The following is a 144,179-nucleotide window of genomic DNA, read 5'->3' as shown; positions in this document are numbered from 1 at the left end:
TCATTCTGTTGTGGCAGGTAAAACGCAAGACGTCAGACAGAGGAGTCTCTCTTCTGTTTGTGAGGTCCTAAATGCCCTGCATTTCTTATTCCTCATTGCTGCATTACAAACATTGTACTTTTGGATGAGCATTCATTGTTTGTCAGCTCTTATGCACACCGAGTTCACCCTTAAGAATAAAGACAAAATTGAAGCAAGTCGCAGACTGACTGGACTGAGTCAATGGGTATGTCAGACTACACAGTGTGGCAGTAGGGGGCGCTAGTGCTCCCTTGAACCCTCAGGTACCACACTAGACACTGGATAAAAGTCCCAGACTTTTTATTAACTAATAATACTGTGCACAAAGCACCCTCCACACTACTCATAAATTACACAACAACACAATGAAAATACTCTCCTCCTCGCCCAGAAACTTCGCCCCTCTAACACCCAGCTCAGCTCACTGTCTGGACTGGTCCGTAGTCCTTTTATAGCCCCTGACCCGGAGGTGTTCCTGCCCAATTAGTCCACAGTTCTTTATTCCTTCCGGGTCAGGGTAAACAGTCCTTTTTCTTCAGCCCGGGAGCACGTCGTTTCTTCCTGTCACGTGACCGTGACGTACTCCTGGGTTATAGGGCACATATGAGCCCACGAGCCCCCTTACAGCGACTCCCAGTGGCCCCAAAGGTATCCAGCAGGGCTGTGTATAAACACTACAAGGTCCATGATGCCCTGCTGGAAGTCGGGGCACGATCCTGCTGTCGGGAGAGCTCCTCCTGGCGGCCTGGGGGTGAGGACCGGAGTATGAAGCCGGCAGTCCTCCACAACAGCTAACCGTCACAGGAGCACATCACCAACTGCCACCAACTTGCTAAAATTATGTCAATTGTCACACACGTGCGCATGGGAGGCAGCTAAAGGGCTTGAGTGAAGGCAGTTCGGAGGCATGCCGGGGTGTGGCAGAGTGCACTGACTCTTTTTCTCCCTTGCCTGTAGACCATCCCTGGGGGATTTCACCTGGCTCTCCTGACATCACTTCCGGGACTGAGCCAATGGAAGTCGGCCACACCAGCTCCAGTCCCTCTGATGTCACCTCCGGCTACGAACCAATGGTGGAAGACCACGTGCCAGTTCCATACGACCTCTCCCCCTTTAAAACCTGCCCCTTTTCCTTTGTTTCCTCAGTCTTGTACTGGACTCTGTTGAATGCACTTCAGTGCTGATTATTTTGTGAAAACGACCTTTTGCAGCCAGGATACTATATTATACGGGTGGCTGCCCCAACTCTTTATCTGTCCATGTCTCGTTCTTGTGACACAATGAAGGCCAGGAATGGAAATTGCTGGAAAAGTAATTTAATGTGACATTACAATAACAAGTTCCCGTCCATCTTTTCTTAACCTGCTCATCCAGTTAAGAGTTATGTGTAGCCAGCATCTCTCTGGGCAGCTTTGGGTACAAGGCAGGAACCAACATTAGATGAGGTGCCAGTCCTTCACAGAGTAGTCATGTAAAAATCTGAACTCACACATTCACGTACTGTGTCATTCAGTTTAAAGTAGCTAGTTAACCTAAACCACACATCTCTGGGATGTGGGAGGAAAGCCCAGTGGAAAACTATAAAAAGTCATTTGTATCTAAAATCAGTAGCCGGAAGGCAATGGAGAAGCCTTTTTGGAAAAATGCCATAATTGTTCTTCAGTCAAGCTATGCCAACCCACCATTCTTGGCATTGCTGATTATATGCCTTGCTTACAAAAATAGTTTAAATGCTTGGTATCTCTTTAGAATAATGAAAGATGGTTAAAAAGCATAAACTTTCAGTGTTTATTTTTAAGTTTTATTTTGGAGTTGAGTCAATTTCAGAAAGGAAGCTGAAAATCTAAACTTGCTTTGTATTAACAGAAAATTGTTTTATTCAAATTGCACCTCTAGGTGCTCAATGTTGTCATGAACTGCCAACAAAAGTAACACTCCATGAATGACATTTGATAAATGAACGGTTCTGCCAGCTGGACTGATATAATTTCTGCTATGTCACTTTTGAAGACAGAGGTTCAGACTCTCCCTTTAGCAGGACTACCGATTGTACTGAATGTCAGAGGCTGTGGTATTGAACGGGTTAACGTGTGACCTGGCATTACTTCACAAGGCCCAGATAACAGCACAGCTATTGTTGGTGCCCTGTTTAGTGGCTCATCAAAGATCTTTTAAGCCCAGCTAATCAGTGTGTCCTATATTTGCCAGACACTAATCTTTGTAACAAGCTCATTACAGTATCAGACCTCCATTGTTGACTTTTGTATTTTATTTTATTCAGGTAAAGAAACATCGAGAGGGATTACAAGGTGGAAAATGGATTAGAACATTTCATGTTACAGGTAGGACAAACATATGAGGGGAAATGTAAAATGTTTTATTGGGTCTTGAGAAGAGGAGTGGCAGAATGTTTAACATCAGAATTTGAATCACTGGCTGGTCAAAAGCTGTGCCGAAGTGGCACCTTCTTCCTCGGCCAATGGGTTGTTCTCCAGATACTCCACTTTTTTCTGCAAATCACAAAGATCTACATGCTCTGTTAGTTGGCTACTTCCAAATGGCTCAGTATGATTCAATGTACCCATCGAGGGGTCTGCCCTGCTTTACACCTGATATCACAAGGCTCCCTGTTTATTTCCACCATTTGTACCCATCTGACTATCCAAAGCTCATGAATTTACAGCCAACAAGGCTGGGCAAGTAGATCAACTGGTAAATCAAGTGTTTTGTCAGTGCTCTTGTGTTATGTCCACTGTGTGCTGCCAATACACCAGTTTGTTCAAACGGTCAATCTCACCCTCTCATCCTGACTGTCATTTGTGACAAGGCCTAAGGTTACTTAAATCCTCTTTTTCTAAAGACTGAGGCACTCTTTTTGAGAGGTTCTCATGAATCATATTTTGAAGATACTGATTCTCTTCCCACATACCTTATTCCCAGGTTCTAACTGTTCCACAGTAATTTGGAAACAACCTCAATTTCAAAAAAGGCTCCGCCACTCTATTCACAAAGAAATGTTTCAGCCTTCCATCATACCAAGAAGACACCTCAACAATCTCCATAACTTTTTTGGCTGGATTACAACAGTCCCAGCGCATTGCCAATATGGGGTTTACGCTTATGGCAGGGACCATAAGTAAGTAGACGCTTACAACAACAACAACAACAACATTTATTTATATAGCACATTTTCATACAAATAATGCAGCTCAAAGTGCTTTACTGTACATGATGAAGAAAGAGAAAAAAGACAAAATATATAGGAATTAAAATAGGAGAACACTAATTAACATAGAATAAAAGTAAGGTCCGATGGCCAGGGAGGACAGAAAAAACAAAATAAAAAAAAAAAACTCCAGACGGCTGGAGAAAAAAAAAAATAAAATCTGCAGGGGTTCTAGGCCACAAGACCACCCAGCCCCCTCTAGGCATTCTGCCTAACATAAATGACCTCAATCAGTCCTTGTGGTATTCAGGGTTCTCATGGAAGAACTTGATGATGACGGTCATGTGGACTTCTGGCCTTTAATCCATCAATGTAGGCACATCACGGAACCGGAAAAAGAACTGAAGAGAAAATAGGGGTTAGTATGGATTTTGAATATGAATACCATGAATAATAATGATAATTAATTGAATATACAGAGCATCAGGATTAAACTAAGATGAAAGCCATGTTAAAGTAATGTGTTTTCAGCAGTGTTTTAAAGTGCTCCACTGTATTAGCCTGGCGATTTCTTATTGGCAGGCTATTCCAGATTTTAGGTGCATTACAGTAGAAGGCCGCATCACCGCTTCTTTTAAGTTTAGCTCTCGGAATTCTAAGCAGACACTCATTTGAAGATCTAAGGTTACGATTTGGAGTGTAAGGTGTAAGACATTCCGAAATATAAGATGGAGCGAGATTATTTAAGGCTTTGTAAACTATAAGCAGGATTTTAAAGTCAATTCTAAATGACACAGGTAACCAATGTAGTGACATCAAAAGGCCATCTCTGAGCAGCATCCTTAAATGGAAACAACCCCACCACACACTCCCTGAATCATCAAAAGCTTTGCAATAACACTCTACATCTTGCCAAAAATGAATTCTCATTGACCTCACTGTGTTATACCAGACATGGTGCGGGCAACAGAGAATTTTGATAAAAGACCAGAAGATAAAAATCATAAACAAAAACAGGCTTAGAGTCAAAAACTTGGAGATCAAAGAATCAAGACCTTGTACCCAAAACGTAAAACAAAAGGTGTTCTCAAAAGAAAACAGACAATAAATTCAAGAACCAGAAAAAGAAAAACATAAACCCAAGAGAGAGTTTTAGGTATTATCCACATCTTGGATGAAGTGACTATTGGGTCTCCAGCTTATAAAGCGATATGTGTGTGTGACGTCACAGGCCCCTGTGTTGACTACGTATGACAGCAGTTGTTTTTTATAAAGGAATCAGGAGAAGGAGTTAAGTCAGAGAAAGCAAGCTAAAGCCATAACCAGATAAACAACAATCTAAATTTGGGGTGTTCACAAGAAAGATGTACTGTACATAGCAAACAAGAACAGTTGCATCAGATATTTGAAATATTAAAATGTGTCCTTCAGGTTAAATGTTTTAAGTCTACATATTCCTGATTATAATAGAAATGTGTCATTTTTCACCCACTGTTAGAGGTCCATTGAGTACTAGAGCTGTAGTAAAGGATCAGAAATCAAAAATAACACCATGCTCATAGTCACTGATCTTCAATTAGTCTAAAATGATACTCTACTTGTTAATGTTTGAAATCTGTCGCTGTTAACCTTCTAAGATTATCGTATTCATGATCATCATCCTCAAAATGGCATAAAAGGACAATCACATGCCTGTATTATCCATACCCATATTTTCCCCTCCTTCTTCATTAGGGTTGAACCCCTGGGGTTGGTTAATATGGCATGTAATGTGTTACTCTTTACCATAAGAGTGTAATTTCCTCACAAAATATGCTCCAAAAATGGCATTAAAATGAAGGGCTTTGGGGTCTGGAGGGACAAAATAAGGGTGAACCCCAAAAACCTCTGCGTCTTACATAACTATACATCAAAGTGAGTCAAACAGTATATCAAATGTGGGGGTGTTCAGGAGGTGCTGGACATAAAAAAGTAAGTGATTTCAAAGTGTTCAAAATCATTTTTATGACCACAATAACCTAAGCCCAGAATGTAAGACAAAAAACCATAGTGTAATAAGATGAAAGAAGGAAGACTGAAAGCTACAGTAATGCACGTAACTGGGCCAAAACAAGTGGAGTAAGTCAGGCACATAAAGGAATTCAAACCAAGGAGCCATTCAGATGAACAAACAGAACTCTGAGTCTTTTTAGTGAAACTAAACTTGGACGACCAAGAAGTCCAAGGAGTCTCTGATGTCACTCCTAACAACCACACAAAACCACCAAAAGTGATGGTGCCCATAGAAAAAACAAAATTCCAACACGAGACAATATCAAAAGTAACTAACATTAGAAAAAATAGCTTGAAATAAACAATACATTGGACTTTATCTAGTGCCCCTGGAGCCATTAAGAAAATCATAAAAGAGAGTCAGAATCTCCTGGGATATGTCCCTAACAACTGACCAATGCGTGTCTGACAATGGAGCCACAAAATGTGAAAACAGAAAACAAAATTGCGCCATGATATAAACAAATTGTAGCATTCATAAAAATTTCAAATACAGTAGCTCATATTAAACAAAGAGCGCAAGATAATACATTCTGAATCTACATGATCTGTAACTCAGAGAAAAGTACCTGAGATTGGGAAGAAAAAATATATTTAAAGCACAAAAAAAATCTTCAGAATCTACCACTTTGTAACAAGCAAGACCTCCTCCATAGCTGGGCTTCCACATTGGCTACCTTTCCAGTCTAATGGAGACACCAATGTCCTTCTGCAAACATTACATGAAGAGCCTCATTTTTTTATCCTAATGGCTTCCCTCAATGTTGAGGTCCCCCTAAAGACTCAGATCTTGCTGTTTTGATGCCTTTCAGCCACTGTGTCAGGCAGTCACCTCCACTACTAAGTTTATGGACAGGTTTCATTAAAGCTCAGGGATACTTTGAGTTGTGATGTTGACTCCTGTTAGGCTTCATTTTGATTAACTGCTCTAAAGAGAGGGTCAGAAAAAGAATAATCTAAAAGTTGACTCCCATGATGGTTCAATGAAGAATGAAGAGCTAAAAGAACCTTTTAGAGAAAAGGAATACTGAGACCCAAAGTTTGGAGACAGACAAACCAAATGTATTGTTGTTCAGTGACGCCTGTAGCCTTGTCATGCAAAACTCAGAGAATCTGCTTGAAAGCATCATGCGGTCGCTGGGTGAAGAATGGGGTCAAGTGTGATGCCCATGCAAAATTTGTAGGTTCCATTTGGGATAGGTATTTATGCTAAAACAAGTAATCTGTTGGGAAGCTAACAATATTTTTTTAAGAGTAACCAGGAGAAATGACATTGAATAAACCAAAAAAATGCCAAAAACTAGGAAATCCACAGCATCATTACGAAAACATAATCAAAAGTCAAAATTCAAGCACAAGTCAAAAACCAGGAGAACCTTACAGAAATTTCTTTAAGAACACAAGAAGAATTAACAAAGGGTTTTTTGAATCTGTAAACTCAGACAGGAAATGCTTCCTGTAAAGACCTTTTAAATCCATTGCATCGTTAACCAAAGTTTATGACACCTAACAGCACTGGATGTAGTAGTCGGACCAGGACAGACTAAATGGTTGTGAAATTATATTCTAAAAATTGATTATGAAAATGACCCAAATAGATTAACAAAACTGAACGTAAGGCTCAAATTACAAAACTGATGTTAGATTCAGAATCAGGGTCTAAAAAAGAACCCAAAATGAGTCCTCAGATTCATGAAAAGATGAAGGAAGACACACAGAAAAATTTAGTAAAGGACCTACTGTATACATAACACTGGGATGCTCAGGTCTGGACTTGCTTATTTATTGTATCGGTCTATACTTTATATAGCAATTTATTGTATGCATCTATTACAGCATACACATACAACATATATACTACCTCTGTGCATGAGCTCAAGGGCAGAGGATGGCACAAGCATACTGTATGTGTCAGAGGGGGATTTAAAACCAGTCTTCCTCATGTTTGCATAGCAGCAAATGTTAGGCAAATCTTTATCTGGCCAACCTTTTTAAAGTGCAGATAGGGATGTAACCAAACTATAAACAGAACAGTGCAAGGATTGCTGCCATGAAAACCGAGACACAAAAGAGCTCTTTGCTTGGTAAGTCCTGCTCACGATTTCTGCAGTGGAGCTGATACAACAACAACAACAACATTTATTTATATAGCACATTTTCATACAAAAAAAAATGTAGCTCAAAGTGCTTTAAAAAATTGAAAATAGAAAAATAGAAGACACACAGTAAAAAATAAAAATAAGTCAACATTAATTAACATAGAATAAGTAAGGTCCGATGGCCAGGGTGGACAGAAAAAAAAAAAAAAAAAAAACTCCAGACGGCTGGAGAAAAAAAATAAAATCTGTAGGAATTCCAGACCATGAGACCTCCCAGTCCCCTCTGGGCAAGATGGGACAAAGAAAGCATCCCAAACAACTTTTGCTTTTTAGTGAAGAGACTAATTTGGATGCCTCTTGCAGCAGAGACTGGAGGTCAAGTAGCACAGGCCTCTACCATGTTTTAGTTTTATTTATGACCCGAGCCTGACTTCTCACACTTCCTTTTTTTATGTATGTTCCAAAAATCTAAATGTATATTTATTGCTTCATATCCTTGTCTTCATAGAAGTGCCCTAGTAAAGCTCTAGGCTTTCTATTATTGACTTGCCATTATGTATTGTACATCCTTGGCTAGAATAGATATGAGTGTCTACTTTCAGCTTTCCAGCTGTTTTCATTTCTTCTTTCATTTTGTTTTATTCCTTTTCAAATTTCTTTGGATGCTGTTCGCTGTGCATTAGTCCCCATTACATACTGTTGGGCATTCTTTGCACAACCACATGTGCTTTGTTAGGAAAAGAAGGCATTTTAACCATAGGAGCTTTAAGGAGAATGTCATTCTCTGCTTTCAGAGGTTTTGTCTGTTACATTGTGCAGAATGAATTTCTTTCTTTATCTGGTAATAGGCCAGCTACTCATTCTGTTGAGAGCTTTTGATTGCCTTGGGCAGTAGTTGTCTCTCTAAAGAAAATGCTGAGTTTGTTGGTTGGCTGTATTCTGTGGCAGGTGCTGTGTTAGTGATTATTAACTAAAGAGTTCAGATTCAGGTGATGTGATGGCACAGTGATCTGTGTAGTTGTCTCATAGCTCTTGAAGATTCAGTCGAATCCTGACCACCTGTTTTTTGTTGCATGTTCTTCTCATGTCTTTGTGGAATTTTCCTCAGAGATTAGGGAAATCAATTAGTGACACTCAACTGACCCAGTTTGTGTGTGTGTGTGCCTTCTGATGAACTGCTGTCCCATCCTTTGTTCTTTCACAAATGGATGAATCTTAACTTCCACTGTCTAATTAATTATTGACTAAGTTAATCCAAATCTGGAAATAGCAGGGAATAAAAACATCTTTTTCAGATATAGGTTGGGCAGACATAAAATCTCACAAGACTGAAGAAAGGTGGGGTTAAGCTTAGGGTTAGGGTTTCAGATAGACATGGCTATTCCAGCATAGATGAGCAGAGGTACACAGAAGTATTCCTTTTCATTTACAGTAGGAGACAAGAAAAAACACACCGTTGAAGTCTTTTAGTACTTAACACAACATTTATTAATTAAATTCAGAGTAGCAGAAATGGAGTTAAACCCTATCCCAGCAGCTCTGGATGTAAGGCAGAAAACAACCCTTTATAGGATGCCAGTCCAGGCCTACTCCTGCATATATGAAAGGGGAAACTGGAGAACCTTCAGGAACACTCCACACAAAAATGATCATTTGTGTATCTATTGCTTACCCCTGTTTGTAGTGATGTTTTCATGGAGAACAAAGATCACAAAATTCTTGATACAATCTTTAGTGTTTAGAAGTGGGTGCCAGTTGAAGAAATGCTGCCAATAATGAGCGAAGTTCAAAGCCAAAATATCTGTCCTATCTTTTGTCCAAACCAAATCAAAAACTAAATATTCATTGTCTTTAATTCGAGCAAGAACTCTTTTATGCAGAAAGTTAAAACCTTTATGGATAACCCAGGATTGCAGGCACTGTCCCTTTAAATTATTGTGTCAACAACATCACATGCTGTGGAAAAATACCAAATTGATTTAAGGTCTCCAAATATAGGCCAAGAAGCAGGCCAGGACTTTACCTAACCTGCCCAGAATAGGCTCTTCTAAATTCAGTATTACTGCCTTCATCCTGACCAGGCCCCAAAAACGAGAGCCAGCAAAACAAACCACAATGTCCACAAAATATATCAAAAAACTACACAAGAGGGAGGATAACCATCAACTCCTGACTTGTGAACAAAAAGTGCAGCAAGAAAAATGTACTCAATTTACAAAATAGAAAATTAGGCAAATAAAAGGCCATCTATAGCAAACAACTCCCAACACATAATCTCTAATTTCTCAAAAACTGAAATACATGTGTGTGGGCCATTGTGAGCATATAACTGGATACTTGACATTTGAATTACACAGACTGAGCAATATAAAATGTTTTTATAGACATTTTCATATTTTTTCTCCATGAAAACTTGAGATGAAAGGTTTTTCTGAACCGTTACTACAAACATTGTGTTGGAAAAGTAGCAGATAACAAACATATAATTTTTGAGTGTAGTAATTCTTCAAAGCTCATGCAGGCAAGCGGAATATGTGCCAACTCTGAATGTACAATGGAAATTTGTTGAGTGTAATTGTTTGCCAGTCACGGGGTTCTAGGGAATTCTCTGAGTGTGGTCCTCCATTTAACAGCTACTACAGAGAGGTGTGTAAGAAGATAACACTCTGGCAATGGTTTTGGATATATCTCTCTCTCTGTAAGAGACTGCTTAACAGAAATGTCTGGCTCAAATGATGGTATTTGATTTGTCCCGCTCAACATTCTGCCATTAAAATGGATTTAGTTTCCTAAATCGTCTATGCTGCAGGCAAGTATTCTATATATGAGCCCTAGATTGTGCTATGGATCAGCTCCATATTTGTGCACCTCCTCCTCATCAAATTAATTAATGATGTTGATGATGCCACAGACCAGCATGGGAGATCATATTAGAGTCTGCAAAAATCTACCTCATAATAGCTCCTTATGAAACAAATGCTATTCGGGTGTGAGTCATGGGAAATAAATTAATGTATTTAGAGAATGCTGATACCTAGTTAATGGACAAATCAATAGTGGATTGTGTGCTTTAACTGCATGTCACTAGAAGAGTAAATGTGTAAAACATTGTCTAAATATTTTAAAAAGTAAGTGGGCAGGGTTTAGGGTCCCATGTGGCTTATGCCCAATTTACAGCTGAGATAGCAGTAAGATGTGCAAGGACGCTGCCGGCATGACCTTCTGCTCAGATAAATCTTCAAATCACACAAATATGAATGCAGAGGTGAGTCTTGTTAACAGGGACAAGTGGTTGGAGTGGCAATGGCATTAGGCAGAGAGGTGACCAAAGACAGCTGGGGTCACAGCTCTTCTGGGTCAGTAACATCAGATCTGTAATGCAAGCAGACAGATATGTGACCTCTCTGACCTCTTGTAAAGTTTTCTTCTGTGTTCCCTTTGGTTTAGTTCCAGCGGGCTTAATTGGATGATCTTGCCCTTGACATTATATTATGGTGAAAATATGATACTGAGAGATGTAACTCTATCATCTTTCATGACAGCATTAGATCCAATAAAAAAAGCTGGAACCACCATTTTAAAAAATGTGTTGTTGTTAATAAGCAAGGCAGTTTTTCAAAAGTCAATAGCTTCCTATATTGTAGCCATTTTTATAATGGACAAAGCAGTTTTTTTTTGTATTTACAGTACTGTCTGTGATTTTGCAAAGGTGCAGTGGTGAGACTACATTATAATACAGAAAATATGTAAGTGGAAATCCATCCTTCTATTTATTGAACCTGCTTAATACAATTGTTTAGGGTCATGGGACACCAGAACACATTTTCCAGGTAACATCAGATGGAAAGCAGGATTCAGGTCAGGCCCAAAGACTCAACCCACAATCAAGCGAGTTTTAGATTTCCAAATTAACCAAGGATAAACTGAGGTTTGGGGAGAAATTACAGTAACCAGTGTAAGAGAAGGGGAGAAAGTGTAACATCACCACAGAGAGTGAGTGACCAGGCAGGCTGAGTCTATCCAAGTCCTTGAGAAATGTAAGGAATAAGAAGTACTAACTACTACACCACCATTCCCTCAAGTGAAAGTAATGTGTACAAACTATTGTTTTGCTCTTACATTTAATGATAATGATAATACTAATAACAACATTTAGACAAACCACATTACTATATCATTTAGGGGACTGAATGTGTTAACATAAACTAAACACAAGAAGCCATAAGAGTAATAGTTAATGCTTTCAAAAGTCTAAATGGAAGCTCGTGTTGTAATAGCAGGAGCTCATTTGTGTTGACAAGTGTGGGCTGAAGAGCTGGTTACAATGACTCATAACGTAATAAATTAGAGCTTAGCCATAATGCAGGAGGACTGCAACTGCATTAATAGTACCGTCACTGGTATGCATCGAAATGCAAATGGAATAAATGATTTCTTCTGCCTTTTATGTGCCCCCCTAGAGTTGATCCCCCCACCAAAATGCAACATTACCAAGATAGGCTGTGGCTCAATGGAAGCCTAAAACTGAATTAAGTGAGTCTGGTAAACAGATGGTTAGATAATACACTAATTTCTACTATCATTTGTCTTAAACATAAAATATAATAAATCAATGTTTCTTTTCTTAAAAGGAAAGGTTTCAAAGAAGGGTTGCATAAATAATGTTTTATATTACTGATGTTATCAAGGGAAGCATATAAAGAAGGGCTTTGTGAGCTTAGTAAAAGAAATGGTGTCACAGAAAGAATCACTTAGCCTTTCTGTACATTGCAGTTTATTATATTACAAAAACATTTTTATTTTACTGCTGAATGTTCTACTCAGAGACATAAATGACATTTGATTCACTGCTGACAGGTTACAGATATTTTAGTTCTGCTCATACCATGAGCTGAATAGTGTTAGTGTAAGACAGGAGAGGCTAAGTGGTGTGGTGGTTAGGGATTCTGCCTTACAGATCCTGGATTCAAATACTGTTTGGTGTGCTCTAATTGCACATCAGTAAGTAAGGAAAACATCATTTGAATAAATTAATAATAAGTAGACAGAGGTTTAAACACCATTTGTTGCAGAGGTGGTTATTGGATGTACGAGTAGAAGGAAGATGTGCAAGGACACGCTGGCAATGACTTTTACACAATACTACTGGAGAGGATATCTTAGAGGAAAATCATTGTCTCTGTGGAGTTAACACATTCTGTCAGTGTCCATGTGCATTTTTTGTCCAGTTTACTTCTTATATCCTAAATATGCATTTGCTATGTTAATTGTCCCTGTGTAAATGTGTGTGTGTGGGGGGGGGGCCTTGAAATAGGCTGGTGCTCCTTCTAGAGTTGACTCCTACTTTGACTCCAGCTCTGCCAGGTAAGGCTGTGGCTCCCTGAAACTTCAAATTGGATTAAGCAAGATTAGGAACATTATTTTCTGTTGTTTCAGTAAGGTCAAACAGATAGTAAAATTGCATTAGTCCATCAATTTTTAAAGATTCCCATAATTTTCTATGGTCCTTTGTTATAGTAAACACCATGCTAGGGCACTTCAGAGATTTGGGGCTATACTGCAATTGTCCATATATACAGTATATCATTATAGCTGGACCATCAGCAGGTTAAATGACTTACTGAATGAACCAAAGATTAACACTGAATCAGCTTTAACCAAAAGGTCACAAACAATTTTCCACTATAAGCTGGCAAAGAGTTCTGTTCAGGACACTTTAGACACCATTCATTACAACACACCTCCATGTTCTTTCAACTGAATACCAGGCCATTTGAGGGATTAAACTGACAAATGTCTTTGGAAAGTGGGACAAAAAAAGGAGCATTCAGATTAACTGTACCTGGCAATGTGCAGAACATACAAACCCCTTGTGAAGTAAATGAAGACAGTGACTGGGTCTGGGACTGAACCCAGGTTTCTGGAGCTATATTACTGTATATACTTTTTTAGATAGTGAAAATGTATATACATTTTTCCTGTCTTGTGGATAACACCCCGAGGTGTTTGCCTGCAATCACAATAATGTCAATGGTGTTAATTTTGAATTGCTATACAGTGCTTTTTTTATCCTGGCAGTACTGACAAAAATGCCTTTTCAGGACTATTCGTCCAGATTGCTTGTTAATTAGACTTATTCAGCTCTATAGTAAAGTATTTTTGTGATATTATTTTTACATTTTATTTAACTGCAGGCATATACACTTGTAGTGTCCTATTTTTCGCTATAACTCCATAAGAACCATCTGGAATGTGGGACTGAACGTTTGCTAAATATGGCTGCAGTCAATACTTTTTATAGCACTTCCCTGATGGAATTACAAGTACTTTACTTGTCAGCTGACAATCACTGTAAAGTATCATCCGGTAGGTAACTATGACATTGCAAAAGAATACAAATTACTTCATCAAGCTCTCTTAGGTGCAAAAATTTCTTAGCTGTTACTTTACAGTTTATAAAATACACTGGTTAGAATAAACACCTCATACCTAAAGGAACTGTAGGTTCAGTCCCTGGCCCAGTCTCTGTGTGCGTGGAGTTTGCGCATTACTTGATCCCGCAGTTTCCTTCAGATCTTCCATTTTTGGTTTCCAGTTGATTGTCCAGTTTCAGTACACCTGCTCTGTGTGTGCCCTTTAATGGACTGGCATCCCAACCAAGTACTGGTTTCTGCTGTTAGTATAGACTCCTACTCCTCAATCAATATGTTTGCTTAATTATTAAATTAATTTAATTAAATATGATTTGGCAAAGTTATTAAGTTTGATGTTATAAAATAAATAAACATATAATTTTACTTTAACAATGGATACCTGTACACACAGTCTCATTTATGTTAGTATCTGTATTGGAATCAATATGTATCGGTTGTTTTTCAGCTTTAATCTTTAATTGGCTCAGAAGAAGGGAAAAATTGACTAAAAGTGTTAGCCTTTTCAAACTGAGAGCCATCCAAGTTGGACAAGGCACTTTGAGCCCTTGAATATTCCTTGTGGACTGTGAATATATGGAGTCATACTGTGTTCATTAGTAATCAATTTATCATATTTATATCTATATATATATATATACAGTACAGGCCAAAAGTTTGGACACACCTCCTCGTTCAATGTGTTTTCTTTATTTTCATGACCATTTACATTGGTAGATTCTCAATGAAGGCATCAAAACTATATATATATATATATATATATATATATATATATATATATATATATATATATATATATATATTGTGGTGGAATGCCGGCATTTCACTCCGGTCCCTCAACACCAGGCCGCCAGGAGGAGCTCTCCCGACAGCATGATCATGCCCCGAGTTCAGGGCATCATGGACTATGTAGTGTTTGTACACAGTCCTGCTGGATACCTTGGGGCCACCAGGCGTCGCTGTAGGGGGGCTCGTAGGCTCTTATGTGCCCTATGACCCGGGAGTGCGTCACGGTCACGTGACAGGAAGAAACAACGTGCTCCGGGTTGAAGAAAGGACTATTTACCCTGACCCGGAAGGAATATGGACTTGTGGACTGTTGGGCAGGAACACCTCCGGGTCAGGGAATATAAAAGGACTGTGGGAGCTCCCAGACAATGAGCTGAGTTGGGAGGCAGGGTGGCTAAGCGACTGGGAGTGGAGGATTGTGATTTATTGGTTATTGTTTATTGAAGAATAGTGGAGTGGTGGTGCTTTGTGCACAATTATTATTATAATAAATAATTATTGGATTTTTATCTGGTGTCTGACGTGTGGTCTGAGGGTACAAGGGTGCGAGAAAACCCTAATCTGTCACTATATATATATATATATATATATATATATAGATCCATCCATACATACATCCTCTTCCGCTTATCCGAGGTCGGGTCGCGGGGCAGCAGCTTAAGCAGAGAGGCCCAGACTTCCTCTCCCGGCCACTTCTTCCAACTCTTCCGGAGAATCCCAATGCTCCCAGGCCAGCCTGGAGACATAGTCCCTCCAGTGTGTCCTGGGTCTTCCCTGGGGCCTCCTCCCGGTTGGACGTGCCCGGAACACCTCACCAGGGAGGCGTCCAGGAGGCATCCTTATCAGATGCCCGAGCCACCTCATCTGACTCCTCTCGATGCGGAGGAGCAGCGGCTCTACTCTGAGCCCTCCCGGATGACTGAGCTTCTCACCCTATCTTTAAGGGAAAGCCCAGACACCCTGCGGAGGAAACTCATTTCAGCCGCTTGTATTCGCGATCTCGTTCTTTCGGTCACTACCCATAGCTCATGACCATAGGTGAGGGTAGGAGCGTAGATCGACTGGTAAATTGAGAGCTTTGCCTTACGGCTCAGCTCCTTTTTCACCATGACAGACCGATGTAGAGCCCGCATCACTGCGGATGCCGCACCGATCCGCCTGTCGATCTCACGCTCCATTCTTCCCTCACTCTATATCTGTATATACTAATAATTTATATAATCTAACACAAAGATGATAAAGACTTGACGTAACTTGAAGGCGAATCCTGTATAATTTATGACAAGAAAATTTCAAACAGTTCAAAACTAACAAGACATGTACTTTCAGACACAAATCAAAAAGTAGGCCGCCCCATTATGGTGGTGGAACCCTTTAAAAGGAGGCCAGAGCAGAAGGGCCTGGTTCAGAGGACTGATCTGTCCGATCTGTTAAGGTGAGATGAGGAGAAGCATCAGGCAACAGCGCCAACCCTCAACTTGTGGTGGAATTACTGCTTGATGAGCACTCAAGTTGTTTCCAGTTCGCACATGTGTGACAATATTTATCTACTATATAATAAAAAACAAAGGTCTGTGAGTTCAGTTCCCCTGAGCGATCTGATTGGTCAGTTTGGCTTTAGTGACGTGAGAAAAGAGGAGGTGTGAGACATATGAGGTAGAATAAAGTGTATAAGTAAAACTGAGAGCGTCACCTTCAAGGACAGCAAGTATAAAACCAGACAGAAGGTGAGAAAGATCCCTCCAAAATAATAACGGAATGTGAGAAGCAGGCTTTATGGGAAGACTTCGGGAACATATGTGGTGATTATTGATATTGTTTGAATAAATAAAAAAGTGTTTATTTAATTGTAACTATTTGTGTATAAATAATAACCTGCTCCTTACTCTTTTTTGGAAAGTTCTTTGGAGGATTATATATTATTTAAATGGGTGGTTACTCTTGGTCTTATTTGATTAATTTAATACAGAATGGATGAAAAATATCTAGCATGTGCAAGACTGATTAGGAGACAGTATTGACAAGAAGTCAACACTGACAGGAATGACAGTGAAAGAATATTCTCTTTGGCTCTTAGGCTTCAAATGACTTGTTATGAAGAAAATTGGTGTGGTCTGTTGGTTAAAGCTTGGAATCTAAGCCAGAAAGCCTTGAGTTCAATCCAAAACTGGCTTTCTATTTGAAAAAATTGCTTGTTTTTTTTGGTTAATACAATTTTCTATTAATTTCTTCTGCTCCTGCTTCCTGTTATCATACCGCACCTTCAAGCATTTCTGCTACATTATATTTTACTTTTCTTAGTAAGTAAGCCATATCAAAAATAGAAAATAAATATTATAATCTCTGTAAAGAAAACACACAAAATCATCAAGAAGTGTTGGAGAGCCATGTGCTACTCCATTTAATGATTTTGGGTAGGATCATTTTCTTATGGGAAGAACAGGTCAGAGTTGATCCAATGGGGGTCTTGCTCCTGGGTGGTCTAATGACAATTCTTCCGTGCACGTTATTTCTTATGCCATGGCTTCAATTGAAATGGTGGAAGCAGAGACCAGGATGCATCCTTTCATGTGTCCTCTTGTAGCCTAAGGTTTTTCTAGCTGAGGAAGTTGGAAACACTTAGATTGTGGCATTGCTTGTATATCTGTCCCCTGTATTACTATCATTTTGGACCCTGGAATAGTTGAACTTATCTGGTGCATGGGACAATAAATATTTAAAAGTCAAAATAGACTGAACAAGTAAGAAAAAAACAAGTCATATGTTTGTTAACATTAAAAGGCAGGACAGCTAATTTGTTAATCTTTGAATGGAGTGATCATAAGTGTCTGGATGTTCAGATTAATTTGTTTACATCGTTTCTCATATCGAGGATTTTAACGTAATGGTTTTTTGTAAAAAAAAAAATGTCTTTTTAGAAGGCTATATTTTAAAGTGGTAACCACTTGGGAAAATGATGGATTACAAATTTAGAGCTCAAAGCTCGTAGTTGTGGAAGGTCACAGATCCAAAATTCTGGGTTCTCGCGTGTAGAGTTTATTGTGTTGGTTTTCATTTCATTTGGGTACTCCGAGTTTCGTTTCCCTACATCTCCAAAGACATTCACATTAGGTTAATAACTGATTAACTCCAAGTTGGTCCTAAAGTGTGTGTGTGTGTGTGTGTGTGTGTGTGTGTGTGTGAGAGAGAGAGAGAGAGAGAGCCTGCAATAATCTGGTGCCTTGTTCAGGGCTGTTCCTGCCTTGTACCCAGTACTGCTGGGATAAGCTCCAGTCCCGACAACCCTGAACTGGATTAAATGGGTTTGAGAATTTATGGTGTGTTACAAAAGAGTGAAGAATGTTTTAATCATAATACCTGACTGCTTAGCTGGGTCTCCGAGGTCCTTCAATAGAAATCAAATGCCATAAAAATGTAAAATTCTAATAAGATCTTTAAGCCTTTCAGTACATTTTCCACCAGAGTAATAATTCGTCCCAATCTCATAAAGAGCTTTCTTAATTTCAGGCATGCCCACAATCGTCCGCCCACAGCAAGCTAAGTGGGAAATCCTCCCAGATGGTCTTACGGTATGTAAGAGAGAAGCAAGGCTTGCTGAGTCAGTCAGTAAGGGAGAGAAGAACCGTTGGCCAAACATCTAAATTTACTCTCAATGCCTTTGTCACGCTCTGCACTAGGAACGCAGAACAAGGTGTGGAGTGATATGCTTAAGCCAAAGCTACAGAACTCTGATAAGTTCTGTTTGAATCAACCTGTCTTTCTGCATTTAAACCAATGTGACATGTACTTGTCAAAGCTTCACAATAATATACAGCAGATATATTTGTTCTGTTATACATCCCTGTTATAGCCTGGTAGCTTATCCAGACAATCCAAGGCAGACTTAGCCCCAACTTCATAGGGCCCTGTATTGGGCAAGGTGGGCTCAGAAAAGTAATGGATGGGTGGAAATTTTATTTTCACAATTAATTCTTTACCAACTCCTTGCTTCTTAAAATAACTCACAATACTGTAGTTTTACAGCCTGCCCAAGATGACTAAAGGTTTTAAATTAGTACATGATACACAGGCTTACATTTAACCTGCAATGACATTTCTCCAACTTCCCTTCAACCCCAGATCTAGCTTCATATTAAACTTTTTTGCTGTTAATAAAGTAACCCAAATTTGATAAAATATTTACAGACAAAGAAATCTTCCATTTTTTATCAGTTGTCTATCTGTCTGTCTCTGTATTTCGTGCCTGGGAGGCATTTGGTGCAATGCAATATCCAAACCTGGAAAAGACAGTAAAGTGAATTAATCTTTTTATGCTTCCATCCATTTTGATGAGTTTCTATCACACAGACAGAAATCAAACCTAGACTGTCTATTGTCAGTCTATTGCAGGTCACCCATACTCACTTATCCATCCATTTTATGCATTTTTAATAATAATAATAATAATAATAATAATAATAAATAAAGCTTTTCTTGTTGCTCAAAGCACTTAGATAGAGGGGAGCCACTTCAACCACCATTGATGTGTAGCACCCGCCTGGATGATGTGATGGCCGCCATTATTGCACCAATATGCACACCACACATTAGCTATTAGGTGGCGAAGGGTTGAGAGATATTGTCAATTAGAGAAAGGGGATTATTAGAAGGCCAGAATGGACATGGCTGTGATGTGCAATTTAGCCTTTTTTTGTACAAATACTGTACCACTTTATTTCTCTTAACATGCAGATTCAAATCCAATAGTTGCAGTTGTAGTTTTTATTTCATTCTTCCCGCCATCTATGCAAGTTTTGCAGCATGGAAGTTAGGAAGGTCACGATTTGTTTAAAATCAACTCATAAAAACAAAAACACAACCAAAAAGTAAAAATTAAAAAGAAGGTTAACTGTCTTACCTTTAACTGCTTTGATTTGGGTTTTCATTGTGGGCAGTTTAGCCAGGACATCAGGATAAATCCTACTGTTTTCAAAAGATGCCCAGGGATCTTTAATGACCACAGAGAGTCAGGACCTCAGTTTTACATCTCATCTGAAGGATGGTGCCATATTCACAGCACAGCATTCCCCTCACTGCACTGGAGCATTGGGCTCCACACACAGACTTCAGGGTAAGCATCTACTGCTGGCCACCCCTAACACCTCTTCCAGCAGCAACCCAAGCTTTTCGTAGATGATCTCCCATCCAAGTACTGGACACACCTGAACATGCTTAGCTTCAGATGGATGACCTGCTCTGCAGAGCATTATTAGATGCAAGGAAGGAATGAATCATGAATGGAACACCAGTCTATCACAAAGGCATACTTTCATTCTTGCTATATTTCACTCATCTGTTTTCTAAAATCATCCATACAATCCTTAGTTCATATTTTCTGAGCCCATCCGTACTTTCATGTATGCTTCTTTGAACTCATTCATCTATACTCAGTATCCTTTTTTTCAATTAAAGATTTATTATAGCAACAGATGCAAGGTCCCTAAATGGCATGCTTGTCCATCACAGGGAATATTTACATATTCATCCCCATACTCACTCATCCATGCAGCCATTTTCTGAGTCTATCCATCCACTAATCTATTATATAATTTATAATAACTTAATATCTAGTCTTCTGAAAGGGAACAACTTTTCAAAGTGCTTCATATGCAAGTGTAGCACACCATACATGCAACTTTATTCTGCTGACCTGACAACCAGGTGAAGTGAATCCTAGTGGGATGACCGGACATTTCATATTTTTCAAGAACATTCCAGTAAATGGCCCCTAATTTTGGGGTCTAAATTTATTTACTTTTTTTGACCATATGTTTCACATGATTAATTGCTCATTCTAGGCAGCATGGTAGTTAGTACTACTGCCTCACAGATCCAACATCCTAGGTTCAAACCCTTTGCAAGTCAATTGCCTATGTAGACTTTAATTGTTTTCCCTGTGTCCACATGGGGTTCCTCCAGGTAGTCCAGTTTCTTTCCACATCCCAAAGAACTTGCAGTTTAAGTTAAATGGCAATTCCAAACTGGCCATGTTTGAGTGTGGGTATGACTGTGAGTGAGCCATGCAATAAACTGGCAGCCTATCCAGAGCTGTTCCTACAATGTGCCCAGTGATGCTAAGATAGGCACTTCCACACCATGACACAGAATAGGATTAAGCTGATCAATAATGATATGTTTTGTGCTGGTATTATTTGCAGAAGCTAGACACCATAACAGGGCGGCACGGTGGCGGAGTGGGTAGCGCTGCTGCCTCGCAGTTAGGAGACCGGGTTCGCTTCCCAGGTCCTCCCTGCGTGGAGTTTGCATGTTCTCCCCGTGTCTGCGTGGGTTTCCTCTGGGCGCTCCTGTTTCCTCCCACAGTCCAAAGACATGCCGGTTAGGTGGATTGGCGATTCTAAACTGGCCCTAGTGTGTGCTTGGTGTGTTTGTGTGTGTCCTGCGGTGGGCTGGCACCCTGCCCAGGATTGGTTCCTGCCTTGTGCCATGTGTTGGCTGGGATTGGCTCCAGCAGACCCCCGTGACCCTGTGTTCAGATTCAGTGGGTTGGAAAATGGATGGATGGATAGACACCATAATATTCTACCAAAAATACTACACATCACACATCAATCAAAAAAAAAAGACATACTTGCTTCCTACAGTGGCATGCAAAAGTCTGGGCAACCTTGTTAATAGTCATTATTTTCCTGTATAAATTGTTGGTTGTTACGATAAAAAATGTCAGTTAAATATATCATATAGGAGACACACACAGTGATATTTGAGAAGTGAAATGAAGTTTATTAGATTTACAGAAAGTGTGCAATAATTGTTCAAACAAAATCAGGCAGGTGCTTAAATTTGGGCACAGTTGTCATTTTATTGATTCCAAAACTTTTAGAACTAATTATTGGAACTCAAATTGGCTTGGTAAGCTCAGTGACCCCTAACCTACATACACAGGTGAATCCTATAAAGAGAAAGAAAATTTAAGGGGGTCAATTGTAAGTTTCCCTCCTCCTTTAATGTTCTCTGAAGAGTAGCAACATGGGGGTCACAAAACAACTCTCAAATGACCTGAAGACAAAGATTGTTCACCATCATGGTTTAGGGGAAGGATACAGAAAGCTGCCCCAGAGATTTAAGCTGTCCGTTTCCACAGTTAGGAACATATTGAGGAAATGGAAGACCACAGGCTCAGTTCAAGTTAAGGCTCGAAGTGGCAGACCAAGAAAGATTTCGGATAGACAGAAGCGACGAATGGTGAGAACAGTCAGAGTCAACCCACAGACCAGCACCAAAGACCTACAACATCATCTTGCAGCAGATGGAGTCACTGTGCATCGTTCAACCATTCGGCGCACTTTACAGAAGGAGATGCTGTATGCGAGAGTGATGCAGAGGAAGCCTTTTCTCCGCCCACAGCACAAACAGAGCCGCTTGAGGTATGTTCAAGCACATTTGGACAAGCCAGCTTCATTTTGGAATAAGGTGCTGTGGACTGATGAAACTAAAATTGAGTTATTTGGGCATAACAAGGGGCGTTATGCATGGAGGAAAAAGAACACAGCATTCCAAGAAAAACACCTGCTACCTACAGTAAAATATGGTGGTGGTTCCATCATGCTGTGGGGCTGTGTGGCCAGTGTAGGGACTGGGAATCTTGTCAAAGTTGAGGAACGCATGGATTCCACTCAGTATCGGCAGATTCTGGAGACCAATGTCCAGGAATCAGTGACAAAGCTGAAGCTGCGCCGGGGCTGGATCTTTCAACAAGACAACGACCAAACACTGCTCAAAATCCACTAAGGCATTCATGCAGAGGAACAAGTACAACATTCTGGAATGGCGATCTCAGTCCCCAGACCTGAATATAATTGAAAATCTGTGGTGTGAGTTAAAGAGAGCTGTCCATGCTCGGAAGCCATCAAACCTGAATGAACTAGAGATGTTTTGTAAAGAGGAATGGTCCAAAATACCTTCAACCACAATCCAGACTCTCATTGGAACCTACAGGAAGCGTTTAGAGGCTGTAATTTCTGCAAAAGGCGGATCTACTAAATATTGATTTCATTTCTTTTTTGTGGTGCCCAAATTTATGCACCTGCCTGATTTTGTTTGAACAATTATTGCACACTTTCTGTAAATCCAATAAACTTCATTTCACTTCTCAAATATCACTGTGTGTGTCTCCTATATGATATATTTAACTGACATTTTTTATCGTAACAACCAACGATTTATACAGGAAAATAATGACTATTAACAAGGTTGCCCAAACTTTTGTATCCCACTGTATATTATCTGTCTTCTAAATAGTAATGTGAAGGTCCTGGTTAAAGAACAGAGAAGGTGCTTCTGCCTGCAGCATCTCAGTATCAAACCTGATTTATCCAAGGTAGACATTTAGTATCAAATGTTTGATCATTGTTGACCCAACAGTATCTGAGTCTCCAGAGGTTCTGCCGTCTTTAGATGAGGAAAATGCTTTTGATAGATTCAAATTGGGCTGCCTATTCACTACATTATGCAATTTTTGGTTTGGCTCTAATATATGTGTATGGATTAAATTACTCCACTATAGCCAGAAGCTTTAGTTTGAATATGCTGTCTCATATAAGTCCCAGCTATTTAAAATTTAAATAAGGAACCAGACAAGTACGTCCATTATCTCCAAAACTTCTTTCAATAGCTATTGAACCCCTAGCTATTTATCTCTAAGATATAATTCATTATTAAAAGAATCATCAGGGCAACCCTCGATCAAAATATATCATTTTATGTTAATGATATGCTGCGCTATATCTTAGACCCAATATTACACTACTTTTCTAATTAAATGTGTTAGAAGAATTTCATAGAAATTATGAGTTTAAAATCAGATTGAATAAAAACGTTGTTTTCACAGTGAATTCCCTCACATGCCAGACTAACCTTGAGTAAAAAAAATACATATTTAGGAGTAACTGCAACAAGGAAGCTAATAAATATTTAAAAAATATAATTTTGGCAATATAATAGAAAATATTCTGCAAACTGTAAATGGACATCACTCAAACTCAGAGAATTAATATTGTCAAAATGAATATCCTCCAGTATCTTTCTCAGATAATCCTTATTTATATTCAATATTTTTGAAAGTTAGATTCGGTTGTAGCTTTATTTATTCAAAATGACCACACACATTGAAATATTTAGAGAGACCCAAAAAAGAAGCTGTCATGATGCTACATAATATTCTGTTTTATTTTGGGGATGCAAATATATGAGTACATACACCAATGCTTCTTTCTCATATAGTCTTTGATTTAGAATCATACCTAGCTACTTCATAGCAATATTAGCACCAGATGAGATAACATAATGTTAGGAAATATCTGTTATGGTGTCCTTGTAATGCATCATCTGGAAACGGACTCAACTTTCTCAGGACTCAAGGTAAAACCAGTGTCTCTGTAGCAAAAAATGAGAAAATACGGAAATGGGGGTTAGGGTAACACAAGGGCATTCCCCATAAAATGATGAAAGAAAATGAAACAAAATATTACAATCAAAGAGTTGCTGTGATCACAAAGCAGAAAGCAATTGAACACTTTTGAAGAGTTGTAGTGCACTCATGGATGCGGGTAGCACAACTGAATGCAGATGTTCCAGTATCATCCATCTTTATATCCTGTCCGAGACAGAATGGGTGAGACTTCTGGTTTTATGGCAGAGGAAGTGAATGGTAGCAGTCTGGCAGCTGGTCTGTCCTGGAGGTAGAAGAAGAGACAGAGTTGCCAACAGTGCTTTCTCAAGAGTGGAGGTGGTATTGCTAGATTCTGCTACTGAACACACCCCAGCTATTAACCCTTCATAAAGTGTCAGCTCCAATAGGCAACACTGGTGTTTTGGACCTTACAAACAAAACAGAAGCTTGTCTGTCTGATGTTTTATGTACAGTACCATGGGAAAAAAGAAAAAATAGCTGTTAACCCTTCCTACAGCGCTGGCTCCATAATGGTTGTCAAAAAAAAAGTAGTCAGTAAAAGTGACATGGGTTGCGATTTTAAGTTGTGTAATTTGACATAGTGCAGTGACAAAATCATCAACAAATTTGACATGCTCCACAACAAAAAGTCACATGATGTGACTTTGGCTTTAATCATTTCACAGTTTTATTGTATTCTCAATAATCCTCGGGCATCTTTACATGTCCTTGACAAGCTCAGTGGGTAACTAGGGCCTCCTTTCAGTTTTGTGGATTTTTCTTATGAGTAAGTAGTGTTAATATGGATGAAAGATAACACTGTGAGTTTTAATGATGGGAATACAGCAGTCAATTACTAAAATGTGAAAGAATCCCAGTTACACATTCAAACCATTATAAGCCATCCACATGTTAAGAGTCCTCCAACTGAGTACCAAAACCCACTATATGCATACCCAATTGCTACAATAAGAATCCTGCTACTGTACATCTGAGTGAAGACCAGCCTTCACTTAGTGTTTTTAGGCAGTGACATTCATGAGTTGGAGAATCTTTATCAGACTCAAAATGTCCATTTTTCTTTTTCAGTCGATCTCCTTTAAAAGAACCTGAACAAGACTGTATAGCATGGTGCAGCTTCTACACAAACACCCTCTAAAACACGTTTTCAGGCATGGCTTAGCTACATGAAATTTCTCACATCCACTCTTAGCAAGTGGGCTTTCATCTGCCTACATATTTGTAGCACACTCCTCTACTCTATGTGACACAACTGGCATTTGCTGTGACTCAGGCAGACACATATCCCCACAATCACAGAATTTTAATCTGAAGCTGAACCACCTGCCATTCTGTATTTTTTTTTTACTCTTTTATGTAACTTTTCAAGGTTACTAAAGTACATTGGTATTACAGACCATTTAATTATTCTGTCATGTTACTTGTCATAACATCAAATCCTAATGGAAAGTAATTGTTTAAGTATTATAATAAATGATTTTCTCTTTTAAATTGGGAAGCTTGTTAGCCATCTATACTGTGTGATTGTATTAACTCAAAGGGAGTCAGCTACAATAGTTTTAAAAAGTAATTGCAATAGCAAATATAAGATTTTATTGATGTTATTTCATCAGAACTTGGAATCCTAACAGAAGCAGACAAGTTTTAGGTTTATATTCTTGGCATTAGAAAGGATTAAATACCTTTATATCAAATGTATCACAGAGAGCTTCGAGGTGATCAACGAATGGCATATGCCATTTATGATGGTGGTGCAGAAAAGGACAGGAAAGCATATATATCCAGTCCTTTGTGTCCTTTTTATTTTTTGAAAATTTCAAGTTTCATTCACATTCAACATAGAGCAATCTGTTAAAAAATCTAAACAATAAAACAAGGCATGGCCAATCAACTCTGTCTCTGCAGCACCAGATACAACACTGGGTGAGACTATAGTCCATCTCAAGGCACACTCACATCTTACACACTCATGAAAGGCCAACTGTCAATTAACTTCGCACTAACATGTATGGGGTGTGGGAGAAAGAAAAAAGGGAAACTGGAAAAAAGTCCCATGCAGGAACCAGAAAGGATGTGAAAGATCCACACAGATTTGAACCCAGAGGTCTGGAGCTGTCAGGTAACTAGGAGGAAAACAATACACTAGGAAATCGGAGTACACTCTTAAAAATAAAGGTTCCAGAGTGGTTCTTCAAAGCAATGCCATAGGGGAACCATTTTTGGTCCCAGAAAGGACCATCCACATTAAGGTTCCAGAAAGAAACTTTTTAATTTCGATCCTTAACAGACTCCCTAAATAGCCATGAATAGATGATTATAGAATTGTTAAATACCAAAAATCTCCATGTTTTTAAAGTGACACATTCTAAGTTTGGGTTCCTTGATCTGTTAGCATTCTGCTAGGTAGCCTGTTATACGTTTAAGATTTCTGTTTTGTCCACATCTTAGGAACCTTTTCAAAGCCCTCACCCCCCCCCCCCCAAAAAACCCCAACAATTTTATATGCAAATAATCCTTCCCAGAATTAAATGTTTCTCACACAACTGAGTAAAGTGCAATTTTTTAACCATTATTTTTAAGAGTGTACATGCAAGCTAAAGCAAATAATTCAAACAAATGCTAAAGCATTATTTCCTTTAATGACTTGTGATGTACTGCCACCCTATCCAGGATTGTTTCCTTCCTTGCGCCCAGTATACTGCTGGCACAGGCTCTGAGCCCCTCAGTCTTAAATGGGATTAAATGGTCTTGACAATATTTTGTCACATTATTTTACAAAAGAGAGCAGTATTCAAGAACTGTATTTATTTTTAAATATACAAAACACTGTTGTTAACAATGAATGAAATACTCACAAAAAATAGCATATGGCAAAGTTTTCTCTAAAAATAGACTCTCAGTTCCAGTTCATTAAACATGTCTACTGTATAATAACTTCAATTACCTTTGGATCCACAAGATGATACTAAGAGAGAGCATGCAGACTACACACAGAACCAAAGTCCAAAAAATGTGAGTTGAAAATGTTACCAGCCCCACCAATTTGTAGCTACTTCAATTAATTTCACTTCATGACATAAGCAGAAATGATTGCCAGATTTTAAAAATGCATATTATAAGACTATCAAACTTATAAAATAGTAAATTTTATTAAAGGAGTTTTGTAGAAATGCTGTTTATATCTTTTTTTCAAACTTATTTGATTCGCACTGCTATTCTTTTCCTACTCATAATATCAGCAGTATTGATGTTGTGTTACAGAAGCAACATTATAAAGATGTATACATTTAAGCTTTTAAATTATTTAAGTCATTGCCGTTAAACGGCTTATAATATCATTTAGATGTAACGGATACATATTATGAAAATAAGTGCCAAGATCTGATCGGTTATGATCTCGCTCTACTCCACTCTAGACCACCCCCCAGCGCTCCCCTCCCATTTACAAGGAGATTCTACCGTAGGCCAGAAAGGGGAGCCGGAAGGAGGACGGCTTCAGCGGAGTTCCCATGCGTCACAGGCGAGTCGGAGTAGCACCTGGTTGCCTAGTAACGCTGCTGATGTCACGCCTGCAGCCAGTCCCACGCGTTCCTCATATAAAAAGCCGGCACTAGAGCGCTGAGAAGTTCCGGACTAAGAGAGCGTTTCAAGGGGTTGCATTAAGGCTCTGTGCTCAGAAACAGAGCAGTTTGCAACCGCATTGGATATAACGAACAGAAGCCTGCTTTACAATATCTCTCATCGGTTTTGGTGACCGTCGCATATTTTCTGGATGTCTGTCACAGATACTACCTGCGATTTAACCTACTCAAAAATGAGAGGACTAGTGACATTTCTAACTGGTATGTACTTTTTTGTTGTTTTACTAGTCATTCCGTTAATCTACTTTTTTACGTGATTGTTATTGGAAAACGCTACGAGGTTATTTGTCTTCTTTCATGTCCGTATATTGCACATTACTTCTCGAGCCTTGAGTTTGCTACATGAGAACATTTGCAAGAATAGTTGTATTTTTGTTACATTATCAAAATAATTAGCGACAAAAGTTTAATTTTCGACTAAATTATGCCATTGTTGACTGATAAACTGCGCTCAAAACACAGAAAGATAACTCGTTAATAGCGAAGCAACAATGCAAAAATGCCGTCAAGTGTTTTTTTTAATTCACTAATTGCCAGTTATTTATTCGGATCGATGTATGAATACTTGCTGGGGATGAAGTCCCTCGGCAAAAAACTTAACTATGGAATTTAAGGATGAATAAAGACTGGTATGCTATATTTGAAAGAGATCCGGAAACCAAACGGAATTATCTTTGCATTATTAAATAGGAAGACCAATGGACTGAGAGAAATGAATGAAATTCCGCAAGTGTGTTCCTTCTAGAAATACTAGATCTTCGGTGATGTTCCGTTGTTAAAAAAAATGCTGATCTCGAAATCGGACATCTTGTCTTTGTGTAAAAGTAATTTGCTGTAAATGACAGTATAGGAGGCGTTGCGAAATAACTTGTCTTCTGTGCTCTTGCTAAATACAACAAGCAGTTGATTCGGTTCAGAAAAACTTGCTTTTGATGCTTCTGTGGTTAGATTTCCGTCATTATAACGGGAATGCATTGCTGCTTAGATTTTACTTTCTCTTAAATTGACTTTTAATATATACAGTTAGCTTAAATTGTTTGCGTAATTATTTTTCATATTTATACGTTTATTTTTTGTCCACTCAAGCTTCATAGTCGTCCAATTATCCCTGTCAATGTGACACGCCTCAGTCTTTATTAGCTTCCCGTGCTTGGCACTAAATAAGGCATGTGAAGCCTGGGATATTCTTTTTACTTTTACCTTCAGGATTTTCTCATTTAGTTCTGACAATGATCGGCCAAGTTGTCTAGATTGCTTACAAATAAGCAACACCCATTCCTATCGCGAACTTCTCCATTAACTTTAAAGGACTGTGAACCGTGTTTCCTCAAATTTTTTTGTCAGATCTTCACTTTTGCATGTTCGTACATTTTTTTTTCCTCCATTTACTTGCCCAGGCCCGGTGATCCGCCTCTCTGCGTTTGGACCTTGCGATGATTCCCACCTTCCATACATTTCTGTGAGGAGTATTGTACCGGGACTGACTTAACTTGTGTATGATCGAGTCCCAGGAGTTGCTCGTTATTTACAATGTGTTTTGCAATGTCATATTTGTTAAAAAAAATGCCCATCACACGTATTCTAACTTAAGGTTAATTATTCATATTAGTGGTTAGGCAAATAAATGTCTTTAATTATGATCTAAGATTTGGATAACTCTAAAGTGAATCAGTGTGAGATTCTTCGAGTATGCAGTTATGGATTGGCGCACCGTCCAGAGATGGTACCTTCCTTGTGCAGAGAACTTTCTGGATAAGCCGGTCGCATACGCCACTTTAAAACATGTTAGGGATAACCTTTATTAAATTTGAAATAGTGTTCTAACCAGTTATCTCGCGAAGCAATGCAACATAGTCCCGTCTATCATGATCATGCTTATCTGATCAGACTCCTACACTGTAAATCGCATTTTCTTTAAACTGTTATGTTTTAAAACATTTTGAAGAGCTCATTATAACAAATTCCGATTCAAAGACCTCTGACGACTAGCGGTCTTTTGAAATGCAGTGCCCGGGTCTCTTTAAATTATAATGACGGTGTATGCGTTCTTACTCTGGCTTACGCAAGTGACCTTCTTTTTTGTTGCAGCCTTCATTAAGGAAAGGAAAATGGGCTTAAACGACTTCATTCAGAAGCTGGTTGCAAACCCACACATCTGTCAACAGTAAGTATCCTATTAGAGATTATGTCCTGTAAAGTCTAGTGTGACCACAAGCGGTTAACGATGGTTATTGTGTATTTAAAAGACGCTCAGTTTGAAAATAAATATGTACGAGGTTTGCGGCGTGGACCAATGAATCTCCTGCCTTTCTGCTGAAATTTAAAAAATGCCAGGATTGTATGTTTCTGTTTAAAATCTTCACGTATTTTCAAGAAAGAAGCAGTAGATGCAATGATAAAGTCTTTTCATGCGTAGAAGCATTTAGCTGCACAGGCGCAAGTGGGGACCCTAATGACTTTGTGCCTGCGCTCTGCCTGCATTGATCTTCATTGTGTGACGCAACAGCGCCACTGACAGTACAGCCACAAATAGCTCTAATCACCTGCAAAAGGCGGCCGTCCGGCATCAAATGAACGGGGATTTGCGGTGTAACTGGACATGTGATGAAAAGTGACAGAAGAGACCTCTGTCCGCCACACACACGTCACTAAGTATGTGACCTTGTGCTAATTCTCGAGACAAAAATACCTTAAAGATTCCTGCGTAGGAGGTGAAGTTGGCATCCCGACCACCTGTGAATTGTAAAGATTAGAGCCCTTTACAGTATATTTAAAGTACAATACTGTACATATATACTCTGTCACTATATTGGACTGGAGTTCTCTCGTGGGTTGTGTGGTGTTATCCCTTTTTGTGTTCTATATTAGGTTTTAATATGTGCAAAATGATTTTTGTTCTTTACATTAGTCTTCAAATACGATTTTAAAATATTGTTAATGTAATTGTTTTGCTAGTAACACAATGTATTGGTGAGTTGTATTTCCCTTGTCTAAGGCGAACTTTATTAGTTTTCATTTAAAAATTGCCACAGTATTCTATATAAACAATTATACAGAATTGCATTGTTCACCATTGGATTTCGCTTTTCATGTGTTCTGGTTACATGATCTAGAAGTGGTGTAGACTTAAGAAAAATTGAGGAATTTGTACGTTTCTTTTAATGCCATCTAGTGGTAAATGGCAAGTAGTGGGGAGAGAGAAAAACGGTTGTGTAATAAAGACCAAGTACGCTTTTGAAAATGCATTCATATCTATCCATCCCGTAATTTTTCGGGACACGCTGAATTTATGAATCCATGCTATGGCTCCAAGCTATTAATTACGTTTTTACATACATTTCTAAATTAATCCGTGGTAATATTATTTGTGAAGGTGTTGAATTTGCTAGTAAAGAGACGTATACATTCTAAAACCTGTCTGTTCTAATTCAGGGTCTCTGGAGCCTATCTAGACTGCACTAGGTAAAAGGTGCCAGGTTATCACGATAGTGGAAAAAAAGAACAGGAGGTTCCTTAAACCGATGAAACATAAATATCTCCACAATGTGCTAAGAGCAGCAACATTTAAAAAAGTTGACTATTACAGGTCTTTCAGATTTTGATTCAAATGCTGCGGACTTGGCAGAGATTGTTCTGCCTTGTGCCAGATGCTTGGTGGGATTGGCTCCAGCTTCTCCACAACCCTGCTGGATAAGCAAGCTTAGAAGGATAGATTTTTTTTTTTGGTTTGCCTTACTATTAATATTCAAAATTCTGACCTTGACCCTGCAATGGACTGGTGCCTTGTCCAGGATTTATTCCTGCCTTCCGCCCTGTTTTAGTGGGGACAGGCTCCAGCATACCCTGCGATCTTGGTGTGCATTTAGCAGGTTAGAAAAATGACATGGCATCTATGGTCTAACATAGCTGTATGTTACTAAACTTAAAGTATGTAAATGTAGAAAATTATAAGTCTTATTGGCATCATGAAGGATTTAATTTCCCATTGATAGTAACACTTTGTCTCTCTCTCTCTCTCTCTATTAACAGTTCGGACGTCCAGGTATTTATAAAAACAGATGAAAACCAAAATGAAGACGAGGAATCCTGCATTCCACGATCTGTAAGTGTATTTTCTATTTGTAGTATTAACATCAGCAAGAGTCCCTGTTTAATTGCAACAGCTGAATATTACATTTATTTCTATAAGATAAGACCGTGCCTTAAATTATTAGTGATGTGGACTCGATTCATGTTGGGGGGCTGTGCAGTTAAGAGGATAATCACTGAAAGAGAAGAAATTCACATTAATGTAGTGAAGTTTATTGACTATTCTCTTTCAGATCCTTTTAAAACCATCAATTATTCAGTTTAGTACCAGGACAGTTTGTCTGTAGAATTATTATTTAAAATATTTTAAGAATAACCGTCATTAACTTCATCTCTTTCAGCTTTGTCTGGGTTCAACAAGAGGTTCTCTAGCTGAAGAAACGCAGTAAGTATTTGAAAGTTATTGTGTTGAGTTTACATTTGCTACTTATTGACCATTATCAGCGAACTATAAAGTTAACTATGGTCATGTTTTCCACTTTTTTGCAGAGTGAAACCATCTGACTTCGACTACCTTAAAATAATTGGCAAGGGCAGCTTTGGAAAGGTTAGTAGTGTCTATATAGTTAATCGTTTATGGAACAATAAGTGTTTTTTGCTTGCTGATGGAGCAGAAATGCGTGTCCATTTTTCTTTTCAGTCCCACCTGTTTCAGGTACTTGTGCTTCATGCTGACATAGCGCAATCTTGAAATGGTAGTTGAGAGCGAGCAGCTGGCTGTCTGTGCTCAAACAAATGTGACTTACAAATGGAAAAGGGGGATGAAGGATGCCCACCCCTCCCACCCTGCTCAATTGTACAGCAGCAATACCGCAGTTGCTCTACCTTAGTGTTTCCAAAGTAGGAGACCATCACAGCAAACCTAGTGCTGGCACATTTAGTGGAGTACTCCTTACTTTACACTGCAGCATAGTGTGTGTAATAACGGTTTTCGAGAAAACCAATTGCCTGACGCTATCCTTCAAACAGTGCATAATAAGTGACATCGCCACTTTACAACAAAAAGTTTTAGGGGGTTAAGATTAACACACTTTCCCCCTCCGCTACTCCAGGCACTTCCCAATTAGGTGATAAACAGGCTTACCAACATTAATAAATATCTCTCTCTGTATGAGCCTGGCTTGCATTTCCTCTCCCCTTCTCCATAGTACCTTGGTGGTCCTGCAGCTCACATCAAGTTGTGCTTTGTGCAGGTGCAAAGATGGTTCCAAACTTGGTCAGCAACTTCTCATTGAAGCACAAATCCATTTTCTGCCTTGGCTTATTTCCATTCATTTTAACCCAGTATTGCCCACAGAAATGTTTGCAGTGTTGCTGGGTCTCATCAGAAGTGCTACAAGCTTTTTATTTTATTCTTTCAGGTTCTTCTGGCTAAACATAAAGAGACGTCTAAGTACTATGCAGTGAAGGTGCTACAAAAGAAAATCATACTGAAAAAAAAGAGGTACGTTTCCAGCATGAAAGAGGCTGAATGTGTACAGAGACACCATCACAAAGTCCTCTACTAAATTGTAATCTCTTATTTTCAGTATTTCAATGTAATTTTTTTTTTCCCCGTTACCACAGCAAAAACACATTATGGCAGAGCGCAGTGTCTTACTGAAAAACCTAAAGCACCCTTTCTTAGTTGGACTTCACTACTCATTCCAGACAGCAGAGAAGCTTTACTTTGTCCTGGATTATGTCAATGGAGGAGAGGTAAGTACAGAAAGAGCATCTTCTTGACACTGAGAAAATTGCTCAATTGTCCAGCTCTTAGCTTTATAGAAATGACTTTAAAGTATAGTCCTACTTGTAAGTCAGCTGGGGATATTCTTGTTAAAAATGAAGTAGGGTGCAGGGACAGGATTTGAATAAGCAGGTCTGATAAATGAATACAGAATGGTCCAGATCTAATTTTGCAGATCCAGATCGTCTGGATGACTTTGAGTTATGCGGGGACGATTCTTCTAGTTCAGCACAAAGACGATTCTTCATGTCGTCAGTTCGCACACTTGTTGACGGTCCAGGATTTTTCGAGTGATTTTCTATGTAATAAACTTAAATTATAGCGTAAAGAAAATTGCATAATTAGATCTGGACCACCCTATACATTGTCTTGGACTGTCCGTCCTACTGTGAGTCTACTGTGCTGTAGCATTGCACCAGTTTAGCAACAATATTTATCCCCAAGTTATTGCAGCATACATGTATTTGAAATGTGGTGATACAAGTGGGATGTGGGTGCATGCAGACGCCATACTAGCAATGGACAAGGAGTAATAGAATCTAAGGTGTTGGAGTCATGAAACATTGGGACGAATCAATTTCACATTCTAATGTAGTGCATTTTATTTGTACAGTGGTACTGAATGAGCCAATGCCTCACTAAGCACTGGCTAAAAATTCAAAGTTAATTTTAAAATATAAGCAGTTCATATAGATAAATTATTCAGTGAGGGAAAAGTAATAACTGAGTACTAAGATTCCATATTCTGCAGTCTGAATATCAAATACAGCTTGATATAAGTTTGAGAAGCTCTGGAAAAAGAGCTACAGGAATTTTAGGTTATTAACTCAACCCACTAAATATTGCTAACTTCTCAATTTAAGTCCAGCTTTGTGATGCTCCTGTACACTTCTTTCAACAGCTGTTTTACCATCTTCAGCGAGAGAGGGTCTTCCTGGAGCCTCGGGCCCGCTTCTATGCAGCAGAGATTGCTAGCGCATTAGGTTATCTTCACTCCTTACACATAGTGTACCGGTATGTATTAAGAGTATGAAGAATAGGCAAAGGGGACACTTGCAATACCAAAATAATTATTGTTGTACTGAATATTCTTTGTGGTTTATTTATTTAGAGACCTGAAGCCTGAAAACATCCTGCTTGACTCAAGAGGCCACATTGTGCTAACAGACTTTGGACTGTGCAAAGAAGGTGTTGACCCAAATGGTACCACCTCCACTTTCTGTGGGACCCCTGAGGTAAGACACTTTAGTATAACAGGTCATGAAGAAAATTTTGGTGCCTAGTGTCTTTAATGTTCTCTGACAGCAACTGTGCATTTGGTTTCTTTCCAGTACTTGGCTCCTGAAGTTCTCCAGAAGCAGGCTTATGACCGTACAGTCGACTGGTGGTGTCTGGGCTCTGTGCTTTATGAGATGCTGTATGGACTGGTGAGTACCTGTTCTTTCCATTCCTCACCACCCTCCTTTTTTCTTTCTCCCCCACAATTAAATTGTCTAGTACAGGGGTTATAACATTGTTCTAGTTGTATACTGTAGCTGCCGGTCTTGTGCAACTTTACAAAATCCTGCCTAAACTGTTTATTAGTGCGCTATTTTTATTGTTCTTGTATTATCCAATTCAAAATGCACCTTAGTGTGTGAGTAACTCTTCTAAGAAATAAGGCCATATTTGTTTGGTTAGCTTTTAACATTCAAGGGTTGCTAAACTCTGTTCCTCAGTTCTAATTTCATTAAGCATCATCTTTTTGAGTAAATAAAAAAAATCTCACAGTGTGAGGGTACTACTTGGCATTTTCAGTTAAAGTTGCTTGTGTCTCTTCACTCCAAAAGTGGTACACTTAAGACAATTTTTACATGGAAATGGGTGTCATTTCCCATACCTAGGAGTCTTTATACTGTGTTCTACTTCTTCCTTAATCTGGCTTCTTTATAGTACTATTAATGGAGTGCAACTGGGAAGTTTTGGGGTACATGGCAGAGGATGAGTTACAGGCTGCCCAGCTTTTAGCCCTCCAAAAAACTTTTTCCCCACCATTGAAAATAATAATTTTATTTTGACTTTGCAGTATATTTTGCATACATCACTCCTTGTTCTTGATAACATCTATAAGATGGAATCCTGAGTCAGTGTGTCACTGTTCAGATCTCTCAGTAACCACTCCAACAGAGAATGCCACACCCTTAAGCTGAGAACTGTAGAATATTTTATAGACTCTATATTTGTGCAAAGTATGGGCACTTTATTCCTCCTTTTTACAAAAAGCTTTGCCCAGTATTTTGGGGATGCTTGCATATTACCAGTGGAACCAAAATCCTTATGGTTTTGGAGTGACATTATATTCAAAGGGGGGGCAACAAATGCAGGGTAAAATCAATATTTGATCCAACATTGTCAGGCAGGAAGTGGGATGGGGGACCCATGAAGATTGGTGAAAATGTGCCAGTACTACTTATTGAAAGTGGATGAGGTTGAGTACTGCATACTAGTGAATACAAGCCCACTTCAAGCCCTGATTATTACAAAACAGAAGTCCCTCCAAACATCTAGTAATTATTATATATATATATATATATATATATTTTGTGGTGTTGTTGTAAAGGTCTTCAAGAAGCTGATTATTTACATGTATTTCTCCCTGTGCTTTGTTCTCAGCCTCCATTCTACAGTCGAAACACAGCAGAGATGTACAACAATATTCTTCACAAACCACTTGTGTTAAAGCCCAATGTTTCCAATGCTGGACGCTCTCTACTAGAGGGACTGCTGCAGAAAGATCGCAAACTACGACTTGGGGCCAAGGATGATTTTGTAAGTGTCAGAGACTGATTTGTATATGTGAGCATAATAACAAAACATGCAATTTTGATATTGGTACTGTATGATAAGTTAGTGATGCATTTGAATGAAGTTTTGTTTGTACTTTTATGAAATATGTAGTTTCTGCTCTAATAGTTAAAAAGGGAAAGCATTCTTTAAAATAGAAAACATCCCATAATCATCATTAACTGATTTTTTTTTTTAACTTTGCAGCAAGAACTCAAATTTCATGCCTTCTTTTCTCCCATCCACTGGGATGACCTCATGGCAAAAAAAATCACTCCTCCTTTTGTTCCAGCTGTGGTAAGTCTTCTGTTTTGTCTAAGGATTAAATTATAAATATTGAGAAACTCAACATGAAAGCATCTAGCAAAATTCACACACTGACTGGTCTAGGATTCATACCCTGTCGGTGACACTATATTGACCTGTTATGGTGGTGTGAGATAGATAGATACTTTATTAATCCCCAAGGGGAAATTCACATAATCCAGCAGCAGTATACTGATACAAAAAGCAATATTAAATTAAATAGTAATAAAAATGCATGTAAAAACGGACAATAACTTTGAGTAATGTTAGCGTTTACCCCCCCGGGTGGAATATAAGAGTTGCATAGTGTGGGGGAGGAACGATCTCCTTAGTCTGTCAGTGGAGCAGGATGGTGACAGCAGTCTGTCGCTGAAGCTGCTCCTCTGCCTGGAGATGATCCTGTTCAGTGGATGCAGTGGATTCTCCATGATTGACAGGAGCCTGCTCAGCACCCGTCGCTCTGCCACGGATGTTAAACTGTCCAGCCAATTTTGTCCAGGTGTGAGGCGTCCTTCTTCTTTATGCTGCCTCCCCAGCACACCACCGCGTTGAAGAGGGCACTCGCCACAACCGTCTGGTAGAACAACTGCAGCATCTTATTGCAGATGTTAAAGGACGCCAACCTTCTAAGGAAGTATAGTCGGCTCTGACCTTTCTTGCACAGAGCATCAGTATTGAGTGTGCTCTGCAATGGATTCAGTGTTGCTGGGATAAGTTTAATCTCCCCATAACCTTAAACCTAAATAAGTATATTGAGAAGATTGATGTACATATATTGAAGACATTTAATAACAATTTATATTTTCTTCACTCCAACAAGAATATTTTTAAGAGGAGAATCACTAAAGCTAATTTCCCTAACATGAATAGCATTGTCAGTCGGATAAGGCATTCAACATTTAAAACACAATGTTCTTTCCCTTCCAGTGACTTTCCTGTGGCCTTCACAGTTCCGCCTTCATTCTAGAAGTATGTGAAAATGACAGTGATGGACCTCTAGGTTGCTTCAGGGTAGTGTTCAACATAGAATGTGAGGCACTGTGGTGTAGTAGTTAAGGCCTTGGAATTCAAACTAAGGTTGTGGGTTCAAATCCCACTACTGACACTGTAGGACCATAAGCAAGTCACTTGACCTGCCTGTGCTCCAATTAGAAACCCAAAAGAAATGGAACCAATTGTATCATAAATGTAGTAAGTTGCCTTGGATAAAGACATCAGCCAAATAAGAAAATGTAAGAATGTACTAGTGTACTCTTATTTTATACCCATCTTGGACTGCTTAGACTAGCTTTTTTCCCTACTCTGTATCCCTTGACAATGCCATGTTTTATTTTTATATACTTTATTAATCCCAGAGGGGAAATTGTCTTTTCACATGACCTTTTGGAGGTTGGAGCTCAGGGTCAGCCATTTTATAGCACCCCTGAAATTTAAAGTGTCTTTAGTGGCTCAGTGGCCAAAAAGCTCATTTCCAGTCTGGTCACCACCACTTGTACGGATTGTATGTTTTCTGTAGGTACTCTAGTTTCCTCCCACAACACAAAGTAACATGTTGGGCTAATTTAGGGCCCAAAATAGACTGAAACTCTGACTTTGGCCATCATAGGTAGTATTTAAATAACTACTTCACCCAAAACTAAGATTATTTTATATGTTCCTTCCCCAGTGTAGGTTGTAGTGATCAGTGAGACTTTTAATTTCATGTTCTCATACTGAACAGAGAGAGTTTCTGATAGAATAAGCATCTAAGGTGGTTATTGTTGGATAACAGCAAACCATATCATAGTCCATTAAAAGAATCTTAAATAACTCGTATCACACAATCCATATGTCAACTCCTCTAGTCATATGCTTATACAGTATCTTTACAAAAATATTGTCAAAAAATCCACTTCTAGGAAATGCTCATATGAATGAAAATGTAAGGCACTATGATTTGCCCAAGCATTTGAACTGAAGACCTACCTCACTGGTCAGTCCATTAAGTGTATTTGTTGGCTTCACGTGATATCATCAATAAGTGTGCACTGAGATTAAACATTTTATTAAAAAAAAAAAAAGTGAGTGAAGCATTATCAAGAAGAGAATATACAATACCTCAGACTTGTGCATATTCAAGATGCTGAAACAAGCAGAAGGTCAATTCATTTGTACAGTTTTATAGACTACCACTAAATAATCCTGAGGTACTCCATTTGTGGATATGAATATAAATGTAATGAAGGGTTGTGGGCCCTCATTCAAATGCTCGGTCGTGTATAAGTATGTTCCATTTTCATTCACGAGAGTGTTTCCCGGAAGTAGTTTATTTAGTAAATACATGTGTTTGCGACACGGTGAGCATACAAATGGATGACTTGACGTGAATTATGCAATACAAGTAACAGGAGTTTTTTTTTTCTTGGTCATTTTGATATTGTTTGCTGATGGAATAGATGCCTATTCCATTAGAAACTTTATCTGCGTTCTGCACAAAATCATGAGATTAAATTTTTTTTCTGGTTCATCACTACAAGCTACAGGGGGAAACTAACGTGTGTTTAAAATCTTTTTTTTTTTTTTGGTTTATTTCTTTAATAAGTATTATCCTGTTAAGTTGTCTTCTGGTTAAATACTGATGCATGCACTCCAGACCCCAAGTAGACATTAAGGGGAAGTGCATTCAAGACAGAACCAGAAAGCAAAGAAAGGGTTATTGAAATGTGCAACAAGACTACTGAGTTGTGTAGAAGAAGTGGAAGCCAAGACCACTTCTAAAGTATGTGGATTAGATTTTGGAATGACCATGAAGTGGGTTTTCTCTCAGTTACAACATTTCTTATGATTTCTCTTATTTTTGCCCCAGCATATCAGAGTTGAGTTCAAACAATTAATTGGTCGTTTTGAAAAATCTCCTTTGCTGTGCTTAGTCTGGTAGAATACAAAGCAAATAAGTTGGTGCTGATGGAGAAAGTATACATTGAATCTTTTTTTTATTTTTAAAATAATCCTGAATTTGTCCATTTATTGTTGCAGATGGGACCCACTGACCTGAGACATTTTGACCCCGAGTTCACCCAGCAACCAGTGCCCAGCTCCTTGGGTAACTCTGACAACATGTTGGCATCTAACAGTGTCCGGGAAGCAGCTGAAGCCTTTCCAGGGTTCTCCTACATGCCACCAGCTGATGACACTTTCTTGTAGACTTCTAGCTTCTTTAGCACTTTGCCTTCCACACCTCCACAGTTTCAAGGTACCCAGAAGCACTGTGAGGAAGAACCTGTGAAATGGAGAAAACTTGAAGACTCTGGCGTTCAGTAGTTTGCACATGCGCACTAAAACGCAAATATAAGTGGATCAAAAGATGTCAGATTTCAGATATCTGGCACCAGAGAAGTTGATGAGAAAGGAAAAGTGAAGACGCCAAGGCTAACCAACTTTGTAGGTTTCATCCAAATTCCACCCTATTAAGAATTATTTATTTACACCATTTATTTTTTTCCAATGGTGCTCTTAACTTAAGACCTCAACTAATGGATACCTGTACCACAAACATGTTTTAGGTTAATTCTGCCAAATTTGACCTCCCCACCCCCATTTTGATTTTTGGGGTTGTGTATTTGGACAGTGTCGGTTCAATTTTCTGAGGTGCCTCAATAAGGTTTATTTGCACGAGGGGGCGAGGGGGGCACATAGTTAGGTTGCATAAAAGAAACTTTTTGAAGGTCTGAGGCCTTTTTAAGTGGAACTTGTGCCGATTGAATTAAAATGACACACAATATACTGTGACCTTAGCATACTGTTATGCAGTGGTCCTCCTGGTGCATTGGAGAAAGTGAATTTCTGAAATGATACCTCTAAAGAATATAAAATCTGAAATACTTCTTATGCTGTCAAAGTCCTCCTCTTTGAAAACAGAGGAAGTGAGTGCTTCTATCTATTTTCATGAGTGATAGTTTTAGAATTTAAATTTTTGGGGAGAAAAAACCAAGAACTTGCCCAGCTTGGTCTTGATTTTGTCCCAAACTCCTAGGGCTAAAATTCCATTCACTTGAAACTGCAGCACCAGTAGGTCACTAGCATCTAAATGAAATCCGAGTTTCTTTTTGACCATTGGGAACAAGCATTTAACAACTTGTAGGGGAACAATGCTTTTTGCAGGTCCTTTAAAGCACATTTTTAATGGGTTGGCACATCTTTAAAAAGGGTGCACACTTGTCACCATACTTTTTCTATTAACCCTTAGACTTTGGAAATAGTCATTGACCACGTTATATATTAGCATTATAAACACTGTTGGCTGCTATGGACCAAATCTGTCACTTGTTAGCAAATATCACTGCACCAGCATTAAGGGCAAAATTTTAAATTTTCACATCTGTAAATATGTAAACCATCACTGTTTTGCACTTTTAAGGTATCTTGTAAATAGCGTTTAACATAGACACAAGACTCAGATGGGTATCCTCTTTTGTAAAACATGCATGTGGAGCCATGTGAGAAAAAGATGATCCTGCTGACTTATTTTCTTACTTTGTATAACTTATTTAGTGCTTCTATGTGTCTTTTCTTTGGTCTCCTTCACTGTTGGATTTAGTCCTCCCCACCCCTACCCGCACTGCCTTAAAGTTTGCTTTGAATGGGGTTTCTTGTGCTGGTGGCTATATGGATAGAACATTGTGTGGGTGGTTTTGCTTTGTTTCAGTTTACAGAGTAGACAAAAAACAGATTGTAAAGAACTTGGCTTTGAAAACTATGGACCAGTAATTATTCAATTTAACTTTTGCAGTCAAAGAAACCTCTCCCAATATAAAAACAAAAAAAAGGCAAAACAAATATTGCGTTTCCTACCGTACTTTGCCTCCAAATAAATCTTTATGAAACACTTCGATTGATCTGTCACTTTCTTGGACACAAGCTAACAGTTTGTATAGTAATTTATTAAAGGTGTTTTTGAGGTTCACTTAAAGATCTTTGCAAAGTATTAAATATAAGCAGTCTGTGTGTTTGTGGTGTGCATTTTAGTTTATGGCCACCAAGTACAACCCACAAAGCAAACAGCAGTCCTTATATTGGGTGGGTGGTGGGGGTGCATATCTAATGCTGCTGGGAAAACCTGGAAGATAGAAAATCTACTTCAGTTATTGAAGCATGCTTAATTGTAAAAATGTTGCACAAAAGGTGGTGTAGCTCTGATTTTTTTCCCCCTCTTGGATGCATGCAGATGGAGTGAGGGGTTCACTGTGTGGCCTGGCTGAAGGATGAGATGTAGGTCTCTTAAAACTTTCCACGAGAGTACCAATGACCTGTATCAGTTGTCCAATTTGAATACTTCCACTATTAAAGTTTGGGATGTGTTGCCATTTCTTCCATATTTGGAAGTTTTTGGTTTTTTTAAGTTCTCAATGTATTTATTCACATATGCTCAAATCATATGTGCTGCTGAGTGCTTTTTTTAAAAAAAAAAGTGGTTAGAGGAAATGCCACTAGCAAAAAGGTTGTATATGTTGCATTGAATGTAATAAATTAAGCAATAAATTTGTAGTCTTCTGTCATGTGCTTTTTTTTTTTATCTGTATAAACAAAAAATGTAAAGGACTGTAACAGTATATGGTTGCAGAAGGTAAATGTTGGTTAAGGTTAATTAAAGCTGAAAAAGTTGAACACTGACTGACACTTCTAATATGGAGACTAAGCAGGTTCAACTTTATTTTTCAGAGCAAGATTAACTTTTGTTAATTTACAGTTCCTTCAGAAAGTATTGACTCCTTCAATCAATCAATCAACATTTATTTATATAGCACATATTCATACAAAAAAATGTAGCTCAAAGTGCTTTACAAAATGAATAGAGAAATAGAAGACACAATAAAAGATAAACATAAGTCAACATTAATTAACATAGAATAAGTAAGGTCTGATGGCCAGGGTGGACAGAAAAAACAAAAAAAAACTCCAAAGGCTGGAGAAAAAAATAAAATCTGTAGGGGTTCCAGACCACGAGACCGCCCAGTCCCCTCTGGGCAATCTACCTAACATAAGTCAAACAGTCCTCTTTGTATTTAGGATTTTCATGGAAGGGCCTGATGATGATGATGGTCACGTAGACTTCTGGCTTTCAGTCCATCAATGTTGGTGCATCATGATGCTTTGAGTAGGTGGTGGTGGCGCAGGCCGCCACCACAAAGAAACCGGAAAAAGAAACAGAAGAGAGAGTAGGGGTCAGTACGGATTTTAGAGCCACTATGAATAGTTATTGTGATGAATTGAACATACAGAGTATCAGGATTAAGTTAAAGTGAAGTTATAAAAAGGCCATGTTAAAGTAATGTGTTTTCAGCAGTGTTTTAAAGTGCTCTACTGTATTTGCCTGGCGAATTGGCAGGCTATTCCAGATTTTGGGTGCATAACAGCAGAAGGCCGCCTCACCACTTCTTTTAAGTTTAGCTTTTGGAATTATAAGGAGACACTCATTTGAAGATCTAAGGTTACGATTTGGAATATAACGCGTCAGGCATTCCGATATATAAGATGGAGCGAGATTATTTACGGCTTTATAAACCATAAGCAGAATTTTAAAGTCAATCCTGAATGACACAGGCAACCAGTGTAGTCACTTTTTACTCATATGGTTATGCTGCAGCCATGTGCCAAAGTCATTTAAATTAATTTTTTCCCTCATCAAACAACACCCTGTACCCCAGACTGATAAAACCAAAACTGGATTTTAGGTTTTTTGTCAAATTTATTAGCAACAAAAAACTTGAAATGCCCCATTGACACAAAAATGTAGAGCATTTGCTCAGTATTTTCTTGAAGCCCCTTTGGCACAGATGACAGCCTGGAGTCTTCTTGGGTCTAACGCATTGTCGGGCAACCGGTGCGCCGCGGAATTTTTGTAAAATATTTAAAATTGCTAGTGTTTTTGAACTTTTGGTTGATTAAAAAGATAATATTTTTAAAAAAATTATGTTGGAAAAACAGATAACGGAACACTTACGGATATGAAGTCTAAGAAACGCGGGAGATTTCAAATGATCGACAAGGAAATGCGCGTCTGTCTTTCAAAAATTGATCCTCGCATCAATCTCATATGTGCTGAAAAACAATCTCAACGTTCACATTAATTAAATTTAAGATTTATCCTTTGATTCCTTTATCAATAAAATGCCTTTCAAACTTGTAAAATTAACTGTTTTTATTGGCGATTGTCCATAGATTGTGTCGTCACGACTTTATTTATGGGCAGTCCCTCCGGTTCGCCGCGAAAGAAAAATTTTGGACTTAGGGCGCCGCAACTCGAAAAAGATTGCCTTTCACTGGTCTAACGTGATGTTTTGCATACCTGGATTTGAGGATTTTTTGCTATTCATCTCTGCAGATCCACTCAAACTATGTCAGGTTGAATGAAGACTCTGAGTGGAAAACTATTTTCAGGTCTCCACAGAGGTGTTCCAAGTCTGGACTTTGGCTGAACCATTCAAGGATATTCTAAGAGTTGTCCCTAAGCCAATCCTATGCTATCTTTGCCTTGTGCTTTGGGTCATCGTCTTGTTGGAAGGTTAACCTTTCGTTAAACTCTGTGGAAGAGCTCGCTCTGGAGCAGGTTTTCATTTAAAATACATCTGCACTTTGCTCCATTCACCTTTCCCTGAACACTGACGAGTCTCCCAGTCCTTGGCACTGAAAAAAAAACCCACAGCATGATTCTGCCACCACCATGCTTTGCTGTTGGAATGCTATTTCACAGGTGATACACAATGCCTGGTTTCATCCAAACGTGACACTTGGAAATGAAGCCAAACAGTTCAATCTTGGTTTCATCAGACCAGGGAATCTTATTTCTCATAGTTTGAGAGTCATTTGCAAACTCCACGTGGTTTTTCATGTGTCTTCTGGACATTCTGCCATAAAGCCCAGATTAGTGGAATGTTATAGTTGGAGGTTGTTCTTCTGCAAGGTTTTCTTATCTCCACACAGGTCCTCTGGAGCTCAGTTGACAAATAGTATCAAAGGCCGCACTCAGATCAAGGAGGATGAGAATAGTGATTAGGCCGGAGTCAGCAGCCATAAGAAGGTCATTTGTGATTTTAATAAGTGCTGTTTCCGTACTATGAAGGGGGCGAAAACCAGACTGGAACTTTTCATACAGATTATTATGAGATAAGTGGGCATGAAGTTGGATAGCTACTATTTTTCAAGAATTTTGGAGATAAAGGGCAAGTTAGAGATAGGGCGAAAATTATTGAAGTTAGTAGGATCAGCACCAGGTTTTTTCAATATTGGGGTTATAGCAGCAGTTTTGATAGGTAAGGGAATAATACCAGTAGTAAGAGAAGAGTGAATGATGGCAGAAATGAGAGGGACTAAAGAGGGGAGGCAGGCTTTAACCAGAACTGTAGGCAGGGGGTCCAACTGATAAGTAGATAACTTAGATTTGCAGATGAGATCTGAGATTTCAGAGGCAGTGGGAAGCTGGAAAGAAGAAAAAGAGTGAATAGACGAGTGCAATTCAGAAGAAATACCGAGAGGATCTAGACCAAGGTGCTGATGTATCCTCTGGATTTTCTTATTAAAAAAGGACATTAGAGAATTACAGAAAGCAGTTGAGTAAAGGTGAGATGGTAAAGAGTCTGGAGGTTGTGTGGCATTATTACGTAATGAAAACAATAACTTGGTGTTACCTGTATTACAAGTAATTAACTAAGTGTAATAGTTAGATTTGGTTTGGGCTATACAATCCTTGTAATAGAGTACAGTACTTGATTTTTATGCATCTCTTCGTGGACAGAGTCCAGATTTTTTATATAGCCTTTCAAGTTGCCTGCCCTTAGCTTTCATGAGCCGAAGTTCAGAGCCCAAAGGGATGTATCTATAATATTCATGGTTTGCCTTTATAACAAACAAGGTTTGACTACATTTTGAGTAAATTACCCAAATTCCATTTTCCCATCATGAGACTCTTCACAGTATTTTTCTTCTAGGGATTTGATTTTTCCTCTCAGACTGGAGTAACCATTTGAAATGACAGTTCATTTGACCATTATTTTTCTTCCCTAGGACACAATGATTACATTTCTTCTTTCTTCGCGATTTTTCACCTTCCCATTCATATCAGTATGTTTTCTGATTTACAATTTAGATTGCTTCATTGCAGGTGTGACAGAGTCCAGCTAAAAAGGGAAAACACTTTAAAATCTTTGAAGTGGAAGAATGCTTAAGTAATCAAGGACTGTTTACACAAAGCAGTCATCCCTGTGGCTGATCTCTTCTTCGGCCCGTTTACCCGTTTATATACACAGCGGCCCAAAAAATTTTCCATTGCCCTTTGATTTTTACCTACACTTTACCATCAGCTCATTAGTTATGACTTCTTCTGGGTCTTTTTCCACACTAGAACCCCCACCATTTCCATATAATTCTTTGCATTTATATAGCATGTTCTAACCTCCACTATCATCAATCCTTAAATATTGCATTATCCTGTGTTGTCTCTGTCTTGAGGCTGAGGACCCATTTGTGTATCCTTATATCCTTCCATTGTATATGCTACAGGACCTTACCCTTCATGTTGCTCTCTCTCGCAGCCAACATATACTGTATACTAAGTCTGCTTTTTTCGCAATGTCAGGGGTCATTGAGGCTTATATACTGTAGGTATTTTTCTGATTTTATTAGAAAGGTAAATTATTCATGTTTAGAAATTCCTGAAGTGGCACAGCAACACATCTACTGCACTTAAGACATTGAGTGAAACAAAAACCTTACAACTCCTGCTGCCCTTCAGGATTCCTTTTGAACATGCTTACAGTAGATAGGTAGCCAGTCTATAACAACAGTTACTCACTCATTTAGAATCCCAAGTTAATGTATATACATTTTGTTTAACATGAAGGACAAAACTTATATGACTACAAGAGAATGTGCAAACTCCTTTGCAGTGTAAGACAGAATTGTTAACTTCTGTGCCACTTTCAAGTTAGGGCTAAAACTCAATCAGTCAGTCTGTCATTGTCCAACCCGCTATATCCTAAAACAGGGTCACGGGGGTCTGTTGGAGCCAATCCCAGTCAACACAGGGCGCAAGGCAGGAACAAACCCTGGGCACAGCGCCAGCCCACCGCAGACAAGGGCTAAAAGTCCATCCATCCATCCTCTTCCGCTTATCCGGGGTCGGGTCGCGGGGACAGCAGCTTAAGCAGAGAGGCCCAGACTTCCCTCTCCCGGCCACTTCTTCCAGCTCTTCGGGAGAATCCCAAAGGCGTTCCCAGGCCAGCCGGGAGACATAGTCCCTCCAGCGTGTCCTGGGTCTTCCCGGGGCCTCCTCCCGGTTGGACGTGCCGAACACCTCACCAGGGAGGCGTCCAGGAGGCATCCTGATCAGATGCCCGAGCCACCTCATCTGACTCCTCTTGATGTGGAGGAGCAGCGGCTCTACTCTGAGCCCCTCCCGGATGACTGAGCTTCTCACCTTATCTTTAAGGGAAAGCCCAGACACCCTGCGGAGGAAACTCATTTCAGCCGCTTGTATTCGCGATCTCGTTCTTTCGGTCACTACCCATAGCTCATGACCATAGGTGAGGGTAGGAGCGTAGATCGACTGGTAAATTGAGAGCTTTACCTTACGGCTCACCTCCTTTTTCACCACGACAGACCAATGCAGAGCCCACATCACTGCAGATGCCGCACCGATCCGCCTGTCGATCTCACGCTCCATTCTTCCCTCACTCGTGAACAAGACCCTGAGATACTTGAACTCCTCCACTTGGGGCAGGATCTCTCCCCCAACCCTGAGAGGGCACTCCACCCTTTTCCGGCTGAGGACCATGGTCTCGGATTTGGAGGTGCTGATTCCCATCCCATTGCTTCACACTCAGCTGTGAACCGATCCAGAGAGAGCTGAAGATCACGGCCTGATGAAGCAAACAGGACAACATCATCTGCAAAAAGCAGTGACCCAATCCTGAGTCCACCAAACTGGACCCCTTCAACACCCTGGCTGCACCTAGAAATTCTGTCCATAAAAGTTATGAACAGAATCGGTGACAAAGGGCAGCCCTGGCGGAGTCCAACTCTCACTGGAAACGGCTCGACTTACTGCGGCAATGCGGACCAAGCTCTGACACGGTTGTACAGAGACCGAACAGCTCTTATCAGGGGGTCCGGTACCCCATACTCCCGGAGCACCCCCCACAGGATTCCCGAGGGACACGGTCGAATGCCTTTTCCAAGTCCACAAAACACATGTAGACTGGTTGGGCAAACTCCCATGCACCCTCCAGGATTCTGCTAAGGGTGTAGAGCTGGTCCACTGTTCTGCGACCAGGGCCGAAAACCACACTGTTCCTCCTGAATCCGAGGTTCGACTATCCGACGGACCCTCCTCTCCAGAACCCCCGAATAGACTTTTCCAGGGAGGCTGAGGAGTGTGATCCCTCTGTAGTTGGAACACACCCTCCAGTCCCCCTTTTTAAAGAGGGGGACCACCACCCGGTCTGCCAATCCAGAGACACTGTCCCCGATGTCCATGCGATGTTGCAGAGACATGTCAACCAAGACAGTCCTACAACATCCAGAGCCTTGAGGAACTCCGGGCATATCTCATCCACCCCCGGGGCCCTGCCACCAAGGAGTTTTTTGACCACCTCGGTGACCTCAGCCCCAGAGGTGGAAAAGCCCACTTCAGAGTCCCTAGGCTCTGCTTCCTCATTGGAAGACATGTTAGTGGGATTGAGGAGGTCTTCGAAGTACTCCCCCCACTGACCCACAACATCCCAAGTCGAGGTCAGCTGTGCACCATCCCCATTATATACAGTGTTGACACTGCACTGGTTCCCCCTCCTGAGACGCCGAACGGTGGACCAGAATCTCCTCAAAGCCGTCCGAAAGTCGCTCTCCATGGTGTCCCCCAACTCCTCCCATGCCCGAGTTTTTGCCTCATCAACCACCAAAGCCATATTCCGCTTGGCCTGCCGGTACCTATCAGCTGCCTCCAGAGACCCACAGGACAAAAGGGTCCTATAGGACTCCTTCTTCAGCTTGACGGCATCCCTCACCGCGGTGTCCACCAACAGGTTCAGGGATTGCAGCCACAACAGGCACCGACCACCTTACGGCCACAGCTCCGGTTAGCTGCCTCAACAATAGAGGCATGAAACATGGCCCATTCGGACTCAATGTCCCCCACCTCCCTCGGGATGTGGTCGAAGTTCTGCTGGAAGTGGGAGTTGAAGCTACTTCTGACAGGGGACTCTACCAGACGTTCCCAGCAGACCCTCACAGCATGTTTGGGCCTACCAGGCCTAACCGATATCCTCCCCCACCATCGAAGCCAACTCACCACCAGGTGGTGATCAGTTGACAGCTCCGCCCCTCTCTTCACCCGAGTGTCCAAGACATGTGGCCACAAGTCCGATAATACAACCACAAAGTCAATCATTGAACTGAGGCCTTGGGTGTCCTGGTGCCAAGTGCACATATGAACACCCCTAAGCTTGAACATGGTGTTCGTTATGGACAATCTGTGATGAGCACATAAGTCCAATAACAAAACACCACTCGGGTTCATAACGGGGGGGTCATTCCTCCCAATCACGCCCTTCCAGGTCTCACTGTCATTGCCCACGTGAGCATTGAAGTCTGCCAGCAGTACGAGAGAGTCCCCAGAAGGTGTGCCCTCTAGCACCCTCTCCAGGGACTCCATAAAGGGTGGGTACTCCAAACTGCTGTTCGGCGCATACACACAAACAACAGTCAGGACCCGTCCTCCCACCCGAAGGCGGAGGGAGGCTACCCTCTCGTCCACCGGGGTAAACCCCAATGTAAAGGCTCCAAGTGGGGGGGGCAATAAGTATGTCCACACCTGCTGGCGCCTCTCACCAGAGGCAACTCCAGAGTGGTAGAGAGTCCAGCCCCTCTCAAGGAGATTGGTTCCAGAGTTCAAGCTGTGCATTGAGGTGGTGGGGTTGGGCTAAAAGTCATTTTTTATAATTCACCTTATATTGCCATTTTTTGTAATTAACAATGCTGTAACTTAACTTAACTTGCTTAATTGAATTCAGGATCCCAAGTAATCAGCCCTGGATGGTTCAGCAGTCCACTGTGTGACCCACTTACATACAACCACTCATTCACACACGGCCAATTTAGAAGTGCCAATTAATCCAACACACATATCTTTAGGAATATTTGGGGAAACTGGAATAGTCAGATATGGAAAGAATGTACAAACTCTCAACAGACAGTTTAGTGCAGAATTTACACCTGAAATACTGAATCAGTGGGACAATAGCAATAACAATAGCAATACAATAGCACCACAGTAACTGTTACAGTGCAACACGCATAGCGTTAACAAAAGAGTTACAGTATAACATCAGCAAGACAGTACAAGGATATGACAAGAGATAAAAAATGAAATGTTATATTTTAAAGGAAGTCAACATTTAAAGTGTTTAGGATACTGGTCACGAAGACACAAGTTCAGCTCTCTCTATAGTCGACTTAATTAGTCTAAATGTCCAGTTACTTAAGGCAGAAGATTTCCTCATCAGGATTAGTCTGACTATGATGAACACTGCTTCATGATCATGTGTGTACTGAAATTGTTTTAGCATGTGTAAATTTTAGAGGCATAGGTTGGTAAATTACCCATCCATTTGCACATTTTCCATTATCTACTACAAGATTTTTGGAAGCAGTGGGAGAAAAGACGTAAACTATCTCTGGGTGGGTTGCCAGTTGAAGTAAGTTGTTTTTAGTAGAAAGTAGCTTGTTTAGGTAGCATTTCTAACATAATAATCCTCAAGGAAATCAGCTGAGAATCTATGTAAAAGAACAGACAATATATGAAAATAGAAATACCAGAAAGCTGACATAATACGTATTAAATACTTTCATTTTCGTAGTTGCCACCTGTGACGTTTCGCCGCTCGGCGTTTTGGATACTCGCGGTCGCTGCTGATTTGCTGCATGGTCCACACAAAATCAGTTAACGATAAACTATATTTTTCGTGAAAATAAAGAACAAGTTAACTGATTATGTGTGGATTGCATAATTCCAGATATAATTCAACTACACAACTGAATTTCTGGCAGATCGATTTATTTTTATTGCATAGTATTAATGGAGGTGAGAGGTCAGCGTTACGTCATAATTCAAGAACTCGCATTAATCAATGTGCCCTTTTTTTGATGTTTTCAACAAAATAATTCAGCTGAGTAGAAACTACCACTGTGATGGGCATTACGACGACAAGGCCCTTTGTCTCTACCCTACCGCCGTCTGTCTGACCTGTTATGCATGAAGGAGACTATTAGATCACACGAGAATGCGCGTGCGCAAATTTTACAATGCACTTGAGGTAAATTTGTTTAGTACGCGTGCGCAAAAGTTGGAGGCGGGTGCAAGTAGCACTTCCTGCTAAAAAGTGTTCCCTAACAACCAGTCAACTACGAGAAGAGTGAGCGTGATGGAGTTACGGCCAGGAGGGGGTTGAATTTGTTTGGGGGTGGTCATCGGGAAAGCGTATTCCCTCATGGTGAGAGCTGCTTTAGTTTCATTTTACGTTCGTGTTCTTTTGATTTCTGTGCTGAAAGGATACAATCTTGAGGCCTATATGTTTACGGCAGCAGTCATTGCGCTCATCTTTTGGCGGGTCGTGTTTACTATATGGGAATTTGTGTACTAATGATAAATATTATGTTTGGATTGTTATGTGTAGTTATCTGTATTGGGATGTCAAAGTTGTAACAGTATAATTTGTATATCAACTTTCTTCCAATAATGCTTAAAACTGCATACGTTTTTGTTGCTTCCGCGAAGCAAATGAACAAAAGTTAGCATACCTTCACCAACCGTCTTTTTCCTCTCTTTACCGTAATGGTGTAACCACGTTGCGGTTTGTTTTTGTTGGTAGAAGTGACTTTAAAAGATGTCAGGTAGTGGCATGTAAGCGATTCACTGTCGTCTGGTGTTCTTTCTAATTTCACCTTCTGCTGGACGCCCTTGAGGAGCTTTTTGTCATATTTCAGTAAACTGATGACCAGTAGAATCTGGTTGCTCCAATCAGGCCTTTTAAGTTGTCTTACGCGTTTAACTCGATTGTAGGAGGCGGGTCAAGTGTTCTTTAGTCTAAAGTTTTGAAACAAATAAACCCTGCGGTAACAACTAAGCTGCTCATTAACACGCATTTTTTCGAATAACGTGCGTATTGTTTATACAATAGTTTTTTTTTTTCCATTAATGCATTACCTCTTTATTTTGTACGAAGTCCTATCTAATGATAACATCCTTTGTTATTATTTGGTAACCCTTAAGTGGCTGATTAAAGTATAGAAGATAGAAAAAGATTCGAGAGTATCGATGGGTTATCCCTTTCATCCGTGAGATTTTATTGAAGCAATTAAAATGAATGAGGGGGTGCTGTTGTGTAGTGAAACAGCCAGCCTCAGAAGATGTCAGATTTGTCAGCTGTACGATACCTCTTGCTTAGACAGGTGTTCGATTTCAGTACATGGCAGAACGCTATTAAATATGTCGAGCGATAAGTAGGCATTGGGTTGGTGCACTCTCAATGCACTTCTAACTTAAGAGTGTATCTTTGGTGTACAGGTTAAGAGTCTGGGTGTTATCCTTGACAGTGCTTTATCCTTTCAGTCCCACATCAATAACATCTCCCGGTCTGCATATTTCCACTTGCGTAAGATTAATCGTATTCGCCCCTCCCTCTCTCCCCACACCATTGCTATCCTTGTTTAGAGCCTTGTCACTTCTCGTCTGGATTATTGCAATTCCTTTTTCATTGGTCTTTCTCGCAAATCTCTTTATAAGCTTCAACTGGTCCAGAATTCAGCTGCCCGCATCATTACTAGAATCCACTCTATTCACCATATCACTCCCGTTTTGCAGCAGCTTCATTGGCTTCCAGTTTAATTCTGAATTCAATTCAAAATTCTTCTGTTAACTTTTAAGGCTATCCACAACCTTGCCCCTCCATATCTGTCTGACCTCCTCCATATTGACTTTCCCTCCCGTAACCTTATGATCCTCTTCCTCCATCCACTTGACTGTCCCCTTCATCCGTCTTACCACTATGGGGAGCTTTGGAACTCTCTACCACCTGAGCTTAATAATATTGAATCATTTTCACTTTTTAAATCTAAACTTAAAACTAATTTGTTTAAGACTGCTTTTTTCTCTTTGATTACAATTGCTCTGTCTAATTTTAACTTTTGTATTTTACTTTTGTTTATAATCTGTGTTTTGTCTATTGTTCAGTGTCCTTGAGTGTTTAGAAAGGCGCCTACAAATAAATAAAATGTATTATTATTAATTATCGTATAGATCGTGACTCTAGCAACATTTGTTTGCGTTTTGTTAGTAGGTTTTTGTTCCTGTAAGAGAGTGAAATTTAGGGTGAAATCTTTGAGTAAACCTAAAAGGAAAACTTGCTTTTGGATTTTCAGCTAGCTTGATGAGCTAAAGGATATATTCTTTGTAAATTGTATAAAACATTTTATAGGCGGTAAAATTAGTTATCCGCCAATATAGTATTTGTAGAATGAATCCAATCTGCTGCTGTGTTGACAAGAATAGAGCCTCATGGCATTGTTCTGGTTAATGTATGAAGACACATTAAAGATGGAATTTTTGTAATGTCTAACCACACAATTTTATACAGTGCTGCACACAGGACCTTGTATATTTAAAGAATAAGTTTGTCATTTTTCAAGTCAAAAGTGTTTCTTCATAATCTAGTTATGTTTTAAGTTACCACTTGAAATTTTGCTCTAAAGTGAAGCGTTTCTTATGAATTTTAAAAAGACTTTGTTCTTGCAGTTGGCAATGGGGCTTTAGGCAATAGTGAAAAACCTAACACCTATCAGTTATGCAAATTTTTTTAAGCAAAACGTATTATGGAGTTTTTGATCTGTGTCTTGGGAGTACACATTTTGCCATAACAGCATATTTGTGTTTTAAGAAGGAAAAAAGCTAAATGTAAGCCATTGTCGTGAGGTTCAGCCATTTTAAAAAGAAACTGAACTTTACTACCCTGTTTGTCTTACTCCATGGCAATGTGGTAGCCTTCACGGCCAGAGGGGAGTGAATTCACCTTAGAAAATCGTCACCAAGCACCCATTATTGACACTGAATGTTAATGCCGAGATGTGATTTGCTGTCTTGGTTCTGTAGACATCTAGACCATAACAACTGAAAAAAGTCAAATGATCGCTTATATTCTTTCACTATATGGACACTCTTTTCGTTACTTCACAAAGATACTGTGTGCCTCCACGGAATTGTTAAAGCATGTGTGTGCTTCAGTGAGAGAGAATATTAAGCAGGCACATAACTAGGGCTTGAAGTGGGGTAACTTTTTCTGTTTTAGCTGTGGAGTAGCATCTGTAAATGGTTGTGGCACCTCATGCTTTCACAGCAAAAACTCTCGCTCCCACTCCCCTGCCCAGTTTTTGGTATACTTCTGACAAGGGCTTAACATACAGTATGTTACAGGCATCGGTCCCGCTTTTTCTGGGCAGAGTGTACGTGCATTTAGCAATGCCATTTCACCTAAGTTTTATCAGGCTGAAGATTAGTAGCAAGAAAGCAACTCCTTATGCTTGCTTTTAAAAATAATTGATACAGTAATTGGTTTGTAGCTCAATCTGTTGTATTGTATGCTCTGTCTTGTCTGTTTGTTGTTTTTTCTTTCCAGCATCTGTGCTCGGGACACATCACAGAAGAGGTGGCTTGGCTTTTTAAAATATATACATCGAAGTATAATAACTTAAGATCTATTCTTACATATACAAAGTACAGTGACACTCATATGTGCTCTTTTCATTACCATGCCACCTGGACTTGGATTTGTTTTTTTGGGCCATGGAAAATAACTGTACAGAATGTAAATTAGGGGTGAGGGGTACTTGGCGTTGGGTTGTGTTAACTAAACCCATGACAGCCGCTGCAAGCAGACAGACAAGCAAGAAACTTATCTTTACCTCAAGCAAATAGTACTAAGAATCTACAATAAAATTTTTATTTCTAGTTTTCTTTCTTTGCAAGTTTTTTTAATAAACGTGGAAGACTTTTTTTTTTAAACTGAAACCTTTGCCACTTCAAAGTGGACATATTTGAAAAGTTTTAAGGCTATTTTAATCACCTATGGACCCATGTACCCTAAATCCCCATTGTAAGCTGCAAGCACAGACAAGGTATTTTTAAAATGATTTTAAAAATGCTCAATTTTAGAACTCTATTTCAAGTAGCAAATTAATATTTACCATTATTGTGAACAAATAACTTTGGTTTGAAAAATCCTGATCTTGAAAATGTTATAATGCCAGTTGTTGGTTCACTTCTACTTTTAGGTTACTGTTTTATCAGATGCCTGCATTTGAGTTCTGCCAAGACTTTGAGTGATGTGACCTATTCAAATTTCACTGTGTCACTGTTCACAAAAATGTATCATTTTTCTCTTTGTTTAGTGTCAGAATAGCTGGTTAATTAAACCTATTACTAGCACTTTTTCCCTGATATGCACTGTAGCTTTAGCTTATAACTTCTTCTTTAGATAACTAAAATCCCTATTTGCTCATATCATGAGTACAGGTTTCTTGTTCTCAATAAGATCTGACTGGGTAAATGCATTTTAAGTAACCCCTTTTCACACATTCTTGCCATCATGGAAGATCTCTGGTAAATTCCCAGTTTGAGAACAGATTTGGCCAGGGAAAGCATACCTGGTATTTGTATTTCCCTATCTTGCTTTATCAGTTTCAGAGTAGTGAGTAGCTAGTGTCTCTTTCCTAGCTCTTCACATATAAGGCAGCAATTGATCCTAGATTGAATGCTATTCCTTCATTGTGCACCCACATGTGTATATATCCACCTTGCCTCAATTTAGAATTACCAAACAGACTGCCAAATTCTTTATTGTGTCTTGTTAGGATGTTCAAGTACAGAACTATTCTATGTTTTTAGCATCATCTTTATACTTTACTATAGCATTAAACAGATTTATCAGTTCCAGCATTGATAATATCTTTATTGGTCCTGACTAGTTTATCTTTTCACTTTTTTATTACCTGTGATACATTGGATCTATTATTCTGCTTAGTCTGAAAATTGATTAGCCATTCATTGTTTCGTCCCTTAGATTAGCCACATGTTTTTGAGAAATATGGGTGCTGTCCAAAAATGACCAATGTCATTGTTACTATCAACGAATCACAAAATAAGCTTATATTTTAAGGGTATAAAATATTGCCCCCAAAGTAGTATTTAATTATGATCCATTTAACACAGAGCGCACCACCAGTCCTCTTAAAGGGTGCACCCTCCACCTGATGGAGGTAGTAGTGAAGCAGTGAATAAAAACAAAACTGAGTGCCATTATGAACAATGTTGCAAACCTCTGTCTGATACACTAGCATTGAATACTCTCACCCAGCAAATGATTCTGCAGAAGTGTGTCAAGATGTGCTGCTGGGATTCCTTTATACCAACAGCAATATGAGTGTTTACTGTAATACCTCACTGTGTCTGCTCTCGTTATCTTTAACTGAAGTTGTCCTTTCTCTTTAGTATTTCTGGTGTGCATTTGAGGTTGGGCTTCATAGCAAACATCATTATTTATTTGCTAAGATTCTGTTAAAAGTTAAAATATTCTCTTAGGTGGACAACTCACTCCCATTGTAAGGAAATGCTGTGAGAGACTGTTGGTGGGATACATGAAAAAGAATATTTTGAATAGTTTGGTCCATCTTAGGTTTCCATATGATTATAACTGGTCCACAGAAGATGCCATATGTCTTGCATTTTATACCATCCTGGCCCACCTGGATGAGCAAAACTACAATGCCAGGTACACACCTGGATGAGCAAAACTGCAATGCTGTGTAACTGCTGTACCAACAAAGGTGATAAGCAAGGATCTAGATGTGGAACTTCACATCAGTCTATGCAACTGAATTTTGGACAGCCCAACTGGCAGAGCCTTGTATGTATGAACTGGCACCATCCCTATCAACCCTTGTTCCTAGCACGGCCACTCGAAAAGATAGAGAGTTGAGTCCTCTGTGGTATCTTTTGTTCACCTGTGCATGGAAAAACAGTACTCCATCTCCATCAGTGAATTTACTAATGATGTCCTTATTGGGTGACTGATTGTCTGCAATGATGGAGTGGCTTATATTGTCTTTTGATACAATACTAAGAAATTAATCTATTTCTTAAAGTCCCCAAAATCAAATGGCTGGTTAAAGATTTCAGGAGTCAGACCATACTCTAATCTGTGTTAGTGAAAGTTGCTGTGGTTTAGCAAATAGCAGGATTAGCAAATTGTTTGTTTTTTTGGGCTAATAATCTAACATGATCTGAGGTAGACACAATAAATCTGTTATAGTCAAGAAGGAAAAAATTTGGTAAAAAAATAGTTTGTATTTTTCGGGACATTACTACATTAAGAAACGGTACAGAGCAAAATATTAAAGCTAAGCTTAAGAAGCACAGGCAATGGACCTGGTGTATTGAACCCTACTTGATACTTTCCAGAGTACACCAATTGAGTACTGCAGAAGGAATGGGTGGACAAGGAATGATATATGGGACTAAACTAAATGGAGTCTTCCTTTTTCCCCATTACAGCAACAGCGAAAAATATACAGGTGTTTTGGCTGCGTATATGTGTCTCAAATCAATCGAAAACTAATACATAGAATACGTGTGAGATCTTGATAGCTAAAGTAATTAAATGTGCATAGCTGAGTAAAAAGGCTCTTTAAAATTGTGATGTTAAAGTCATTATAGCGGAAAAAGGAAAATAAGTATGGCAGTTATTTTGTACTGTTCATAATGAGAAAGGAAACTCGCTTTTATTTATTGTGGATCTAGGAGATCATTAAAATGCTGTTTTTTGGAATAACATAAAATATTCATATATTAATATTAAACGTAATATAGTACTATTTTACTGGCTTTAAGCACCAATTTACAGCTCTGTGTTAAGTAACCTAAAGAATCCTCTAACTTTAAGTATCTGCTTTAGTTTTCAGAGTTCTCTTGTTTATATGACTGAATTTACTGTACATATCACTAGGAGCAAACATTTGATAGTTAGGTTTGGGAAAATGTCACTTACAAAGAATTAGGTGTTTGTTTCCTGTGCAGCATTAGATGATTGTGAACAATTAAGCCATTGGTCAAATGTGGTAATAGTGTCCCTTGGAAATACAGTAAACATTCAGATGAGATACATAGAATGCTCAGGCTTTCTAGCTCCTTATTCTAAGCATATCAAACATAAATCAATGATTGTTAAACATAAGGAAAATTTTACATTTTTTTTACCACTAATATCACCTGCTAGTGTATCTGCATATTTTTGTGATATTACTCTGTTGTCTGCATAGTTTGTTGATCAGTTGTAAGTGCAAGCTTATTGACTTGTGGCTAGCCGAGTTTTGTGTTCTTGCATCTTCTCAATAAAATGTTTTCCTTGATGGCTGTTGGCAGCGCTTTAAATAGAATGTGGTACCTTTGACCAAGATGATTGGTGAGCTGACTAAAACCTTTGCCATTAAGCATATTGTTTGCTAATTTGTCACGTTCTTTCTTTGTGCAAAACCAGTATGATATGCTCTGACCACAGGTCACAGTTTTTCTCACCATTATGTTCCGAATGTGTTGAAATTGAAATGCATTAAGCTTGGGTCATTTGTGCCAAGTGGCTTTATACTGCTTTCACGTGTAAATCAGTATTTTCCTTAAATTGTGCCTCTGTGTTTCTAATGAAATTAATGTGTTTCAAAGTAAGTCTATATCATGCATTGCATTGCATTGCAGCACGGCAGTTAAACTTCACAATTCAAATGTAATTGTGTAATCCAGTAAATTTAGTTTAATTCACATAAGTTAATCAAAATGTTGACATCCCTAGTCTAAAAATATAGTGACATATGTTTGCAAAGTCAGTCTTTGTCTATTGTAGTGCTTGGTTGATACTAAAATTTTGCCTATGATATCGATACCATCTTTCACACCTCAGTAGTGGTACCAAAACAGTGCAGAAGCAAATAAGGTACAACTCCCAAAACCTATAGTCCCGCAGCAGCCTCTCTGCTCCACTCCAAAATCCTAGGTCAACCTGTCCTGCAAGACTCTGCAAATCAAAATATGGAATGGAAAATTGGCACGCCTTGCACTCTACAGTGCATTTAGTTTAATATATACGTTAGCTTTTTTTGGTACCCTATGGTGAATCAAGCTAGATGTAAAATATATTTTTCATGAAAGATCGTGGGATGACTTGGCGCTAATATTCTAAAAAATGAAATTAATTTCTTAAATTAAGAGGTTATTATGAATTTGTTTACAATATTACAAAAAGTGTTTTAGTATCAGTTTATACATGTATGTTTAAATATTTTTAACTGGTTATACTACACTTGTCTTTAAAGGAATAGAAGTGGGTCTAAATTTTAAACTGGGAAGCTGGACATCAGTTTCATTTACTTTGCAATAAGGTGTGGTCTCCTGATAAGGCAAAAAGTAATCCAACGTTAGGAAAACCGAAATCATTTTACCAGGAAAAAAAAAATGATACGAGAAGATATGTAGCAAACAGACTGTTTTGAGGGCAGCATTCTACAGCACCTTTTCTAATGCCATGGCAATTTCTGTTTAGAGGCTAACATTCATGCAATGGAAAAAAAGGCAATTTCCAAGTTCATGTAGACAAACACTCTGCACACTCTATGCTTTTGCTTATAGATTTGTATATTCATGTATTATAATATGTAAACAATATATGCTTCTGTGTTTCAGTGTTTTATGTATATTTTTTGCATGTCATTTTGTGTTTTGAGTTAATTGTATTCGTAAACCTAGATCAATAAATATAGAATTATAAATTGTTTTGCAGGAATAAAGTGATTTTTTTTTTCCTAGATTGATCAAATCCTCATGACAAAGTTTACAGTATTTATTGATAATATAGAGTGCTTTTTTTTGTTATAGTAAGAGACCTGTCTAATGCAGGATGTCTTAAATAGTTTCCTTTTTGTGCATGGTGACAATGTTATAAATATGGGTGTCTTAGGAATAAAATAAACTATTTCTGTTATAATATGCAAATGCATAGTTGGAAATTATGGATTAGTTGTTTTTAACATGAGTTGATTAAAAACATTCTAGTACATTCTTAATTTGTCAACAACTGTACTTTTCACCTTTTTAGTGAACTCACTCATGCTATTATCTGAACTCCTTGATCTTGAATTTCGCATCCATTTAAATAGTATAAAATTTAGTTTAAACTTTTATTGTTTAGGATTTGATTGTTTTTCCCAAACACACCCTTATCCCATCTGTTAAAAGCAAGTATTAATTGCTTTTACATAAATAGAAATTTGTTTGTCTCTGGGGGAAGTTTGGCTTTTTACAGAAGCTCATTAAATAAATGTATACACACTCATGCACACTTGGGTCTAAACATATACAAGAATGACGAAACAGGAAGAAAATTTAAAAAGAAATGAACTTTGGACTTGGCAGTTCCAATCACACTGAGGCATTATAAAGGCATAATGCTGTTGATATAAAGAAGCCCCAGTAATGTTTCTTGATACACTTCTGCTGAATATGTTGACTAAAATTAAAGAGAATAGCAGCATTGTTCATAATGGCACTCAGTTTTGTTTTAATTCTTTCCATTGTTACTACTACCTCTAAGGGGCTCTGAAGTGCTTCATGTAACCAAGCCTGCAGTTTTAATTAGTTTGTTGATTTTGTGGGCCTTTCTTGAAGTGATTTTAAATGCCTAACACGCAGTTGCATAAAAAATTGCTCTGGCCATCACAGAGTTGTTGAATATGTGAAGGATGTCATTACACACATTAAAGGAACACAGTCCACAAAAAAAAAAACTTTTTGCTCTGCCCTTATTTACATAGGTTTTCTGTGTTAAGAGACCAGTCCAACCTGTCAATGATGTGAACCTGAATGGTAAGTGAACATAGACACTGGTTGGTATGGCAGAGGTTATTATCCAGTTTCCTGATTTTGATGATGTTAAGATGCAAAGAATTCTTTCTGCACCAAGAAACACTGTTCTCCATCTGACTCCAGTACTCGGGCCCCATCCCCCTTATGGATACATCCTGTAAGTGCAGATTCATCCGAGAATTTATGCAAGTGACCTCGTGGTGTTAAAATTATACTCTGAGGCACTCCAGTGTTGCTCACATCCATATCAGAGACACAGTCCTTGAGCTTGACAAACTGTAATTTTCTAGACAGATACTCCGTTATCCAGAATACTGTCGGTTTATTAACTTACATATGTCTGAGCTTACCCCTTAACTGGTCTGGCGGGATGGTTTTTAAGCTATTGGAGAAATCAAAAAGCATAACCGTCCCATCTTTGTTCAGGTGAGTGTAAGCATTGTGGAGCAGATAAATGCATCCTCCACTATAATCTTCTTTTTAAGAGGCAAACTGCAGTGGGTCCAGTTAGTCTGCCAAAAGAGGATGTATAGTCCTGAATTGGCCTTTTTATTGGTCTTCATGACGTGAAGCATAAGTGCCACTGGTCTGTAGTCGCTAGGTGAAGAGATGCCTGCCTTCTTTGGAACAACAACAATAAAGAATGTTTTCCACAATATCTGCACTTTTTGTAGCCTTGGGGACAGACTGAATAGGTGACAGAGGATATAGAGGTGACAAAGTTGATCAGCACAGGCCTTAAGAAGTTGAGGACTGACTCCATCTGGTCTAATGGCTTTTCTGGTGTGTAGCTTCCTCAGTTTGCTCCTCACTTGGCTTTCAGTTATGGAAAGCTCATTTTGATGATCAGAGGTGGACTCGTCACTGGTCATTCCAGTGGTAGGAGTTGTTGATGTAGTAGGGATGGAAACGGTCATTGGAAGAATGTGGCAGTGAAAAGAAAAATCTATTAAAACATTTTAGAATAATAAAAGTAACCCTATGTTTTGAAAACTGCATCTTTTTAAAGTGAATCGATTAGGAGCACAATGTGTTTTAATATACTAGTGTTATCCTCTACATTTGCAAAATACTTCGCAAAAAGAAAATGCTGCTTTTTAGCATTCCATGTAAAAGTTGAATTTTCTCTCCCATGATATTGTAGTAAATTGAGGTTCAATAAAAATCATAAAGTTTGTTACCCTCTTGAATACACTTCAGATGAATATGTTTCACTAAGTTGTAAGCATTGTTGTTTTTAAACAGGGTTTGTTTACTCTCTTTGTTTTTGGAGAATAATTGGCTGACTATAGCACGAAGATCAAAGAAGATTCTCAGCAAGTGATGGATGATCCCCAAGAATTAACAGAGCTGCCTGTAAGTGCTGTACAGTTAAAATCCATTAGTAAAACTCCTTGTTTCATTTTACACTGTGTGTCTCTAGTTCCACTAGAGGAGTGTGATCTTTATTTTTAATAAATAGTATTGCAAGTTTTGTTCCTAAGCAATCAATGTTGCTGTCTTAAAGTGGTATTTGATAAGACGAATTATTATACTCGTGTACCTGGAGACTATCATTTGGTTGTTTGATTTCAACCATTTATTCATTAATTTTAAAATGTATGTCTTAAGCATATTTTGGATAAGATGTTTTTTACTGAATACATGTCAGAACAGTATTTTGAATAGTTTGTGCTACACTTTCTAAGTTCATTTTTATTGCTCGACTTTATTGGGCAAGAAACTTTTGAATAGAGTAATGGCATTAGTTTAAGTGAAATTTCCAATACATGCATATCTTTTCATAATTTTAATTACTTGTAAATACGTTTTCTATACAACAGCAAGCTGATCTGTAGGCTATATCATTTCTTACTTCATCAAACATTCTGAAAATATTTTCAGAAGTGTGTTGTAGGAATGTATTCCTTATTTTTAATAAGAATGATTATATAACGGGCGGTGTGGTGACGCAGTGGGTAGCGCTGCTGCCTTGCAGTTAGGAGGCCCAGGTTTGCTTCCTGGGTCCTCCATGCGTGGAGTTTCCATGTTCTCCCCGTGTCTGCGTGGGTTTCCTCCGGGTACTCCGCTTTCCTCCCAAAGTCCAAAGACATGCAGGTTAGGTGCATTGGTGATTCTAAATTGTCTCTAGTGTGTGTGTGTGTGTGCCCTGCCCAGGGTTTGTTTCCTGCCTTGCGCCCCGTGTTGGCTGGGATTGGCTCCAGCAGACCCCCGTGACCCTGTAATTAGGATATAACGGGTTGGATAATGAATGGATGGATGGATGGATGATTATGTCACTGCAAATGTAAAAAATATTTTAAGATTTCACAAAAAAAAAACTGAGTTTTATTTTAGTTATAGAGAATTAAAGCCGCTTGTAAAATCTTTGATTTTTTTTTTTTCTTTCCCACTGTGGATTAAGTCTGTGGTCGTAGACTGAAACATAAACTCATTAAGATTTTTTGACCCATTATATTCTGCCCACCCTCTATTCAGCCTTCTTTCATTTCATGTGAAGTTTCCGGTTTAGTGACTCAAGTTAATCAAGACCAGGGCCCAGTTGTTCAAAAGTAATTCAATGGGATTTGGGATAACAGATTGGATTGAATCTTGAAAATGGGTTGTTCAAAGGGAAAAGAGGGATTCTGGAATCAGATCAGATCACCTAATCCAGTCTCCGTTTTAATCGGGATCAAACAGTCTTTTGTGTTGTTCAAAGGTTTGTTTATGAATTGGGACACATTTTGATCCCAAAAATCAGGATAATCCTGATCCCAACACAGAGGTGGATTCAGTGTGGATTTCTGGCACAGAATAAAATAAAACTTGAAAATTGATCAAAAAAGCTATGTTTGTAGGTGATGTATATACATCTATTTATATTTTGTACAATTGTTGAACTAGGACAGTGACAATGTAAATAAAGTAGGGGATAAGACATGAAGCCTTTTGGTATAGTCAAAGGAAAATATTCCCTGTGAAATACCAGTAATCCAACAAAATCTCAATGCTCAAAAAGCTCTACTGTCCATTGTATTTTAATGAAAATGACAATTACTATTACTCAAGTCAACAGTCAGAAGTAATGTCTTATAATTGCATCCCTGATCACACGTCCTGTCTGGCCCTCATTTGGAGTGAACATTGGAGGTTGCTCTGGTTGCACTTCATCAGGCTCAGGTCCATCATATATGTCATCAAGAGGAACATTACGCCTGTTGGCAATGTTATGCAGGACAATACAGGCTAGTATTCTATTGCATGCTACCTTGGGTTCCACCTGCAGGTAGTTAAGGCATGCAACGTGCCTCTTCAGGACTCCATTTAAGCGCTCAATTGCGCATCTTGTTTTGCAATGTGAGAGTTGAAGCCTGCCTGCTCAGGTGTGTTGACCCCTTTTCCAGTTGCAATCAGTCATGGTAGGAGTGGATAAGCACTCTCATCCAATATTATGCCATTTGGTCAGTTGGACTGGAGCTTTCTGTATAGTGCGCTCTCCCTCAAGATACGTGCATCGTGGACAGACCCTGGCCACTTGACAACACTGTTTGTGATAATGAGGTAAGCGTTGGCCACAAGTTGCACATTGATACTGTGCCTCCCTTTTTTTTTGGTTCACATACTGCCACTCCCTTTCATGAGGCGCTTGAATGTGCACATGAGTACAATCAATAACACCAATAGTATTAGGCTTGTTCCCCAAAAGAAAGAAACTTCACTTAGTTTGCGCCATCTGGTCATCCTTGGGAAATGAAACAAATTCATTAACCAGATTGGCCAATTCAACTAAGACAGCTTTCAGCACATTACTAACAGTTCAGTTGTCCATTCCCATATTGTCACCAATAACCTGGTAGAAAGTCCCAGAGGCATAAAAGTGCAGTGCAATTAGGCACTGTTCATCCAAAGACAGAGCATGACTCCTTTTGGTTTTGTGCTGTACCTTTTTGGCCTGACAAGGTTTGCAATGTACTTGATATCATCCCTCCCAAAGTGAAAACGGGCATACAGTTCTTCTGTAGTGTATTGTGCAAGTGGTTTGGCACGCTCAGCATACATTCTTTCACGGTATTTTCTCCTTCCCAACCTGTGGTAGCGATGAACAACACCTGCCATGTCAATGCCTCTGTAAACCTATGACCTAGGTGTGGTGATTTTATTTGGTCACGGTCACACACCAATTAAGCAACAACGAGCTGACTGGTTTGTCATGTGTTGAATTGCCCCAATCAAGCACAAGGCCTATAAAATCAGTGCTAGCTAAACAAAAGAGATGGAACCATGGACTCAAAAGGGCCTAATTTCACAGTGGCAGAAAACCATGCACTGTTGGAGGGTGTTAGGTGCCATTATTCTTCCATAGTAGGACACTTCATTTCATTAAAGGGGAGAGAAGTGACCAAGATATGCAAACAGAACATTTGGGAGGACATCGCCAAGAATGTGAATGCTATAGGGGCTGGTCAGAAAAGGACCACAAAACATGTCTTATTAAGATGGAAGAACCTTAAAGCCAAGGCAACAAAGGACCTTGCTGAAGCCAAAAACCCCACAACGGGTAACAAACCTTTTAAGAGGGGTGAGTATACTGACATTGTCCTTGACATTATTGGTGGTGACAAATCGGAAGCTCTGCATGGAATTGATGGTGTTGAAGTCGATGGTGAGCCCACAGTTACAGAGGAGGGTGGGCCTGGTCCTCCTAATGAAGATGAAATATTTGTCCTCAATATCAGTCAAGTGGTTGTAGAAGAAGGTGGATCCTCACAGATAGAGCCAGCTGTTGTCACAGAACCTTTAAAAAGAAAGCATAAGCATTCTCCAAACCTGGATGGTGACGCATATGAAGCGCTTCTTACAAAAGAAACTGAAAGAGCAGAAGTGCAGATTCTTCTGGCAAAGGAACAACTCCTCCTTACCCAACTACAACAAACTAAAGTCAGAATGGAAATCCAACTCCTAAAAGCAGAAATTGAAAGAGCTGGTCTCTGTACCAATGAGGAACTGTAAATGTTCCTTATTTTGTTGACTATTGGGCTTTTTTTGTTTTACAATTATGTAAAAATAACCACAGTGCATATGTGGGGAAATATTTTATTCTTTCAGTCATTCATTCATTTATTCTTGTGAGATTGGAAATGGAATCTGGCTGTTTATAAATGAAATGGAAAAATATTTATTTATTGTGGTTTTTTTCTGTTTCTTCCAAGTAACACACACGATGGCTATTTGGCTACTGGTATTTTTGGTCCACCTGTTGTTCTTTACATAACCAGTAGGCTACACTGTGGGTTCCATATAAAGAACTAGTAAACCGGATTTGGTAGTCCTGAATATTCTGTATCTGGATAACAGTGATCCAATCTAGTGTTGCTTTGAAAAATCAGCATGAAAGTAAAATGAATTACCAGATCCTGGATAGCAAAACAAGGGATTTCAAAATCCAGATCATTTTAATCCCGATTAAATAGTTTGAACAACTGGGCCCAGAACTCTCAAAGTGCTTTAATATCTTGACCTTCACGGTTGTGTATACATGTTTTGCTTTCTTATGCGAAATGTTATATTTATGAATTTTTTTAAGCCTCAACTCCATTGTAACTGACTCTATTTTAGAAAGTGTTTACTATAGTTTACAGTATATTTTCATAATTATTCTTCCATATATACAAAATCAACTCCTTTCTTTTTCCTGTCATGCACCAGGCAAAGAAGGCTCGTCATGAGTTACATGGCACTAGAGAGCATGAATTGAGGTTTGTAAATTTTTTTTATATTGCCTTTGGCAGAAAAGTAGGGAATATTGTGTTTTGCACTTTGTAATTATTAGCCCTGGATTTCTAAGAATATTGTTTTGTTGCCTTCACTAGTAGGACAGATGGAAAGCTTAATGGTAATAGCCAGGTGAGTGGAGGAGAGCCTACCTTGCTAAAGCCTGATTCTGCCAGCTTTTCCATTGCCAACATTGCCCTCTCTGGTGCAGGTGAGTATTTTTTTTCATTTTAGCCTTCATAGACCTGCTTTAGAAGAGCAGTTCACAATCCTAGTTGTAGATTGAATTTTTTTCCCCTGTTCTGATTTAAAATTACACATTTATCACAATTGTTGGTATTCGGAATATTTAAGGCACAGAACTCTATCCCCTATCTTTTTGTTTATTATGAAGCTGTCTGTCATATTATGAATAGTTTGTTAAAATTTCCTCTCCTTATAATAGAGAGACAAAATAGAAATTTACTCCATATCTGCCTCCATTCATTTAAACATTTGTCTTTCTGATACAAAAAGTAATTCAAATTACATGTGTTTAAATATCACTATAGACATTTAACTTTTACTTACTTTTTGAACTGTTACAAACATATAAATGAAAAGAAAACCTGTTTGATTAACTAAAAGTTTTTTCTGTTAAGTGGTGCTCGCTATGTGCTATGCGTATAAATGAGTATTATGAGTTAAAAAGTAACATTAAGATTCTTATTTCAAGCACCAGTCTATTCTGGTTGCTGTTTTGCAACTGAATGGTGATGCATGTCTTTGTAAAATTTTTATTTGGTGGAAAATACGTTTATTACACCCAGCAGTGTGTTAGCATGTTTCTGATTATTTGTCTCTGCTGTAAACAATGTTTCTCTTATTCCATAAAACTGTCACTTTGTCTGTTTATGATGTTTTGCATTTTTTCTGGGGATTGGTAAAGAGCTAGTTAATGTGCTCATTTTAAAAGATAGCTGTGATAGAAAAATGTATAATTTTGTCTTTAATCTAGTAGCACCCTTACCAGTTTGTGATAAATTTAGATCAGTTATCGTCCATATGTTTAATACCTGTAAAATCGTCTTTAACTTTAAACTTGTATGACAACTGGCTTAGGTGTTTTTTCCCCGTATTTGTGTTCTTCTTTCACTGCTTGCAAGAGTGCATCATCTCCATATAATTCTGTTATAAATGTTCTGAAATGTACTCTCTTAAATAATATGTAAAAATATAAAAATGTAAATATTTTAAAATACATGTGAGAATGTAATACTTAATGTCTTCATTACATATTTGATTACATTTGTGAATGCATTAAATAATGTTCGTGGCTCTTCCTACTTATTTTATTTTAGTCAAAGCAGAAGACACTGCTTCAGGAAATGATTCTGCCACATCTGTAGTGAGTGACCCAGCAGGTACTTACACACAGGCCGGTAAGTTAATAATTTATGATCAGAATAAACATACAATAGCACGTTAACTTATCACTTTGCTGATTTACCTGTAACAGTATAGTTTGTGTTGTGTTTTCATTTAAACATATGGTACACAATGCCTTCACATTTGTCGGGGGGGGCGGGGGGTGGGTAAAGCATTTAATGCTTTCAGTGGAAGGGTGCATCTTGTAGTCTTAAAATGCTCAGTTGTATTACTTGAAAAAGAGGTATGTCTTAATCATGGTGTATTTCCTTCTCCGTGTCAATATATCATTTTTAGCAGCTTTAGTATAATTTATGTATTACCTACTGGTGTTTTACATGCATTGCTTGTTTTTCTAGACCATTTTAATTAGCAAAAAGTAACTGAGCTCAGCCTTGAGATTGTAAGCATTTTTCATGACAAGATTCAATTTTACAGATGTATAGAAAATCTAAGGTTCCTAATTGTGTTTTGATTCCTTGTATGAACAGGCAATGTGGTGAACTGCCATCCTTTCCTTCATTTGTACCTGCTCTGTACCTTTTGCTACCAGAATGTTTCAGAGCATTCCACAGAACACTATTGGACAAACAAGTTCAGAAAATAAATTGTTTTTACTGTGAAATGTTTAATTTTTCACTGAGATTGAAGTGTTCAGATATTGTTGTCTGTTTTTAGTGATTTGCGTTATTTAGCCAAAGCTTATGTCCAACCTGTCTTTCAAATATTAATGGATAAATTGATTAATTATTTGTTTTTGTTCTTGGACACGTTCTGAGCCAGTGGTAATGACTGAAGCAGCAGATTTATAGCCCTAGCAACCATGTCAGACAAGCCTCTAGCAACAGAGACTAAGCAGCACCCTTTCACTACAGTCATGCAAAGTTATTCAAATCTTATATTCTTTTTAAAGGAAGGTAGAAATTGTAAAACAAATCTATTGTTTACAAAACAAAAAGTGTTCCTTAGTAAACTTCTTTATTGCATAAACAACATTCTGCTTCTCGTTAAAGGTAGAGTATTTTTATAGTTTGGCCCAACCCGGCCCAGAATTGTCAAGTTTAAAAGTACAGCATCTAAACATTTCATTTGGGCTATTTATGAAATCCTTCATAGAAAGTTAAATGAAAAAATAAATGGCTTTATTTTTTCAAAAGCATTTCAACTTGATGTGCATATTGTAAATTCATAAATAAAAGTAGAATATTTTCAGCTTAAATTTAAATATAAAATTTTTATATCTTCAACAATAAAAACTTAGGTTGCACACATGAGGAAGCCATTCAGCCTATCTACATTTTTCGGATTAATTAATAGCCTTGTTGTTTCACATTTCATGCTGTTACTTCAGATATCAAAATTTATGCATGGTTTTGTTCCAGATATCCCATTTTCCTGAAAAGGACTTTGTGCCTTTCTGTTTTTAATGCACTTCCCCTTATTTTCCTCAAACTTGTAATTCATTGTGAAACAGAAGTAATGCTGGTGGGTCAAACTTTACGGATGCCTTTGAGAATTTTGATGACCTGAATTGGGTTCCTTCAAAGTCTTTCAGTTCTCACCACCTCGAAGAATTAAATACAGCAGAGGATGCTCTTCTTAATAAAGGTTCTATTGCTACAAATGTACAAGGACATTCTTTAGGAATCCAACACAACTTATTCTTTATTTTCATAAGTATGTAGTTAACATTATCTCAAGATATCTTTACAGGTACAATTATGGTACAGTTCATTAAGAAATGTATTTTTTTTAATTTATTTGTATTCTGCGAAGCCAGAGACCTTGCTGTACTGTCTAGCACATGGAGAAAACTAATCCGTGTTCATCTACTGCAGTGCAGTCACAAGTCAACCTTTTTTTTTTTTTATATAAACACCACACAAACAGGGATCAGAATTTGAACACAGCAGTCAGGAGTTGTAAAGCAACAGAACCAATCGCTGTATAATGTTTCCACCCTATATTACAGTTATTTGTGTGTATGTGTTTATATACAGTTTTTGCTCAGGAATGAAGGATTAGTCAAAGTAGTGCATTACATTGGATGTATTGTAAGCAGATAAATTAGTTGCAGGTGTTAGGGAGAGGTACATATTCAGGGTAAAACCTCTTGTATCCTAATTATATTTGGTTCTTCTGAAGACCACCTTCTTTTGAAGAGCATTAACCACAGAACCTTTACATTTCCCCCTCTGAAGTGTGTTTTTAGTTTTGAATACAAATCTTTTTTTAACCTGGTGTAACTTCATGTTTTAAATGCATTGCATTAATTTATTTAAATGTTTACTGTATTAGTGTATGTAGTTTGTCAGGCATATTAATGTTTAATGATTGGTACTGCAGAAACAAAGTCATTGGTTTTACATGTATGGCATAGCTAAAGCTTTTCATAAGGCAAAAGTTAAGAAGTTTAGAATTATTTTTAATGTGTTTGTGCTGGTTTGTTTTTTGAAATAATCCTCTTTTTATTTTGCTTTCTGTCAACAGTAACTAGTGCAGGCTTCAGTACAAAAACAACAAATGAATATACCTCACAGCTTTATCAAGTGAGCAAGTAAGTGGCATTGTACCTTATATCTTTTTCAGTTTTCTACATTTTTATGTCAATGGCTAATTAATGGGTAATATTGTAAGAGACGGCAGCTCAACCCTGAGATGGAAAGATGGGGGAAGGCAGCTTTTCTAGGACACTGCCTATCCGAAGGTGCGGGAGTTCGGTAACACAGCCCTGCTGGGGTGCCGTGGGTGCCACCATGGGATGCTGCAGGAAGATCGTGGGAGAGTTAAGTTCTCGCCTATCCCGGAAGTACTAGCGGACACCCCAAAGTGCTTCCGGGCTGATTAAAAATTTAATTCTCTGTCTAACCTGGGAGTGCTGGCAGGTCACATGGATGGAAGAGCAGAAGCACTTTTCAGGTCAAGAACTATATCCAGGACTGCGAAAACACACAGTAGGTGAACCAGAGTCGGGTGTAGGTGGACAAACCTTTCTGGGAGGTGTTGAGGAGAAAATAGAGAGAGAGAGAGAGAGAGAATTGTGATTATTATGTTATTTGCCTGTTGTTTGTGGCAGTGGTGCATAGGGGCACTATTTATAGAAGAAGAAAGAAAATAAATTACTTCTTGGTGCTTTTACACTGTGTCTTGCGTGTCTGTCTGTTGGGTTTACAGGGCAACAATGGCCCCTAGCGTCCACTATAATAAATGAAATATGGATAAATATATACAGGTAAAATTCCATTACAATGAACTGCCAGGGACCTAAACTAAATATTTAGTTGTACTGAGATTCTCTTGCTATAGTGCTTTCTTTAACTTGCGTCCAGGCGTTTGAAATAATATAATTTTAATCTCCTCCTGTCTACAAGTTATGCTGATGAGAATTTTTCTCAGCATTTCCTTGCAATAAATACACTTTCAGGGTATGAAAGATGCACAAATCCAATGGCTGAAGGACTGCCGTGCAATTGGATGGGAGGAATTCAACACAAACATTATCTAAATGCGGAAACGTGTTGTGGGCAGCACAGTTATCAATCAGAAGCCGAATCATCCTTTTCTTCTTCACATTGTAAGGTTTCTGAACTCTTTTGGGATCCACCCCCACCCAACGGGAATGTCACGCTGAAGTGCATCCTGAAGTGCGATTGCCGCGTCTGTGTAAGATTCTTTGTCCGTTGCCGGGGCAGGGCAACTGCAGGCTCACAGCGCTGCAGTGAAGCGCCACAGAAGCGAATCGTAAAAGATTGGAGTCACGCTACAAGTCCCCTGTCTTACACCCCAAAACACAAGGCTGAGTCTTAGTACTTTAGCAAAACCAGCTTTATCCAGCTTGAAAACAGGAACAGCACTGTTATTTATTGTAGCGTGATCTGCCACTCTTCTATACACAGACACAGCAGTCAGGCACGGTTGTGGCCAGGTTAGTGGCCAAGTAATACTGTTCTCTGTATTTTACAATGTTCCTTGCATCACCCATCGAGATCTTTGTTTGTTTCAGTGCTAAGTCGCATCGGAGCTGTGAGTCTGCTGTTGCCCTTGCTACAGATAAACAGTCTTCCACAGATGCGGTGATCACATTTCGGGACGCTCTTCGGCATGTCCAGTTGAGGGAGGTCCCAAGAGAGTTTAGGAACCTCACATTTTCTTGAGTGAGTGCCACATTAATAGGATTGTTTCTTGTACGAGCATCACTGAACCACATAACTTCTTTTTCGATGTCTTCAAATGCAGCAGTTCACTTACATTTGCAACCCAAGATGTTTCTTCTTTTTTTTTGCTCGGTCTTTCAAGAAAATTGACAGTGTCGATGGCGAAATTGAGTTAACTGGCAACGTCTTTTTTTATTTTTGCCACAATAGCTGCAAAAATGTCTGCCGTTTCTATAGGAGGGTGACAATGACTTAAATTCCAATGGATGTTTTTCAAATGTTGACAAGCAATAAGCAAAAGGCATCACTGAAAACCAACAAAAACAGCAAAAAAACAGTACGAGGAAAGTCGGAAGAAAGAAATTATTATTTTTTTTTTAAACAATGTTTTTGTTTGGGGATTATTATGCACATCTGAACTGCAACCACAGAACTAACTGCTCTGTGACTGATTCATTCAGGCATTTCAAGGTCTTTTGGGCACTTCGTTTTAATGAAAGTATCTGCTGAGTGTACTTCGTAGTAACAAGATTTCTATAGACTCTTGTCATATGGAGAAACTGTCAGGACCATAAAAGTACTTCGTTGTAATGAAACTTTTGTTGCAAAGATATTTGTTGTAATGGAATTTTACCTGTATAAAGATTCCGGTATTGTATAGCAGTTACTTTGGGACAATTGAAAATGAGTTTGATAAAATAAACGTGACACTTGCTAAACGTAAAAGATTAGTGTATGCAGACTTTTGATGTAATTTTGAAATAAAGCTTTTTTGATTTGGTGGCATGCCTAATAATTTTCAGATTTCCATACTGTTTTGTAGGTTAGAGTTGGCGGTATTTTTAAGTGCATTGTTTTGGGGTTTTTTTGGTATCAGTAATTTTTGATTTGAGTAGTCTGACACCAAATGCACAACCAAACCTTTTTTCATTTCAGGCCATATACACATATTATTTCTCCATCCATACCAGCACCCGTTACAACCTATGCTGGGCAGCAGCCGTATACAACCATATCTCCAACCACCACTTATAGTGCCTACCACCAGACCAACCAGAATTATGGATTACCTCCATTTGGTAAGTGCGTTATGATGCTTAGTATAGTATTGAAATTTTAATGTTAATCGGTTAAGGTTACCTGAATACATTTTCCTTTCCTTTTATTTATTTATTTTTAATGCTTTTTACTGACTAATCAAAAAAAAAAAAAGTAAAGGACTACATATTTCAGTATTTTTACAATGCCCATGTTTTTCTTACTTTTTTTTACAACACCCCAATTGATATATCTGGTTGACTTAATTATCTTATGACTCTGCAAAATGTGTTGAAGTCAATGGAGTTTTGAGTGGATTATAATGGTGAAACTGTCTTAAGTCTCTCTGAAGGCTAGGGATAACCTCTGCTAACTGTGCTGTAGTGATTATCCTTTAAAGTTAAATGTTTTGACTAGTAGCTGTGGTACATGGCATAATTAGCCATGTGGCGCTGCCTTGCCACTGATTGACCAAGCACACAGGGATCAGTGACTGTACTCAAAATATTCTTATTATTGGTCATCTAATGTTCCCCCCCCCAAATGATGGCACAGTCCGTCTGTCTATCCAAACCTCTAATGCATGTGCTGTAAATCCGGCTATATAAATCAATTTTGCATGCACAAAGCAGAGCATTCAGAGATCTTACAGTGCATATGCTTCAAAGTTCTGAACATGGCCACTACAGCTCCGTGGTGTCATGCTGACCTTGCAAAAACATTACGGAGCAATTGGAAAAAATGTCACCTACATTGCAGATTCCAAGGAAAATATTCGACCGACAAGGCCAGCACCAAATACAGCATGTTCACTGTTAAAAATGATTTGTTGAATTTTGCTAATCAATACTATTGATCAATTTGCTCTTGATCTTACTTATTAATATTTATTAATGGTTGCTTTAACTTTTTTAAGCTTTTACTGTACACTTTCGTTTATTTTAACTCTGTGATCATAAAGAGGCCCTTTTTCCTCTATCTGCTGCTGTTTCAAAAACTCATGAATCCTAACTTTTCTTTCACGACTGTCTTTTTAATTTTTTCTGTTGCTCTTGTGCTTTCCAGCAGAGCAGATCATTCATAATGTGTTTAGTCTAACAGTTCCAGTGTGGTGCTGAGGTGTCACCCACTGCACTCTGGTCCCAATCCAGGAGGTTCGTTTGTGGTGGGTGCGGCAATGCACTTTCAGCATATGTTCCCAACCTCTCTCTCTCACTTACAGTTTCTACAACTGCTAGTGGCTGTTCATGTTGCTATACGTCGACTCAGTATGTAGTTCAGTTGCTGCTTAGTTTGCTTTCGAAGGCTGTACTTACTGAGGATTTTTAAAGTTGGCCATTTTAGCCGTAAGATTCACAATTTTTTAGTTGTGCAAGTCAATTGCAGACATGCATTTGCCTCAATAAAAGGATAAGTGTGTCTCTTGTCTGTCTGATTGCCCATCCAGTTGCTAGGAAAATGTTTTCAAATTGTATAAAGGAGTTTGTGTAAATTTTTTTTTTTTTTTTATAAACCAGCTACTCTGGGTAACTTGAGTAATGACTAATAAAGCAGTAACGATTATGCTGCTGCTGCTTTTTAATATTCTTACTCTTTCTGTAGAAACTTGTGAATTTGTCCTAGTATCCAGTAGCTTTCAAGCAGATTGCATTTGCTGTAAGGGAGCCATTTGAGTTTGGCTGTAGACCCTTATTTGTTCTTCTGTAAACTTTTCAACACCTCTGGTTTTTATCTGCAGGTGTCATGTGGCCAGGAATTAAGTCTGAAAGTGGAATAACTCCTGCGCCCTGTGTTGGACAACCTGGTTTTGTGAATTTTAGTACAGCTTTTACATCTGTACAAGCTGGTCAAGCACATTATTCTTATCCTTCTCAAGGTATTGATATTTGTTTTGGTGTTTTCTGAGGTGAGTGCCATGCTTTGCTCACCACCTGCTCAGTAAAACCTAATTTAAGCTTACATGTGCAGAATTGTGTTAAATTAATAACTTTTCCAGAAGTAAATCCACCGCTGTGACCATTTACTGCATTGTGTGCCTAATTTTTAGATTTGTATTACTTGGTCTATTTTTTGTTTCCACTTCAGGTTCTAATTTTACAACATCAAGCGTTTACTCTAGTATACCTGGGAACCCAGTGGTAACAGTTTCTTCAGGAGCACAGCAGCAAGTAAAGTATTCTTAATCTTTCTTAAGACAAGTATATAATTTCTTGCTTTTTATACATTTATTGTAATGTATGTGAAATTAGTTTTAGATGGGTAGAACTGATTATCATTGTTTGTCATTATAAATTCAAATCGGAGTAAGTCCCAAGCAAACAGACTGCATTTTAATTAAGACAAAGAAATTAAATTTTTTTTAAATATCTTAACAGTGTTTATGTGCCATTTCACACCTAGATAAAGACACATTAATACAGGTACAGTTTCCATGTTTTTTGTTTATGGACATGTATTTTAGCACATGTTCCCACATTTTCTCGTGCTAATTCTGCATCCAACTGCATGTGATTTTGTTTTTAAAGCTTTCCAGTGGGTACTAGAGCAACTTCTTATTGTATGTTGACATTTTGTTGATCTGTATGACTTGTGTTATAATTACCACCTAAACATGATGCCCACTTTACATTCCTTTAGAGCAGCTGGATTGTGCTTGTTGTCCTCTTCGTCTCCATGGGTAATGGGTAAACACAAAAGGATTGTTGCCAGCAAAGGGCTTCTAAGATCTAATATTTTCCTGCAAATCAGATATTGTAATGTACAAAATGGTGCACTTTTCATGAGGAATATGTGTAGCTTGTCATATTTTTCAAAAAATGCACTGCACTTCTCTGCTTTGATGTGAACTGGGGCCAGCGAATATAACTGATTTTTCTTCTGTGCTGCAAATAACATGTGCTACACAGCTGATGAGAATCACACAGGTGAATGAGCCCAAAGTTTGTGTCAAGTGAAAATTTGCCAAGACTGTGTACACTTAATACATGTTGCATTTCAACAAGTACATTGGAAGAAATAGAAATATTAAAAACTGAATAGGGTGAATTCTGCAGGAGAAAAAGTCTAAAATGAGACTACACAGTCTAGTCAGCGATTTAAGGCTATAGAAATGTATGCGGGGTGGCACAGTGGGTAACGCTGCTGCCTCACAGTTAAGAGACCCAGGTTCGCTTCCCAGGTCCTCCCTGTGTGGAGTTTGCATGTTCTCCCTGTGTCTGCGTGGGTTTCCTCTGGGTACACCGGTTTCCTCCCACAGTCCAAAGACATGCAGGTTAGGTGCATTGGCAATTCTAAAATTATCCCTAGTGAGTGGATGTGTATGTGCGCGTCCCCTGCAGTGGGCTGGCGCCCTGCCCAGGGTTTGTTTCCGGGCCTTGCGCCCTATGTTGGCTGGGATTGGCTCCAGCAGACCCCCATGAACCTGTAGTTAGGATATAGCGGGTTGGATAATGGATGGATGGAAATGTATGCACATTCTTAATAGTGACTGAGTGATAGCAATCATTGTGTTAATTTAGCAATTTCTGGTTGATTTCAGGGTAGAGTTTTCTTGAATCTCTGTTTTTCGTGAAGATGTCTCTCTCAAAATACCCAGTTTTTATTAAACTGTATTATTACATTTTTATCATTTGAAATGTCTGTGGTCTTGCACACACCCACTTTTTTTTCAAATGGTGTGTTTATTCAGATGGCAAAAGCGGAGTAACTTTTGGTCTGCAATTTATGCCATGTAATTATAAGATGCCATAGTGCCATATGCTTAAGCATTTTTCTTAAAATATTTTTATAATAAAAATATTTTATAATATTAAGCAATATATACAGCATTTGATGAGATCATGTGGTCTTAAATTAGTTTGATTTCACATGTAGTCCATTTGTATTTTCTATGCACTTATTTAATGTTCTTTGTTTTTTTTGTTTTCAGGAGTACCCCACCTACACCTCCATAGGTCAGAACCAGTATACCCAATATTATGCAGGCTCTGGTTATGGTTCTGTGGGTGTTGTAAACAGTAATGTTAGCAGTGCTACTGTTGACACTACACCTTTTGAGTGTGATAAGACCAAAGTTCTGCACCAAGCTGGTATTTATAATTTTGGTTACTTTTTTGATATTTTACTTTTCAGAAATAGCAGTACTGTTTTTGTTCAACTTTGAATACATTAGTAATACTGTACTGATACTTTTATAGGGGATAAAAATGACCATATTGTCGGTTAATTTTTTTATTTAGTTTAAATTACACTAAAACGTGATGTGTCAATAAATATCCTTTATCTGGTAGATGTTTTAAGTAGGTAAAAGATATTATAAATACAGAGAATTCTTGTAAACTATTATGTGAATTAAGGATTCATAGTTAACATTGTTATAGTTATTCAATCCCCGTTGTTGAATTACTGATTAAAAAAAGAAATGATAAAGATAAATAAAAATAGACACCCTGCTTTGTAAGAGAAAATGATACAGTAGTTATTATATTGACAAGGTTCTTGGTTGTATGTTTGGCTTAAAATTTTTTGTCTATAGTATACAGTAACATTATTAGTGATGGGCAGCATCTGCGTGCATCTGGGAAGGGCTAAAATTCATTTCCTTGTTGAAAAGAAAAACGGGTACAAGACTCAATAGGGAGTGAGGGAACAAAACCACCTTTTTTCCCTTCCCTTCATTTATATATTACTTGCTTTTTCCTTTTCATTTGCACAACTGATAAAGGCTCTATGGCCTAAATGTTGTGTTCTATAGTTACTTTATTTCTCATTTCTCAACTATATAGTACATGGAAGCTTTTTGGTTGTGTTTTGACTATGGATAGCTGAGTTTTCCAGTCTAGTTTCCAAATCAAAAATGTTTTACCATTGAGGCTAATGACAGTGCCTCAAGAAAAAGTGATACACCCCAGCTCAATATCATTTATTAGCTAGTAAATGCCTTTAAATTAATGATTTTGATTGATTCTGTTATTATATATACCTATTGTATATAGTTGCTTTGTGTGTTGGGGAATGCATTGTAAATGTTAGTCTTTTTGTATTTCATCTTAATAGTTCACAGTTTGGAGCAAACGTTATCACTCTTTCACTCAAAGTGCTGCCAAACTTAACTACATTTAGCATTCTTTCTTTTTACTGAAAGCATAAATTCTGCTTTCAAACATAAATCAGTTGGGCTTAATTCATTCCTAATGTGTCTATTTAAATGAACAACAAAGAAAATCTGTATTGGGCATAGTAATGCAGCAAGACACATTTCTCAACTCAGATTGTAAGTTATTTGTATAATCGATATGGTTATTCTGCCTAAACCATTGGTTCTCAAACTGTGGGGTGGGCCCCCTGGGGTAGGCGCAAAGATGCAAAAAAAAGAAAACAAGAATGAAAAATACATCAATTGAAACCAAAACAAATTAACTTAAACTACATTCTGATACTAGAAAAATAAATATAGTTAGATAAATGTTGATAAAAGTTAAGTAGGTATAATAAAATATGCATCTATGATATATCATTAATTAAAAAAGAACAAATTGGTATTAGTGGGCTCCTTTCAAAAAAATGTTGGGGCTGGGGACGGCGATTAAAACTGTTATGAAAACTCAGGTCACAAATCCTTACAGGTTGAGAAACGCTGGCTTAAACCAAGTTATTCAAACAATAGTTAATCAATAATGTACCTAATTTGAATGTATTTAGACATTATGACTTATTTACAATATATTGGTCTGTCATCTAAATTCAATAAGTTATTGCACAGCAAATACAAATAATGGCATGCTTTAAGGAGATTCACTTAACAGGTGCTATTAGCAAAAATCGATACAGTAAGTAAAGCAGGTTCATCTCATTATTTACCCTTTTATGAAATTTCAAATAAAATCTTTAGTATCAAAGGCTTAATCCTATTTTCTTCCCAGATAAACCAGAGTGCCAGTTATACAGAATAATTTTAATAAGAAATGAGGATTGGAAGTAAGAATTTATTTAATTCAACATTAAAGCAATGTTTCGAATTGAGCAATTCAAGTATCTATATGCATGTTGCATATGAAGAGAAAAAACCTTGTTTCCAAGTGATTTTTTTTTTTTTTTTAAATTGCTTGAAAACTCGGGGGTACTTTGTGTGTTTATGTAAATGAGGACATATTTTCAGTAAATATTGTCCATATTTCTGTTATGATTCCTTAAAATAGACTATTTTAACTAGTAAAAATAAATATTTTTATAAACCAAAGTCAAGTTGGGGAGCATGCAATGGTACAGTGCGTTGTCACACCCACTACATGGCGAAACAGCTCGGGATCCCAGTTTGCAACCCCCCAGGCAGACACGTGGTCCAGTCCCGCCCTCCGGAAATTACTCTCTATCTGCCGCAGCCAGGTGTTACATGGGCGACCCCTTGGCCTGGTCCAGCCTCTCTGGTCCCCAACAATTAGGATCTTACGAGCCAGATCACCCTCCGGGAAACGCACCACATGGCCATAGTGCCGTAACTGATGCTCCCTCACAATGCAGGTAATGTGCCTCATTCGGGACTACATGAGCAACCGCTCATTCGACACAACGTCAAACCAAGGATTTTCCGGAGAGACACAGTACCAAAGGAGTCCAGTCTTCGTCTCGGGTCACTGGATAGCGTCCATGTCTCGCAACCATATAGCAAGAAAGGAAGCACCAAGACTATAAAGACTTGAACCTTCATCCTTTTGCATAGATATCGAAAGCGCCACACACCAGTTTCCAGCGACCTTATGACCCCCCATGCTCTCCAAGAGTCTCCAGAGACATGAATGTCACTACCAAGGTAAGTAAACCTCTCAACAAGGTCAACACTCTCTCTGCAAACAGACACACTGCTGATGGCTATGCCCAAGAGGTCATTAAAGGGATGGATCTTAGTTTTTATCCAGGACACTCGCAAGCCCAGACCCTCAGACTCCTCACTAAGTCTCTCGAGTGTCCCGTCAGAGCCTCCATTGACTCTGAGAAGATCACAGTATTGTCAGCAAAGTCAAGATCTGTGAATCTTTCTTCAGCAACAGATGCCTCACAGCCAATGGACCCCACAACCTTGCCCAACACCCAGTCCATAAAAGCATTGAACAGAGTAGGAGCAAGAACACACCCCAGAATCAAATGGGGAAAAACGCAGAGGTCCTGCCTCCGTTCTGCACAGCACTCGCAATACCAGTGTACTGGCCAGCCATGATATCCAGCAACCTTGAGGGGATCCCGCAAACCCTCAAGATGTTCCACAGGGCAGCTCAACCAACTGAGTCAAACACTTTGCAAAAATCGACAAAGGCTGCAAAGAAACTCTGCCGATATTCTTATTTGAGCTCCATGAGAACCCTCAGTGCCAGGATGCGGTCGATGGTAGACTTCTTAGGTGTAAAACCAGACTCTTCAGGTTCCTGGTAGGTGAGCAAGTGATCACTGATCCTATCGAGGATGACCCTAGCAAGGACCTTACCTGGCACCGACAGCAGTATTATCCCCCTGTAGTTGCTACAATCCAGGCGATCACCCTTCCCTTTCCAGATAGAGATGACAAGTCCCGTTTTCCAGTCAGTTGGGATGATGCCAGTCTCCCAAATGGAAGCAAAGATTGTCCTCCTGGCATTTATAAACCTGCTCTTGATAATTTGTTTTATGGGCTAATCAGTGGTTTGCAGTATAAACATGTAAAAATTGTATCCCTAAAGTAGGCTTTAACATTTGATGAGAATTTCAGATTCAGTGACCCATAATTACCCTTTTCTTCCCTGTATGTCTTAACTATATTTGAATGTAATTAATTTTATGTAAATGTGCATTTACATTTATTTTTTCAGATTCTTCAGTAGGATCACCCCCCTCAACAAATGTAAGAGATGCTGAAGATCTTGGTCGTAGAAATAGTACAGGAAAAACCAAAGGAAAGGCGAAGAAAGGAGACAATTCAAAATCGGCAGATAATGACTTGGAGGTATGTCTTCTGTAATCAAAAATTATACAGGAAGTTTTAGATAGTATTGGATATATAAAACATAAATAATGACACACTACTATTTCAGTTGATAAGTAGCTATTTTTTCTATTTCGTTGTACTTCTACTTTAAATTAATAGCGCTTTTAATTGTTGAGCCACAGGTAATAATCTATTTTTGTTTACTTCTGCAGAGAGTATTTTTGTGGGATTTGGATGAAACTATAATTGTATTCCACTCATTACTTACTGGAAACTATGCTGAAAAATTTGGCAAGGTAACTTTTTTTTTTTTATGTCCTTCCATCCCAGTTCCGCTTTATTGTAGGAATCCATCCATCCATCCTTCCCTTGGTTATACCAATAGCAAAACTCCATTTTATGGCAAATGCATGAATGCCCACATTCATTCATCCTGGAGTAGTTTAATATCACTAATCAGTCAGCCAACATTGTGTAGCAAGGTGAGAAAAAACATGCCCGTAGAGAAAGTCCATGTAAACATCAGCAGAACATGTGAAACAAAAGAAGAAGATTTTGTACATTTTGTGAATGTTTTTGAAAAATCTGAAAACATAAACTTTACAGTTTTACAAAATGTGAACTTTGAGTTTTGATTGTGCTATGTTAGTGAAATGCCCTTTTACTCTTTTTGAAAATGTAGCTTTCAAATTGTTGTGCATTATGCCACTTCTGGCAAATAATATATTTTCAAAACTGTGTATATGCATAGTTCTTTTGAAATTTGGAAAAAATATTCTGCTTTTAAGAAACTGGGAAGGGTAAATCCATTTGTTTTAGGAGAATTGCCTAACAAATAAGCAGAACAAGTCATAAATTGCACCTCACTATGATCAATCACAGTCCAAAGCAAAGTGCACACTACAAAAATAACTTTGATATTTGCAGGATGGGAGTGTTGAACATTATATTTACATGCTTGAATAGAAACATTTTTTAAAATATAAAAAAAAAACTTCTGTGGGGCAGAAGCAGTGGGTGCTTCTTGAACTTATTTCACCTAATTATTTTTAATTTAATTTTAAACTGTTGCTATAAACCCCCTTTTTATTAAAATGATAGGTATTTTGTTTTCATTTTAAAACTTCAAGTATATGTGTTTTGTGGCAAGGAATTCAGATAAAGTTCTTATCTGCGACAGATTCTGCTAAAATACATTTCATTTTGTTAACTTAGCCTGGAAGCAAAGTGATTTTGTGTGCTATCTAATAACAGGAGATATTTATAATGTAAAACCTGTGTAATAATTACATAATTTATGTTTTGGTAGCATATTGATACATTTGCTTTAGAATGTAGAGGAAGGATTTCTAAATTTATATTAGGATGCATTCCTTTGTTAATTAAGTTTTGAATGGTTTAATAGACTGCAGTAAACTTATACAGCAGGGAGTGATTTGTCATATCTGTAGCCCCTAGCATTAAGGATTGTGGGACAAAACCTGTACCATAGGTATGTAGTACCCAAACAAAATGTATGTAATCACTAAGTGCAGGCAAATGTATTCATGTCAGAGCAGTATATTTTGAGTTATCTTGGATTTATAAATTAAAAAGCATTTCCAACTAAAGAAATTAATAAATTTGTGAATAGCCTTATTCGAATGGTTTAGAAGTGGAAACTCAGAATTGTGTTGTAATATAATGCCTTTTGATTGTTCATCTGTTTATGTGGTACAAACTTGGATGAATGGACTAGCTGTTTGAGTTGCAAGTTCATGGTGTTGAAAAGCCTATTAAAGAGACATGTATGTGTTTTTCTTTTGCAAGCCTGTTCTGCTTATGTCTTTATTATACTACCAGTAGACAGCACTTTTTTGTGCAATTTAGCTTAAGTGCAGTTTAATGTAATTTGTTTAATCTCTTACTTTTTAATAGATATGTGTTGCAGTTACAGAAATTCTAAAGTTTATTTGACATTCTTGCATTCATTTTGTTTGTACTTTGCATGTTTTAAATTTTGTGGTGCATTTCCTTTCAGGATCAAGCTGCAACCTTGACCCTAGGACTTCAGATGGAGGAGCTTATATTTGAGCTAGCTGACAATCACTTGTTTTTCAATGATTTGGAGGTAAAGCTGACTATATCACCTTGATGATTATTTGTACTAGAGCATAAAATTGTTTTTATTGACCATATGGATATTGTATGAGAAGGTTAGGGTTAAGCAATATATTGAATGGCATTTCATATTCAGAATACAGAAACAAAGTCCCAGACTATCTTGGAACTTTTTGATCTAAAGCAGAGTGGATTGATAAAGAGAAAAAGCGTACAAGTTTTATCTGCAACTCTGGAAAGAATAGTCAATTGAAAGGTCAAAACGCTAGGAATAAAAGATTGGCAGGCAACATTTAAGGAGAAAAATTAAACTTGCATATATTACCAAGCCATGGTCAAAGCCTGGAAACTATTTGTTTTAATACCTCGTTACATGCAGCATAGGTTTAATTAGATAGCTGCAATGATCTTGTCAATCTTGTAGCACATAGTGTTGATGCAACTGGCACACTACATGGCAGTGAACATTTAAAAAATTTAAAGCAACGTGCCCCATTATTTTTGTAATCTTTTCATAGACATATCATAGTTATTTGTCAAATTCTAGTCTCTAGTTTACCAATATGCTATGCTTCCATCAGTCTGCAAGGTTCCAATTACAACAAATAGCACCAGCTGTTGCCTTCAAACAGCTTGTTTTCAGCAGTTTGAAATAAGAGTTCATGGTTACCTATTCTGGATGGGTCCTGTGGTACAGGATTTCAGGAGACCTTAAAGTCAACCTGGTGGACACATAATAGGCTAAGAGGAAAATGTTAGAGCACTTTTTCAGTGCCAGCTTAGGAAAATAGGATTAAGGTTGCCATTGCAGGCATCAGGCTGAGGGCTAAAGTGGACACCATCTGCATTGCTATAAGCGGTTTCACAAAGAAAAGCAAGACTTAAGATTCTTAAAATCTGAGTATTATTAACCACAACAGTTTTTATTGTGGTGGCACTATAGTTGACATATACAGGTTGACCAACTAATTCAACTCAAGTTTCCATATATTGGTATAGCAATTACCTCATAGACGGTCATTGAAGAATTCTGGAATTTCCAGTATGCTGCAGAGGTTTTCTTTATGATCATCCCATAAAGCCTGTAGCTCACTAGGAATCACAGGGACCTGGATAAGTTTGTCTGATATTAAATGATCTGAAATACATAGAAACTGCCAAGTTATATACTTGAGGATATATCCAAGTGTGTGGTTGGAAACATTTTACAAATGGGTACATCATTAACTAGAACTAGGTCATTTACCTGATTTTTTTTTTAAAAGGTACAACTCAGTATTGAAGAGGAATTCCACTGTGTTTGTAGTATCTACAGTACCTTTTAGTATTAGTCACATTTGCAAATTCCCAAGAGGACAGTAAGCAAATGAAATTTTTGTTGTGTACATTCAGTTTCTCATGATAACAACTTTCACATAGTACACTATATAAGAAAATGGACAAATCTTGCAAGTTCAGTACTGCTTTTCATCCAAGATTCTTCCTTAAAATATGTCAATGATGATGACATTTTATACAGTAGGTATCACACAAGTGACACAAGCACATTGGCAAAAAGAAACTTCCAAGGAGAAAAAAACTTGCTTAGCCGTTGATAGACAACAGAGGCGAGCACATCGGCAAAACGACACTGCAAAGGAAAGGGAACCTCGTTTAGCCGCTAATGCACAACTGATGCGATTGATTGAAGTGCCATAATACATGGTTTCTAGTAGCCTGGACATTTTACAGCACAGGCTTACACAGCTGAGTGCATTTGCAGTACAAGAAAAGTTTTTTTTTTTGTAACACATGTTGAAGACAATGCCTGTTGTAGGTAGTGCTGTAAAGTATCTGAAATTGACAGATAGGCTATATATGTTTCTAATGAAAAAGTTAGTCGCAAGAGAAGTAAAGCAAATGCATTTGGTATGACCAATTTGATAAGACACTGACGGGTTTATCACTTTGCTGAGCATGCAGACTTTCAGGACTACAGTAAGAGCAATAAAAATGCTAACACAGCACCCCTGCAATCATTAATGGCTTTTTATGGAGGGTGAAAAAAAACAACAGAAATCTGACCATGATATCCTAAGTTGAAAGGGCATTATACATAAAATAATGGCATTCCTTGCTTTAAATGATTGTTCCTTTCCTATTGTAGAATGTTTAGGATGTAATTTATTTCCTCTCTTGCGTGCGTAATATATCTTCTGGGGCAGACTATTCTTTTCCAGATATGGCACAAAGAAAGATGTACATTGTTTAGTCTTCTCATATACAAACCTTCTTCAGAGGTAATGCGTCCTCTATATGTGTTGCAGCTGATGTGTGGAGCGCAAATGTGAGCCCAGTGTCCTCACAAAGCTCAGCAGTTTAATGGATTTACTCTAGTTTTAACATAATTATAGTTATATATTTCAGAATTTTCTGTCTTACAAACGGTCACTTTTCTCATAATGGCTTTTGGAGTAAATGAATAGCACTCCTAAAAGAAAAGTCCATACTTTTATCATCTTATGTAATACGCTACCATGGCCGTCTGTTTTATTGTATATACAGTAAGCTGAGTTGCCAGTTTTGATAGACAAAGGGCCTTGGTTATAATGTTGGTTAATCAAGAGTAGTGGAAGTTTTGTAAAACTAACTAGGTGCTTTTCTGTATACAATATTTGTATGTTTTTTATTTATTTTTTTTAATATAACCAAGGGATTATACTAATGTTGGACAGTGTGGTGTAGTGCTTAAGACTTTGCATCTAGTGGCCATGAGCAAGTCCCATCACCTGCCTACGCTCCACTTGGAATAATGAAAGAAATACTGTATAAGCAATTGTTTCTCAATTATGAGTCCGTATGATAATAATATTATTGGGTGACTGGAGCTGCTTACTTTTGATCATGCTACACTCTATTGCCCTTGAATAAAATATTCCTGCATTAGATGAATTCCTACTTTTCTAGTTACTTGGTCTTTATTGCAAGACACAATTTTACAAACATGTATTCTTTTGAATTGAAACAGGTAAGTGGTAGGAATAATGTGAAACATGAGTATATATTATCATTAGATGTTTTAGATACATTGTTTATAGAAGTGTAGCATTTCTTTGCATGGTTTTCATCATTTATTTGGTCAAACAGTGCTTGAAGTGGATATATGGTCTGGAGGAGGCACAAGCCCTCCTCACGCCCTCCTGCCCCGGCGGGCTCCAGCCCGGCGGGGCCACAGTGCCCCACCGCTAGCGAGGACACGTGGGTCCAACGGCACAACCCGAAGGGCAGCACGCCCCAGCGAGGGTCCTACTATGTCCCCAGGGTCCAACACGGCACCCTGGGACATCTGTCTTCGCACCCTCGCCGGCGCAAACGCCCCTGTGGTCTGCGCCCGCTCTCCCCGCTGTCCCCAGCGGGTCACCGTAGGCCTACCGGCGTGGAGCACTCCCAGCGGGCCGCTCCAGGAGGGCAGGTCCCTGTCGGCGTCGGCCTCAGCGCGCCGGGCTTCGGGCCTGTAAAATAAAGGAACAGAGGGCCAGAAGCACAGCCAGGACACTCACCCCAGCGCCCGCCGGTCTCCGACGACCGTGCTCCTGCCCCCTCCGACAGCCCCCAACTTGCCTGCTGAAGTCCTCCGCCGCAGGTTCCATGCCCGTCCGCTCGCCGGCCTCGCACCGCCTCGCAGGCAGCTCGCCCAGCCGCCCAGGGATCTCCTCTGTCCATCCAGAGGACGGCCCTTCTCGGGCCGCGCACCCAGCGCGCTTCTTCCTATCGGAGGAACCGCATCCACCCTTCGGTTCCTCCTTCTTCTCTGACGCGCTGACGGTCTGGGTCTGAGCACAGCAAAGCTCAAATCCAGCCCGTCTGCGTCCAGGCAGAGCGACAGGAGACAGCTGCAGGCTTGAAGCGGAGGGCGCTGGGACCCAGGGCACTCAGCAGCCCCGATCCTACCAGCCCTTGCGTGTTCGATCTCCCAGCCTCGCTAGCTGTCTGCACCGCGCATCCGCTGTTGGGAGGTCGCCTACTTGGAGCCGGTCGTCCCGTGATCGGTCCGCGGCCATGTTCGCGAACCCCCACTTGCTCTCACGGGAACGGCAACACTCACCACTCCCGCCGTGTTCTGCCTGCCTCGGTTCCAGCGCCGCCCGATCCTCCGCCTCACGCGGTGTCTCTCTCGACGCGACCGCCATCTCTATCAGCTGCTCACACTGAGCGGCGAACACGCAACAATTCCTCAAGCGCCGGCTCGGCGGGCGAAGGATTCCCGAGAGAGCGCCGAGCCGCTGGTGGAGAGAGAGAGAGGCGTCGGTGAGCTTCCCTGTCGATCGGCTCCACGCGACGCCTGCCTCCTCTGGGCCACTCCCTCTGGCCCAATCGGGTCCTTCTCCGACACGAGACTGGGATTCCTTGGGCCCCTCTATCCAATCATCGGCGGCACGCAAGACACACCGGCCAATCCCGCCTGTCAGCGGGCGGGACCTCCGCCCGCGCCATCTTGCCTCCCTGCTCCGAGTGCGGAGACGTGCCTCTCGCGCGTTGTGGCTGCGGCGATTCTTGAGCCGCAGCGGCTCCGCTTCCGCAGCCTTCTTTGCTGCCGCCCGTGCCGCTGCCGACAGCCCGTGGCGCGGCGTGCTCCTGCCACGGACGCGGATCCGCCCGTCCCTCCCTGTAGAAATGAAGGTAAGACCGACCCGAGGGGCGATGAATGCAGGGCAGGGCACTTACCTCCCGGATCCCGTCATGCGAGGCCCCGCCGGTGTGGCCTTCTGTGCTGCCACGGCCTGGCTGTCTGTCTCGACAGCGCGACTGGAGCCCGCTGCGCTCCGGCGATGTCGGGTTCTCCTCCGCACCCGGGGAAAGCAATTCCGCTGTCCGGTGGCGGTTTCTGGGGCGAACGCCTGCTGGTTGTGCGGGCGCTCCGCTGCCAGTGTGTGGGTCGCTGCTGCGCCGGGCCGTTCACAGAAATTAATTGTTTAAACTCAGGTCCCCGCCTTGTCCCAGGCGGAGCATCCTGCCGACTACGCCACTGTGAACGCTGGTCCCGGCACAGACAGACGGACGTCATATTTTCACCCAACACACTTTATTTACACTATTTACAAGGTGTTTGCTCACGTGCACCCCCAGTGCCTTCTCGCACCGATTCCCAAAAGTCCAGGCCCACAGTCCTTAGTGCCTTCCTGGCCGCCTCCTGTCCTCGCTCTCCAGCTCAGTCTGCTTCCTCCCGACTTCCACCAATGACTGGAGGGAGGCGCTATAAATAAGGCTCCCGGATGAGCCCCAGGTGTTCGTCCTTAGGCCACGCCCAAGCGTGGCGGAAGTGTCGGCTGTCTTCCTGGCAGCTCTCCGGGTGCCACAAAATCTTCCCCGGCACTTCCTGGTGTGGCGGAAGTGCCGAGCTCCGGGATAATTAGGCACGGGCGCCGCCTGGCGGTGGCCACGGGTCCCCTACAGGGCTGGGCTTCAAAGCCCTGTACCCGAGGCCCCTGCCTAACCAGGACGGACGCCCCACTCTGTCTGGAGGAGGCACTCGCCCTCCTCCGGTCCTCCAAGCGTCCCGGCGGGCTCCAGCCCCGACCGGCAACCGCACGGGATAAACCGGCATCGGGGCGCCGCCTGGCGGTGACCACGGGCCCCTACAGGGAAGGGCTTCCATGCCCTCAACCCGTGGCCCCAACAGAACCAGGACGGACGCCCCGCGTCTGGAGGAGGCACAAGCCCTCCTCACGCCCTCCTACGCCCCGGCCGGGCTCCAGCCCCGGCCGGGGCCACAAGGTAAACGTCTATGCGTGGCAGTATGTGTGTGTCTGTCTGTCTGGCCCAGAATGGCAAAGTGGCCAGAAAGTGTGAGGCTACAGCATGAAGCTCAAAGAAATCGACTCTGTCGCCAAAGTGAAACTCGCTTAGCCGGTATCACACAAGTGACACAAGCACATTGGCAAAAAGAAACTTCCAAGGAGAAAAAAACTTGCTTAGCCGTTGATAGACAACAGAGGCGAGCACATCGGCAAAACGACACTGCAAAGGAAAGGGAACCTCGTTTAGCCGCTAATGCACAACTGATGCGATTGATTGAAGTGCCATAATACATGGTTTCTAGTAGCCTGGACATTTTACAGCACAGGCTTACACAGCTGAGTGCATTTGCAGTACAAGAAAAGTTTTTTTTTTTTTTTTGTAACACATGTTGAAGACAATGCCTGTTGTGGGTAGTGCTGTAAAGTATCTGAAATTGACAGATAGGCTATATATGTTTCTAATGAAAAAGTTAGTCGCAAGAGAAGTAAAGCAAATGCATTTGGTATGACCAATTTGATAAGACACTGACGGGTTTATCACTTTGCTGAGCATGCAGACTTTCAGGACTACAGTAAGAGCAATAAAAATGCTAACACAGCACCCCTGCAATCATTAATGGCTTTTTATGGAGGGTGAAAAAAAACAACAGAAATCTGACCATGATATCCTAAGTTGAAAGGGCATTATACATAAAATAATGGCATTCCTTGCTTTAAATGATTGTTCCTTTCCTATTGTAGAATGTTTAGGATGTAATTTATTTCCTCTCTTGCGTGCGTAATATATCTTCTGGGGCAGACTATTCTTTTCCAGATATGGCACAAAGAAAGATGTACATTGTTTAGTCTTCTCATATACAAACCTTCTTCAGAGGTAATGCGTCCTCTATATGTGTTGCAGCTGATGTGTGGAGCAAATGTGAGCCCAGTGTCCTCACAAAGCTCAGCAGTTTAATGGATTTACTCTAGTTTTAACATAGTTATAGTTATATATTTCAGAATTTTCTGTCTTACAAACGGTCACTTTTCTCATAATGGCATTTGGAGTAAATGAATAGCACTCCTAAAAGAAAAGTCCATACTTTTATCATCTTATGTAATACGCTACCATGGCCGTCTGTTTTATTGTATATACAGTAAGCTGAGTTGCCAGTTTTGATAGACAAAGGGCCTTGGTTATAATGTTGGTTAATCAAGAGTAGTGGAAGTTTTGTAAAACTAACTAGGTGCTTTTCTGTATACAATATTTGTATGTTTTTTATTTATTTTTTTTAATATAACCAAGGGATTATACTAATGTTGGACAGTGTGGTGTAGTGCTTAAGACTTTGCATCTAGTGGCCATGAGCAAGTCCCATCACCTGCCTACGCTCCACTTGGAATAATGAAAGAAATACTGTATAACCAATTGTTTCTCAATTATGAGTCCGTATGATAATAATATTATTGGGTGACTGGAGCTGCTTACTTTTGATCATGCTACACTCTATTGCCCTTGAATAAAATATTCCTGCATTAGATGAATTCCTACTTTTCTAGTTACTTGGTCTTTATTGCAAGACACAATTTTACAAACATGTATTCTTTTGAATTGAAACAGGTAAGTGGTAGGAATAATGTGAAACATGAGTATATATTATCATTAGATGTTTTAGATACATTGTTTATAGAAGTGTAGCATTTCTTTGCATGGTTTTCATCATTTATTTGGTCAAACAGTGCTTGAAGTGGATATATATGTGTCATTGCCCTATGTGTTGCACTGATGTATTAACATGAGGAGCAAGAAACGTGTAGCAATACCTTCAGGCATTACAAGACAATTTCTTTGGGTTTCCCATTATAAATGCAAGGGCCATGATCTAAGGCCAGCACTGAAGCATCGAAGAGTGTTGGTAATCAAAAGCAAAATAAATGAGAAGTAATGGCTCACTTCAAGCACCAATGCAAACAATTTCAGAGAGCAGGAAAGTGGGGCAACCCCATTCAAAATAAGCAGACTAACATGTAAATATTAATTTTGGAGGTCTGGTTTGGGGGTCCCATTTCAAAGTCTGTAAATGCGGATGTATATTATAATGGAGTAGCTCATGGAGATAATGCAGTTGGTTCAGAGGCGTTTCTAGGATTTGCTGGTATCGTGGTCTTTGTCCCCTTTGATATTGTCAATCATGGTCTTACATGTACAAAAAATCAGAGTGGATGAGTCCTGTTGGGCTTTCTTGCACGTTCATATACTGTAGTGGTCCAACATTGATGAGGGGCTATGTTGTTTGTGATGGAAAATAAATTGGAGCTTACCACTGTTGTCATGTATATAATCAAGAAAAGATCAGGAGCTTAATCCACTGAAGCTCTTATGCTTCTACCGACACCACTGTGTCACACCTGACTGGTCTTGGAGCAGGAGGACACTTTCTAGCAAACCAAAACCTACTTATAGACACAGGATTTAACACCAGCACTAAAGGTTTCATCAACCTTTCTTCTTCCATTTTATACCTGACAGTAAACTAAAAAAGAGATCACGTGTGTTTCATGTCCAGGACATTGCCTCCTCTTCAGTCATTCATCCACTGTATTGGCTAGTGCTGCTGTTCAGTTGGTCAGTCGCTTCTGCTTTGTCCTTTTTTTGTATAAAGCACTGTCTTGTTGCAGAGAGTGATAGCATAATATTAATAAATATCACATCTGCCTTATGGCTTGTGGACGGCTGTCATCCCATCTTTCTTCTCACCCTCTTGGCATCCCTCACATCCGTAAGGAGAACGGATTGTACCTGCACCTCCATTTAAATCGGCCTCATTGACCTTCTGGTGTGCCGTCCATTCATTCCACAGTAAATCGACTGACCACTCTGCCTCCTCTCGCTTGCTTTCTCTGCTTAGGCACTCAATATTGTGCTCACTCATGGTCGTCTTCCGTTTTGAATTTTTTTTCCCCCCTCATTCCCCCTTCTACCGTGCAGGCTCCTCGTGTACTGCCTGATTGGCTGCAGATGCTGTCCTTCTGTTGTGAATGAAGCACCTGACTGATCTTACATTTCCATGTTGATGCACAAACAGCCAAGCACACCAAGTCAACCCTGGAGCAAATCCTGCATGTGCACACCCACCACACATTTGAAGCCTGCACGCTCCGGGAACCAAATATTTATTTAAAAATCGTGCTTTGCCATGGACCTCTTATAACAAGCATATTTGTAGTTTACAGAAATGGTGTATAATTTGCTAAATTTGAGGCAAACAGTTGGCCAGTTAAGACTGCTTCACAGGAGCTTTATGCAGAGTTCATTGTAATGTTTACAAACCTTATGCCAGTGTTGATGTTGCTCAAATTCAAAATTGGTTACATAAAACATCACAATCAAATATGTTCTCTTGCTTATCTGACAAATCAGAATTATCTCAAAACTGTACTAATAACGATAGGAAAATGTAAGCGCTGTACTAAATATACAGACAATATGACACACAGCTCTGCAGCTAAATATGCATAAAACTCTCAAAATCAACTGAGCTGCGGTTGTTAAATGCATGCATAAACATCCAGAAATTTACTGGACTGCTGTTACTAAATAAACCTTAAAACCTATGGTCAGAGAAATGTCTGTTTGACAAGTAAATCAAAAAAGATTTTTGCAATGGCTCAAACATTTCAGTGGCAAGTTTAATTAAAATTCACACATTGATGATGGCAGTAATAAAGAATTTCTTACAGGGCCCTTGACATTAAATGTACATATTGTTGTGCTTTAAAATGAACTGATGACATCATTTGGTTGTAGAAGAATAATCAAAGACAATTTAATATCAAATTTTAAAGTACAAAGACAGGTGTATCATTGTCTTAGAAAATTTCAACACAGCTTATTATTTTATTTAATTGCATTACTGCGATCCTCTAAATAAGTATTTTATATGCTGTTTACACGTGAGCGTTTCCTCTTGAATTTGTTGTTTATATGGACCACCTCCCTTCTTTTGGTACCAACATTTTTGTTTATAACTTCAGGGTTAGCGGTCTTCCACCTATGTGAAATATTTAATGTAGGCTGGCGTTGTTGAGTGTGGTGTCCTTCAGTTTGCCCTTAGCTGATGCCGGGAATTGAAAGTTATCAAAAGAATACTGCTTAGTGACTCTATGGGAAAAATAGACAGGCATGCCAGTGTTAACATGCATCACTGTAAGCTCAGTTCTTCCAAGGCCATTGAGTATCATTGTAAAATCTTAGTCATCTCTGAAGTCTATTTCCGAAAGTAGATGTGGCTATTGATACACTCTGGGAGGCTTCTTCCATTTCAGCAAGGTTTGCTTGGATTTAAAAGCTACGACATGCATTGATATATTTTGATATATTCCTCAGTTGTGGGCCGCCTTCATTGCTTCATACATCATCAAAAGCATCATTCCATAAAGTAATAACACTGGCATTAAAACAGTGACTTGTTTGTAATTTAAATTTATGATAAATAATTTTTTATAAAGAAACACGCTGAAAGAAAATGAGAAGAATAGAAACTTGCACAAAAAGATATTAATTTATTATTGAAGAATAAACTTTTATTTGGTGTATGTATTGAGTCTATAATAAAGTTGAACTGGAATGCATGATTTTGTACTTAACAGTAACCTATTATTGTTTGCCCTAGGAATGTGACCAAGTTCACATAGAAGATGTTGCATCTGATGACAATGGTCAAGATTTAAGGTTTCTGGATTTTATTTGCAATATATTGATTGATTTTTTTTGTCATTTTTCATCTTTGTTGTTTTAAAAAATGTAAAATCTTAATATTAAAAAGATCTACCATTATGTGATTTTTAAAGTATTTTAAAAAATTGTAATGAATTGTGATACCAAACCCTGTTGTAGCCACATTTAAGCAACCAATTTTGATAATATTTTAAAATACAGCCTTTGTATATACTGTAGTAGAGTCTGACTTCCTGTTTTGAATTACCTTTGATAGCATTAATGTAATTTTAGTTTCTGGAGTTAGCAAAATCAATGTATAACAATGATCAATTGTAGTTAATCAAGTTTAAAGTGGCAGGATACTTGCATGCTGCACTGGATGGGGCTACAGCCCACTGCAGGGCCCACAATAAGGAAAACTAGAGTACCTAGAGATAAAGACCTATATTTATGGGTAGAATCTACAGACTCCATACAAATAACAACTATATGTGAGTTTTGAGCCCTGACCTATTGATCTATGATGCAACAGTGATCACCACTACACCTCTGTACCACCATGTATCATAGATATGTATCCAAAACATTTACGTTTTCCAATTGCATGCTCTGGGTAGTAATCTACAGTATTGATGAAACGTTGTTTTAGATCAGATAAAGTATTAGCACATCTTATGTTTTTCACACTATTGAAATTAACATTACTGTTGGATTAACTGGATTTACCAAGTCTCTATTACAAAATTGAATTTCATATAAATATATGTCGGTTTGTTTTTTTTTCTTGTAATTCGGATAATACCCCTTTCTGCAAGGCTAACAAGTCTCTTGTGTTTGTTTAAAGTAACTACAATTTCTCTGCGGATAGCTTCAGTGGTTCTGGAAGTGGATCTTGCAACAGTTCGACAGGTGGTGTCCAGGGAGGTGTGGAGTGGATGAGGAAATTGGCATTCCGCTATCGCCGCCTTAAAGAAATATACAATGCCTATAAATCTAATGCTGGTGGTAAGATTTTCTTTCAAAAGGAATTAAACTGTAGATTGAAGGGCTCTGTCCATATTTCACATTTCTGGAATTAGTCTTTTGAAGCCTTTTCCAGAAGGCTGATGACTAAGACAATAACCAAAATCTTTGCTTAGAAGAAATTAAAGCAGTAGCTCTTTTAAGATAAATATGGAGAACTGATTGACACCTAATATGATGCATGCAGTATGTTCAGAACATGTTTTCATAACTGATTGTGTAAATATTTTCATAAATGTAAGAATTTTACAGAATCTCTTAACATGAATGACTTTGTTTGGAAATACAAAAAGTTAACTCCGACTCTGTAAACTACAAATGCACAGATACGGATTTTTTTTTTCTCCCCAGCCCAAAAGAAACAAACGTTTTATAGAGTCTTAAGCCATTATTTCATAGTACTCCGCATTGCACACATCCATATGAACAGGGCCAATTTAGAGATGCAAGTTTATCTAACGTGCAGCTTTTTTAAGAATGCCAAGCACAAGCTAGGTAGGACCTTTCAAACAAGTTTATTGTCAAAGAAGCTTTGTAAGTTGATTGATTAGTCTGGATCAAATCCTGCAGTGTTTATAGATTTGATGTTGTATTTTTTGGTTTCATAATGCTAATTTCAAAAGTGAATCAGTTTTCAAAGAAAACAGAATACATTAATTGCATCAGTTTTTCCTATGCCTAGGGTGCATTGAGCTGAAGATAGCTATATACAATGGGAGTGTCCCATTAATCCTAGTCACCTCTTATTATGAACTGTGCTGTTATCACACTTGTGCTTCTGTAATATCATTGTAGAAAAACATATTTCCTACATTATTTTACTAAGATTTAGGTTATGTTGGTATCCTGTTTGTTTTTTGTTTTTTTCCTGCAGTTTTAATCTTTTTCTGCTATAGTATGCTTGCTTTCTTCCTGCATGTTGAGTCCCAGTACACTGTGCAGTATCATACAGGATAAAAAAAAAATTAAATTAAACTTGAGTAAAGCTCTAGACATGTCTCTCTCTCTGGTCCTTCCTTGCACTTAAAATTCTTGCCTCTTTAAATTACCGCAGGAGCTAGAAATTGAGCTGTCTGCTTCAGTCGCCCGTCCAAATTAGTAAATACTTGGTCATTGCAAAAAGTACCTTCATTTATTTGCACACCTGCATTACTAAACTATGCCTCCTTTATAAAATATATTTCTTTTTTAAATGTGCTGTCATTCACAATAATAAACTGCAAAGTTACTCATGACATAAAAGCAAAATTGAAAGATACATTCAAACAGTGCCCCACTGTCCATTATAAACCTCCAAATCCAAACAGTGGATACTGGATTATACAAGAGGCACATATTACGTGCCATGCAGAACTGGCTAAAACATGGCTCATTTTTATGGCCATCGATCAAAGTGCCACTAATAAACAAAGAAATGCAAAAGTTAAACTTACTCATATAATGCAAGGACATTCAGCACAACATATATTTACTTATAAGAAGGTTAGTTTAATTAGCTATATATCATTAATTAATAACCCTATTTTTCTTTCTTTTTTTTTTTTTTTTCCCCCTCCCTAAAACAGAACTTCTCAGTCCAGGGAAACGTGACTTACTCATTCGTCTTCAAGCTGAAGTTGAGTCTATTACTGATTCCTGGTTAGGAATTGCATTGAAATCATTGCATCTTATTCAATCAAGGTACCAATACTGAATCATTAAAAATTTGACCGTAATAGTGTATAGTTTATTTCAGATTGATGTTTTAGGAGTTATATTTCTGCTTATTTGAAATTATATGGGAACTTAAATAATGCATTATTTCATAACTTTATCATATTTATTTAAAAGTAAATTTAGTATAGCTCGGTTTCACTAAGATCAGTGTTTTTAATGTTCTTTGTCCTACAGAGGAAAATGTATAAATGTGTTGGTTACCACCACTCAGTTGGTACCTGCATTGGCTAAAGTGCTTCTTTATGGATTAGGTGAAGTTTTCCCAATTGAAAATATATACAGTGCAACAAAAATTGGTAAGTTTGGTAGTGATTTTGTATTGAATTATTTCCTGAGTACAACCAAAAACCAAAGCCAAAAACGGCCTAGAGTCCAGTAAATTTCAGTGTACTACCTTAAATCTGTTTTAGAAATAACACAAGTTCCCTAAAAAAAAACTTGTTTTATTACAACTTAGAGTGAATGGCACCATGCTACTGCAGATGTCTTAAGTAACATAGTTGGGTTTTCAGAATGCTTTTTCAAAGGTTTTAAACATAAATAAGTACTGTAACTGTTTAAGTGGAATAACGTAATATAATCAAAGTAAATATATGGTGGGAAATGTTTGTCCAGTTTGTTTCATATTAGACCTTTGTGTAATTGCATGTGTGTGTTTTGTAATTTTTGGTTATGGGGTCTTACTTTAAAAAATCATTAGGAAACATTACTTTTTTTGGGAGTACAGTAAGACTAATTTGAATTTTAAAACTCCTAGGTGTGAATATATAATTTTAACCCCTCCGCCCCACTGTTCAGTAGAAAAGAAGTCATTTTTCTATGGGGTAGGAGCCAAGCTCATATTTAGAGGTGCTGATTCTAATCCTAACCACTTTATAATCCACCGTGACCCAGTGTGATGATGTACACCACAGATAAGTCATTAGAGGATAACATGATATCATCAGCTGTAAACTGTAGAGATATAGTGCTTTGGTACCAAAGTTAAATATTTTCAGTCCTCAGCCGTACTTTTATATCCCATCCATAAAGTTTTTAACATCAGGGGAAATTAAGTCATTCCTAAGAAGTGACCTTATACATTGGTTTCAGTTTGTTTTCTTTCATTTTTTATAACTTTTTTTTATCTTTTTAGGAAAAGAAAGTTGCTTTGAACGAATTATGTCACGTTTTGGGAAAAAAGTTACATATGTGGTTATTGGTGATGGACGTGATGAAGAGTTTGCAGCCAAACAGGTGACATTTCTTTTTCCTGCCATTCCCTGAGTGTCAGTTCATTAACTAATGACTTCAGAATACACAGGTGTAACACATACTTGATTCACAGTCAATAGAGAGAGTGAGAGGGGTTGGGCGCATGTGCTGATAGCAAGTTTCCACACCCATCACATGACTGGGACCCAAGTGCAGCGTGTGACACCTCAGCACCACACTGGAATAGTGTGAGGATTTTTACAGTGGCTGGGGTGTTAATCCTGCCACCAACACCCAAGTTTTCCCTGTAGTTGCAGGACCTCCTTGCAGGGCTGGATGTAGGGTGACCTCATACCCAGGACGAAGCAATTGCAGGTTAAAGGGCCTTGCTCAAGAGTAGAGTCACTTGTGGCGTTTATGGGATTCGAGCCACTACTCCAATCTACAGTAAATAGAGATCAACAAAAAAGCTATCTCCAATTTAATATTTTGAAACAATTTTACATATAAGAGTAAGACACTTTTTATTTACAATTAAGTGAACAGTTTTGAAACTTTATTTTATGAAAACAATTTTGAATCCCCTATGTTTAGTACTTAGAGCAACCTGTTTTGAATTTAATGACAGAAGAGCGCAAAACCTTTTTGCAGTCATATTTAATACATTTAAAGAATAAATTGGGCCATTCCGCTATAAGGAAAATATTCAGATTCTTCTTATAACTGTGGCTTAGGAGTGAACTCTACAAATCAAGGCATAGTTTTTATTCTAGGTTAATTCCATAAACTCTGATTACCATTGTGAAATGATTTTGTTTTAATCAGTCTTTTTTTTTTGTATTTTTAAGTTGCGTTTAAATCATTCCTAAGCTGAAAAGTACTTTTGCAGCGGTGTTATCCTGTTATGAGTCAGTAATGTATTTAGCTAAAATATCCTCATAATCTAGAACTTGGTCTCATTGGTCATAAAAAGTGTTCCAGGGCCAGTGGTATCAAAACATCGTTTCGGCATCAAAAATCCACTTTTATATTTCATAGTGGTTTTCAATTTATTTTCTGTATTTTTTTCCATCTACTTATACCAAACATACTGGTGGTGCAATTAGACTGATTTTCAGTTTCTCTTTTGATCTGAGCACCAAGTTCTAATCAAGATTGGACAGTGTAGTGTAATGGCGTTTAAAGCTTTGGATCTGAAACCTGAGGTTGTGGGTTCAAATCTTGCTACTGACACTGTGTGACTATGAGGAAGTCGCTTGACCTGCCTGTGCTCCAATTGGAAACCAAAAGAAATTTAACCAATTTTATCAAATGTGGATAAAGGTGTCAGCCAAATAAGTAAATGTAAATGAAAAACTTGGGGCAACTCCCATCTGTTTTCAATAACAGGCAACAATCTAATGGGCCTTTTATTTGGCAAATTGTAGAGATCACGTGAAGTTGGGGGTTTAATTAGTAACTTAGAATAGTAAGTGTCATAACAGTATTTTAAAAAATATTTTATACTGACTTAATGTTTTATTTTTGGTTTATTATAAACATTGAATCTGATCCCTGACACAAGCACTTTAAATGTTAACTCATTATTTAGGTTTGCTGTGCATTATGTGAAGAACACAATCTTGTGTTAATTTTTAATTGTATTTTTATGCGTTCTGTGTAACTGTACAGTAACAGTTAGACAGTTCTGAAGTACACTCCAAGGTATTTAACCAAGCAGTTTGGTGTGTATAAAATATTTAGTAACTTTTTTAACAGATCTCCCATTTGATTTGCATTTCTCCCCCAGCCCATACATATATACTTGATCAACTTCTGTCTGACTGCATGGATTTAAAATATATACTTGTATTTTATAGGCTGTTTTAGTGGGCTTAGTTAATGAATTATTTTAATGTTGAAGAAAAATATTTAAACCGGAATATGGATACCAAGCCCCATCACTGTTATTTATTACTATTAGTGATGAGTGAAACATTTAAGTTTAGATTTGTATACATTTTTGCAAAACTGACAGTTTGTTTTGCAGGTGATTTTTTTTATTTTTAATAATGTTCACATATGAAGCTGTGTAATACATCAAATTTGTACCATCAGTCCTATCAAAAATCAAATCTATTTATGCCTGTTTATTTTTGCTTTATGTTTGTTCTCTTTATGTTCTACCCATTGTGGAGGGTTGTAGCTTATTTAAAAATATTACTGTTTCCTTTATAGGAAAACTTAATACATGGAAAGCTGCTGCTGCCAAAAAAGTTCAATTTTGCAGGTTTTATTCTGTACACCACGAATCACTAGCTGTAGTAAAGAAAGTAATATCAGTGGCTTTAAAACAACAGCAAAGGTGTAAAGGTTTAAAACTGGAAAAGGCTTTCAAGTTGTGTTTAGTAAAAAGTTAAACAATTTTGTTCTAGCATACACTTGAAACTTCTTTACAAAACTTTCTTTTAACATGGTTTCAAATGTTTTTTATAATGCATACAAATACACTCAAATGAAAATTGCAGTTTTAGGTAGCTTCTAAGTTGTAAGTAAAAATAACTGATACATTTAGATTTTTGTTTGTTTCAATAGTTTTGCAAGTTACAACACAAAAACCCATTTTCAGTACCCCAAACTGGTTTTCTGTCTCATACTTTTATAAAATAATGTACTTTAAGTTTTGGAGCATCTAGTCCTGATCGTAATAAAAACTCCTTTTTGCACCCTCTCATGTTCTAGCAAATCTTTTAACTCACCGGATATTTTTCTAGCAATTCAAAATTACTCATTGTGTCAGCTTATTTCTTAATGTTGCTACTTTACCTTGCCTCCCATGAGTATTTAAAGATAAGATAACATACGAAGCTTGCACTGAAAAAAGTGTGCCATTTTTACAATGTGCTGCAAAATAGCCAAGAAATTTTTTTTTGTCATTTCAGAAATGTAAATATCCAAAACAGACAATAATATAGATTGAGTTATAGAGACTTTTTATGTCATGTACTGAGATACTTTGGAAATCCCATCATATACTGGCTTTAGGTTTTACTGTGGTCATAGTCTACAGACGGCTTAATAATTTGTTAGCACAGCTTGGGTGAGAGGTGAGCTAACGCAACATCCTATTCTAAAATTTGATTTTTAAAAAACGCTGACCTCTGCTGAAGAAGTGTTTACTTCTTTGTATATTTTTTCTTTGTTTGATCTTTAATTATTATATGAGAGAATTATTAGTGTCAAGTTCAAATAATGAGGTTAAGATATCATAATTATTCTATTATACCATAAATGTTTTAGAATGTTAGTATGTTCAGTGAAACATGTCCACCTGAAAAAATACAAAATTGGTAGAAACATAATATATATTTTATTTGCGGCCAAGTTACTCATTTTTGATTCACTAGTAAGCAAGTTACAATCATGTCTTTATGTTTCTATTAAAAATGAAGAATACAGAATAATGCTAGTTTTTAATGATAATGTGATGTTGGCTGACAAGCAGTCTGCGGCCTTATTGTTTAAGTTCTGAAGAGGGTCAGTTTTGTGTGATGCATCAGAATTCTTCTGCTTGCTTTCTTTGCTTTTTACTAATTTGAGTCATTATTGCAAAACTGTTGAGTGTTCATTGTTATGTGTATTTTATTCTAGCACAACATGCCATTTTGGAGAATAAGCAATCATGGAGATCTAATATCACTGCACCAAGCTCTGGAACTTGATTTCTTATAACATTGGAGACAATAGGACTATTTCATAAACTTAATACAGGAGTAAGCCAATAAACAAAATACCCCGATGAAGACAATCAATGCAGTGCCACATAAACTGGGCAATTTACGTTCAAAATCATGAGCTGAATGTGAACTGAAGCTTGAGAGACAAGGATGGATTTTGTGCTATTTCATCCATAAACAGCATTTCTTTTTCACAGATGTATTGAGTAACATTTTTGAAAACCACGGCTGATGGTGTTTTTTTTTTTTTTTTTGATGTTCTGAACCAGATCAAGGCATCACTGAATCCTGTTATCATAAAAAAAAAAAAACTTAAATAAAGAAGGAAAGGCATTTTATTTTGTCTTTATCCAAGTGAATGCCATAGAAAACTGGTCCACTCCACTATGAACACTAGTGCTGTGGTGTATTGAGGAGGACCATGACTACTTCAGTTTTCATCTCACAAATATTAATACAAAGACTGAGTGTTAATTACACTGTGCTATTTGGATAATATGGACTTTTTTGCTGTGAAACGTAGCCAAGGCAAAATTGATTTATATTTTTTTCTTTCGGTATTGGATTCCAATGAATCGCCACCCACAACATTTTTGCTGATGGTCATAAAACTTGGGCAACATCTTGGACTTTAAATATGCATATAAATAGGCCTATATATATTTATATATACAGTATTTACATATATAAAATTCACTCACATCCTGAATGATTGTTCAACTACTGGAATGACAGTTTGGGGGGGGGAGATTTGGGGGACATGGCATGTGTTTACTAGTGACATTGTAGGTCATTTTTTCCCCTTGTATTTCAAACTACTTTAATGGAGTGGGGTATGAGTGGAGCTCGTAAACCATATAGTATGAGTATGTGGCTCTAAATGGTATAATAGCTGTGGCCATGTATTTCTTTGGGGCTTCTCCTGGGTAGTAAAGGCTTTGTCTTTTTATTAAGTTAATCTTTTTTTTTTTTTTTTTTTTATAAGGTGTAAGTAAATGATGTCAATAAAAAAAATATTGTTTTGCTTTTTAACCAGTTCTCTGAAAGATTATTTTTCTGCTTATTCTTCAGTTGTACTTTCCAGGATAACATGGCACCAATTTGTGTTGTGAATAGTTTGAAGAATACAACAACAGTTATTTATCCTAGGGTAATGGTTTGACAGTTACCTTTCAGTTAAGTCTTATTAACTCTATTTTATTATAATTATCATTAAATTAAGAACTCAAATCATTTTTCTGTAAAATGTTTGATTATGGTATCATGGTTTTAGCATAGAAATATCAGTACAATAGCTCTGAAAAATCCTAGAGGATCAAGTGCAGTGAAGACTGCATCACTTAGCCATACAATATCAACAGTAAGTTTAATTCAGTTTTAACTTTTCTGGAGGGGGATTGCAAGATGGAGAGTAATCATTCTGTTATTTAATAATTTGAATTCTTCATGGCATTCAAAATGTGGTACAGGATCAGAGGACTCCCCATTGGGTGTATTCGATCATATAAAGTTCATGTGCCCTTTTGTGCATATATTGTAATTTTTATATTTCTTTTGCTGTAACTTGACCATTTCTATTGGCTTGCTGTGCAATGGAGCCAAACAAGGTTGTGTTGCCATCAGCAGATAAGAAAGACGAGAGAGAGTGAGAGAGGTTGGGAGCATGCACTGACACAGCGTGTTGCTGCACACCACAAACCATACAAAATACTATGGATATTTTTTCCTAGCTATATTTAAAATATTGGAGTTATACAAGCAGTACATTTGAAATGACAGTACACTGAAAATATTTTAAAATCCTGAATGCTTAGAATGAATTTTCTAGACTTGCCATTATTACTTTGACAATGGTAAAAATAACTGGCCAAGGAGATGGAGAAATTGGGTAGCAATGTGTGAACTTTCATCATGAAGACTGTCCTTCATTGCCATTGCTGGACAGCTGTCAAATAGAGAACAATCCCCTATTCTAAGAGGAAGAAGGGTGAGTTTTTTTGAAACAAAGAATACTATCCCAGCTTTGAAGTATGGGGGTGGCTGCATCATATCGTTGGGGCGTTTTTCTTGTAGAGGGTTGTGGGGCACTTCATAAGATAAATAGCATCATGAGGAAAGAGGATTATCTAGAAATTATAAAGCAACACCAAGATCTCGGCTATAAAGTTGAAATCATCAAAGTGAAAGCATTGCAGTGGCCATCACGAAGTTCTGACCAAAATCTTCTAGAAAGTTGGTAGGCTATACTGAAAAAGCACATATGAGCAAAGAGGTCCACGAAGAGGTTCTGTCGAGAGGAAATTCCTGCCGTGTATAGCGAGGAGCTTGTGGAAGGCGATCTTAAGTATCTGATTCATGTTAACCGATTAAAAGGCAATGACACCAAATACTATGGAAGTTCATAGAAACTTCTGACCTACTGGAAATCTGAACACATTATTTTGATATTATTGTTTATGAAAATAAATATCCTAAATGCTTTTAACTCAGGGAATGTATGGTAACGTGCTGAGTCTGAAAGTCTTTAGCTAAGGTGGATGAAAGTGTGTGGGCTCAATTGTGCTACTACTTTCTCTCATACTGTGTATAACATAAATGACACAACTCGCCCTCATTAACTTTAAATCTCTATTTGATTACAAACTGCATTATATCAATATTATTTTTTACTTCTCCCTTTTAACAAGTAGTAGACAAACAGATAAAAGTATTGTTTTATCCTGGTAGAGTAATCTATTTTGCTGTACTTTCCCCTATTATTAATGTGTAGCCTTAGAATGCCTAATCTCACAGACTTACCACTATTTATAAGGTATAACTTATCCCCACCTTCCCTTCTATATCTATAACCTCAGGCAATTAGATGTAGTAAAAAGACAAGCAGGAGTTAAGTTACACATAAAATAATGTATTACTGATAATATTCGTAAATAATAACAAAATGCAAAGTACATTTCACTATTGGCAACCATACAACCTGATAAAATGGTGATGTGTAACTCAGGTGGCACACAGACTTGTAGTTACTCAATGTCTCTAGTTAAGGCATCATTGGTGCTCCACTTTCAGCCACATGTCTGTTCAATATGTCTGCTGAGCTGCGCTCTTCATTGTGTTGTCTTCATCAGTTCATGGTGTGATGGTCTTCATCAGTTGTTAACAAAAGAAAGATACTTCTACATCATCACAGGTTAGCAAGAGAGATGCTTCTTCATCATATGTTGGTTAGATAGAGAGAATGTGGTTGAGCAAGCAAATTTATACGTTTTCTGTCCAACCCCTACAGCCAATCCAGACAGCCATATCTCAGACCAATGGGGGAAATAGTACATCTTAACACCTGCAACCCCCCAAGACCATATGTTAAGCTAACCTGGCTTTGTGTGGGGGATGAGAGAAAGACTTTAGCAAAGAAATACTCATCAAACTGGTTGAAGACGCATCCCCCAAATCCTATCATAAAATTACAAAGAAAAGTCGTAAACAGGGGGCAAACACGAATGCCTCTCAAGTAACACTAAATTATATTGCGTCGCCTAAATTACAAATAAAGACATACAAAACATTTATCAAGTTATATGCAAAATCTTGCATTACAAAAAGTATGAAATCTGAGATTACATACACATTAGTGTTTTTTCTTGGCCGATCAACAAATGATCCTGGCACTTGTGGCTGAAATCTTGGTTGATCGACCTGACCGTGGCTTGGTAACAACAGAACCCCTAACTTTTTTCCACTTTTTTTTTTTTTATATATATATATATATATAAAATCAGACTTTGAACACTGCTGGAAGGCATTTTCAGGTCTCCGGATATCTTTTTATATTCTTTACCTGATTTGTACAATTCAACAACCTTTTCTCTCGGTTCCTTTGACAATTCTATTTCTTTCTCCATGGCTTGGTATCCAGCAAAGTCAGTCCAGCTCTGCATGAATTTAAACTATTTATGCATGGATACTGATTACAATCAAAGGGTGTGGAGACTCCCTTAATTACCATTTATTTTGAACCTGTGTGTGTCAACTTCTGTGTATATTATCAGCCCCAACATTCAAGGTTATGTAAACTTTTGTTCAGCCCCATTTCAGTTCTCATTATGATTTAAAAAGGGCACACACAATTATTTGATGATAAATTGCCTCTCTCGCGCGCACTACCTAATTAAACGGAAAACTTTCTATATGAAATCTTATATTTTCCAGAAAATTGCCAATATTTTACAAATTCTGCCAGGATATGTCAATTTATGAGCAAAACTGCTAGGAGAGTTTACAAATGTAGGAGCGATGTCCATAACTGACTGACTGACATATCCCAATGAATAGGTAGATGAGTCAATATTTAAATTCTTTTTCTCTATTGTAAATTGAAGGGGTGCTGGATAATTCTTCCAAAATGATCAAGTTAACAGAGTTAAACAGGTTAGTAAATGTAAATAGTTTTTCAGGTTTCGTGATCCATCTGGAACAATATCCAAAGCTGCAATGAGAGCCACACTCTTTTTGGAATATTCATCGAACATTCTTCAAAGGAAACAAAAATGTTTACTGCTTATTGTATGGCTCCATTGTCATTATGGTAATGATGCTCTTTTTAGGTTCCAGTATGTATGGTTTTTCTTTTTTAGTTCCTTATATTAAAAACCTGTGGTATGCACTGTGTGACATAACTGTAATGTGATTATTATTTTTTTTTTTCTCTTCCTGCAATACAAACCTCATGATTAAAATGGCATCTAATGCATGTTCAGGAGTTTCATGGAAGGAACCCAACTTAAACATCTGAAACAATACAAAGGTAAATGGTCACTTGGTAAACACAAATTGAAATATGGTTAATTTACAAAACGACAGCTAACTTACCTTGTTTATTCTGTATTACAATATGCAGTTATCTGTCGAAAACGGAGTAAGCAAATATTAAATATGACAAGAACAGGATAGCCAGAAGTTTTGGCATACTCTCATACAAAAGTTAAACTTCCCTAGGTAACTATAAAGGAATTCCTTCATAAAACTTTTATAATTTTTGATGCTGTTATTGTGTAGTGTGTTTTAACAATGCTTGCTGTTTGCTAAAATTGATTATTAGAAGTGAAAGGAGAGAAGTGGAATCGGTGCAATCGGCTAAAAGGAAATAGGTTTACCAGTTTGGGGAAAAGGGCTGAGAACCCCATAACCACCGGACCAGTGACTTGTCTGACCCTTGAGATTTTGGACTGTGACCCTCTGTAATCACTTACCCTTCAAACTTCTGAACTCTCTGACAGAACCTGGAGATGCTAATCGCTTCAACATCAAGAGCACATTGGTCAACAGTGAATGGGAGAACGAGCTTCATAACTGCAGTAGCATTCATCCTGCCGAATTTCAGTGGGGGGTTTACCGGCAGAGGAAGACATGGATTGTATGCTGAATGATTCATTAATACAAGCTAAGTATAAAATGATTTGCCTTGATTGATGGTGGTTGTGGTTATTTTGTTTCTGTTATGATTTTAAAGAAGAACTATAGTATCTTTTCACTGTGCATTTTCTATGAGTGAACCTGTAGAGCTTCACTCTGAACACACATTTTGTTACAGTGATGGCAAAAGCAAATTTGTTTGTTCAATAATATTCGGAGCTCAGCCAGCTTAAATTACTTGTGGATCACACAGTTGGTTGCAGGTGGAGAATGGATCAGAAACCGAGAATCAAAGGAAAGCTCAGCCCTGAGTTGGATGCTAATTCATCACAGACGTATGTTGCTATACAGGAGCTGTTCAGGTAAGAGGCCTTTTACTTCTAGTCTGAAGTGTCTTGTCAAGCTGATCAGAAGTACAGTCCATGCTTGTTAAATTGGAATACGAAGAAGGACATTAGTGTTTGGTTTTAATACTTTTGCTTGGTTAACTGAGAATTTCAGAGAATTTACCTTTATTGTTTAGTACTAATGTCCAAAGCATTTACTGTGTTTTGAAAAACTGCAAAAGTTAATGTCCACATGCTCTGGTACCAGTGTGTGCTTTTGTTTTGTTTTATATGTGTTTGTGTTGGAGGAACCAGCATGGCTTTCTGCAACTGCCAGTGTTCTCAGTCTCTCATATATTAAATCTTCTAGAAATCTACAAGAAAAGAAGACAGTTGGGAGTAGGATGGTTGTCAGCATCTTACTACTTCTGCTTGGACCATATGAAGATTTAAAGCACCCTTGTTGTATGACTCTTTGTAGCTCCATATATGTGCTGTTAATAGTTTTAATATGGATAAATATAATTTTCAACTAAAAACTTTAAAACACCACATCTTTCACTATTACTAGCATCCTGAGAGGCTAGATTGTCCATTCTGTGTCTAACTGTGATCTACTTGATTGAAGAACATGCTTAGAAATAAGACTGTCCAGTCAGCAAGGAGCCTTCCATTAGAGGTTCCTAGGGTTTAATAAGCAGGGTAAAATACAGACAGTGACATGGGTCATGGGTGTAGCACTCGTCCTGACATTTCTTCCTACACTGCATTAAGAAGAACCTAAGAGGTTGGTTGGTACCTTTCACTTTAAGAGATCCCATAACTCAATAAAACAGTTGCCAACTAATCCAACATGTGTAAGTGTTTGATGAGGAAGTGTGATAAATTAACTTGCACAGACGCAAGGAGAACTTGCACACTTTACACAGATAGTGACTGAATTTGGAAGTCAGCCTCTGGCCCTTCAGCTGAAGGGCAGAAGTGCTTAACATTGTACCACCACGTTAACTAATTTGTCATAAAAATATACATTATATATAATATACACTGTATATAGAGTGTGTGTATGTATATGTGTGTATATGTACTGCTCAAAAAAATTAAAGGAACACTTTTTAATCCGAGTATAGCATCAAGTCAATAAAACTTGTGGGTTATTGATCTGGTCAGTTAAGTTGCAGAGGGGGTTGTTAATCAGTTTCAGCTGCTGTGGTGTTAATGAAATTAACAACAGATGCACTAGAGGGGTAACAATGAGATGACCCCCAAAACAGGAATGGTTTAACAGGTGGAGGCCACTGACATTTTTCCCTCCTCATCTTTTCTGACTGTTTCTTCACTAGTTTTGCATTTGGCTACAGTCAGTGTCACTACTGGTAGCATGAGGCGATACCTGGACCCTACAGAGGTTGCACAGGTAGTCCAACTTCTCCAGGATGGCACATCAATCGCTCTGTGCTTTTCACAGATGAGAGCAGGTTCACCCTGAGCACATGTGACAGACATGAAAGGGTCTGGAGAAGCCATGGAGAATTTTATGCTGCCTGTTACATCACTCAGCATGACCGGTTTGGGATGGGTCAGTGATGGTCTGGGGAAGCATATCCATGGAGGGACTCGCAGACCTCTACAGGCTAGACAACGGCACCTTGACTGCCATTAGGTATCCGGGTGAAATCCTTGGACCCATTGTCAGAACCTATGCTGGTACAGCGGGTCCTGGGTTTCTCCTGATGCTCAACAATGGCACAGCATCATGTGACGAGAGTATGCTGGCAGTTCCTGGAGGATGAAGGAATTGATACCATTGACTGGCTCCCATGCTTGCCTGACCTAAATCCAATAAAACACCTCTGGGACATTCTGTTTCAGTCCATCTGACGCCATCAGGTTGCACCTCAGACTGTCCAGGAGCTCAGTGATGCCCTGGTCCAGATCTGGGAGGAGATTCCCCAGGACATCCGTTATCTCATTAGGAATGATGTGGTCAGGCATGCATACAAACATGTGGGGGCCATACAAACTACTGAGAGTTGTTACAATGGGCTAGCCTGACGCATCATTTTTTCTGTTTGATTTTTGGGGTGTCTTTGAATTTTCATTTCCAATAAATGATGTGGTATCCTTTTGTTCCTAACACATTACCCAGTCCATATCAGTACAGATATATTCAGCATGATTTTTTTCCCATTGAGATCTGATGTGTTTCAAAGTGTTCCTTTAGTTTTTTGAGCAGTTTAATAATATCAAAAATAACTTATTTAGGAATGCATTTTAAAAGTGCATTTTCATCATTTTAGACCCTGTTGAAATTCCCTGGATAGTTTTCTTCATATTCAGTTTTTTAATGAAACCTTTGACACATCCCACAAGAAATAAATAAAAAATAATCTATGGATACTAATTGTGTTGCTGAGTCACCAAGGATTCTTACAGAGATCATGTATTCATTACCTTAAAATTAGTCTACCAGAGGGGGGAAAAACCAAAGCATGAAGGCACTAAAGGTGATTTACATGCATGGGTGTGAGTGTTGTCTGAAACAACTAGCTTCTAATGAGCAAAAATAAATAACTAAAAGCATCACCAAACTGAAAATATAAAAATGAGAAAAACAGACCAAAAGACAGATTTCACTTAAAGTAAAAAAATAAAAAGTATGTAAGACTCAGCGGATAAAGTGAAGTGCAATAAACACCATATGAGAGTGTGCCAGGGATACCTGTTTCTGCCCACCTAGCGACACAATATAAATGTGAGAAATGATGCTTGGATGTGAGGTAAATAAACTATTTGATTGTTAATTATTGGTTTTGCCTTTGGCGATGCCAGTAACTAATCTGGTAAGGCTCTCCCTTTATTTTCCATATCTTCCTTTGAAGAAGAGGGGTTTACTACCATTTGACTTGTATCAAGTTAACTGGAGCACACTTGTTTTAAGAAATAGAATAATATGGTTTATTGATGAACACAAAGATTATAGAAATATGACAACTGCATATATATCAACGCAGAAGACAGGATGCAAGACGGATCAGACGGACATATAACACCACATTGGCTGGTTGTTTACTGGCTATTTAGAGTATTAAATTTATTTTTACGAGACTAAGTTTTTAGGGATGATGTCTGATGTTTTGGGTAGTTGTGTGTTGTTGCTGCTCCGGGTTCGACTGGAGGACGTTTTGAGTGCATTCTTTATCTGTGGGGTGGTGTGATGTTGCTTTCCTCAGCTTGCTGTGTCCTCTGCAACTTCATAGAGAGAAGCATTGCTCTTTCTGATACAAGAGAGTAGGTGCAGAAGGTTCCCTTCCCAATACTGCTTTTCACTCTCTTCAAACACCGCTTGGTCACTGGCACAGAGCTTAACTTGGCAGAGTGGATCTTGCCACTGGATGCCCTGAACTATCTCTAAGGCTCTATGGAGGCTAGCTTCCAGGCTGAAGAGTATTTGTGAGCTTCTTTCTTTGCTTCTCACCCCAAATAGAGCGGTTTGTATCCCTGCTAAATCAGCCACCTTAATTGGCCTTCTGTGCTACTAAAAGCCTAGCAGAATGGGCAATGCCTGCTTTGTCCTACTAAACTAAAAAAAAAAAAAAAGTCTTCTATAAGTAAGCAAAAGATGGCTGCTGTGATGTCATTCACTAGTGTATAGGGCACACAATAATTCTGCATCAGCATAGTCAAGCTAGGACCATGGAAAAGCCTGATGACACGATAAACAATCAAATGGCATCATGAAGGCACAGCCATACTGCAAACCGATGAGTGCTAGTCAAGCTACTTATAAGGAAAAAATCTAAAATGAATGTTGAAACCAAATGCTAAGACGGGATGAAAATGCATTCAGCTTGCTGTCAGTCCTGGTATCACGATCTCAAACCCACATAATTCATTCAGGTCCACAAAGGACAGGAGTCTTTCGCTTCAGGGTTTTGCATAAGACAGGAGCCACCTAGCCAACCAATGCTGAACCTGGCCTCGGTCCATTGGAGGGCACAGAAGCACACAGTGGACCTTCTTAGAATTACATGTACATTTTCGGAATGACCCACGTGAGTCGAGGAGGATGGTCATTTTTTTTCTTATTTGGCGCTGTTGGTAAATTTCACACTTCAACATGGCTATTCTGTGTAGCATTAGAAGGCAAATATGAGTGAAAGCTCACTGAGCAGGGCTGCTTACTGTGTTACTATCTCCAACTGTGAGAAGTGATGGAACACTTTCATCTCCCAGAGAAATTTCATCAGAAGGGGGTCCCAAATTCTGAAGCTTTTCATTATCTTCCTGTGAATTATTTGGTTTCTCCATCCAGACTTTAGGATGAAATCTCCAGTAGTACACTCCTCTACACAGCACACCTGACAAGTACATAGCAGGTACACCAATGAGGGCATGCATGGCGTAGCCGTCTGTATCGTGAGTATCTCTGAAGATATACCAGACAACTAGAAGAGTCAGATTATCCACAAAAATGAAGGAATGGTAGATGATACATCTTCCCAGTGTCCTTCCCTCCGCCACATTAAACCAGTTGAAATACAAAATAAGGGCCGCCATAGCGCGATAGAGCCACTCTGATTTTGGTCTTCCTATCAACTTAGTGTTCTTCTTCCATGCCCACAGAAGGAAGGCTGCCCACACACACAGAAAATTGAATCCAATATAGCAGAAGGAAACCGAGGTAAGCAGAGTCACAGCTACAATCCTGGAGGCGAGGAGGAGCAGGTTCCATCCAAAGTAGACCAGCCATGGGCAAAAATGCCTAACTTTCAGTTGCTTTTTCTCTGTCAAAGTGGCTCGCAAGGACATGTGGTAGTTGACCACTGAATTGGTAACAGTCAGGAAGCCCCCACCAAACTTCACACCTGAAATGGAAATGCATATTGTTATGATCTAAGCATTTCATTGTAAAAAGAATAACTAAAACCAGAAATGACAACGGATGGGAAAGCTGGCCCTGACTTATGTGGGAAGTATTTTCAAAAAGATGCTCAACGTTTGGGACATTGAAATAACTGTGCTGACGTATGAAAAGTGGGAGTGATGTGCTTGAGCTCTTCTGTTTAGGTTGGCATCATAAAATGCAGTCATGAGCTGATTTGCGTTGGTTGGACTTTAGAATGTCACTATAATCTGTACATGTGACAATACTATTGCACTGTCCTCTCTAGACTGGGGGTCTCAGCTTCAGTCCTGAGGGCTACCACTGTTAGGTCTAATTCATCTAATGATTATTGAGCTGGCCCTGTTCTACTCTTATTTTACATTCAAAAAAGTGGGCTTATACAGTACTAATTACATTTAGAAGCATTTCAGGAAATGTCTTTTTTGTCATAGCTTTGAACACTTAAATTTACCACACTTACTTTTTGATTTGCTTTTTTCTGTGTTCCCTTAATCACAAAAATTAAATTCTGACAATTAGTGACAAGCAGTGCAGACACAGGAGCAAATGACACTAAATGTTTAAAGGAGGAGCAGCTACTTCAGTGCCATGTTTATTAGGGTGACGTAATAAAGGCTTAAACCTGTGGCCCACCTTTACAGTTGCAGATCCTGCTTTTAACTTCATTACACAAGCTGTCATTTGCCAGTTTTCCAGAAATTATACAATGTGTTTGCTACATTTTCATTGTGTGTGCGTGTGTTAAAGTGGGGTTTTTTCCAGTCCTGTTCAGCCTATATACAATAAGACTTCCAAAACGATTCGGAGTCCTGCCGCGTGCAAACGTTCGCTGACAACACTGCTATTGTGGGCTGCATCAGGAGTGGGTAGGAGGAGGAATACAGGAAGCTAATCAAAGACTTTGTTAAATGGTGCGACTCAAACCACTTAAACCTGAACACCAGCAAAACAAAGGAGCTGGTGGTGGACTTGAGGAGGACCAGGTCCCTCATGGACCCCGTGATTATCAGAGGTGACTGTGTGCAGCGGGTGCAGACCTATAAATACCTGGGAGTGCAGCTGGATGAAAAATTGGAGTGGACTGCCAATACTGATGCTCTGTGTAAGAAAGGTCAGAGCCGACTATACTTTCTGAGAAGCTTGGCATCCTTCAACATCTGCAATAAGATGCTGCAGATGTTCTACCAGACGGTTGTGGCACATGCCCTCTTCTAGGTGGTGGTGTGCTGGGGAGGCAGCATAAAGAAGGACACCTCACACCTGGACAAACTTGTTAGGAAGGCAGGCTCTATTTTAGGAATAAAGCTGGACAGTGTAACATCTGTGGCAGAGTGACGGGCACTAAGCAAACTCCTGTCAATCATGAAGAATCCACTGCATCCACTAAACAGTGTCATCTCCTGCTGTCACTGTCTTGCTCCACTGATAGACTGAGGAGATCGTTCCTCCCCTACACTATGCGACTCTTCAATTCCACCCGGGGGAGTAAATGCTAACATTATTCAAAGTTATTGTCTGCTTTTACATGCATTTTTATTACGCTTTAATTTAATATTGTTTTTTGTATCAGTATACTGTTGTTGGATTATGTGAATTTCCCCTTGGGATTAATAAAGTATCTATCTAATCAGCATGCAAATTGATACAACACTGAAGTAGCTGTTTGCCTTTTAACATTTAATGCCATTTGCACCCATGTCTTTCACTAATTGTCAGTAATGACATACAGTTAAGGAGGCAACCTCCTTAGAAAGAGGTGAATTAAAAAGAATAGGAGTGTAGTACTGCCACAGAAAAACAAATGCACTGTTACCTATGCCATAGTTTTATTTTGTCATTCCAAAGTTTTCTGGTAATTGTGCATGAATAGTGGGCTGGCATTTAGTTATGGCCTTTCACCGTGATTGTTTCTGAGGCAGATGTTAGGGGCTGCTATGGAGACTGCTTTGGGCACCTAAAAGGGTATTACAGCAGCAAGAAGAACAGTTAGAAACGACCATGAATACCCACTTAAATGTGAGTGAGTAATCCAGTAACCCTCAGAGAGTGGGGTTGGGTCTGCATCGTTGATCCTGAAGTTGATGATTCTTTCATTTTTGAGCTGTTCATCGTCTGGTTCTTGTCTTGTTATTCCCTGAGCACTATGCTGCCACTGAAATCAGTCCAACCACAGTGGTGTGATCTGTGAGTGTTTATGAAATGGGACACAGTCGTGGGTATAAAGAGTGCATGATAAAGGACTGAGTACATATCCCTGTGGAGAGTCCGTGCTTAGTGTGAGGGTAGACAGAGTTGAACAGTTTGAGGTCGTTTATCCAGATAAATATGGATAGGGAGTAGAGGCCTCGGTCAAACAATTTTATCAACAGCCTGTGTGGTAAATTTGTATTAAATGCAGAGCTATAGTCCATGAAAAGCGTCCTCACATGGCTCCTCTGATGCTCAAGTTAGACAGTTGGGTATGTAGAGTTATAGCGATTGTGTCTTCCTTGGACCTATTTGCTCCATATTTGAAATAATGTGTGTCAGACATGGGTGGAAGATTGCTTTTGATGTGCTGTTTTCTCAAATGCTTTATAATAACTGATGTCAGAGCGACCAGTTGGTTACCATTTAATCGGTTAATGATTGCCTTTTTTGGGACTGGAATGATAACAGTTGACCTCTGACAGGGTGGAATGATGGCTTCTGACAGGACTCAATTAAAGATCTTTGTGAATACCCCCGTAATTTGAACAGCACTCTTCTGGGTACTCCATCCTGGCCAGCAGCTTTCCTCTGGGTCAGTGACCTAAACACACGTCTCACATCATGCACCCTCACAATGAGATTGTGATGATTAAAGGCTGGTGGTGGTAACATCCTTGGTTGAAACTTGATTGGCTGCTTGTGGTCACATGACCCTAACCGCTTTATGTGCAATATTTTCATCCAAACATGTAAACGATGGCAGGGTGATACTCTAGTTATTCTAGATTTGGGAAAGAATCTTCAACTTGTGAGTAGTCTTAATGAAACAGACAAGCTGTATAATATATACATCTGGACACAACCATGGGTGAATTTTGCTTAAAACTCGGAGGAAACAATTAGATGGCTCACTGAGTGTCTCCTCATTAATCCAGCCCAACTCCTTCTGAGGGTGGCACTCAAAATTGAGGAGATTCTGATTACACCAAACTGTCAACAGCCAAAATGTCTCCCGAAAAGACCCCCCCTTGAACATATAAATGTGTGCTGTGTTTGCAGGGAGCACATTGCATGTGTTAACAATAGATCAAACATGTTGCGAGTCAAAAACAATCTGTAACATCAAATTGTATTGGTGTCAAAGACATTAATGGACAAATGTGAACGATTTGTTGTCACATGTGCTGTGTGTGCTTTTTCTTGTTCATGTACTATGATATGTACTGCCGGAAAAGGGTGGAGTGCCCTCTCAGGGCTGCGGGAGAGATCCTGCCCCAAGTGGAGGAGTTCAAGTATCTCGGGGTCTTGTTCACAAGTGAAGGAAGAATGGAGCGTGAGATCGACAGGCGGATCAGTGCAGCATCCGCAGTAATGCAGGCTGTGCATCGGTCTGTCGTGGTGAAAAAATTTACCAGTCGATCTACGTTCCTACACCTTGGGAAGAGCTGGAAGAAGTGGCCGGTGAGAGGGAAGTCTGGGCTTCTCTGCTTAAGCTGCTGCCCCCGCGACCCAACCCCGGATAAGCGGAAGAGGATAGATGGATGTACTATGATAGTGTGGAGGTCAATGTAAGGTTGAAAGAATTGGTAACTATGTTTTGTGAAAATATGATTTATATGCGTTTAAAGTAAACAGAATGTTACACCCTATTAAAAGGAGGTGAGAAGGACCGCCATTATGGGAGCTGATGAAGGAAGTACCCAAAATACCCGATTCGACAAATCTGCCTAACAACACCAGTAAAACATGGGCAGTGCTGCACAGCATCCACTATCTGACAGCACATCTACACATATAACTAATAGGAAATGCAGGCCACATGGTGATGCAATTGTCAAAATGACATAAAGGTATTGCAGCAGACATAAGGACTTGTATCGGTCTGTCTCCTCTTATCATTACAACATCCATCCATCCATTTTCCAACCCGCTGAATCCGAATACAGGGTCACGGGGGTCTGCTGGAGCCAATCCCAGCCAACACAGGGCACAAGGCAGGAACCAATCCTGAGCAGGGTGCCAACCCACTGCAGGACACACACAAACACACCCACACACCAAGCACACACTAGGGCCAACATATAAATTAATAATTAAGCTTCCATTACTTTGTGCTACTGAGCTCCTGAAATAACAATTTTAACTTTTTATTTTCTTTCATTGTCAAGTCTTTTGTTCAGTCTCTTTCCTCTCTCCCTGAAACCCCGGCAGTTTAAAGTGCACCTGGAGGAATTGGAGGCCCGTGTTTTAGGAAGAAGCCCTGTGGGTGAAGCCTTTGCAGCTGCAGATTTCTCCACCTTTCACTACAGACTTTTTGAAGTGAATTCTCCAGATGTATATTCTCATTTGAGAATCATCTCTGGCCCCAGGAGACTAACTTATGAGTAGCAATTGACTATGTTATGACTCGTTTTCTTTTTAGTTTCTAGATGCTTTTCTGATTTTTCTTTTCTTTTTGCCAACGTTTCTGATTACCATTTTTCTGGTTCCGACATTTTTTTTTCCCCATTTACTTGTATTTTGACCCTGGTTTATCATTTTTACTACCATTCTTTAGCCTGTTCCCTAATACTCTTTTATTTAGTAATCATTTTGAAGCTCAAGACTTATTCTTTGTTTCATTGCAACCACTACAGGCTGTGCCACAGATCTTTACGGGGGGCAGTTTTAAGGGGACATCAGGAAAAGATGTTATGGATAATCTACAGACTGACTGACTGTCATTTTCCTCTACAGCTGGGAGAGCTTCGACCTGGGAGAATACCACTTGGGTCCACCTTTGACCTGTGAGAAGCTCCAGTCTTTCCAGTCTCCGAGCCTTATAGCCCAGAAGATGCTTCAAAATGCTATCTGTTGGGACTGGTGAGTAACCAAAGCTTATTATTCTATCCAAACCACAACCTTATGTCTATTGTTATTTTGTTTCTTTTTCTACTACCATCCTGGCAATCAATGAAGAATTGCATCTTGGATACCCAACCCTTCTTGACATCTTTGCTGTGTCAATGTCTTTATTACAAGTCCATCCTTTCAGCTGACTCTTACAACTTCCATTAGATGTTGTATTCCCCTTTCACTTTTTTTAATACTGTCTCTGCTTCTATTTTTTGACCAGTTGTCTTATGCTTTTGTGATTTACTAGTATTTAATTCACAATGTTTTTAATTTATCAGAATCATCTTGATGTTTCACTGACTGCATTTAACTCATAAGCTCTAATTTGCTACAATTGTGTTTTGTGGTAAGGGCAAAGATGCTATAAGTTTTAAGTCATTAATAAGCCCAAGTTAGTTGTTTATACACAAATGTTTAAAGGTAGTGGATTTCAAACATGATTTACAACAAGGCATATTGACCTTGTTCAATACTAAAATAGATATATTAAGGTCTTACACTGGACATAGTCCACCTTGTTGCTTTGAAGAAAAATATACAGCATGAGGATCATCTGAGGAATGGTTTCTGAAGACGTCTCAAACACGGACAGCAGCTTGAGGTCGTGACTCACGAAGTTGACAAATCTCACTAGAGAGGCCTTGTCTGTGGTGGTGGAGCAGAAGGTCACCATGTAGCCCAGCTTTATGGCAGCAATGTACCTGCATATGAATAATATTGACTTCAGAAAGGCATGTACTTCAAACATTTTACCCAGTAGATTTGGACCAGAACAGGCCATTCAGCCCAAAAAAGCTGCCAATCCTATCCACCGGTCCCTAAAATCCTACTCTCCACCGCACTCCTGGGTCATTTATTCCATGTGTTTATAGTTCTCTGTGTAAAGAAAAACTTTGTAAAGTTTGTGCAAATTGTAGTCTTAACAGCTTTCCAACTGGGTCCCCATATTCTTGTTGAACTCATTTTAAAGTAAGTGTCTTGATCCACTGGACTAATTCCTTTCATAATTTTAAACACATCAATCAGGTCTCCACTTAACCTCAGTTGGCTTAAACAGAAAAGGTTCACCTCCTTTAGTCTACTCTTATTGCTCATTCCTCTTACTCCTGGAATCAGCCTAGTCGCTCCTCTCTGGACTTTCTCGAGCGCAGCTATGTCTTCTTTGTAATATGGAGACCAAAACTGCCCACAGTACTCCAGGTTGGCCTCACTAGTGTTTAGTAAAGCCTGAGCATGACCTCCTTTGACTTGAACTCCACACATCATGATATACACGCTGACATCCTATAAACCTTCTTAATGGTTTCTGTTTCCTGTCTGGATGTAGATAGTGAAGAGTCCATGTTGACTCTCGGGCCTTTCTCATAAGGGGTACTTTCAAGTTTCAGGTCTTCCATTTTGTATTTAAATGCAATTTTTTTTTTTTTTTTTTTAAAATATGTAATACTTTTTCTTGTATTAAATTTCATCGGCAAATCAGCCCAAGCCTGTATGCTGTCCAAGGACATCGCAATGAGCTGAATGATTCTAGATTATCTTCAAACTTAACCAGCTTGTTATTTATATTCCTATCCAAATCATTCATTTATTTATACTCTTTTAACATATACGGAAAAAAGATCACACACCATTAGGTCATTTGTACAGGACATGCAGTGTTCACCAGAACTCTTCAGCGTTGGTCCTGGTGGGCTAGAGTGGCTATAGGTTTTGTTCCACTCTAATTTTTCAATTGAAGGACGATTAGTGCTGCTAAAGTAATTCTCAGCCAAGCACCGTTTTGTGCTTCATTTTTGTTCATTTGCTTGTTAACGCTTAATCACTTCTTGTTGTCTAACAGGGGTTCCCAAGCTTGGTCCTGGGGACCCCCTGTGGCTTCAGTTTTTCGTTCCAACCAGATTCATAATCATTGATAACAGCTAATGGATCTCATTTAATTAGCTGGTCACTTTTTCTCTTCTCTTATTCTGGATTCAGAAAAGCACAGCAGTGTGATTTTTATTTTATTTTTATTTATTTTTTTATAACATTTATAAGACACTAGCAAAATACCACGCTTCGCAGCGGAGACGTAGTGTGTTAAAGAAGTTATGAAAAAGAAAAGGAAACATTTTAAAAATAACGTAATATACCTGACCATCTCATCTTCGTTGTCAACCGTTGTAAAGATAACAGGTTTCATTCATCGAAGTGTTCACTACCCAAATCGGTACTCGTGAATCTAAGATTCCCAGTATTAAGTTGTGGATTTGCCTGTGAATATTTAGCGGCAGTATGTCTTATGAACTTAATTTAAACTTAAGCTTTACACCTTGCTTTCCCATTGATATGTCTACAGAGGCTTGTTCAGCTTCAGAGGGTTGTTCCTGTCCTACTGCATCAATAAACAGCTCGTCTTCCTCTTTATCTGAGACATCACACACTGCATGCACAGGGTTTACCTTTCCCAGTCCTGCAAACTTTAGTGAAGTGGTGCAATTTACCACAATTTTTACACTGTCTTCCTTTAGATGGACGTTGACTTTTTCCACCATGTGCTTTGTTTCCGCAGTAGCTGCACTTATGAATATGCTTGTATGCGTCACTCGCTTCATATTCTTTTGCTGCCGTCTCAATTGTGTTAAAACAAAGCACAGGTTCAGATATCCAGGATATCCCAAAAAGCAATAAGGCACAGCATAACAAAAGTAAACACTCCACTCCCTGGCACAATCGAAATGAACCGCCAGGAACTCTGGGAGACCCTCTGGGTGAAGGGCAGTTCCAGCTGGTGATTGGCAGGTAGCCCCGCCTCTTGGGGAACCTCCCACAAAACACATGGAACACAGGCAAGGCATTTTATAGTAACAGACAAAAACAAAAAACAATGCACACAATAAGCAAAAGAAACATTAACATAAATAAATGGCACAAAAATGGGACAAAACAAACAAACACACAACTTTTAAACCCCAGTCAGGGGGAGAAATGCTGGCTAAAACATGGCAGAAATACTGTATGTGGATTTTTGTAATGATTCATGGTGCTATATATAATAAACTAGCCAACCCGCGGCGTACCATACGCCGCATAATCAGGCTGCTTTTTTAATGATTTTTAAGCACAGGGAGAAAATTAACATTTGAAAAATCGGTAATGTAATAAATCAGCAAGAAAAGCAACATTGTAACAATGCACGGAACGAACCAACACACAGTCGTCTGTGACTGAAAACTGGTGGACCGCCCTCGCGCCTTCTCCTGCCAGACAGAGGGATGGGGGTGCACAGCGCGGAGTGTGGAACGGGAGGAGAGCAGAAGGACGTCCATTCAGTTCCGTCCGTCATGCTAGTCTGCTGATTTCTCGTTCAGTATGCACTGCCTGCTCATGTGCCCACCTCCAGCTCGTCACTTGAGTCGTCGTCTTTACAAAGTCCAGATGTACCTGTGACTAACGTAGATGTTTCATTGCTCTGTGTGGTTTTGGCTGGTTTTCTATGCAGTATATAATCCACCAAGACACCCGACCACGGTAGTAGCAAGGTGGGAGGGCGGTGTGTACAAAGGGTTGGGATGCAACCAGTGGGAGCGTATGAGTCGCACTTAGTGGGAATTCCACGCTTTGCAGCCCGAATGGGGTTCAACGGCTTACCCACACCTCTCTGCGCCGGGTAGACACACGCTCAATGTCATGCATAATTATTTATTGAATGCTAAACACTTCTGGAAAGACACGGTTGTCTAAAACAGGCTGGTGTGAGAATACAACAGTAAGTGAATGAAAAGATGGAACTCTAGACTTTTCATTGCTCTGTGCGGTTTTGGCTGCCTTTCTATATATAATCCACCAAAACACCTGACCACAGTAGTAGCGAGGTGGGAGGGGAGTGTGAACAAAGTGCAGGAGCATCTAAGAAGACGCATGTTTTTTCGCGGATGCAAATTGCTGTATGTAGCGCGTAAAACAGTTTGCTATGGTGCACGAGGTCGTGCGTCGTAACTGAAAACTCGGTTTTTAAAGACTGCTTATTTCGTTGTGTTTTAACCTCAGTTGTAAAGGAATGTTTTAAGGACTCCATGGGATACCCCTCGGTTTTGGCTGCTTTTCTATATATAATCCACCAAGACACCCGACCACGGTAGTAGCGAGGTGGGAGGGGGTTGTGCACAAAGGGTAGGGACGTAATGAGTGGGAGCGTATGAGTCGCACTTAGTGGGAATTCCACGGTTTGCAGCCTGAATAGGGTTCAACAGCTTACCCACGCCTCTCTGCGCTGGGTAGACACACGGTCAATCTCATGCATAATTACTTATTGAATGCTAAACACTTCTGGAAAGACACAGTTGTCTAAAACGGGCTGGTGTGAGAATACAACAGTAAGTGAATGAAAAGATGGAACTCTGGAGAGAGCAAAATACAACACAATAGTGAACCCGTGGCATAACAAACGCCGCATGGCTCAGACGTGCATGTGGACTCTTACCACAGACGAAAGGGACTAACTGGGTGGTCGGTGAGTTTTTGCATGCGGGCAAATGGGCAAGCAGTGTGAATGCCTAGAGAGCGAGGGTAGATGCCAGCCGGTTTAAAAGGAGTGTTGGTGGGCAGAAAAACGTCTTCTGTGTTCCTGCAGGAGCATCTAAGAAGACGCATGTTTGTCGCGGATGCGAATAGCTGTATGTAGCGTGTGAAACAGTTTGCTATGGTGCACGTGGTCGTGTGTCGTAACCGAAAACTCGTTTTTTAAAGACAGCTTACTTCATTATGCTTTAACCTCAGTTGTGAAGGATTGTTTTAAGGATCCCATGGGATACCCCTCGCAAACCGTTTCACACGCTGCATATGGCGATTCACCTCCGCGAGAAACATGCCTCTATAACAGTCAACGTAGCTCGGAGGTGCATGACATGCATATGACATTAACCTGACCTGCACTGCATGTGGCCTCTACGACAGACAAATATAAATGATGCCATTTTTTCTGTGTCATCGCGTCCGAGTTGGTGGGCGTGGCCCTGCGAGTTGTCGTCGTATCCAATGGTCTTGGAGTTGGTGGGCGTGGCTCCTTCCTGCGTGCGCCATAGGTGTCTCACTTGTCGGCGGTTTAGTGAATCCACGCCCCTTCCGCATGCTTTCCATGGTTGTCTTGCCTTAGTGAATTATATATATAGATACTGAAGGCTTGGTGTCAGAGATACTTTTTTCCTTAGAGGCACAGTGCTTTAAAATGACAGCAAGACATCTTTTGCAACTTTCTTTAAATATATTCATGTAGATAATAGGCTGGATATAAACACAACAGATGGAAATGGCATTTAGGAGACAGGCCAAGTATGATTGCTATGAATATTGACAAAAACAAAGTGAGGATACAATTGTGTTTTCAGTGTTTATAGTCAAACTGAGAGCTGCACAATATAATGAGATTATGTCGTCCGAATCAAAGGCTCAAAATAGGCATTAAAATAATAAAAAAAGATATGAAGTTAAATGCAAAACGAAACTTGACTGTTTTGCTCACTCCATGTGCTTTGTCTCTGAATAAATGAGCAGTTTCAAAATTTCTGCAAGCTGGATTTTCGATCACCATGATACAATATAAAATGATGGACTAACAGGGGGGTTAGAGATTGGATATACATGACGTGCCGCCGCACATGAAAACACGCAACTGGTAATATTCTGAGAAGTGCTGCCCTCTCCATGTGTGCTGGCCCACTTCAAACACTGTTTGTCATGCAGTTGTTGTCCCCCTGATGTCTGGACATTATATTCAGTGGATGTCTCAGTATGTTCAGTGATTGGGACACAGTGCTGTAAAAGGTGACACTGCCCGGTGGATGAATCATTAAACAGAGGTCCAGACTCTCTGCAGTCATAAAAGATCCCTGGGCATCCTTTGAAAAAGAATAGGATGCCCCCCAGTTATCTGCATAACTTGCACACCATGGCCTGGTCATTCCAAGTATATACAAATTTCCCCCTGGGGACCAATAAAGTTTGTTCGTTCATTAGTTCTATCTATCCATCTATCTGGTGCTTTTTATATCCATCTGTCTAGTGTATTGTTCTCTTTTTTTTCTTTTTTCCTCCTTTCTTTCTTCCTTTCCTTCTTTCCTTTCTAGCCCAGAACCACCACCCTGGAGCTCCAGGTACATGAGGATGACTCCAGTAAAGCCTAGCAACAGACCTGCAGCGCTCCACTCAGTTACGCTACGGTTAAGATTAGGGTTGTAGGTGGACTCTCCGACTTAAATAATGACAGCCAATGAAGTCAAATCCTGATACTTTGAGTTCCAGGGTGGAGGTTTCACAGATACCAAGTTCGCTAATTCTGGCCCCCTAATAATCCCCTGTGTCTAACTGGCTAACTATCCCTCTCACTCCTTCACCACCAAATAATTTAATGTATGGTGAGCAAGAATGGCTGATATAACATCCTCCAGGTGGACATTGGTAAAGGTTGAAGTGGCTCCTCACTGTCTGTATGCACTCTGAGTAGTGTAAAAATTGCTACATAAGCGTAATTAATCGGTGTTAACGACAAGCTGAGCAAACAACACGCTAAAGGGCAGCCATTTCAGTGTTACCAACTTGGTTGCTTATAATGGCTTAAATAACCAGAACACAAAATGCAAAAGGAATTAATTCTTACCTATCCACACTCCAATCGTTCAGTAAAAAACGAATAGCATAACCAGTTCGTAATTTATAGAAAAGCACAGAAACTGTTGAGTAACAGCTTGATTAAATTATGAGGCAAATTGAAAGACATTGGATAGGACGAAAGCATACAGCCATAAGAGGGCCAAGGACTGAACTTGATATTCACCGCCATTGATGAGGGCCTTTACGTGTTTTAAGTGGGGGCCAAGGGGGGCTTGGCCTTACAGCGGTTTCTAAAATCTCCACTAAATGTTGCCTTTCCTTAAAAACAGAAAAAAACAAAACAAACTAAATGTCACCTCTACTGTAAATATGGCAATAAGCCGCACATAAGGTAACTTAATGTCATCTATAAGCTTAAAACTGCAACATTCCACACTACATAAATTACGGATTACATTACCGTTTCAATTTGAGAGCGGTCACTTTAACTTGGATATTTTGGATTCAGTATCAGTATTTCCTCTTTTATACGCAGATCGCCGCTGTGCAAGTGGCAATTTAAATTTATTTATTGATTAATTGATTGAATTTCATTTAATTTGCTTTGGAGCAACTTTCAGGTTAAGGGCTTAATTGACAGCAAAGTTGCGCTCGCGGGTCAACGTCGTGAATGTGCTGCCAGCCCTGTTTCAAGGATCATGTTGTTGTTGTTTATTTTTGTTAATAACATGCTAAGGGCAGGCCGTTGACTCCTCCCTCCTCTTTATACCGCAGCTCTGTCCCCGCGATGCCCAACTCACCTCACCACCATCCCCAGCTGGATCACATGGAGAGCAGCTCTCTGTCGCACTGATAGCTTCTCAGCCCACGTCACTGGAACATAGTCGTCCTTTTGTCGATCCACTTGAAAAAAAATCCAGCTGAACACTTGTATTGCCATTGAGGAAAATCCTATTATAAGGACGAAAACGATTAATGAAGCGTAGTCTCCTTCCTGGTAAAAGCCCACAGACACTTTGATGTCCAATACAACATCGAACATGAAAAGTACAAATCCGAAGCAAGTGAAGGCAAAATCTCTGCCGGAGTAGGTGCCTTGATTATCCCTTTTTGCTTTCATGTTTTGTTTTGGTTTTTTTTTTCGGTCCCCCAAATCTCGTCCAGTGATATGTTTTTTTCCGTCTGAGTGTTTCCTACAGATGTGTTCAGTTCCAAGAGAATTATATGAAATTGAAAGTAATCTAACAACACGTCATCTTCCACATAAAAACCAGTCTTCGGTGTGTAACTCTTTGTTTGTGCCTGTAGCAGTCCAAAGTGAAACTGCTGTGGATATGGACACGGAGCTGGCGCGCGTATGTGTCAGTACGTATCCTCCAGCGGACTAGTGAGGAATTGTGTCCCGTCCTAGAACGCCGCCTGTTTCTTTTCATAGCTCAGGATAATTTCGTGTATAAAATACACGATTGACCCGATGAATATTTAGGATTCTACTCTGTGATCGCTTGTGAATTTTGTCAAATGTGGTCAACCAAATCCCCTGGCGAGCCTCGCACGCGCCCACGTGAGCTTAACGGGACAAGAAAAGGCCCGATTACGTTGGACCAGTGGCGGAGCTACATTTATGGGACCCCGAAGTTTGATCTGTTATGTAAGGATGTGCTCTAAATGTTTATATTAAATATGTTTATAATGTACCTTCCGTAATTTTTTTTAGCCTACACGATATTTTAATAATCTGTTATTTTAACTATTATTTGTATCGAATTCAACTATGTTATTAGTATAACTTTTAAAAACCCCTTCTCATCTGGGGGTGTGAAGCTTAAGCTTCATTAGTTACATAGTAGATCCGCCCCCGCGTTGGACCACTTTGATTTGCACATGTTTGCGACACTCTTTATGTAATACATTATGTCTTTTGAACAAGTTCTCATGATACAAAGCAGACTTTGTAAGGAGCCCAAACACGGAGTCTCCCTCGGCCTGCATTTATCAGCACAGGCGCCGCATTCTGAGGACTCTCCAATGGAAAAGGACAGGTTCACAAATTGGGTGGAGTATCATGTGCAGGCTACAGAAAATAAGTTTTGAAGTTAAATGATCGAGGATCTGCGTGCCAACATAAGGACTGTCCAGTACAGATTTAATGAAAGGTCCCCAGCACTTGGCTCTACTGCAAAGAACAGGAAAAAGTAAAACTCAATAAAAGGGCAACTTGATCAAACCTCCTTAAGGGTCACAGGGGTCAAGGCTGGGGGCTTGCGGTCTATCGGCATCATCAGTCATCCTAAGGTCAAGTTAAAGCCCCCAGTTAACCTCAACTGCATGTCTTCAGGACATGAGAGAGGTGCAGCTATCTGCAGCAGTGCTAACCAGAGTGCCACCATTTGTACAAATGGACAGACGTTATTAAGTTACATAATCTATTAATCACACTGAAACCCATTCTGTATTACATGTTCCACAATTGCAAGTTTGATGCCAAATAGCAATCCATCCATCCATTATCCTAACTACAGGGTCACGGGGGCCTGCTGGAGCCAATTCCAGCCAACACAGGGCACAAGGCTGGAAATAAACCCCAGGCAGGGCACGCACACACGCACCAAGCACACACACACGCACCAAGCACACACTTGGGACAATTTAGATTCGCCAGTGCACCTAACCTGCATGTCTTTGGACTGTGGGAGGAAACTGGAGTACCCGGGGAAAGCATGCAAACTCCATGCAGGGAGGACCTGCGAAGTGATCCTAGTTCTCCTAACTGCGAGGCAGCAGCGCTACCCACTGCGCCACCGTGCCGCCCCAAATATCAATCCTATATGGTAAATGATCAGAGTTAAAGGCAAATTCCAGGTAATATGGGAAACGTCTCTTTTATATAGGCTTCCATTTGTGAAGCTAATCCATTTGTGAAAACCCTTTAATAAGTGAATTTTTGTAACCCAAACACATAATTGCCATTAATTTCAAATGAAATCATTTTTTAATGTTCTCTCACCTCAAGAAATGACCCCCATTTAAGCTCAAATAGCACCAGAATAGCTACAAATGAACAAATTTCCTTTAATAAAATCAATCATGAAAACAACTCCTAATAAGACTTTTTCCTAAATTAAATATTTTTATTAAAACTGCTTCACTTCAAGTTGCACACTGACAGAAATGGCCTCTTCAGCTTTTCCAGTTCTTTTCCAGTCTTTTTTGCTTTGTGTAGTAAACCAGTATGTGTTGATGTGTATGAGTTTTCATGTGTGTTTTTGGGTGCTGTTGACTGTGAGTCCATGTGTGGAGTACTGAGGGGTGACCGGCTTGAGGAAGAAGTGGAATATTACAGAGCGTCACTCATGTAGTTGTGTAAATATGATCTGTTGTGTAAATATGATCTACGTGTGTTTGTGTTAATCTTAAGGTAAAAGAGCAGACCAACCTAATATCAAACATGCAGAGTCTCCTCTTTTGGTAATACACACGAGATGCACAATGTTATTAAATGACTTCCTGTGTAAGCCCAAGTTTTTGTAAAGCATTCGTTTGTAGTTCAGAAAGAGAGGTGTTTATGTCAAATATCCAGCCTAAGTGCGAATTGTCTCACTTCTTACAACTCCTGTCCCAAGATGCACACCTCAACCTCACTAGCATCGTGACTCAAATGGCAAAAGTGTATGAGGTCTGAAAGTTCATTTTGGAGACAAGAAATGTAATTGTAAAGAAAGGCAGAGTTGTTCAAGAGAGATGATGATGACCAAGCCACCTAGATTAGCTTTATAATATCCACAAAAAGCTGACACTGGGGTTTGGGGTCAGTTTAAGAATGCCCTAACTTATGGTTGACACTTCAAGTAACACAAGAAATGGGCTACCTGGAAGACATTAAACATCTAGCAGTACTGGAACATATGGTGTTCACAGTTTCTTTTGCTTTTGTTTCATGGCACTGCCTCAATATTGCATGTAAAACTTGGTGGCAGGATTGGCACTAAAGCCACTGTTTTAAAAAAAAAAAAAAAAAACCCTCCTTCTGCTCCTTTCCATGTAACACATGGATAAATGTGCAACTTTTCTCCAGCCTTGTTTTGGTGTTCTGTCTAATTGCCTGAGGTTATAGAAAGGGTGCAGGGCTGAACTACAGTACCTGACAGTGGGGTAAGAGTATGGGATTGAAGGCATTCTGTTAAGGTGTACATAATAAAAAGTATAAGGGGAAGAATAGGGTCAACCTTCAACCCTCCCACGACAAAACAACCAGGAATCCAAAAATAGAAAGTCACATGAAGGAATCGGAAGTCAGCAACGTAATGACAAAGCTGTTGATCTGTCTTCATCTTCGGCTTAAGTTCTGCTGCGGTCAGTGTCTGATTAGATGGCCCTGCCTCCTAAGGTTCCTCCTACAAGAGACAGGCCGACTACTTGTGTACTGGACCCCATCCCCAGCACACTACTTAAATCCTGCCTTCATGCCATAATCCCGACTGTTACAACAATAATAAACTCATCCCTTGACACTAGCTCTGTGCCGCTCACTTTTAAAATCGCTTCTGTAACCCCAATGTTAAAGTCTGGTCTTGATGCTGACAATCTTAACAATTTCCGGCCTATTTCCCACTTACCTTTCCTGTCAAAAGCTCTTGAGCGTGTTGTAGCCTCCCAGCTCACCAATTACTTAACCTCTAATAACTTGATGGAACCCTTTCAGTCTGGTTTCAGGGTGCAGCACAGCTGTGAAACTGCTCTGCTACGGGTAACCAATGATTTGCTTATGGCAGCAGACTCTGGACAAACCAGCATATTAATTCTATTAGACCTCAGTGCAGCATTTGACACTCAGGTCAGACATGACATTCTACTGTCCAGAATGGAGAACATGCTGGGTATCTCTGGCACTGCCCTCTAGCGGTTCAAGTCAAGAGTTTGTTAGTCTTGGCAACAGCAGATCCAGCTCGGCACCAGTCACACAAGGAGTTCCTCAGGGCTCTTCTCTTCTGTATTTCTATGCTTCCCCTTGGCCATACTATTCATAGCTATGGATTTGGTTATCATTTTTATGCAGATGATACTCAACTCTGCTTCAATGTTAAAAGTGGAACTTCATCAGAGCTTTCTCAGCTCACAACCTGCCTCAGTGAAATTAAAACCTGGATGGAGCAGAACTCTTTAAAATTAAATAGCAACAAAACTGAACTTCTGCTAATTGGGACTAAAGTGTAACTTAATAAAATGAGCTCCTTCCCAGTCCATCTTGGTGGTGATCTCATCAGACCTGCCTCTACTACAAAGAATCTTGGTGTCATTTTTGATTCCTCCCTTTCTTATTCCGCCCACATAAATCACATTAAGAAACTTTCTTACTTTCACCTCCGTAACATATCCTGTGTTCGCTCCTTCCTCTCCTTTTCTAATGCTGAGAAACTTGTCCATGCTTTTATTACATCCTGCATCGATTATTGTAACTCGCTCCTGGCAGGTGCCCCTTCTAATCTTATATCACAGCTCCAGCTTATTCAGACCACATCTGCAAGAGTCTTTACACAAACCAGCAGCAGCGAGCACATCACACCCATCCTGCTCCGTCTTCACTGGCTCCCTGTGTCTTACAGAATCGAATATAAAATTCTACTAATAACCTACAAAGCCTTAAATAACATCGTGCCAAACTACATCAGTGACCTTCTCCATCACTATGTGCCTGTCCACCCACTAAGGTCCTCTGATTCTGGCAATCTTGTTGTGCCCCACACTAATCTACACTCCATGGGTGACAGCAGGGCCTTCAGCTGTATAGCGAGTGCTCAGACTCTGGAATGACCTACCGAAATTAATCAGATCAGCTGACTCCATGAATTCTTTAAAAAAACAACTCAAAACTCATCTGTTCAGGAAGGCTTTTAGCTCTACTTGACTTTATTACCCTTCTCTCAGTTTACCTCCATGTCAAGATGCTCATGTAACCTGTATGTGTGTGTGCTGGACCATCAGTTCTGTTGTCTGTTAGGCTTTCTCTGAATTTACTGTCTTAATCTTCTTTATTTATTTATTTATTTGGTTTGTACAATGCTATATACTGTATACCCTGCCATTCTTTCTTAGATTCTGTAAGTGCCTTGAGCATGGGAAAGGCGCTTTATAAATAAAATGTATTATTATTAATATATGCTGAACATAAAACATAACAGTAACATTAATAAACACCACATCAACAAAATCTTATTACCTAAAAACATAGGAGAAAAAAAAAAACAAATAATAATTCACTATATACAATTATTTTAAAACAACAATAGAAAGACTAAATAAACAAAAATAACCTAATATGTATACAAGTATAATATGGCTGACATTACATTGTGGTACTTGAAACCCCACCTATGAACCTGTCCGAAGTCCTTCTGCTGCTGCCGGTGCCCAGGAAGATGCCTGCTACTCTCCCGAAAAGGACAAAGATGATCATCAGAGACTTCTCACTGCAACGCTGTGCTGTTTCATGGGCTTCCTTCAGCTGGTTATTTTTGGAGATGTAAGCCAACATGAAAAATCAGGCATAATCTTATTTTATTGGTCTATTTTCTTAATCACTCTGCTATGGGTACTGGAAATAACTGTATCTGCTTGTTTAAATAAGGTTGCACATCCTGAGGAACACATTCACAGGCAGAGGCAGGTCCCTGCTGGATGTAGCAATGCTGTTGGATTGATTCTGGTCCCTTGCTGTTCTGAATATGATTATTCAGCATTAATCTGTTGCCGCTGTGTTTTAAGAATTCAAGAAACATTGGGTTCAAATTCCATCCCTGACACTTTCCGTGTGAGTTGCCTCTTCTCATGCCTGCAATGAGGTCTGATGCTTCATGTTTCCTCCGAAATCTGAATGTTATGGCTGTCCAGTTAGTTAGCTGATGACTCTACATTGTTCCATTATAAGACAGCTAGAGTGTGTGTGTGTGAGTGAGTGAGTGCTCTGTGATGGACTTGATGGACTGACGCAACATGCTTTTGGGCAGGCACCAGCTCCCCAAAATTCGGAAATGGACAAGCAGGTTAGAAAATAGAAGCACAGGTTTTAGAAAACCAAAAGGTTGAACCAACTGTATTTATGGTTCCAGTAATTCACAAAGTGCTTCAGATGTGCCTTACACACCGGGCATTTCCAGAGACAGATCACACCATCCTTCTTTTAGCTGAAGGGCACTAAACTGCTAAGATTGAAAGTTGAAACTTTTTTTAGTTTTTTTTTTTTGTAGTCACGTGATTAGCTCTATGTGAGGCACATGACGAATGACACTAAACATGAAGGAAAGAATGCTGTGAGAGCTGCTGCTTTACCCCAAGATTTCATGCACATGATATCACACTTTAATAAGTCATATAGCGCATGGCTGATTAAAACCTCTGGCATAATTCTGAGTAATAAATACAGTGGATTACAGTTATCTTGGGTTGAAAAGTGATATTAGTTTTTTATTTTTAACAAACTGCTTAAAGTCTGCACTGATTTTCGTTTTCCCGATGTATTAACACTAGTACCTAGCAGTCACTAATAGCCTTTTACTGTTATATTTATGTCGTCATCAGTCACAAAACAACAAAATGCCGATTTTACTGCTCAAAGCAAGACTGTTATTGTACCCTCTATGCCTCAAAACTGTACTGCTTTCTGTATTGTGGAGGACTTGCAGCCTGCATGTAATATGGAGCTGTTATGAAGATACCTGAGGCCCGGGGAATTCAATGTCCCGCCTGGTTTGGTGCAGGCACACTAAGGTGTGATGCTCACGGATCTGCTTGTGTTCTTAAAGCTTTGTGTGCCATTTCTCTTTTGATTTAGCACGTGTTCCATGCAAAATGCCGTCCAATGTGTCTGTAAATTCCACTGAGTACAGATTTCTTCAAAACAGGGTCACTCCTGCATTCACACACCGCTTTCTATTTTTATGGCACATGAAAGAAAAGTGAACGTGAATGAAGTTTATATCTAGCGCCAGAGTGCTGCGCCATACAATAATTTTTTCTTTTTACTGTCCATAGGACTATTTATTTATATATATAAAAAGATCTGAATTGCACAATAAAAAATAATAAAATTTCTATCGTGCTCTTCTGTGAGTGCACATTCAATTCCAGATGGGTCCACAAACGTGCTGCATTAATTTAAAGGACTTTCTTGCTTAATATTTTTGAAATTGTCATACTTGTTTGTAAAGTAATAAAAGTAACATCATATATAATATGATGCAGTTCTAAAAAGTAGTATTTCTGAATACTTTTTTATATTTTTAAGCAATATGTAATTTTTAATATATATTTTTAAAAGTAATTTACAACTAACTAACTAACTTTAAGCCCAGATATATACAGGTGGCTGAGCCTATTGTGTCCTCGATAACAGACTGTCTGTCCCCTCACTGAGCAGTCCGGTCTCCCATGCTGTTTAATCAGTGCACCTCGGACTATAAATAAAACACCAGGTAAGGTCAATTGCAGAAATTCTCAGATGATTCTGCACTTATGGGGTGTATGAGTAAGAGGGATGAGACAAGAGTATAGGAGTCAGGTGGAGAAGTTTGTTTCTTGGTGCAAAAGGATCTGCCTGCAAGTTAACATCAGCAAAATCAAGGAACTGGTTATTGACTTCCGCTGCACCAAAGAGCCTCTCGGTCCGGTCAATACTACGGGAGTGAATGTAGAGGGGGCACACTGTTATAAATACTTGGGGGTTATCTATCTATCTATCTATCTATCTATCTATCTATCTATCTATCTATCTATCTATCTATCTATCTATTATATAGTGCCTTTCATATCTATCTATTAATTATATAGTGCCTTTCATATCTATCTAGTATATAGTCCCTTTCATATCTATCTATCTATCTATCTGTGCCTTTCCTCTCTCTCTCTCTCTCTCTCTCTCTCCCTAGTATATAGTCCCCACCCACCCACACGGGACAAATAAAGATCTATTTACCCAACACTGTTTGTAGCAGAGGTGCAAAAAAGTTCATATTAAGCTTAAGGTTCCTCTGCAAGGAACAATTCCTTCTCCGTCACACTTTTGTAAATTGGTTTGATAAATTTCAGGCTTCTGGTAGTGTGTAGGCCATGACCATTGACAAATGCCCTAAAATACTGAAAGGGCTGGACAGATAGAGTGGAGTCCTCAGCATTTAGCACAACATTAGTTGGTAGCACTAAATATCTCAGACCGGTAAATAAACTGCACTCCTTTATTAATTTCTGACTACAAAATTTCTTCCCTAACTGAATCCAACCATTCAAACTCCTTTTAAAAATCTTCACATCTTTGTGCCACACCCACTCAACGAAATAAAAAAAGATTTTGACACAAATTAAAAGGGTCAGCTCAAGTTTATTGTCGTAAATGAAATTCATTTGATCCATTCAGAGTCAGTTTTTTTTTTTTTTTTTCATTTTTGGTAAATGTAGATGGTTGTCTTGGAAGACACAATTTAAAAATTTTCTTAAATGCATTTTCAAAGAGAAGAGTTCACACACACCTATAACCACATGTAATTATTGTATGTTTTTTTTTTGCTTGCATATATAAGTTACACTTGTTTAAAAACAGCAATGACATTAATTTTAAGCTTTAAACAATTAAAGCAAAGTCCAGTTCATTCCTTCGTTTGTTTGTTCATTCATATCATTTGATCTTATTCAGATCACAGCTCCAGGGCCACATAAGGCAAACAGAGAAGGTGTAAGCCTTGAGTGTGAGGAGTGTGAAATCAAGACGACATGACAGTTTATGTCCACAGTCAGTTAGACTTGTGGATGATTCCCGTCTTCTCCTCACAATGTGACTTTGTTGGCACATCAGTCCAGCTAGTAATTTCACTACTCTGTTCACCTTTTCCATTATGATTATCTGTATTATGTTGGTTTTATTTTTTATTTGTTTTAGATTATATGCTTGTCGGCCTATCTGATTTATATATTTACATAATGCTCGTGGTATTTGCACTATATATGTTTGCATTGCACCTTGGTATTTATTGTGTTTTCTTTATCTATTGTCTGTTGACTATTAGAAGGGTTAACTGTAATGTTTTGTGTTTAATTTGTGTAGCATGTGGTTGGCAGAGCATGAACAGTAAGATTTTCATTGTATAGTCTGACTGACGACTTTCTCTGCATATGACAATTGTAACGTTTTCCTCCTCTTAGGTAACTCACTGTACATGATCTGATTGCACCCAGCAGCTAATAAGCTTCCCCATAATGCATGTCGGCACTTTGTATGTAACATGAACCTTTACTATCTATTTAAAATGTAAATAATTCATTACAAAGGAGGAGGCCTTCAGTTACAACCTTTTAGTTGAGTAACAACTAGCAAACCTTCCAGCAGCCTTGTTGCCATAGTGTTGTATTAAAATACAAATATTTAAAACGATTTTTTCACAATTGTACATGTTTCATGCCTCATATTATATAAAATAAGATGACAAAAAATGCATATACATAAAATAAAAGGAACAACAATAAAATATATGCTGAAAATAAATTACATATTATAATCCTTGGATCAAAAAAGATTGCATGAGGTATTTTGTTAAAATAAGAGCATTTTTAAAACATCTTCCAACAATAAAATACAATGCACTACTTTATTATATATATATATATATATATATATATATATATATATACACACACACAGCTAAAAACCAATCATGCATAATAAATTATATATATATTTCAGCATTAACCTAACCATATTCATCTGTTCTCGTCCACCACTTGTATAATGAATAGCCTTTACAAACATCTTTGTTTTTTGTGTTCAGTGCTATGACGAAATGTTGCAATAAGTGCAGACCATATTACACCTTGTAAAGTGTTTTTTTTTTTCTTTCTTAAAATGTAATTGCAGTTTTAACATTACCTCTTTTTTTTTTTTTTTTTTTTTTTAAACATCATTAGCCTTCTGGTCCAAGCAGGCCTCACATAACCCCCACATCTCTGCTTCTGCCTCCTTTCATAAGCGCAGCCACTACAACTGCACAGCACTCACCAGAGGCTCATTTTACGAAGTGCTCTCGTCGAGTCTCTACTTCCTACATCAAGCTGGTTTCAGTTTAACTTATGATTTTGCTTTTTTAAATGTTTTCATGAGGACACTCACCGGGCCTCCACTTTTATTTATATGTTTGCCATAATTGGCCATAAATCTGACTTGTTCCTGGTTTTCTTTCCACCTTCTTTTTAATCTATTTTTTAACATGATCAGCTTTCTGTCCTTTATTTAACTCCTCTCTCATCCTCAACTGCTCAATTCACATTTTCAAATCCAACTTTACATTCTGCTTTTTACAGCTCTTGTATCGCATAACTGATTTAAGTTCTCCATTGCCATCTGATTGCTACATGAAGGCACTTGTATGGGGGCTACACGCACACACACACACACACGCACACAAACACACACACACACCCCAATGCTGGTAGATAATCTTAGTTGCTTTGGCACAACAGCATGCAGTTACTTCAAACAGCATTCAGTTCAAGAAATGATTAGTACAATTTGTCTTGTAGTTTGCAGCCAAAGGAATACTCCCAAAAAAAATATATATATATTTCTGTATATTTTTTTATATGTTGTTTACCCCATGTACTTTGTAGTGATGACCAAGAATACTTTAATCTCATGTCTTCATGCAGAACATGATATAGTGGACAATAATGGTGGCCATACAACAGCAAACAACATGAAAAACCATCCCTGGAATAAAGAAAAACTTCTAGCATTAATCATGTTGCATAATTCACATGTTCGTTATACATTTGCATTCATTTTTTTCGCCAAAATATTAAGTATTAAGGAAAACATGAGATTAAATCTTTTCCTGACAAACTACGCAGTGTAAGTAAAATATCACATTACTTTTGGGTGGGGTGTTCCTTTAACAGACTAAAATACGGTATATGGTGTGTGTATTTTAATGGTTTTCCTTTTGAACAACAAGTGTTGGCCTTTTTAGTTTGAAGTATTAAATTAGTTGATTTCTGATGAGGAGAAGCCTACACTCTGCTAATTTCCACAGTGACGGGTAATCAGAAACGACCACTTAATGTTATATAAAACGCCTGAAATAAACTGCCTAAGTTTGAAGAAACCCCACCTCACACTGCTTGGCATTTATAAATTCACAAATAAATTGTATACGAAATACATTATACCACAAGTACATTTAATGCAGAAATTAACTAGTAATTAAAGTAATGACTACAAGGAACATCTATAATTTAATTGAAAATTTTAAGAAGAGTGTAGCAGCAAAAGATTACCTATTTTACAACTTAATGGTTTTTAAAATTACAGTGCACGTCACTCACTAAAGATAAATGTTGGCTGCAGCAGATTTTGTGGGGCGGCAGAAGCTGCTTTTCGGTAGAATGTATGTCATCTTCTTTGGTTACAGTCACAGATTGTGTGTATATAGATAGGAAAGGCACGAGAAACAGAATTATAATGGAGTAGTAAAGTATTTAGACCCTGTCACTTTCTGCACAGTTTGTTATGTTGTGGATTTAATTTGAAATGGATAAACAATATTTTTGCCCATCAATCTACACTTAATAACCCATAATGACAAAAACATGTTTTTAGAAAGGTTTGCAAATGTATTAAAAATCAGCTTCTAAAATCTGTCACTAACATAAGTATTCAGACCCTTAATTCAGTACTTTGTAGAAGCCCCTTTGGCAGCAGTTGCAACTTTCAGTCTACTTGGTTAGACTCTACATGCTTTGCACACCTGCATCTGAGCAGTTTGTCCTCCTGTTTTCGGCAGATCCGCTCGAGCTTCGTTAGATTGGATGGGAAGCGTCTGTAAACTGCCGTCCTCTGGTCCCTCCACAGATGTTCTATGCACTTTAAGTCTGAGTTGTGTCCGGGTTAGTCAAGGGCAGTCAGAAACTAAATATACAACGCAGTAAAGAGTGCAGAAAGTGAAGGGGTCACAATACTTTCTGAGTCTACTAGAACGAGAGAGAGTTTTTCTAAGGTTGTCTTTTTTTCCCCCCATATGTTCTCAGGGTATTTGGAGCGTTGATACGAGCACTACTGCTTGTTTGGATCGCAGCTCGGTTTTTTGGATTTTGTTTCTTTTAAATAACATTTTTCTTTGTCATTTTGCCATGCGTCTGTCTATGTTTTGTTTCATCCCTGCTCTCTTAACCAGGCCTTTCTCAATTAGGACTTTGAGATGCTGCATTTAATTCAGTTACCTACTGTAACCACTTGCTACCTCAGCCACTCTGTGCTAGCATTTGTTTGATTTGTGCAACAGTGTTTGTCAGGTCCCTTTCGTGCTTCTTTTTTTTTTTTTTTAACGACTTTTAATTTATTATTATTTAGGATTTTTAATTTTGGATTGTGGTTGCTTCTGACTTAGTAGGCAGTTCTGTTGTAGTTATTATTTATTAAATTCAGTTCTTTGTTTTGAACTTGAACTTTGAACAATTTCATTTAATGAAACTACTGAAAAAGCTTTAGGTCCTTCCATTTCAGTTGTAACTGAAAGGATTAAATTCAAGATCACTATGTTTAACCTTTCTGATAATGTAACAGATTTATAGCAATCCATGGGTGGAGTGGTGGCTCTAAGTTAGGGATCTGCACCAGGAAGGTTGCCCGGTCAAACCCCGTAAATGCCAGGCATGACTCTACTCTGTCGGGCCCTGAAGCAAGGCCCTTAACCTGCAATTCCCTTATCCTGGGTATGACGTTAATTTGCATCCAGCCCTGCAAGAAGGTCCTCCAACGTAGAGGGAAAGCCAGGGGGTTGGTGGCTGGATTGACACTTCAGCAACCATAAAAAACCTCACACTTTTCCAGTGTGGTGCTGAGGTGGACCACATTACCTCACTTAGCACAGCATAAGACAAACCGTAACACCTTGGAGCTTTAAGGAATTGTTATAGAGCTTCTAATAATCACTTATTACTATTTAACATAATGCGTTGATTAAGGTGTCGTTATATTGCAATAAGTCACTAACAGATGCTGTCACTGGTGCTTTAAAAGTCATACTAAGACTAAATAAAGTCCTGGTTAAGGTTTTATAACATCGCAGTAACTAACAAATCGATGTATTGAGGCGTTAGCGTCACCAACAACACTGGGATGCGAGCATACGCTGTATTTGCACGGCTCATCGAATTCCAAAGGGAGGCACATACAATATAGAAGTACAGGAGGTCGGAAACAGAATAGCATCATTTTAAAAAACAAAGTGCAAGTGGTCACCTTTTAAAGATTAATTTGGCCTATGAACGGTAGACTTTTAGGATGGCTGACATACAGTTAGGAGGTATTTCACAATTATGCTAAAAAGCAGTGTTTCTCAACTCAATGGTGGGTCAAGAGCTGCTATTTTTTATATTGGAAGTGGGTTATGGTGGGTTGAGGCAGTTCTCCATTCTGACAATCATGCTTGGTCCCCCTCCAGCTTTGACAATTTGGACAAATCCCCCCCAAGGCTGTTGGTCCTTGGTGGGTTATAAAGGCACTTATATATGTCATGACTCTAAAAAGGTTGACAAACGTTGCTTTAGAGAATAGGAAGTGAGGTCATCTCTTTGGTGTTTCCTAGGAGCTGCTGAAGTAGGTTAGTATCTGGCAGATGGCATTTGAAAGCATTTTCTTCCTCATCAGATGATAGATTGCAAGGATGCTGGCAAATATTCCAGACCATTAAATGCTACCATTATACGGTAGAGTTTGATCCATTTAATCTATGATGTTGCGGCTTCTGCGGTGAAAAGAAAAATTTATTGGCAAGAGTGTACATTCTTTTGTTTATCATAGTCTGTGGTATTTCAGTTGCAGGAAGTGATCTAAATCCTATAAGGTCATCGATGACATCCTGTTCAGCTTCTATAACTGGATCCCAGACTGGGGGGATGAAATTTCCAGTAATACAACACCTTAAACATTATCCCCATCAGGTACAGGAAAGGCAGCATCACAATGACTGGCATTACGTAGGCATCAGTAGTAGTAGGGTCTCTGTAAAACCACCATGTGACCAAAAGAATCCCACTGTCCACAGCAATGAAAGTGTGGTAAATAACGCTTCTGCCGAGAGTCCGACCCTTAGCCACGTTAAACCAGCTGAAGTACAGTATGAGCGCCACCATGGCTCTGTAAAGCCATTCTCCAGCTGGACTATCCATGAAATCAGTTTTCTGAATCCCAGCCCAAAACAGCAAGGACACCCAAAGCAGAAGGAAGTGCAGACAAACATAAGGGGGTAAAACCGACGTGAAGACTGCAACAGCAACAATCCTTGAAGTTATGAGGAGCAAGTTCCACAGAAAGTAAATAAGAGATGAAATGCAGCCCAGATTGTTTTTCTCTGGTAAGAAAGAGCGAAGTGAGCGGTGATAATCCAGCACCATCCATGCGACTGACAAAAAACTGGCAGTGATGCTGGCATCTGCACAAAAACAGAGAAGCTGTTGTCACAAAAAAACTGCAAAGACACACTCAGTTACTTAATGTTTGCATGTATCCAGCCTGATCTGAAACTTGACAATTTTTCCTGTTTTACAGTTTTGCCTGTTTTCAAAAATGGCAGAAGCCGAGAGGACATCACTTAAAGTCAGGTCTGTTCAATTAGAGGCAAACAAAGTAAATTAAATGTTGTTTTCCTTTTGATGATTTCTTAACTACAAAATGAATACTGGATAAACAAAAATGAGTAATATTTATACAATGTAATAGCAGGAAAGATTTTTATAACAGTCTCAGTATATATTACAGCATAAAAGATCTCAAAAGAAAACAACCGAGTTCTATTGCGCAGAACAAATGGTTTTTTCAGACCAGAGGTCCTCTGACTCAGTACTTAGATAACCCTGTGGCTGTTGGTTTTCATTCACAGAAAAGTTTAACCAGGAGCCTGCAAGCCATGTAATTCTTTTAAGTACACACCTTTTTTATTATTATTTTGCAAATAGAAACAAAAAAAATGACTAAAGTGATATGCAGTGCTGGGCTCTGTACAACTCTAACTTTGGACTAAACCTTAAGTGTCTGTCTGTCTGTTATATACTGCCTTTCATATCTAGCTATCTATCTATCTATTATATGGTGCCTTTCCTATCTATCTATCTATTATATACTGCCTTTCCTATCTATCTATCTATCTATTATATAGTGCCTTTCCTATCTATCTATCTATCTATCTATCTATCTATCTATCTATCTATCTATCTATCTATCTATCTATCTATCTATCTATCTATCTAAACTGGTTCAGTACAATGATTGATTAATTTATGAATTAATTTTGCGCTTATAGCTCTTTTCCAGCTGCTTGGTGAGGAACCACTTCAACCGCCATCAATCCACCTGGATGATGCAACTGCAGCCTTTCTTGCAGCAGTATGCTCACCACACATTAACTATTAGTTTGTAACAGGGTGAGAGAGATAAACAGCCAAAAAGAGACAGGGGATCCAGAATGGTGGGCATTGGGAAACACAGTGCTTTTTTCAAAGAACTGCTCAGCGATCCTTTTATGACAGATTTTCTCAAACCCCCTATGACTGCAGGTTTTTGTTCCAACCTGTTTCACAGTCAATAATAATAATAATAATAATTCATTACATTTGTATAGCACATTTCTCACTACTCAAAGTGCTACCACACAGGGAACCCAGGATCTTCTTACTACAAGGCAGTAGTGCTACTGCTGTACCACCTGTCAATGAAGTCAATGAGTTATTTGACCTTTAACTGATCTCATTATTTTAATTGGTCTTTTTGCCTTTGTTTTTTATATTTAAGACATTTAGAAACATTTCTATTTTTGCTACAGCTTTAAACGCTTAGGCGGTATGGTGGCTCTGAGGCTAGGGATCCACACCAGCAATCTGAAGGAAACCCATAAATGTCAGAAGTGATTTCACACCATTGGGCCCTTAACCTGTAATTGCTCCATCCTGGGTATGGCGTTAACCCACATCCAGCCCTGCAAGCAGGTCCTCCAACCTGCAGTGTGAACTTGGGAGATGGTGGCAGGACTGGCACTTCAGCCACCATAAAAAACCACACTCACACTGTTCCATTCCAACTAGTGTGGTGCCGTGGTGTCATCCATTACACGGCTATGCTTGGGTCCTAATTTGGAATCCCGTGGTGGTTTGTCATGTGGTTGGTGTTGCAACACACTGTATCGGTGCAGGCTCCCAACCTTGAAATGCTTAACTCTCTTTTGTTGTTTTACTATTAATTTAACTTTATTTGTGGTGTTTGCTCCTTTAATTGAATCCGAATAATGACAAATAAAAATAAGTAGAGTACACACCTTTATAAATGACACTGAACAATGAAACGCTGCAACTACTTCAGCATCAGACCAACTCATTAGTGATCATTAGTAAATAATGGATTAAATAACTAGAATACCTGGGAAATCAGTTAACGATAAAAGTCTTAAAAACCAAGTTAAAAAAGTACCACTAAATTAAACCTATGCAGCCTACATAACTGCTTGGTCCCCTCTAATAAAAATCTTAGTTTTAGAGTTTCTACATCGACCCAAAAAACGCAGAAACTAGAAAATAATAGCATGCTTAGTAGGAGACCGATTGAAAACAGAAGGTTTTTGAAACAAAATCCTGTAGCCACATGGGGTCTACAGGACCAAATTTGAGAACCACTCTTTTATGACCTCAGAGACTCGGGACCTCACTTTTTACATTTCAGCTGAAGGACGGCACCAATTTTTAGATCACATTGTCACTATCACTGTACTGGAGCTTTGGGATCCATGTTTAAACCAAAGGGTAAGTCCTCCCGATTGTCTCACTTTCAGCTCTTCCAGCAGCAACCCAAGTATGGGCCCAAACCTGCTTAGCTTCAGGTGGATTCGAAGTACACATGTTATGGCTACTGGCTACACAAGTAATAACTCTTCTCCCTTTTTTTTTTTTTAAATAGGGCAGGGGTAGCAGTTTTCTGGAGCTGTCAGACTACCTACCTAATAAATAAGCCACATGATTTCATATTCTTTTTAGAAACTTTCTTCTTTATAGTGTTATCCTATATTACGTTTAAATAGCACTTTCTTTGTAACAAAAATCAAATGACAATGTTACCTCACCAGCAGTTAGGGTTAGGTCATATGTTAACATTTGTGTTAGCGCATTGTCCAACACTAATCTTCCATGACCTTTTCAGGGTCATAGGCAGGGGACAACCCTGGATGGGGTACTAAATTGTTTAAAATACATGTGGGGCTCCACATAAAGGAGACAAGGCAGAAAACAAAGACAACTAATAAATGCAATACAAACATAATACAACATTTCAAACTAATTAATACACAACATGGTATTCAATGAATAAAATGGAGAAACAGTGAAAACTACATCATAATCGATAACAAAACACAAAACTATATCTTAAAAAAACAGCAAGAAGATTAAACAAAAATAAAACATAATTAAGTCAGGGAGAAAAAAACTGGCTGGACCATGAAAATTGGACTAGAGTGTGAGTTAACTGCATAATATTACTATGCATGGAGAAGTTGTATGTGATTAATATAAATTAGTAATCAAAGGTGATACTGTACTGTATTTATATACTATACATATGAATTTGTATAGCCAAAGCAAGTTTGATGTACTTTAAGGAGGTATCTAATGACTTTTCAGCGTATGCAGTTTTATACTGTACACAGTGCAATATATGCCTCCCCCAAGATGGTTTTACTGTATATATTTACATTAGTAAATATGGTTTGTTTCACATTTATGTTGCCCTCTTCCCAGAGTTCCTCCCCTTCAAAGACATAAATTAAGATCCTGCCTTCCACATGGAATAAGAAAAGTAAACTCTCGATTAGCTGAACTAATGGAAAATTCCTCAGGGCTCAGATGCTGTTGTGATGTGAGATTTTGCATATAACTTTATAAATATTTTGTATGTCTTTATTTATAATTTAGGCAAGCAATGTAATTTAGTGTTACTTTGGCGAGAGGCATTTGTGTTTGCCCACCCCCTGCCCCCCATTATGACTAAGTATGTTTGCAATTTTACGACAGGATATGGAAGATGTGTCTTAAACCAGTTTGGCAAGTGTTTCTCTGCTAAAGTCTTTAACTCCTCGCAAGGAAGCCAGGATGTTTAACATATGGTTTGGGGGGGGTGGCAGGTGTTAAGATGTTCTATATTCCCCCATTGGTCTGAGGTATGGCTGTTTGGAATTGGCTTGTCTCAGAGGTCTTTAAGTACCATGATGTCCTATTGGCTGTAGGGGTTGGACAGAAAACCCATAAATTTGCTTGCTTTATCTCTCTCTCTCTCTCTCTCTTACTAACCAACATATGATGAAGAAGCATCTCTCTTACTGATCTGATGACCATCCCACCATGAACTAAAGACAACACAATGAAGAGCACAGCTTCAGCCATTTTGAACAGACGTGGCTAAAAGCTGAGCACCAATGATGCCTTAACTAGAGACATTTTAAGTAACTACAAGTCTGTGTGCCACCTGAGCTACACATCACCATTTGTCAGGTTGTATGGTTGCCAATATTCAAATGTACTTTGCATTTTGTTATTATTTATGAATATTATATTATTGTATGTGTAACTTAACTCCTGCTCGTCTTTTTATTACATATACAGTAATTGCCTGAGGTTATAGATATAGAAGGGGAAGGTGGGGATAAGTTATATACAATAATACCTTATAAACAGTGGTAAGTCAGTGAGATTAGGCATTCTAAGGCTACATATTAATAATACAATAGGGAAAAGTAGAGCAATATATATTACTCTACCAAGATAAAACAGATGCTCACGGTTAAACAGGCTCACTTCACTTAGACCATGTTATAAAAGCAGTATGAGCCGATCTTTGAACTTAAAAATTGGATAAAAGAGAAACCTTCGGCCACAAGGGGTACTTCATGATGAGTCTGAGAACCACTGCAAAATGCAGATCTCCAATACTTACACTGAAAGACTTCTACCTTGTTCCTGCTGATGATGGTGTACAGAATGAGGACAAGCTGAGGAGTGCTCTCAGTGAAGGTTTCGAACAGTCTGAGCATACTGAGGTCATGTGTGAGATAAACGATGTGTCCAGATTCCTTTCTTTCTCTCCACCACACTAGGAAACCCTGCACCATCACTGTTAGGTACCTTTTCAGACAAAGGAAAAAAAAAATAGTTATTTAAAGAAAAAGTTTAGTTGCTTGGAAAGCTGCACCATTTTCCTATAAGGAACATTAGTATGAAATTAGAAACATAAAGGAAATGTTTATTTTTGGTGCTGTACAATGGACTAGTGAGTGAAATTACTGATTGTTCTAACTGAAGTTTTTATTATTATTATTATTATTTTTAATATATGACATTGTAATTGCTGTTCTTTAAAATTTCAACCATTTAATATCTTGATTTGGTATTCTATCCTGTATGTATGTATGTATGTATGTATGTATGTATGTATGTATGTGTATATACAGTGGCATGCAAAAATTTGGGCCCCCTTGCTTTAAATGTCTGTTACTGTTAATTGTCAAGTGAGCAGAAGATGAACTGATCATTAAAAGGCTTCAAGTTAAAGAAGACACACTTTTTAAATATTTTAATTTTAAGTATTTAAAAAATTTATTTCCATCATTCACAGGTACAAAATACCAAAAAAATGAAAAGGGCCTGAAGCAAAGGTT

General features: G+C 38.9%; 4 protein-coding genes and 1 long non-coding RNA gene across 8 annotated transcripts in view; 3 read left to right on the top strand and 2 right to left on the bottom strand.

Annotated features, from left to right (window-relative positions):
• The first annotated feature begins 27,641 nt into the window (after positions 1-27,641).
• Positions 27,642-42,149, top strand: si:ch211-195b13.1 (STKc_SGK domain-containing protein). Its single transcript, XM_039739753.1, has 13 exons — positions 27,642-27,869; positions 29,757-29,832; positions 31,698-31,770; positions 32,099-32,142; positions 32,247-32,304; positions 33,119-33,205; positions 33,324-33,455; positions 34,388-34,500; positions 34,598-34,721; positions 34,818-34,913; positions 36,139-36,294; positions 36,517-36,606; positions 39,631-42,149. Exons 1-13 carry the CDS (start codon positions 27,800-27,802, stop codon positions 39,796-39,798), a joined length of 1,287 nt encoding a protein of 428 aa, XP_039595687.1. The 5' UTR covers positions 27,642-27,799; the 3' UTR covers positions 39,799-42,149.
• An 8,851-nt stretch (positions 42,150-51,000) lies between these two features.
• eya3 (EYA transcriptional coactivator and phosphatase 3) lies at positions 51,001-101,414 on the top strand. 4 transcript variants are annotated; one of them, XM_039739244.1, is made up of 19 exons: positions 51,001-51,134; positions 61,875-61,957; positions 66,290-66,339; positions 66,454-66,566; positions 67,696-67,776; positions 70,253-70,319; positions 72,853-72,995; positions 74,693-74,830; positions 75,040-75,122; positions 76,883-77,042; positions 80,793-80,926; positions 81,121-81,204; positions 82,929-83,018; positions 93,438-93,496; positions 94,329-94,489; positions 96,073-96,187; positions 96,398-96,519; positions 97,359-97,459; positions 101,048-101,414. In XM_039739244.1, exons 2-19 carry the CDS (start codon positions 61,925-61,927, stop codon positions 101,126-101,128), a joined length of 1,815 nt encoding a protein of 604 aa, XP_039595178.1. In that variant the 5' UTR covers positions 51,001-51,134; positions 61,875-61,924; the 3' UTR covers positions 101,129-101,414. The 4 variants fall into 4 exon arrangements, with proteins under 4 accessions (XP_039595178.1, XP_039595179.1, XP_039595177.1 ...); XM_039739245.1 differs by having other exon boundaries at positions 61,847-61,957; positions 66,457-66,566; XM_039739243.1 differs by having other exon boundaries at positions 61,847-61,957.
• A 4,315-nt stretch (positions 101,415-105,729) lies between these two features.
• On the top strand, positions 105,730-106,544 carry LOC120517462. Its single transcript, XR_005631041.1, has 3 exons — positions 105,730-105,937; positions 106,031-106,128; positions 106,232-106,544. It is a non-coding gene; the product is annotated as an uncharacterized LOC120517462 (long non-coding RNA).
• A 3,261-nt stretch (positions 106,545-109,805) lies between these two features.
• LOC120517458 (XK-related protein 8-like) lies at positions 109,806-125,162 on the bottom strand. The gene is made up of 3 exons (XM_039739797.1): positions 124,254-125,162; positions 117,364-117,566; positions 109,806-111,739 (listed from the first exon to the last, which is right to left on the bottom strand). The coding sequence occupies exons 1-3, from the start codon at positions 124,571-124,573 to the stop codon at positions 111,036-111,038; spliced, it is 1,227 nt and encodes a 408-aa protein (XP_039595731.1). The 5' UTR covers positions 124,574-125,162; the 3' UTR covers positions 109,806-111,035.
• A 9,203-nt stretch (positions 125,163-134,365) lies between these two features.
• Positions 134,366-144,179, bottom strand: part of LOC120517459 (XK-related protein 8-like) — a 30,687-nt gene continuing 20,873 nt past the window's right edge. Inside the window, exons 2-3 of the mRNA XM_039739798.1 lie at positions 143,459-143,646; positions 134,366-138,920 (exon numbers count right to left, since the gene is read on the bottom strand). Of these exons, the coding sequence (XP_039595732.1) occupies positions 138,352-138,920; positions 143,459-143,646 (757 nt within the window). The 3' untranslated portion in view covers positions 134,366-138,351. The remainder of the gene's footprint in view (positions 138,921-143,458; positions 143,647-144,179) is intronic.

This window comes from Polypterus senegalus, chromosome 17 (genome assembly GCF_016835505.1).
Source record: "Polypterus senegalus isolate Bchr_013 chromosome 17, ASM1683550v1, whole genome shotgun sequence".
Classification (NCBI taxonomy): Eukaryota; Metazoa; Chordata; class Cladistia; order Polypteriformes; family Polypteridae; genus Polypterus; species Polypterus senegalus.
Note: the sequence above shows the minus strand (reverse complement) of the source record. Positions and strands in the feature narration are given on the sequence as shown.

Excerpts from the sequence above, each read along its gene's own strand:
- LOC120517458 (XM_039739797.1), bottom strand. The coding sequence starts at position 124,573 with ATGAAAGCAAAAAGGGATAATCAAGGCACCTACTCCGGCAGAGATTTT. Across the intron at positions 117,567-124,253 it reads CAGCTGGGGATGGTGGTGAG|GTACATTGCTGCCATAAAGC; the intron begins GTGAGTTGGGCA and ends ATTCATATGCAG. Across the intron at positions 111,740-117,363 it reads CAAGGTGGACTATGTCCAGT|GTGTGAAGTTTGGTGGGGGC; the intron begins GTAAGACCTTAA and ends TTTCCATTTCAG.
- si:ch211-195b13.1 (XM_039739753.1), top strand. The coding sequence starts at position 27,800 with ATGTCTGTCACAGATACTACCTGCGATTTAACCTACTCAAAAATGAGA. Across the intron at positions 29,833-31,697 it reads AACCCACACATCTGTCAACA|TTCGGACGTCCAGGTATTTA; the intron begins GTAAGTATCCTA and ends CTCTATTAACAG. Across the intron at positions 32,143-32,246 it reads TCTCTAGCTGAAGAAACGCA|AGTGAAACCATCTGACTTCG; the intron begins GTAAGTATTTGA and ends ACTTTTTTGCAG.
- eya3 (XM_039739244.1), top strand. The coding sequence starts at position 61,925 with ATGGATGATCCCCAAGAATTAACAGAGCTGCCT. Across the intron at positions 67,777-70,252 it reads AGGTACTTACACACAGGCCG|TAACTAGTGCAGGCTTCAGT; the intron begins GTAAGTTAATAA and ends TTCTGTCAACAG. Across the intron at positions 77,043-80,792 it reads CAAAGTTCTGCACCAAGCTG|ATTCTTCAGTAGGATCACCC; the intron begins GTATTTATAATT and ends TTATTTTTTCAG.